At 36.1% G+C, this 118,417-nt stretch overlaps 1 protein-coding gene across 3 annotated transcripts; it reads left to right on the plus strand.

Moving 5' to 3' along the window:
* The first annotated feature begins 11,911 nt into the window (after positions 1–11,911).
* Positions 11,912–118,210, plus strand: PPA2 (inorganic pyrophosphatase 2). Of its 3 annotated transcripts, none has more exons than XR_013533006.1 (12): positions 11,912–12,101; positions 29,600–29,664; positions 36,291–36,344; positions 38,867–38,986; positions 46,690–46,776; positions 67,593–67,719; positions 87,727–87,854; positions 90,583–90,668; positions 97,468–97,639; positions 100,651–100,720; positions 116,711–116,747; positions 117,825–118,210. XR_013533006.1 is itself a non-coding variant. In XM_035293203.3 (12 exons), the coding sequence occupies exons 1-10, from the start codon at positions 11,924–11,926 to the stop codon at positions 100,710–100,712; spliced, it is 1,005 nt and encodes a 334-aa protein (XP_035149094.3). In that variant the 5' UTR covers positions 11,912–11,923; the 3' UTR covers positions 100,713–100,720; positions 116,711–116,747; positions 117,825–118,210. The 3 variants fall into 3 exon arrangements, 2 of the variants coding, with proteins under 2 accessions (XP_035149094.3, XP_008991147.3); XM_035293203.3 differs by lacking the exon at positions 97,468–97,639 and adding an exon at positions 93,282–93,379; XM_008992899.5 differs by lacking the exon at positions 97,468–97,639.
* Positions 118,211–118,417: the final 207 nt, after the last annotated feature.

The raw sequence follows: 118,417 nt of genomic DNA on the forward strand, positions 1-118,417 counted from the left end.
TTTTTCAAGCCATTTAACAATGTATAGTTAAATCATATGTGATTCTTCTATGACAGATAAATTTTATATCTAATTTAGTCAATATCCAGAAAGACTAGACGCTTAAGACGAAATATATTCTTCATGTCATTTGGACTTAGTTAAAATCAACTTAATTGTACTCTTTCTTATTTTCAAGAAGTATATGGGCCTCAGGACATGAGCTTATTTTCACATAGAAAAAAAATCAATTAGAAAAGAAATTCTACATGCCAACCATTCTTTTGCATTCAGACAAGGGGGAATAAAAATAAATTCTCATTTCTCAACCAATTAAGTTTCTATTCTCTAGGTCAGTCTGTTTCTTGGACCATTTGTTTCACTGAAACTTGGATGAAAATTTATTTTAAAATAAGGAGGAAAAAAGTTTTTAGATAATAATGAAGGGTAAATCTCTTATCTGCTCTTTACTCATGACAGTCTTAAAGAGGAATCTAATGCGTCAACATAGTTGCTTTTTATTTTGTTTCCTTTGCATTGTCCTGCATTATTCTCCTCTTTAGCTCTGCTTACCCACTTCTGCCAAGGTATTCCAAAGGGCAAAGGAGAAAGAATGTATGCCCATTCTGTTTGCTAGCTGTGTGCACTATTGAGGCAGAGTTTAGGGGTTCCACAAACTTGGATTTTATTTAAAAGACTACATTTTTATTTTCATTAATTTCTAACTAAAATTGAGCATTTATGGATGTAGGCTACAAACTCTGTAGTAGTGTTAACATTTTGTGCCTATGATTTGTGCCTCCAACAGAAATGGCATAAAATTGCTGTATCACTTTCCAGATGTTGCAGATGTCTCTATCACTTACACCCATCACTACTTCAAAATTATGGTAGCTATATGTGCTGCCAGATCTAGTCATTTAAGTTCTCAGTGAAGAAGCAAGTATGTTATTAGATCACAAAATAATTTTCTAAAATATTTTTGTAGATATATTTTAATATAATGCTTCTTCTTTATATATTGTATTTTGTGGATTCACAAATGGTATTTTGAGAAGGGTTTCATATGCCTAGTAAGGCTTCCCATGGGATGCATGAAACAAAAATAGTCAAGAACCCCTAAAGCAGTTATTTTCAACCTTATTAGACCTAAGTTTCTCCTTTTTAAAAAACTGGGGTGAAATTCACATCATATACAGTCGACTATTTTAGAGTGTATTAATTAGCGGCATTTAATGTAGTCACAATATTGTAGAACTACCACTTCCTTCTAGTTTCAAAACATTTTCATCATCCCAGAAGAATACTTCATATCCCTTAAGTAATTATTTCTTGTTCTTCCCCCTGCCATCTGCTGACATCCACTAATCTGCTTTCTACCTCTATGGATTTGCCTATTTTGGATATTTCACATAAAAGGAATCATACAATTTATGGCTTTTTTTGTGTCTGGTGTCTTTTACTAAGCATAATACTTTTGGTGTCCATCCATAATGTAGAATGTATCAAACATTCATTCCTTTTTATGGCTGAATAATATTTCATTGTATATTACAATTTGTTTATCATACTCAACAATAAAAAGACAGGCAACCTACAGAATGGGAGAAAAATTTCGCAGTTTATCCATCTGACAAAAGGCTAATAATATCCAGAATCCAGAAAGAACTTGAACAAATGTACAAGAAAAAAAAACCCCATCAAAAAGTGGGTGAAGGATATGAACAGACACTTCTCAAAAGAAGACATTTATGCAGACAATAAACACGGATAAAAAAGCTCATTATTGGGCCGGGCGCGGTGGTTCACGCCTGTAATCCCAGCACTTTGGGAGGCCGAGGCGGGTGGATCACGAGGTCAAGAGATCGAGACCATCCTGGTCAACATGGTGAAACCCTGTCTCTACTAAAAATACAGAAATTAGCTGGGCATGGTGGCGCGTGCCTGTAATCCCAGCTACTCAGGAGGCTGAGGAAGGAGAATTGCCTGAACCCAGGAGGCAGAGGTTGCGGTCAGCCGAGATCGCGCCATTGCACTCCAGCCTGGGTAACAAGAGCGAAACTCCGTCTCAAAAAAAAAAAAAAAAAAAAGCTCATTATCAGGGGTCATTAGAGAAATGCAAATCAAAACCAGTTAGAATGGCAATTATTAAAAATTTAGGAGACAACAGATGCTAGAGAGAATGTGAAAAAACAGGGAAGCTTTTACACTGTTGCTAGGAGTATAAATTAGTTCAACCATTGTGGAAGACAGTATGGTGATTCCTCAAGGATCTAGAACCAGAAGTACCATTTGACCCAGCAATTCCATTACTGGGTATATACTCAAAGGATTATAAATCATTCTACTATAAAGACACATGCACATGTATGTTTAGTGCAGCACTGTTCACAATAGCAAAGACTTGGAACCAACCCAAATGCCCATCAATGATAGACTAAATAAAGAAAATGTGGCACATATACACTGTGGAATACTATGCAGCCATAAAAAACGATGAGTTCATGTCCTTTACAGGGACATGGATGAAGCTGGAAACCATCATTCTCACCAAACTAACACAGGAACAGAAAATCAAACACTGCATAATGTCACTCATAAGTGGAAGTTGAGCAATGAGAACACATGGACACAGGGAGAGTAACATCACATACTGGGGCATGTTGGGGGGTGGGGAGATAGGAGAGGGATAGCATTAAGAGAAATATCTAATGTAGATGACGGGTTGATGGGTGCAGGAAACTACCATGGCACATATACACCTATGTAACAAACCTGCACATTCTGCATACGTATCCCAGAGCTTAGAGTTAAAAGAAAAAAAAAAAGCCAATATACATTTAAAAATGAACAATGGATTTGAATAGACATTTCTCCAAAGAAAATATACAAATGAGCAACAAACACATAAACAGATATTTAACTTCATTGGTCATTAAGGAAATAAAAATCAAAAGAAGTTATCAAAACATAACAGCAACACAACTAGTGAGACACCACTGTACAGCCACTAGGATGGCTACAATAATTGAAAACCAATAAAAAATAAGCATGGAGAAACAGAAACTCTCATGCATTACTGGTGGAGATATAAAATGGTACAGCTGCTGTGGAAACCATTAGGTTTGGTGGTTCCTGAATAAGTTAAACATAGAATTTTCATATGACCCAGCAATTCCGCTTCCAGGTATAAGACTACAGAGAAAGGAAAACATACAACATATAACCACACAGAAACTTACATATATCAATGTTTATAGCAGCATTATTCATAATAGCCAAAAGAAGAAAACAACCTAAATGTCTGTCAACAGATGAATGGATAAATAAAACTTCCATTTTAATGGAAAATCTTTTGTAACAGCTTTTATATTCTTCCAAAATGAAAGATAATAAAAGATAGATAATAAAATCTACTGCACTCAAAATCTTTGAAAAATCAACCTAATGCCTATCAGATAAAGAAGGCATGAAAGACATTTGTAATAAAACTGTTATGTATGAAATAAAAGTATATGTCCAATATGCAAATGTGCAGGCACCAGTACTCCAGACATACAAAGCAATCATATGTTTGCATCTCAATGTATTACCACCAGGGATTGAGAGCTGTAAATGTAGATTGATAGGGTGTAGTATTAGTGACTCAAATAGAATGCACATATGAAAACAATGGAAAAAACAACTTTGTGTTTATTTGCAAAATGACAGTTTTTAGGCTCAGACATGTATTTTTAAAAAAACAGGCTTTTTTTTTCACCTACACAAATTTCTTATGTGACATTTGAGAGCAATGTGCACACACAACTCTTTCTTGTATAGAGCTGTCTTTTGAGTATTACAGGATGTGCTGCATCCCTGGTCCCTACATACTGAATAGCAATAATGCTCCTCAATCATTGTGACATCAAAAACACCCTGACAATTTCCAAAAATGCCTCTGGGGGCAGTACTGCCCCTTTGAGAATCTCTGACTCAATGACTACTCCCTGAATCTTAAATTTCTCTGCAGATTTACAGAGAATATAATTTTAATTTAAATAAATTAATTAAATTAATTAAATAAGAAATAAATTAATTAAATAAGAAATAAATTTAATTTCTTAAAATTAAATGCAAGTTCTGTATTTGCCCATACAGTCTATGGGTGATTGTTTAAATGTGCATGTAACCCTCATGTATCTGAACCACATGGAGCCCAGTCTTAGTATATTACATCTTCCTGAATACACAAGACTAACTCCAAAAGCACTGAGGAGTAATATAAAAGACTCTGTAGGCTTCAAAGGGAGTGTTAGAAAAGAGCTACATTTTCCCGTATACAGTAAAACTTCTCTAAAATCCATTTTAAGTATTTCTGCTATTTTTCTCAAAGTCTCTCTCACTCCCCAAATATCTATCATTCAGCTCTACCAGACAAGCTGGCTTCAAATCAAAATAAAATGCTGTGACAAGTTTTCTTGTTCCCTCCCTCCAGATGGACACAAACACTTCAAAGAATTATCTTGATGTTGGTCCTCTTGTCACTTTTTTGGGGAGCGAAATGGTAGAATAAGATATTTAGTCACCTGAGTCTTCATTTTTAAGGTTTCTGGGCTTAGGAACAGACATACAGGAACACATCAGCTCTCCCATCTGCTTTCTCCAACCTTGTTTCCAGCCTCATTCTAGGTCCTGGCTTGTTCTGACTGCTGAATGAATTATGGAGTTGGCAGCTCACGGCATCTTCCTTTAAGCATCTAATTAAGAATTGCTTTAAAACAAATTTATTTGTTCTCAGGGACTCCTCTAATAGTGGAAAGTCAGGAAAATAACTTGAAACAATGTCACTTTCAAAAATAAAACAAAATTAACTGTTTGCTGTGAAGCATTTTTAAGGCTGAACCACCAAAATTGAGTTTCAGAGAACTACCATTTGGAAATCTCTTTTTCACTATAGCAAATATATATTTTCTTCATTTAAGGTACCCAGAACTATGTTCCAATATTGAATTGAGCAGTCTTTTAAAGAGCTTTTACCCAAGACATCTGGCTAAATTATCATACAGGTATAGATCTGTCAGAAATATATGAGATCTAAGAAACAAGAGAAAATGATTATTAATGAACCATTGCCTCATTCAGAAACATAGCCTATTTATAGTAAGTGGCCTTGAAATTGGGAGCTAAAATCAGTTGCTAATTGTTGCGTATGTTGAAAAAAGACTTCTGATATTTCAAATTAGGTGTTCAGAAACTTTTTAAAAAAGGCCTTCTGAAATTTTAAGCTTTTTTCATTACGTTAGTAGAGGTGGGGATGGTGAGGAAATAGGTAAAGTCTACAAAATGAAAATTAGAAAGACAGTTGCTTAAAAATATAATTACACAAAATTTTCTCATTAATAATAAAGAATAGTATGTTAGAATTTCAGAAAGAGTAAAACCCTGCATAGATGGCCCTCAGGGGAGCCTAGTTCCATTCAGTATAAAATGATTAACAAATTTTCAGACGATTGCAGAAGAGGCAGGGTGTACTGACATTCAAGCAATGGCAATTCAGATTAAGAACAGATACCTGTTATAAATGGGGCATGTAAAGGTACTAATGTCACTCTGACAGCCAGATAGGAAGTTAAAATAGAACAATGATTTTCATTAGATGAAAAGAAAATACAGTTATGGAAAACACAGTTAATGCAAGAGAAAAGAAATGGAAGATTTTTCTATGTCAAATTATTAATAGTAAATATTACTTCAATAGTTTCTGAATGCAAGTCATTTTCTATGATAGTTTGTTTTTATTATTGTTGTTTTTAAATAGGCTTTAATTTTTAGAGCAGTTTTAGGTTCAAAGCAAAATTGGGCAGAAGATACAGAGATTTCCTTTATTCTCCCTACCCTACATACACCGCCCCCACCATCCCCTACTACCAACATCCTACACCAGAGCAGTACATTTATTACAATCAAACCTACACCGACAAATCATTATTACCCTAATTCCTTAGTTTACATTAGGCTTCATTTTTGGTGTTCTGTATTCTGCAGATTTGGACAAATGTATAATGACATATATCCACAAGTAAAGTGTCATACGGAGAAGTTTCAGTGCCCTAAAAATACCCTGGGTTCCACCTATCCATCCTTCACTCTTCTCTAACTCCTGGAAACCAATGATGCTTTTACAGTCTCCACACTTTAACCTTTTCCAGAATGTCATATAGTTGGAATCATACAGTACATAGCCTTTTAGATTGGTTTCTTTCACTTAATAATATCAATTTAAGGTTTATTTATGTCTTTCCATGGCTTAATAGCTCACTTCTTTTTAGTACTGAATAGTATTTCGTTGTCTGGATGTACCATCGTTTATCCATTCACCTACTGAAGGACATCCTGGTTGCACCAAATTTTGGCAGTCACAAATTAAAATTGCTACAAATATCTATGTGTGTGTGTGTGTGTGTGTGTGTGTGAGAGAGAGAGAGAGAGAGAGATGGGGATTTGGTGTACAGATTATTTTGTCACCCAGGAAATAGTACCTGATAGGTAGTTTTTGGGCCCACCCTCCAACCCACTCTTCACCCAAGGAGGCAGTGATGTCAGTTATTCCCTTCTTTCCTTCTTTGCATCCATGTGTACTCAATGTTTAGCTCTCACTTGTAAGAGCATGCAGTATTTGCTTTTTTATTCTTGCATTAATTAATCTAGAATAATGGCTTCCATCTCTGTTGCTGCAAAGAACACGATTTCCTTCTTTTTTTTGGCAGCATAGTATTCCATGGTGCAGATGTATTACTACATTTTCTTTGTCCAGTCCACTGTTGATGGCTTTTTGCCCATTTTTTAAATTGGGCAGCTTTCTTTTTCTTGAGTTTTAACAAGGTCTTTGTATATTTTGATAATAATCCTTTATCAGAAACATATTTTGCAAATATTTTCTTTCGGTCTATGACATGTTTTCTCATCTTGAATCATTATTGTTTTACTAAGAAAAATAACTACAGCAATAAAACACACACACACACACACACACACAAACACACACACACGTGTACACATTTTAAGACCTCAAGTTAGTCAAGCTCTTGTAGCTTTGTTGTATTGTGAAAATAATTTTATCAATAGATAATTTCCAGTATTTAAATGAGAAATGGTTTAGAACTGTGACATGTATTTATTAGGAAAAAATGTGGTTGATGAATATCAGATAAACATGAACTTTAAGTAACATTGTGAAATATTTTTGAAATCTTTTGTAATTTGACAAATATTTTGAATGTTTGGTAATGTGAAAATTACTTTTAAAGTCTCCTTTGTGGGTAAAGTCTTCCAAAGGCTAGTGATATCACAATGTGTCTCTGAACTGATTAATTAGAAAATATTCAAAATTGTTTTAAAATTCTCACTATTTTTATTGCATACTGCTCTATTTCTTGCCCCCCACAAGCTAGCTATTGCAAGCAAAGATGAGCAATTAGCAAATTTCTTAATTTGCTTGTCATGTTGTAGGTAATAGTAGTAATTCATTTTAGGGACATTTGCTGCTTTTATAAAAGCAAACACATAAATGAGCACTCCTCAATTCCAAAATTATTTTGTTTTCTATTAGGATAATCCAGCATTGCAAAAAACAATAACCATAACCATGACAGATTTTGTGTTATGCTTACCAATGCTGAAAGCAGAAACAGAAGTGAAATTCACTAATTATCTAATTTTTCTCTAGTCCCAACTATTATCTTTACTGCAGTTTCACAGTTATGATAGTTACTGTGATGTGCCACTGCTTAATGACTTTTTTTTTCTCAACCGTTGGGAGTACAGGCAGTAAATAGCATTTAACAGTCAGCTTCTTCAGGGATGACCATTGTTGCCTTGTCCAAACCATGTCCTTTCCCAGATCAGCCTATATACATTCAATCATTGAGGTTATAAAGGCTCATCAATTTGTGCTCTCCATTGGACAACTGTAACTAGCCTTTTAAATTCAAGAGTATTCTGAGGCTATTGGCTTGCATCACAGCCCAACTTCTCTCTCAGCTCAATCTTGCTTTCTTACCTTCATTTTAACATACTGATCCCAAGTGTACAACCTAATAAATACTGCACAAACATACCAAATTCAATCTCAGAGTCTGCTTGTCAGAGAATTCCACTGGTGAAAATAGTTTCATCTCCAGCAGGAACTATGCATTGTTTCAAACTCAACATGTCCCAAGCCATATTTATCATCTTAGTGTCAAAATTTCTCTCTCATTTTTATTAACATATATCTGAAAATAATGCCACATATCTCTTGGTTATTTATTCTATATGGAACACCAAGTAATTTTTTTTTAAATATCTTCCATCCTTATTTCAATACTTCCAATAAGACATCAAATTTGGTGTTTTCTTCCAAATTCAACATTCCTTTCTATTTCTGTTGCCAGATTGACTGTCTGGGTCCTTGATACTTAGTACCTGAGATACTGTCAATACCTGGACACCATGTCTCTTATTTCATATACTGGTCCTTCTTACATATTAGTTATAAATTAGTTTTCCTGAACCATCAGTTTCAATTCTCTATCGAAGAATCTCTGGTGGTTTGTATTTCATAAACTCTGAAAATATGATTTTATATGTATTTGTCTTTATTCTCCAACTTGCAAACTCCTAGGACTAAGACTTATACTTGCTACATGATGACAACAGGAGACGTCAATAATGGAAGTCCAATGTGTTAGACTCCAAACCTCTAAATTTGAATAATTACATAACCAAACATTACGTGATAAATATACCCTCAGAATATTTTAAAAAAATTTTAAAAGCTAACCTGATACTTATTTCCTATCATTTATATTATCCATTTTTAATTTTGATTCTCAAATATTACAATTAACTGTAGAGAATGAAAGATAAAAATTGAAGTGATTAAAAATAAATGTAAACTTATTATTTAAGTTATTTAAGAAATGTAAGAGATTAAAAATAAATGTAAACAAAAAAGTCAGCATTTCCTTTTTTGAACGCGTAATAACTTGGTAACATTTTACAATGTAATTTATGCCAAGTTAGTGAAGAGATTTCATTTTCTTTCTTTCTTTTTTTTTTTTAAGATGGGGTTTCAACATCTTGGCCAGGTTGGTCTTGAACTTCTGACCTCATGATCCACCTGCCTCAGCCTCCCAACGTGCTGGGATTACAGGTGTGAGCCACCGCGTCCGGTGAGATTTCATTTTAAGTAAACATTCACATTCAGAAATGTTTAGTAACTTTTTTTTCTTAAAATCAGGATGCATATACTTTGTTGTCAGTTATTAATAAAATATGTTGCCAGAGTTAAGAAAAGCTATTAGCAAGAGGGACCTCAGAACTACATGCTAGATTAACTCAATAGATAACTTTGTTTTTGAGACAGTGTGGCTCTGTTGGTCAAGCTGGAGTGCAATGGCACGATTTTTTGTTTCACTGAGACCTCTGTATCCCAGGCTTAAACCATCCTCTCATCTTAGCCTCGCAAGTAGCTGGAACTACAGGCATGTGCCGCCCCACTCAGCTGACTTTGTATTTTTTGTAGAGATGGGATTTTGTCAGGTTGCCCAGGCTGCTGGTCTCGAACTCCTGTGCTCAAGCCATTCTCCCACCTTGGTCTCCCAAGTGTTGGGATTACAGGCATGAGCCACCATGCTCAGCCTAGATAACTCATTTTAAGACCCAAAGATCATTAGAAATTAGCCCACAACCTTGCCTCCATAGGAATTAGACTTATTTAAATATCTGATCTGCAAAAGTTAATAGAAAAATTAAGCTTATTTTCCAATATAAACAATAAAATTACACAACTCTGTGACATATGCACAAAAGAGATTTTCTCTCCCTTTTTATGGAGCTTTTGCCTTATAGTTATGCCTATTCAAGTTGACACATTTCAAAGCTACCACTGTTGAGAAAACATTTTAGGATCTATAATCTAAATAGAAAGCCTCTAAGTAGCCAGTCACAACATCTCCTAGAGATCCTTTCTGGAACCTGGGTAGACTAGTCTCCCAATTTTAATGATCACAATGCTGAAAGAACCTGGGTGTCCAGTAGGAAAGTGGTCTAGTTGATGACAGTCTCAAAGAAGACAGACTAGAAAGAAAAAAAATGACATTTGTGGCAGACTACTGGTTGTCCTACAATATCCATTCTCTCCTTCTTCCTCAGTAGTATGGCTCCCAATTGTTATATAGGGCTATCACTACTCAGAATAAGGTTTGCTAGTTTATAGTTTGTGGTAGCCGTTAGACTAAGTGCTGTCCAATGGGATGCAAGTAGAAGTGATACAAGTGATTTGTGAGCAATGTTCTCAAGGGAAGGGGTACAACCTTCTTCTCTTCGGTCTGTCTGGCAGGTGGAATGAGGATGTAATGTTGGAGCTATGGTAGCTATCTTAAATTACGAAGGTGACCTTAGCAATAGAGGTCAAGCACATAAGAGCAATAAGACAGATTCACTTGATTCCCTCCTACAAGATTTCTCCACTACAGAGCCATCTTGGTATCAGCTTTCAGATCTTTGCAAGTAAATGCTGGTTTTAAATATCTTGTCTAATTTCTTGTTAACCATATTGTGTTGTTTGTAGCCATAGAACAGAGAAGTTAACTAGTGTAGTATCAAATTTGCAATTCTAACTTAATTACTTAATTAGTTAACATAATCTATGTAAAGGATGTAAGTCTTCCCTTAAAGGGCCTGGATTTTAAGTTAGAATTATATTTTTATAAATTTATGTATTGTGCTTATTAAAATCTCATAATCTAATTTTTACTGTAGTATTTCAAATCAGGAGATAATTTTTTAATGCCTTCTTTTAATTAAAATAATTTCACTTTGTTTTTTCAAATCCATAAGCACACATTTCTTTGCCTCTTTCTATAAAATTGCTACTCTTCTAGCTCTCACTTTTATGTATTGAGTAACTGATACATTTAATTTTTAAAAAGTTTTAGTTTGTAATTTATAAAATCTTATTTACTTCTATCTTCTGGATTCTTTCACTCCTATTTACTGTGATAATTGACTTTTATCAATTTTATTTGACAACAAGGAGGTCATCTGATGACCTTGGGAAGGTGGAGGAAACCTTCTGGATTGACATGAGGGAAGAATATGAAGAAATGGAGACAGTGACTGTGGACAATTCTTTTAACAATTTTTTCTGGAAGGCTCCATAACCAGAAATTTCTAAGGTGATGAGAAAGACTTAGCAGAGAGGGAATTTCAGAAGCCATAAAGAAACCGTAATTATATGCCAAGCATGGTGCAACATCCTGCGGGGATACTACGTTTCAAGTCTTCAGTGCATGGTCAACTACCATCTAGCTGGCAGGTCAAGGTGAAATAGGGAACATAAGTTCACAGTTATACAGGTATGGTATCAAATACCACTGGAGAAATGAAAATGTAAGAGAAAGGATAAATCACCTCTACTGGGTTAGAAAACGGCCTCATGAAGAAGATGGCATTTGAATACGCTACTTAGGGTTTTTTGCTGTATAAGTCGGTGTCAAGGTCACGTTTTCACGTGGTGGCCTGATCATTTTGTCTTATAGTGATGTCTGTGTGCGTATGCGCTCATCTCCGATGTTGGACAGGGTCTAGAGCAGTTCCCGGTACAGAGTAATCACTCAGTATTACATTACTCTAATAAATCATGATAGTAAATCTTGAAGGGATAAATGAAGTCATGAATAAATGTATGAATTAACGAGTGGCAGTGAGCGTCTCAGGAGTGGTGGGCCCTTCTTTGAGCCGCAGCCTCGCTGAAGGTACAGTGCGCACAACTGGCTGGTGGCCCAGATTCCACTAAGGACCGGGATTGCAGCCCAAGCTCCGGGGTAGGAGGGACGACTCCAAGCGGTAGGGGGCGCCGGCGCGGACGGGCAGGGCCCTCAAGAACCTCCGCGCGCAGAGCCGGACCGCCATCTACGCCATGAGCGCGCTGCTGCTGCTGGTGCTGCGCGCGGGCCGCGGTTGGCGCGCGGGTGTCCCCGCCGCGGCCTGCCTGCAGTTGGCGACTAGCGCCGGGACCCAGCCGCGCCGTGCTATGGCCCAGTACCACACCGAGGAGCGCGGAGAGCCCTGCTCGCATAATTACCGCCTCTTCTTCAGTAAGTAGTTCGCGCAGCTTCGCCGCGCCGCGCGCCGGAGAAACCTGGGTGGGGGATGGAGTGGGGGACACTTGCAGCGCCCTGCGCGGTTTCCCCTCTCTCTCTTTGGGGTCCTCGGCGGTCACCCCGCGCTCCAGCCCCGCGAGATCATGCGCCGAGTCAGGAGAACGGCCAGAGAGTAGGCGGCGGATCCAGACGCCAAAGCGGAACGCCGGGGCGCAGGGCAGCCGGCGGCCGGCGGCCGGGGGAGGGAGACAGCACCCTGCACCCTGCTAGCCGCCCACCCAGAGAGGTGGGCAGAGTGCGAGCGTTCACCCCGCGGCGGCCAGCAACGGTTAGCAGGGCCCGGCGGCGGTTCTCAGTTCCCACAACTTAGTGAGGAAAGGAGGGCAGAGTCCGCCCACCGGCTGGCCTTTCTGGTGGCGTAATAAAGCCGTGAGAAAGCTCCTCCTTCCGGGAGCTTCCTGCTGTCGGAGAAGCAAGCGGAACTTTGCAGTGTCTAATCCAGCGTTTTGGAAAGATCTGATAAAGGTTATTTCCCAGAAGCATGACTTGATACGCACAGGTTTACACCCTGAGTGTGATCACGATCAAAAGCCTTGCTGGCTCCAGGGCAGCCCCTTCTTCTCCACAAGTTGGGCAAGCCTAGAGTGCTAAGCGACTTGCCGGGTCCCTGAGCTGCCCAGTTCAGGGAAAAGACCCAGGTCTTCGTGACTCATTGTTCGGTGTACTCCAGTGTTTCACTATGTACGTTAACTGTACCTGGAAATAGCGATCTTGGTCGCTTGCCTTCACGCCCCACTGACTGCAGAGCCATGGAGTGGTAGTATCTAAGTGGGCCTTGCATTATCGCTCCCCTGTTGGGAGCACTGGCTCTGGAGGCTTTCACTTCTAAGCTGGCCCTCGAGTTCTTCATCTGACCCCGAACGACTTTAAGTTTCTAAGCCTTGTTTTTTCTCATCTGTAAAATAGGGATGCAAGAATTACATGACGTTGTATATATAAAGTAATTAGTCACAGGGCCTAAAATAGAAATCACTATTAGTGATACCTCTACGCATTATAGACATTTGTACTGTAAGAAAGATTTGCAGTTATCCTACAAGAGGCTAGGGTCGAGGATTATTTTCTGGGAGCGAAGACGACCTTGCCTAAAGTCTTCTGATTATAATGCAACTAGTACTAGAATTTTTATCTTTTTTAAAATTGGTTTCAGTTTTCACCCTATGCCACATATTTTCTTCTATCTTCATTTGGTTAAGATTAATCAGGTGAACAGGAAGTATCAAATTTCTCAGTGGATTGTGTTCCAAAAGGTTACCATGTGATGATTAATGGGAATAGTCATAGAAACAGTGTTACAAAATGGCAGTTCCCTTTTGTTGTTGTTGTTGTTGTTGAGACAGAGTCGCACTTGTTGCCCAGGCTGGAGTGCAGTGGCGTGATTTCGGCTTACTGCAACCCCCACCTCCGGCGTTCACGCAATTTGCCGGTCTCAGCCTTTCGAGTAGCTGGGATTACAAGCACATGCCACCACACCTAGCTAATTTTTATATTTTTAGTAGAGACGAGGTTTCATCATATTGGTCAGGCTAGGCTTGAACTCCTGACCTCAAGTGATCCGCCTGCTTCGGCCTCCCAAAGTGCTTTTTAAGTAGATTTTAAAAAGCGTGTCTACTGCAAGTATTCTAGATTTGCAAGAAGTACAGCAATTAATGATAGATACCCAAATAATCAATAAATATTTATGAAATGTTCTAGAGACTGTATAGAGGAGATTTAGTTTTGGGAACTGCCCTCAGGAGATTCACAATATTACTATTAATTAACACACTGGTTGAGGAAAAACAGGCTTCAGAAGCCTGGAGCACACCGAGTACTTTACCCAGCACTGGATTTGGAATGGGGAGTCCAAGTCATAATCATGGCTCTGCCATTAACTTGCTGTGTGCTGTTAGGTGGGTGATTACTTCAGTTCTTTCTGCTGGAGCCAGTTTATTCAGCTGTAAAATGAAGCATTTGACTTTGAACGTTGATCCTCAAGGTCCTTCTCAGCACTGGTATTCCCTGAAGGCAGTGGATGAATAACAGAGATTCGAATAATCTCTATAAGGACAGGATCTCTAATGGGGCATTTTGAGGATTATTAACTTGCTGTGTCCTGTTGGGTGGGTGATTACTTTATTTCTTTCTCCTGGAGCCAGTTTCTTCAGCTATAAAATGAAGCATTTGACCTTGAAGTGATGATCCTCAAGGTCCTTCTCAGCACTGGTATTCCTTGAAGGCATTGGATGAATAATGGAGATTCCAGTAATCTCTAATAGGACAGGATCTCTAATGGGGGCATTTTGGGGATTATTTTGGCCTCTCATTGTTGGTTTGTTTCTTTAGCTGCAAATGTACTTAGGACTCATGATTTTTTTCTGTAACTAGAATGCCGCATATAAAATACTTTTTGCATTCAGTTGGATAAAATGAGCAGAAAAGAAGAAAACCGGTTTTACTAAGATAAATGGGCAAAAATTGGAAGAAAGGGGAGTGTGGTTTTGGAGGGTCCAGATGGTAAGATCCTGATTGGAAGGTGTGTTGGTTAAACAATTTCTGAACTAACCGCCAGATGGCATCACTGGCCAGGACTGTTTACTATTTGCTAGAAGGGGTAGGACAAAGTGAAAGGAAGCCACCCTCGGGCGAATGAGGTAAGGGGAAAGCAATGGACAAATTGTCCTAATTTATAAAGATGGTCACAGATTGGATATTCTTTACTCAGTGTGTCTGTATGCAGTATTAGGGTGGACTAATGTCTCACTTCAAAGAAAAATAAGAGCGTAGTACCACTTGGCCTAAAATTGTTATTCGTGTTACTAAAATGGAATCATTTTCCACATTTCCAAATATATTCCAAGTTTCTGAAATACTACTAGTGCATTGGGAGGCAGAGCATTTTCGAGCTTCATGTCTGTAAATGGTTTCTCTTTACTGTCATTCAGGAAAATCAGAATAAATGATTGAGGTAATACTTAAAAAAAATGATATTAAACTTTGTAGAAACAGTGAGACAGGATGATTAGGGGAAAGAGCATCCTGGTGGGAATCATCAGGTCTCCTTGGTGCCAGCCCTGGTCCTGTTAGTATGTTGCTGTCACTTCACCTCCCTGCACCTCATTTTTTCAAGCCATGGAATGAGAAGATTGAATTATCTGATCATTTTCCAAACTGCTTTAGTTGAACACAAACATCCCATGGGAAATTATTATGTTTTCTTTAAAACAGAAGGTTTCATGGTTTAATGAATGAGAACACTTCCCATTTTATTTCCTTTTTGAAGAGTAACGTGCATATTTAAGTTTTGGAAGATTCTGATGTAACTTGTCCAAAACTTGAATCACAAAAATACTTATTTCTTAGAACATTTGTTAACAGCTTAGTGATACCAGGGATATGATTTCTGTGACTTCCAGAAGTAACTGTGCTGTAACGGTTCTAGACTAATAGTTAAACCACTTACGTTGTAGTCCTGATTTTACCATCTTGGACAAGTCACTCAACTGAATTAACCACCAGATGGATGCCTTACCTCAGATGACATCTGATCTCTGTAAACAAAATGGGGATAGCACTAGTTGCTCTGGCAGTTAAATGAGACTATGTGTACACATAGTCTCACACATGATAGGTATTTAAGAAATGGTATTTATTTTTCCTTTTTGACTTTAAGACATTAGACTAAAATCCTTATTGTTAACATTCTGTAAAGGGAGAAAAAAAGGGGATGTGATAAAATTAATTATTTTGAAAGTGTTCCTATTAATTTATAGATTTCAGAGATTTTTTGTTGTTTATTCATTTTATTTTGTTTTTCATTTGTTTGTTTAGGGATGCGGTCTCAATGCTTTTGCCCAAGTTGGAGCACAGTGTGCTATCACAACTTACTGCATCCTTGACCTCCCCAGCTGAAGCAATCCTTTTACCTCTGCTTCCCCGTAGCTGGGATACAGGCATGCACCACTGTGCCTGTCTTCTTAGGTCTTAAAGTTTTAATGGTTACTTGGAATCTTTTGAATTAACTGTGAAATCATAATGAAGTTAGACTCATATCAGGCCAAAGACCTAATATTGCATGCCAGTATTCCTTTGAGATCTTGGGTGTTTTTGTTTGTTTTGTTTTGTTAATAATTTGAAATCTCTTAGATTCCAAACTTTTCTCAAAGGATAGGGAAAAGCTATGTTTTCCATAATTTGGAATGTTCTTATTATGGGATAGACAACCAGTTTACTTACAGAAATAGTGCTGAGGATAATTCAAGTTGCTTTTATTTAGTCTGGAAATGAACCATGCAGTTTTTAAAAATTAATTTGCTTTGTCACTTATAGTAAGCATGTGCTTGTGTTGAAATTACTGTAGGTTTTCTTTAAGTGTGTCATTTGGGTAAGTAGGTGGAGTCTGCCATTGAAAGTGCTGTATCTTTGGACTTCAAAAAGAACTTCCCATGAATAATCCAAAAAATATGATTGAGTCTTAAGTATAAGTTTCCGTGACTTTTTAAAGTTGGCCTATATCATAGAACTTCAACTGATACAATAGAACACAATGGGTACTGTGTGAATATAGAAAAAGTATTTTATTTGATTTTTCAGTTCCTAAAACCTTAAACGTTTTCTATAAGAATACTGTGAAATATGAATCGTGTGATCTATATGGAACAGAGGAAGCATTTTTATTGAAGTTTTTAAGCTTTTTTACATTTCTTAATCTTTTTATCAGAAAATAAAGCTAGCTTTAGTCGTTGCCGAAGCTTTTAGTAATGATCTCTATAAATGGTTTTGTAATAGTGTGTAATCATATGTTGGTATATGGTATACATTTAGCTGTCTGGTATATGTACATAAAATTAGTATAGTTTTCACATTCCATTCAGTTTTCTCACTTGCTTTGGTGTAAGTAATAAACTTTCATCCTGATACAACTTGCTCTTGTGAGAGAAAGAATCACATAGGTAACTTAGAAAATGCTAGAATAAAATCTAATTTCAGACCAGTCGAAGGGAAAAATTTTGACCACTGCTTAGCAATATCCTGTAGATTGATGGGCCTCATAGAGGTTAGCAATTAATGCCTAAGACACAATCTGATTTTTGACAAGAGTGAAATACCAAGGCAAAAATGACACAGTGACTACAATCATTTATCTTTTTCCCCCATAATAAATATCCTATTAAAGTGATAGTAAATCAGGATAAGAAAGGATAATCCTAAAACAACAGCTAAGGAACCACCACAGCTTGAGATTTTGAAACATGTATAAAGGATGTAAAAACTGATGGAGGTATGGTTATTAATGAAGCAGTGTGAAAGAAGTCCCAGCTGAAGTTTGTGTGTTCAGCGGATGTAGTTTAGGAAAAAGCTGAGCTGCTGCAGAACCTCAGAGAGGTTGCAAGTGTGTTGATATCAGATAGAATAGAGGGTTAGATGGATGTAGAACTTAACACAGGGGGATTAATTTAAGTTTTATTACAAATAGCACACAAACGTTTCCCGTGCAGGTCTAATGCATGAGGGGTGTGCTAGTTCCTTCTATACAAATTGAATTATTAGATGAGAGGAAAGTAGGACCCCTGATGGTGTTGGTGCCCCAGCAGCACTCTGCATGGTGGCATTTGGAGACCCCAGCATAACAGCCAGCCTCTTACCCATTCATCTCTGTGTAATACAGAGTTCCCAGTCATTTTTTTCTAGTCTGTTTAATATAAACTAAAATAGCCAAGGATCACTTAAGTTAAGCTTTCATCACTACTACTATACCCAACTGCTTGTCAGGGCTACCTGTCACCTGCATGCTGCAACCTTAATGGTCAGTTTGAAGTCCTCATATGACCTATTAACAGTACTTTTTACAGTTGATCACTTTCTTTGAAACACTTTCTTTTGTCTTTACCGGAGGAATTTCTCTGGGAATCCACTTTGTGTTAGTTTTGATGCATCTCCTTTACATTCTCCCTTGTTGAACTTTTGTCTTATTTCCCAACTGTAACCTTTGAAATGCTCAGGGCTCAATCCTCAGCCTGCTTCTCTATGCTGCCTCTGTAGGGCAGGGATTGGCAAAGTTTTCTGTAAAGGGCCAGATAAATTCTTTTAGTTTTGCAAACCATTCAGTCTCTGTTGCAAATACTCAGCTCTGTCACTGTAACATACAGCCATGGACAGTAAAAGTATGGATGTGGTTATGTTCCAATAAAACTGTACTTACAAAACTAAAACCAGGCCATGTGACAGATTTGGCCCAAAAGCCAGAGTTTGCTGACCATTGCTGTTGCTGTAGGTGATCCCATCAGGTCCCATAGTGTTAGACAATATTTACGATTCCCAGATTTATAACATTAGCCCCAGTGTCTTCTTGAACTCAAGATTTAAACCTCCAGCTTTCTACTCTGTATTTGTACTTAAATGTTAAGATACAACTCAAGATTAACAGTATAAAACAGAATGCCTGATTCCCCCACCCTCACCAAACTTGTTTCTTTCTCTGTCTTTAGTCACTAACGCATAACCTGGGAATCATTCATGTCACTTTTGCTCTTAGCCCACAGCTAACTCATTAGCATATATATATTTTTTAGAAATGTCCCAAAAGACAGTTCCTTCTTTCCACTTCCACCCTTGTCACTTTGTCTGTGTCACCATCATCTTTCCCTTGATCAGTCGTATTAACCTCCTGATTCTTCACCCTGCTTCCACCCTTATCCCCTTGTAGTCTACTTTCCATACAGCAATCACCTTGTTCCTTTTAAAATGTAAGTCAGATCAAGTCCAAGCTCGGCTTTCCATTTCACTCAAATTTTTTGAAATTTGTACCATAATATGTAAGGTCCTACTGGATCTGATACTGAGCTTCTCTCTGAATTCACTGCTTGCTACTCTTCCTTTTGATCAGTGTGCTCCTGCCATCCCTGCATGAGCAGGGTAGAAGAAGGCTCCCCTGCCCTAGACAGGCAATGATCAGGTGATGGTCAGGTAGTTGTTAACTGTTTCTCTAAGATAATAATTGGTTGCAGCCTGCACCAGGGAAAGGGAGTCTCCAAATAAACAGAATGTGGTCAGCATCTTCACATAAGATCTCAGGAACTGGGTCAGTGGGCTCAAGCATTCGCACTAAGAGGCAAAATGGCAGAGTTTGTTATAGGAGCTCCGAGGGACATTCTACTGATAAGGGGAACACAAGTGAACATGGGTACAACTCCAGTAAACACGTTGCACATGGTCCCCCTCCCAAGTGCTAGAAGGCCACTGTGTGTTCAGACAACCTGCCCCAAGGGAAGAATCAGGGGAGATGGGATGCAAGATCCTGGAAGTATGCCAACATATAAAACCCCAAGTCGAAAGGTCAGATCATGCATTTGTCTTTCAAGTTGGCCTCTTTGCTCTCTTCCAAGTGTACTTTCCTTCCTTTTGTTCCTGCTCTAAAGCTTTGTATTTTAATAAACTCATTTTATCTCTAAAACTTGCCTTGGCCTTTCCTGCCTTATGCACCTCAGTTGAATTCTTTTTCTGAGGAGGCAAGAACTGAGATTGTTGCAAAGCCATAAGGATTTGCCACTGGTAACATTTTCATTTTTCGTTCTTCACTTTCCCTAATTTGTTTTCCTTTATAGTGCTTATGATACATGATAGAATAAACACATAATCATCGCTTCCACACCCCAATTAGAATGTCATTTCCATAAGAGCTATGAATTGGAATTTGTATCCAGTACCTAGAACCATGCTTAGTATAGTGTGTATGTTCAGTAAATATTTAATGAATGAATTTAAGGAAAATTTACAAATGAAATGTGAAAAACAAGAAACTTGAATTTTGGAAGGTCAAATGGGTGTTCTCTGAGATTTTTAAAGTTATTACATCTGTTATAATGGAAAGGACAAGTGGGCTCTTAAGAAATGACAGTCAAAGACCAAGACCTTTAACAAATAACTTGTTAAAACAAATAACTCAGTAGAAGGTGTAGTGGGTTGAATGATGTTCTGTTTTAAGCCATGAAGTTTGTGGTAGTTTGTCACAGTAGTGCTAGGAAATGAATATAGATGAATTAGAAGATAAGGTAAAGAAATCTACCAGAAAGTAGAACAAAATGTCACAGATAGAAAAAGGAGGCAAGAAGAAGTGACATAGAGATTGAATCGGGAAAGTCCAATATTTGACTCATATGGGTTTCAGAAGGAAAGAAAAAGGGAGAAGAAATTGTAAAAGGGGTAATAGAAAAAAAAATCTAAGAATTGAAGGACCCAAGTGTTCTGACTCCTCCGTCACATTATTATACAGCTGTTGAGAGGATCCTACAAGTCTTGCTGGGGGTGAAGTTTGGGGGGTGGTCAGATAACAGGCCTGCAACACTCAATGCCCGAAGACTGGAAAAATGCCTTTGAAATTCTCTACTCAGCCAACTGTCAATCTGGAGTGAGGACTGAGTGAGGAGTGAGACATTTTAGACATTTAACAACTTGAGAAATTGGCCTCACATGCAATCTTTCTTACAAAGCACTAATTAGGGGTATGCTCCTGCAAGATAAATAAGTAAACCAAAAAGCATGAAGGCATGGGATTCAGAAAATGATAGATCTAAGCTGGAGAGCAAAGAAGCAGTCTTAGGATGCCCAGAAAGCATCCAGTTCATATTGCAGCCTGAGCATAGAGGGTTCCTGAGGAACCTGATTGGGTAAAGAGAGGATTCCATGGTTTTGATGATATCCATAAGGCATAAGGAATAATTTATAGATGTGATTATGACAATGTAAGAAAGATAATTAGACGCACAAAGAAAAATGCAAGTTGAACAAAAAAGGAAATTTAATTATAGAATCCTCCTCGCCAAAAATAAACACATAGACAGTGCTTCTCATACACCTGAGTATAAGAATTATTTGGGGTTTTTGCTAAAAATACAGATATCCATTTCTCTCTCCTTGAGATTTTGATTCACTAGGTATAGGATGGTAATTTAAGGATCTGCATATTAGTGAGAATTCCAGGTTCTTCTTTTCTAAGAGAACTTTTGGATCTATATAATAGGAAAAGCATAGAAAATTCAATATGATTACAGAATATTCTGTCAGCCTTGATATGAAAAAATAAAAGTGCAGAAGATAAAAATAAGAAGAATGAGAAAAAAGGTAAAAAGGCAGGTTATTGATGTCAAGAAATACTGTATATTTTTATTAGTTCGTTTTCATGCTGCTGTTAAAGACATACCTCAGACTGGGCAATTTACAAAAGAAAGAGGTTTATTGGACTTAGAGTACCACATGACTGGGGAGGCCTCACAATCATGGCAGAAGGTGAACGGCACATCTCATCTGGTGGCAGACAAGAGAATAGAGCTTGTGCAGGGAAACGCCCCCTTATATAATCATCAGATCTCGTGAGACTTATTCACTATCATGAGAACAGCACAGGAAAGACTTGCCCCCATGATTCAATTACCTCCCACATGGAAATCAAGAAGAGATTTGGGTGGGGACACAGCCAAACCATATTATTTTGCCCCTGGCCCTGCTCAAATCTTATGTCCTCATGTTTCAAAACCAATCATGCCTTCCCAACAGTCTCTCCCACATTTCACTCATTTCAACATTAACTCAAAGTCTGCAGTCCAAAGTCTTATCTGAGACAAGGCAAGTCCCTTCCACCTATGAGCCTGTAAACTCAAAAGCAAGTTAATTACTTCCTGGATACAATGGGGCACAGGTATTGGGTAAATACAACTGTTCCAAATAAGATAAATTGGCCAAAACAAAGGAGCTACAGGCCCCATACAAATCCAAAATCCAGCAGGGCCATCAAATCTTAAAGCTCCAAAATGATCTCCTTTGACTCCATGTCTTATATCCAGGTCATGCTGATGCAAGAGGTGAGTTCCCATAGTCTTGGGCAGCTCCACCACTGTGGCTTTGCAGGGTGTAGTCCCCCTCCTTTCATGGGCTGACATTGAGTGTCTGCAGCCTTTCCAGGCACATGGTGCAGGCTGTTGGTAGATCTACCATTCTGGGGTCTAGAGGACAGTGGTCTTCTTCTTATAGCTCCACTTGGCAGTACCCCAGTAGGGACTCTGATTGGGGCTCTGACCTCATATTTCCCTTCCACATTCCTCTAGCAGAGATTCTCCATGAGGGCCCTGCCCCTGCAGCAGCAAGCTTTTGCGTGAGCATCCAGGCATTTCCATGCATCTTCTGAATTCTAGGCAAAGGTTCCCAAAGCTCAGTTCTTGACTTCCATACACCTACACGCTCAACACCAACCACATGGAAGCCTCCAAGGCTTGGGGCTTCCACCCTTTCAAGCAAAAACCAAAGCTGTACCTTGGCCCCTTTTAGACATGGCTAGACTGCCTGGTACTCAGGGCACCAACTCCCTAGGCTGCACACAGCATAGGGACCCTGGGCCCAGCCCACTAAACGACCTTTTCCCTCTAGGCCTCTGGACCTGTGATGGGAGGGGCTGCCATGAAGACCTCTGACATGCCCTGGAGACGTTTTCATATTATCTTGGGGATGAACTTTTGGCTCCTCATTACTTATGCAAATTTCTGCAGCCAGCTTGATTTTCTTCTCATAAAATGGTATTTTCTTTTGTATCACGTTGTCAGGCTTCGGATTTTCCAGATTTCTATGCTCTGAATGCTTTTAACAATATCCAAGTCACCTGTTGAATGCTTTGCTGCTTAGAAATTTCTTCCTCTTGTAGATACCCTAAAATCATCTCTCTTAAGTTCAAAGTTCCACAAATCTCTAGGGCAGGGGTGTAATGCTGCTAGTCTCCTTGATAAAATGTAACAAGAATCATCCTTGCTCTAGTTCCCAACAAGTTCCTCATCTCCATGTGAGACCACCTCAGACTGGATTTCATTGTCCATGTCATTATCAGCATTTTGGTCAAAGCCATTCAACAAGTCTCTCGGGAGTTCCACGCTTTCCCACATTTTTCTGTCTTCTTCAGAGCCCTCCAAACTGTTCCAAACTCTGCCTGTTACCCAGTTATAAAGTTGCTTCCACATTTTTAGGTTATCTTTTCAGCAGCACCCTACTCTACTGGTACCAATTTACTATATTAGTCCATTTTCATGCTGCTGATAAAGACATACCTGAGAGTCGGGAATTTACAAATAAAACAGGTTTATTGGACTTACAGTTCCATGTGGCTAGAGAGACCTCACAATCATGATAGAAGGTCAAAGGCACGTCTCATATGGCGGCAGACAAGAAGAGAGCTTGTGCAGGGAAACTCCCCCTTATATAATCATCAGATCTCATGAGAATTACTCACTATCACAAGAACAGCACAGGAAAGACTTGCCCCCATGATTCAGTTACCTCCCACTGGGTCCCTCCCACAACATGTGGAGATTCAAGATGAGATTTGGGTGGGGGCGCAGCCAAACCATATCAGTATATCTGGTGGAATAAAGAATTAAGGTATAAAGTATTAACATTAGCCAATTAAGAACATACAGGGAGGCTTGGGCCAAGGGGAACCCTAGAGAAACCTTGAAAACTGAGTTCTTGGTCATGACTGGAATGGGGAGGTCAAGCATGCCTGCTTACACCCTTTCACTCATTAAGTGCTATTAAGTTTTCTTCCCTAAGTGCTAAATAAAAACCAGCTCTTTCTTTTTTTAATATATATTTTTTATTTTTTTACTTTTTAATTTTTGTGGGTAGAGTAAGTGTATATGTTTATGGGGTACATAAGATATTTTGATACAGACATGAAATGAGTGATAATCACATTATGGGAAATGGGGGATCCATCCCCTCAAGCATTTATCCTTTATTTAATTTATTTTTTTTATTGCATTTTAGGTTTTGGGATACATGTGAAGAGCATGCAGGATAGTTGCATAGGTACACATGTGGCAGTGTGATTTTTTGCCTTCCTCCCTTCACCTATATCTGGCATTTCTCCCCATGCTATATCTCCCCAACTCCCCACCCCCCGCTGTCCCTACCCTATTCCCCCCAACAGACCCCAGCGTATAGTGCTCCCCTCCCTGTGTCCATGTGTTCTCATTGTTCAACACCCTCCTATGAATGAGAACATGCGGTATTTCATTTTCTGTTCTTGTGTCAGTTTGCTGAGAATGATGGTCTCCAGGTTCATCCATGTCCCTACAAAGGACACGAACTCATCGTTTTTGATGGCTGCGTAATATTCCATGGTGTATATGTGCCACATTTTCCCAGTCCAGTCTATCATCAATGGGCATTTGGGTTGGTTCCAGGTCTTTGCTGTTGTAAAAAGTGCTGTAATGAACATTCGTGAGCATGTGTCCTTATAGTAGAATGATTTATAATCCTTTGGATATATACCCAGTAATGGGATTGCTGGGTCAAATGGAATTTCTATTTCTAGGTCCTTGAGGAATCGCCACACTGTCTTCCACAATGGTTGAACTAATTTACACTCCCACCAGCAGTATAAAAGTGTTCCTATTTCTCCACATCCTCTCCAGATTTTTTAATGATTGCCATTCTAACTGGCATGAGATGGTATCTCAATGTGGTTTTGATTTGCATTTCTCTAATGAGCAGGGATGATGAGCATTTTTTTCATATGTTTATTGGCCTCATGTATGTCTTCTTTTGTAAAGTGTCCGTTCATATCCTTTGCCCATTTTTGAATGGGCTTGTTTGTTTTTTTCTTGTAAATTTGTTTGAGTTCTTTGTAAATTCTGGATATCAGCCCTTTGTCAGATGGGTAAACTGCAAAAATTTTTTCCCATTCTGTTGGTTGCAGAAGAAAATCTAGGCAAAACCATTCAGGACATAGGAGTAGGCAAGGACTTCATGACCAAAACACCAAAAGCATTGGCAACAAAAGCCAAAATAGACAAATGGGACCTAATCAAACTCCACAGCTTTTGCATGCCAAAAAACTCAGCTCTTTCAAACGATACCACGGATGATACCAACTAAAAGCCTGACTGCTGCCCCTCCCTTTTGTGGTTTCCACAAAACAACTGACCAGCATTCCCTCCTGATAAGAGTGGTTCTGGCAAATCTATGGAGAATGTGCAGTGTGGGTTTTATGTTTTCTGTTTCACCTTTTGACATCAGAGAGCCGAAAACTCCACCCTCAGATCAGGCTAACACCACTGTTTTTTGAACATGGTCCCATGGAGAAGCAGGAAGTTCAATTGAGCATGCTTGCAGGTTGCAGCTCTTTATGAGAAATAAAGCTCTGCTTCAAATTTATGAACCTCATCATTCTTCAGTTGCCATTTTTATCAAGTTTAGTAACTAGAAGTCAGGCTTTTGGCCTTTCTAGTCATTGCTCCTGTGCAAATTTATAGATATGTTGGCCATTAAAGCATTGTCATTATCTGAGATCTAAGGCCATATTTGTTTTCTAGAAATAGTTATATTTTTATTCTTTTTCTTTATTATTACATTTTTATTAATACTATTTCATGAAAAAGGTTCTAGTAGGTATGGTTATGTGAGTAAATACAGACAATTTACTCATTTGTAATCTTTTTACCTTCTATATGACAATTACAAAACTACGTATATATATGTGTGTGTGTATATATATGTGTGTGTGTGTGTGTGTGTGTGTGTGTGTGTATGATTTGACATCTTAATAAGGTTATTGGGCTTGTCCACAGTTAACAAGAGCATTGCATCTTTAGGGAAATTTAACACCAAATCAGTGTCTTAGACTATTTACTCTCAATTACAAAGGCAGCTTAGCTTTTCTGTCAAGTTTCTTTTACCCCCATGATAACAAACTTTTCTTGTTTGTGTTACTTTCTGGATCCTTAGAGCTGAAATTATTGTTAATTTCCATCACAATGATAGGTCCCAAATGAACAATCCAATTGTACTTTTTTCTTTTCAGAATTCTACCTTTTTTACTTTGGTGACTTGAAGAGAGGACAATCACAGATTGATGATTGTTCTTGGAATAAGGGCTTCCATTTATACATAACAGTTGTCCCTCTATTTGCAGGATATTGGTTCTAGAATCCCCATGGATACCAAAATTTGCAGATTTCCAGTCCCTGATATAGAATGGTGTAGTATTTACACATGACCTATACACTCCTGTTTTGTTTTGTTTTTTTTTCCTGATGGATGAAGGCGGATGGAAAGAAGCCAAGAGAAAGAAGCCTTCCTCTCTACTTTAAATCCTCTTTGGATTACTTACAATATCTGATACCTTGTAATGCTATGTAAATAGTTTTATATTGTATTGTTTTATTATTACGTTTATTGTTGTATTATTTAAAGAAAAATTCAGAATATTTTTTATCTGCGATTGTTCGAATCTGCAGATGCAGAGGGCTGTGTATGTCTTCTTAACATCCTCCTAGTTGTCTTTCAGCTCCGTATTTATTTATTTTAAAAATTACATATGGTAAATTTTACTTTTTTTGTGAACACTTCTGAGTTTTCACAGAAGCATAGATTTGTGAAATCTATGTTTTCATCACAATCAAAGTATCACAATCAAAGCTATGTAAGCATCACAATCAAAGTACAAAGCAGGTCAGTCCCTCCAGAAAAAAAATTTTTATGGCCTCCTTTAGAGTCAGCCTACTCTCTTACCCTCAGATCCTGGCAACCAACCACTGATCTGCTCTTTATCTTAAAGAATTGAGTTGAGCTTCTTTCACTTGATATAATGTATTTAGATGCATCCATTTAATTGTGTATATCAATAGTGCATTTGTTTTTGTGAAGTAATTAATAAGCCATTAATTAAAAGATATATGAGTGTAACATAGTTTTTCTCCATTTACTAGTTGTACGTTGGGTTGTTTACAGTTTTTGGTGATCTTAAGTGGTTACAGAGAGCAGTTTCAACAGAAAGCCGAGGTATGGTTGAGGTATGCAGTTTTATGGGGCTTTTACCATGTCACAGTATAAACACTTAGATTTTTGGGTGAAGATGTTTTTATTTCTCAGTTAAATACTTAATGGGATTTCTGGGTTACATGCTAATTATATCTTTACACGAAACTACCAAATTGTTTTCCAAAGCAAGTGTACCATTTTCAGTTCCCATCACCGTATTTTATTTTAATCAAAAATATGTAAATATGGCCCACTTTGGTATCTATTATGTTTAGAAAAATAAACATGCAAAAAATGGGTAGTTTTGTTTTTTGTGTTCTTGTGTTGATCATAGATAACTTTGAAAATCTGATGTAATATATCAAAGTCTGATGTAATATATCAAAGAGGTGTTTTTTTTTTTTAAGAGCATCCTTTTAACTGATGAAAAGAGCTTTATAGGTTATAGCCAGAGTTTTATGTACTTTGCCATTTGTGTGCTCTTTCTCATTTTTATCCCTGCCTTGTGCACACATCCTTCAGGAATTACCTTGTTGCTAAGGTGGGGAAATAAAAATTATGTTACAGTTTAAAGGGAAAAATAAAGTGGCCAACTTTAGTATCGAATTAGAGATATTTATCTAACACATATTTGCTCAGCAAATACATATTGGATGCTTATTAAGTGCCAGGTACTTTTCTACATGTTGGAGATCCAGTAGAAAGCACAAACAAAAATAAACAACTACCAAAACTCCAGCACTTAATTCTAGTGATAAGTGCTAAGGTAAAGCATACAGCATGGTTGGGGGAAATAAAATATTGGTGGGAATTAACAACTTCATTGTTAAAGTTATCTGCCTGTATTTTTATTGGACAAATGCCAAGGCTTATTTTGTTGTTGTTGTTTAATAAACTTTTCATTTTGGAATAATTTTAGATTGGCTTAAGCTGCAAAGTTAGTGCAAGATTCCAGCATACCCCCCACTCAGTTTTTCCCTAATATTATCATCTTAACATCATTTACCATTGCTATTGTAAATTTAGTTACATTGCCATTGTAAACTAAGAGACTGACATTGGCACATGCCCTTAACTAAACTTTTAGCTAAACTAGATTGTGTTTGGATTTCATTACGTTTTCCACTAATGTCATTTTTCTGTTCCAGGATCTGGTTCAGCATACCAGACTGCATTTAGTCATCCTGTCTCCTTAGTGTCTTCTAATCTGTTACAGTTTTTCAATCTTGGATTTGTTTCTTCTCTCTCATTTATTTATTTTATCATTTGTTTGTATTCCTGTGGATTCATGTGTATTTATTTTATATTTTGTTGCTCAAATGGTTCCAGCTTTGGTTTCGGGAGCTTTTTCAGATTGGTTCACATTTCCCTTTACCATACCTCCAATCTTTTGATTTTTGAGCACTTGGTTGCCTTCTGACCCTACAAGATGTTCCTGGCTCTTGTGTATTCTTTGCTCCTGCATTAAAATCAGGCCTTTCTTGAGGAGGCTTAGTTCCTGTTATTGGAGAATGGCATTTCAAAACCAAAATCTGGGCTAGGTGCGGGGGCTCACACCTGTAATTCCAACACTTTGGGAGGCCCAAGGTGGATTGCTTGAGCTCCAGACTTTGAGACAAGCCTGGGCAACAGAGCAAGACCCTGTCTGTACAAAATATTTAAAACCTAGCTGGGTGTGGTGATGCATGCCTGTAGTCCCAGCTACTCTGGAGGCTTGAGGTGGGAGGCTGGCCTGAGACCAGGAGATTAAGGCTGCAGCGAGCCATGATCATGCCACTGCACTCCAGACCTTGTCTTAAAAAAAAAGAAAGAAAAAAACCAAGATGTCATTGCTGGTATGCTCATTGCTATTGGGATGTAGCCAGTCTTTGTTATATTTTGTTAAAATGGTCTTGAAATCTAAATTTCAAAATTATGCCAAAGATGTAGCAGGCGAGAAGTAGAACACCCTGATTTAGGAAATTACAAAGTGAAAATTTTTTAGGGCTTTATTAATATTAAGCTTAGCTTTTAGAAGCAGATGTATTCCAGTAAAAGTGCATTGTATTTATTTAAAAGGGATTATGTTTATTCAAGTAATACATACTTTTGAAAGTATTTAAAATACTCATTAAGATAGGACAGTTTCTGTTCTTGAAGTTCGTTTTTGTTCTAAGCTTACTTTAGTATTGGCATCCTTACCACATTGAATGGAAACAATGTATCTTTTCTTTTAATTGAATAGGACCTTTGGACTTTTTTTTCCTATGGATAGTAGGTGGAAATTGGGAATACTATTGTTAGGTTTTCCCAAGGGAAATTGAAATCAGTTTTAATAGAATTCACTTAATGAGTCTCTTTTTCAAAAGTGAGATTTTTTGTTTTGTTTTGTTAATATTTTGGGTTTTAGTCTATCGTATGTATTTTCCGCTTTGGATATTTTAAGCCACAGGGATAAGTAAATGATTTCAGCAACCCAAATACCGTTTAGTTGGTATATATTTTTTTTTGGTCCTTAGATTGTGGCAGGTTTTAAAAGTTGAATCAACTTTAAGTTGGGAGTTTAAGTTAGCTTTGAAAAAAGCAGGTAAGTTTAAAAGTGGATAAAGGTATTATTGCTGTAAAGAACAACATGCCTGTTGCTTTAATTCTGTTTGTTTTTTTCTTTGCAGAGAACGTAACTGGTCATTACATTTCCCCTTTTCATGACATTCCTCTGAAGGTGAACTCTAAAGAGGTATTGTTTTTACTTGTTTTGGGAATGAAAACGTGTACTTTCAGTATCACCATAAGATGTTTTTTGGAAGCACGTTGAAAGGAAAATGTTGGAAGTCAGGAGGACAAACAGGAGTTATTATAACAGGGTCATAAGCCTCCCATATGAATTAAAATTTGTATGAGAATAGGATTCTTCCATGAGGAATTGGTAGAAAGGGATGTTACTGGTCTATAAAACTTAGAATTTGGTAGGAAATAAAGATTTAAGAGTAGTAATTTAGGGAGTTAACAAGAGGTTTATTTACAATAGTAATTATCTAACATTTGTGGATTTTTTTTTATTTGCTAGCCACTATGTGAACATAATGTTATTTAATTGTTACGAATTGCTTTTATCTACTCCAAGGACACTGAGGCTCAAGGCATTTTCATTGACTTGTATAAGATCTGGTAAGTGCCAGAGCCAGTTTTGAATTAGTATTTCTGACCATAAAGCTCATGGTCTTTGACCACTCTATGAAACAGGGGCTAGATAAATAAAGCAGGGGTAAAAATGATGATGTTTGAATAGCTCTTCTCTTAGAACTGAAAATCACTTGACAGTTGTCAGGGTGTGAAAGGTCCCAGGAGAACTGATCTATCAAATCAAAATCATTGTTTTAGGCCTCAAAATCATTGGGGTATTTTGAGCTCTCTCCTGATTAGTTGGTAAGATGGCATATCTGGTAGTGGATATTCATTATCATCATTAAGTTGTAAGTTATTTTCTTAAAATCCAAGTGATGAGTTACCAAATTTTTTAAGGGGAGACAGCTATTAAGTAAATAACGAGGACCACATTCCCAATTGAAATTATATGGAACTGGTTAATGGGGTTGGGTGTTGTAGGAGGTGAGGAGATCAATGTAGGGGCAGAGGCAAGTGAAGAAGTGAGGATGCTGCTTCAGATGCAAGGGTCGTTTGACCCTGGTGTTACCTCAGAGGCTGAACATCATGCATCATAGTGAGGTTATGGGATGTGAAGGAGGATTCATGCTGCTTCCCAGCTCTTCAGAATAAGGAACTTCTAGTAGAATAATATCAAGGATTTATTAAGTGCTTGTTGTGCTTTGCCAGGCACTGTGTTCCCTGCTTGACATGCTTATCTCAATCCTTCTGGCACTACTACTGTTACCCTTGTTAACGAGGCTAAGAACCTTGCCCATCATCACAAATCTAGTGTGTTTTGGAGGTGGGATTGGATTTAGGTGCTCTAACTCCAGAGATTGTACTCCTCACTTCTCTTGTGTAATGCCTCCAGCTCATTACTTTTTAAGTGTGCAACTCCAGGACAATAGAAGGAAACCAGAGGCAAAAAGAACTCTGTGTTATTGTGTGTGTCCATGTGAGTGTGTGAGAGTGTGTGTGCATATGTGTCCCTGTGTTTTGTTTTGGCTACTGAACTTTCAAACCTAAAAATCTCATGTCTCCCAACACTTTTCATTGCTTTTGGCCAAAAGTGCATGCATTCACTTATTCATTAATTTATTCATTCAGTCAATACTCATTGAGTGCTTATTATGAGCCAGGCACTGTTCTAGGCACTGTGGATATAGTAATAAATAAGATAGATGTAGTTTTCACTCAGTTGGAGAAGATAACCGTAAAACTAGTCAGTCAGATAATGTTAAGTGATATACAAATACAACAGGGAAATGTGAGATAAAATGTGACTGGTGGGTAGTGTTGTCAGGGATATGCTGTAACAAATCTGTACACCTCATCACAACAACAGTAAGAATAAAGCTCTATTTTTTGAGAATTGTGTAGTAGAGGTGGAGGTGGAAAAGGGAGTAAGCTAGAAGCATGTCAGTGAGGGTAACATTTTGTCTAAGGAGGATGGGTTTTGGGGAATATGAAATTTGGGATTAGGCAAAATTGACAATAGGGCTGGCAAATACAATAGGATATGCCAGTGAATTCTGGAGATAGGGAAATCGGTACACACGGTGGTTGTGTAAATAGGTTTCTCTAGATCTCAGTCAGTAATGATTAGAACTCCTGCTTTGTGCTTTGGGATGTAGTGTATTAAGAACAAAAATAATGTTTCAGGGCTGATTTAGAATAATTATTTTCTGTTTGTTTTGTTTTCTTCATTAGTAGTCATTTTGGTGTAGGAACATTACACATACTGGTTGAGCATTTGTGAATGGCATAATTTTTCTCCCCAACCCACTGTGAAGTCAGTTTTAATTTAAAAGTGCTTGGTGTAATGGGAAAAGAGAAAAAGAGAAAAAAAGTGCTCCATGGAGGCATAGTAATCACACCTTGGTAGAATTCACAGGCAGGAGGTGCAGCTGAGTACTTTCACGGCTTGTTAGTCATGCTCCCTGGAGCTGCTTTTCAATAATGAAATGACTGTTTTAAGCGTAATCACTGGAAACTACCAGTCTTTCCTTAAAGACTAAACAGAGCCTTTGCTTATTTTATAAAAGCTGGGAAAATATAGTTGAAAGAGATTTAGGTTTTCTGATCATTTATTTTATGAAACACTTGGATGCTCTGTTCTGGGGATGCAAATAGGGAAAAGTGGGCATTTGGTAGGTTCTCTGTTGACTCAGATTTGTGGACAAATCCTTGTATAGAATATCTGTACAATAGTCATATTTTTATTGCTACGCAGTGCCACTGTATACTTTCATGAAATATTGCAGTCATAAACACCATCTTTTCTTTTATAGGAAAATTGCCTTCCTACAAAGAAAGCACAAAATGATGAAAATGACGTATATCCAAAGGTTTTTATTTTTGTGAATCACTTTTATTGTCTGTTAAAGACCTTGATGATAGTTTGCATTTGTAAAGTGATACTAGGGTGTTTACCCTTGCAAGACTTTCATATGCATTTTGATGTTTTTCTTTAAGGCTGCTAGGGTAGCTATTGCCATTTAATTTTTTTAATTGTGGTAAAATATTCATAACATTCATTTTAGCTTTTTAAAAGTACAGTTCAGTGGCATTAAGTTCTTTCACATTGTTGTGGAATCCTCATCACCATCTATCTCCAGAACTTTTTCATCATCCCAAACTGAAACTCCTCATTTCCCCGCTTCCCCAAGGCCCTGGTAACCACTATTCTACTTTCTGTCTCTATGAATTTGACTGTTCTAGTTATTTCATGATCACTTTATTTTACAATTCGAAAACCTGAGAGAACTAGCACAGGAACCCAGATTTTAGTAGTAAGTTAATTATCACGGGAGATGATCTAAAGTAAATGTACTTCATTATAAATGAAGTATTTTACTTTAAGTTATTATAAGAGAGATGATTTGAGAGGCTGTTTTAGAATCCAGGAACAATAATCTCTTCAGAGTAGAGGAGAAGAAAAACACGTATACTAACTATATGCTAAAATAAATATAGTCTAAATATAAAATGAACATATATTCTAAATATATCTAAATAAATATATGTGGCTGGAAAACCTCTAATAGTTCTTGACTTAGGACTAGAAGATTTGATTGATGTCTGTCATCCCATCTCCTGCTACAAGTATCCTTTCATCCTTCTGATTCTGATGCCGGGCAGCTTTTCCTGCTGCCTTCCTGTCTTCTTTTACCTTTCCAGCTTCATTTCTATTTATTCTCTACCGAACTGAAACTTACAGCTCCAGTGTTTGAATCTAGTTCCAGACATACCTGTGGGGGCTTTTAAATTCCTACAACATTTGCCTGCTATTCATCTTCTATTTTTCTAAACAGGTGTTTGTCAAAATGGTTCTTGAACCATCTACACTGGAACCACATAGAGTGCTTTTTAAAAATTCAGATTCTGTGCCCCATCTCATATTTACTAAATCAGATTCTCTGCTTCATAGGGCCTGGTTATTCTAGGTACTTAACAAGTATTCTAGCTACATCCTAAACATGAAGTTTGAGAACCACTGCCCTAGATACTGAGTGAACAAGGGTTTATAGAGATCCCCAGGGACTTAGTGTATTAACCTGAAACAGTTATTTCAGGTTAATGAAATACACTAGTGGGAAAAACATATTCTGAGCCCAGGGCTGGGCACCTTGGCTCATGCCTATAATTCCAGCCCTTTGGGAGGACGAGGTGGGCAGATCATGAGGTCAAGAGATCGAGACCATCCTGCCAACATGGTGAAGCCCTATCTCTACTAAAAAAAAAAAAATAAATACAAAGATTAGCCGGATGTGGTGGCACACACCCTGTCATCCCAGCTACTCTGGAGGCTGAGGCATTAGAATTAGTTGAACCTGGGAGGCAGAGGTTGCAGTGAGCAGAGATTGTGTTATTGCATTCTAGCCCAGGAGACAAGAGCAAGGCTCTGTCTCAAACAAAAGAAGCACACAGTTTTTATGTTAGAGACTGTCTGATTTGAGTTTATTTGAAATTTTCAGCATTAGAGAAGAAAGAGGAACGATTTCCTCCTGTCTTTTCCCCATGCATATAAAATAGACTGAAAGCTTTTTCATGCATGTTATTAGTTTTTCTATTTTGATTTATGCAACAAAAATACAAGGAAAAATTGGAGAGAAAGAAAAGGACCAAAGTAGTTAATAGTTATTACTGCATACACAACTTTCTGATTTGACTTGTGCTTCTTTTATCTTTTTTATTTTCAAGTAAATTTTGGCAGACCATTGTTGGTTTATAATTAACATTAATCTTAGGAAAACCAGGCTAACATTGGCTTTAAAAAATTACAGGGCAAAGGTTGGAAATAAGCTGTTAGTGATTAGGAGCAAATGAAGTAGGAGAGTGTGGTTTGCAGGCTTAAAATTCAAACCTTTTTTATTGTTCATTTGGCCTAAGTTAAGTGTCTGTGAATGATTTTGGTAGGTGTCATTGTATAAAATGATTGTCACCAGCTTGGTATTTTTGGTCACCTCTGAGTATTCATCTTCAGGCATTTGTTCTCTTATAGCCAGGCTTTAGGGATGAATAAATTATGTGAACATCTGCCATTTACTTCAGTTTTTCTTTTTAACAGCTACTTCAGATGTTATTTAAACAGGTGCAGAGGTACCTCATGAAAGAGCATGGAAAATGAAACATAACAGTAGGACTGTGTGTAAGGTTGCTGAGATAGGTATGAGAAATACTTCTAAGGAGCAGTTATTGAGAATTCATTTTCAGCTTTGTTGTTTATCTCATTATGGGCTTGCAGTTTTGCCATTTGTAACCTTTAGTCTTATGTAGAAAAACTTAATATAAATCGTCATTTTTATGGCTTAGCATATATCTACATTTAATTGTGTAAATAGCATTCTTTGAAATAAGAGCATTCTATGTTACACTAGAAAACCTCTGTGATACTGTTGAGCGATGCTTTAGTCCAGCTCTCCCTTCATATTAAAATTGTTTGGAAAGCCTATAAAAATAAGCAATTGCCATTGCTCCACTCAGAGCAATTTAATTGAGGTAGACGAGAGATGGGGCTCTGGGAATCTTTTTTTTTTAATTGGTTGAAGCTGGTGATGTGGTACTGATGTGTGGCATGATTGAAAATAAGTATGTTAAATCACTGCTTCTTAAATGATTTGGTATGAAGGACTAGTTTTTTGGCTGGTTTATTTCTAATTGATTATGAATTGATACTTTAAAAAAATACAATCAAGATGAATTATTAGAAAAATGTAATTCAGATTCCAATATTTGACTATTAGATTCAACAGGTACAAAAATTGCTCTTTAAATTGCTACAAACCTTTCTAAATGAACCATTAACAATCAGTTTGCAGACTGGCCCTGGTCCTTGGCTACACTTGGAGTAGAGTGTTTTAAGCCGTGGTTATTTCCCTGATAAATTGTTAGTTATTGATGTGTTGATGTCAAAATGGTGTGCAAATCACTTTAATCTTAAGACTTTCTCTTAAGATTAAAAGGCAAACTATAGGAAATTGCTTTTACTCATCATTGACATAGGGTCTCCTTTGGTGTAAGCATTCTACAAAGTTCAGAAACTAAAAAAAAAAAAACTGAAGCCATAGTCAGTTTGTAACTTTAGGGAATCTGAACTCACTAGATATGCAAGCTAAATCTAGAATATTTAGTGTAGCGTTTTATGAACTCTATAATAGCCAGTCCTTATGTCCTTAGTTTACACTGTGATTGTAACTTGGATTTAATTATTGTTTTATCATTTAAAAATATTTTTTATTTCATAATTTTCTGTATATTTTCATTGATCTTCCTAACAACCTTGTGTGATGAGTGGAACAGAGTTTATCACACTTACTTTGCAGATTGGAAAAGTGAGACTGAATTCTTACATGAGGGACTAGTTCTCTACTTCTATTTTAGTTGGAAAATAAAAATTGAAACACATTTCTTGACTCCATTCTAGTTTTGTCACTACACATCAAAGACTTGTAACCGCTGACACTGTGTATTAGTGCTCAAGTGATATGGTGGCCTAAATTTGGCTGTGTTTTAAACAACTCTAATTTTTAGAAAAAATTTAAGGTATAGGTAGATGTAGGATGTAGACGCTAAACATTGTGTGTGTGTGTGAGAGAGAGAGAGAGAGAGAGAGAGAGAGAGAGAGACATCTAGAGCATTCTTGTAAAGGATATAATGGAAAAAATAAAAGGTAAAATTTTTAATGTTCTTTCTTTGTTTTGTTTTTAACTGCAGAATCTATTTAATATGATTGTAGAAATACCTCGGTGGACAAATGCTAAAATGGAGGTAACCAATATATTTTATTAATATAAAACCGAAGTGATTATAATGACATAAAACTTTGTTGTAAGTTGTTTGGAATAATGTTTTGAATTTGGGATAGTTGAGAAAAATACTCAAAGCTAAGTATATACATTATGGTTTTATAGAGAGTGTTTCACATTTGCCACTCAGTTTGTTATACATGTATTAATTTTCTTTGTTTCCCCTTTGAAAATGGCAAATACTTCAAAGGTTATTTATGTAGATTCTGAGATATATTAGGTTCATAGATGTAACTGAAACATTTATTTGGGGCTGATGGCAATTTTAATTTCTTAGGACTCACTTTTCCTTTAGATTTGACTCTACCAGGAAGAAGTCATTTCCTAGTTAATTTAATTTATGACTATCACAGAGCATCTGCTATTCTCCTGGTTAGCTTTTTTTTTTTTTTCTGGGAATTGAACCTATTAATAACTTCCCTTTTGCTTTTCAGAATTTTATTGTTCTTTCTTCAGTTAGGTAAGCTTCCTTATAGTTCTAGGTGAAATTTAATTTATGTTACTTTGTTTAGTTTTATAATCCTTCTATAACTTTGGGTGTGATAGCAAATATTTTAAGTAATTAAATTAGGTATTATTATATAGGTGTATATTTTTCAGAATTTATATTTGGAAGAGAATTATCAGTACTGTCACCAGGTCCTGGCAGTACTTTTGGTTAACACTTTACTAGGAAAAGTAAAGATATTAGATTCTTCTTTTTATGTTGTTTCATGTGTAATGTGTCATCGTTCTTGCTACTCTCCACCTCATTCAGGTGTAGGATCCAAGGATCTGTGAGAACCTACCTAACTTAAGCAGTGTTTCTTCATTCAACATGGCTTGTTATTTTTTGTTTGTTTCCTATATAGCATAGTTTTTAAAAATAGCAATGTGAATATACTTGATAGAAAACTAACTGAGTCTAGGCACAGTAGCTCATGCCTGTAATCCCAGACCTTTGGGAGGCCAAGGTGGGCAGATCACTTAAGGCCAGGAGTTTGAGACCAGCCTGGCCAACATGGCAAAACCCCGTCTCTACTAAATATACAAAAATTAGCTGGGCACAGATTTTTCTGTGGCGGTGGATGTCTGTGATCCCTGTTACTCAGGAGACTGAGGTATGAGATTTGCTTGAACCTGGGAGGTGGAGATTGCACTGAGCTGAGATTGTGCTACTGCACTCCAGCCTGGGTAACAGAGTGAAACTCTATCAGAAAGAGAGAGAGAGAGAAAGAAAGAAAGAAAGAGGAAAGAAGGGAGGGAGGGAAGGAGGGAGGGAGGCTAACTCTGAAAAAAATCAGTTGGTGAGAATCTCTTTTTTGATGATTTTTAAACTTTATTGTAAATTGACAATTTTTAATCATATGTATTTATAGGGTACAAAGTGACATTATGACTTATGAATACAGTATGGAATAATTAAATCAAGCTAAAAAATACATCTGTCACATAAAATATCATTTTTTATGGTGAGAACATTTGAAATTTACTCTTAGCAATTTTGAAATGTACCATACGTTATTAACTGTACTCATAGTTGTGTTGTTGTCTCAACAACAAAAAATCTTTTTCTTCCTCTCTGAGACTTTGTATCCTTTGACTGTCATTTCCCTATTCCTCCTACCCTTACCCTCTGTAACCATAATTCTGCTTTTATGAGTTTGATTTTTTAAATTCCACATACAGGTGAGAACATGAGATACTTGTGTTTCTGTGCCTGGCTTATTTCACTTGCTGTAATGTTCATCAGTTTCATCTATGTTGCCACAAATGACAGAATTTTCTGCTTTTTTTAAGGCCAAGTGCTATTTTACTATGTATGTCTACCATATTTTCTTTATCCATTCATTTTTTGATGGACACTTAGGTTGATTATATATTATTTCCAATGTTTTTTGATGTCTCTAAAGTGTTCTGTATATAAGATCATATCATCAGCAAACTGTGACAATTTCACCTGTTTCTTTCCTACTTGGATACCTTTTATTGTTTACTCTTGCCTAATTGCTCTGGCTAGGATACTTCTTCCAATACTATGTTGAATAAAAGCAGCAAAAGTGGGCATTCTTTTCTTTTTCCAAATCTTAGAGGAAAGGCTTTCAGTGTTTCACTATTGAATATGTGGTAAGAATCTTTGAGTTAACTTTATTATCATACGACTGATGGTAATTAAACCTGAGGTTAGTAACAAAAAGCAAGTTGATTAATCTTTTTCCTCTTGCCATCTCAATCATTTTATTATTTGTGTTAGAAATGATGGAGTACATAAATAATAGAGTGACTAAATATATAATCTGGTGTTTCCTTTCCAAGCAGTTTTTCTCATATAGTACTATAAAGTAGTAATAAGAGCTGGCTTAATTTCTTTTAAAGTGCATATGATCATTGAGTTGGAATATGAATATTTAGTCTGAAAATAGCAGATTTTAAAAAATACTATTTGGATATAGAATTAATTATTTCTCATCCTGTCTCTTTTTCTTCCTTCTGTGATTTGCTTAGATTGCCACCGAGGAGCCACTGAATCCAATTAAACACTATGTGAAGGATGGAAAGCTACGCTATGTGGCCAATATCTTCCCTTACAAGGGTTATATATGGAACTATGGTACCCTCCCTCAGGTAACAGTTTTGTTATAATGGTAAAATGTTTCTGTCTTCTGAAAACATTGCCTTGTAAATCTTGTGAACTACATGAATTTAGATTGTTTCCGAGGACATGTCATTTGGAGAGCTTTGTAAATTTGGAATTTATTAATGTGGAGTTTTAGTGTATCAGTAAATTTTTGTTTTAAACTGTATGTATGTCTATATGCAAGTTCTTGGAGTTAGGCAGATAGAATGCTCACAGTCGACATTTTAAATACTTTTATTTTTCCGGTATTGGCTAAGTGTCAGGGAAAAATTTTTAAGTGAGGCTTTCCTTTGAACATGACAAGTTATGTTTCTATATACATTCATATATGATAGCATGAATTTTGTATTTTAAACTTTAACAGATGAATGTTTTAAATTATTAACTTTTTTCCTGGAACTTGTGAATTGAATTGCACAACTTATATTATTTACTGTTATGAGTTAATAATTTTTAAGTGGAGAACAGAGAAAACAAGAGCTAAATGATGGTAAGGTGGCATTCCTGTTGGAGAATAACAACTTACTACTTGCTTTTCTTCCTTTCTTTATCTCATTCTCATGTTTCCTCACTCCCAGGAAGTGGTAACTCTTCCAGATTATTTAGTGAGTAAAACTCAGAATATGCTGAATCAAAAGTCTAGGATTTGGGGACACAGACAACCATCTGCCTTTATGTTTATAAAAACCATAGATCTGTTTTTGGTATTTAATTTTTATATTTTTATTTATTTTAATATTTTGCATGAAATTTCAAGATGGTATTGGGGAAATATCTGTGAAGAGAGGTCCTGTTTTATCCAACACGAAAAAGCAACTGCCTGTGTAGAATAAACATTCACAGGAAAATTTTTTTTTTAATTGTTTTCCAAAGAGTCAGGCTGTCTCTGATTCGGTTAGACCACCCACATGGATACATTCTTGGTTAAAATGGGCAGTTTTAAAGTAATGTGCTAAGAATGAGAATGCCTTTGGAAACCATGAAAGCAGGTTTTCTAACTTTCGAGGTACCTAAATAGATGCACTGTTTAACCCAACAGTAAACGGTTAAAAAGGTTCTATAAAGCTTAGGGGATGCAGCCTGTAGGAGAAGATATGTGGATGAGGGGAATGCTGAAGAAGCCATTGAATTAGAAACAGACAAAAAAAAAAAAAGAAACAGACAAAAACAGAGAAGTAAGTAGACAGCTAGAGAATAAACTAAAGTGCATATGTTTATTTCTTTAAACATTTATTAAGGATTTATGTGCTGGGCAGGATATTAGGTGTTGGGTATATAAACACAGATGAGTTGCAGGTATAGATCAAAGCATTGTAATAAGTGACTAAAAAATGTGGATTTGGGAGCAAGATTGTTGCTTTAGTAATGTGACCTTAGGAAAGATATTTTTCCTCACTTTCTTCATCTGTAAAATAAAGAATATAAAATATCTACCTCTTATGTTTGTGTTGAGATCAAATGAGTTACTGCATTCGAATAGTGTATAACATAGAGTAATCAATTTTTATTATTATAATTAAGACTGGTACTTTTATTATCATATGGCTCTTTCCCTAAAGTTATTTGTAGTCTGACTGGGACAATCAACAACAACTAAACTGCTGGTTATGATGTGGTATAATAGGGACTACTAATTTAACATTATTTTATTGTGAAAAAATAAAAAGCCTATCAATGGGAAGGAGAGAATGGGAGGAATGGAGGTAAAAACAAAAGGAGCTTCTGTAGTGTTCTGTTTAAAACCCTGCCAAATTTTCGTGCTCTTCTGGATATGTTTGGATTTTAAGACGTTCTGCAGTGGTATTAATCTAGCAGGTATGGTAGTTCTTCTATTAATAAAACAGAATTAGACTGTGGCAGTCCCCTAATTCAGTATTCACCCTGCATCCACCATTGCTTACCTAAGTTTCATACTTCATCCAACATCCAAACTGATACTTTTAAAACATAAATTTCTGAATGCTTTTCCTGTATAAGAACACTTTAATGGTCTCCTGTTGCTTAAAAGATAAAATACAAAATCTTTAACGTTGTTACTCAACCCTGTGTGATCTGGCCTCTGCTTACTTCTCTATCCTCATTTTGCATCATTCTTCCTTTCTCACTCCTGTCCACCACAAAGTCTTCTTCAGTGTTTCTAACTGACTTCATTGTATCCACACCAGGCCTTCACCAAACTGTTCATTCATTCAATACATATATATTAAAGGCCTGTATATTTGCAAGGTGTTCTTGTAAGTACTGCAGGTAAAACAGTGATAAACAGTGACAGATATTTCCCTGGAATTTTATTCTAGTTATATAAATAAACAATAAGCAAAATAAACCCCAAGTAAAATGTCAGGTAGTAAGAAAAGTTAAATGGAATGAGGCTGCGGGTGTTAGGATTGTTGCAATTTAAACAGGGAGATGATCTCAGTGAGAAGGTGTTATTTGAGTAAAGACCTAAAGGAAGTCAGGGAACAAGTAGTGTGGACATCTAGAGGAAGAGCAGTCCAACAAGAAACAGCAAATATAAAGGTCCTGAGATGGAAATAGACCTAGCATGTGTGAGTATCAAAAAGGAAGCCATTGTGGCTAGAATGGAAGTGAAAGAGAAGAAATAGACCTGCATTCTCTGTGCTGTCCAGAGATCTGTACTGTTTTTTTAAAACCTGGGACTGATCTTGGAGAAAGAGAGTGAGAGAGCACGCGCATGCGTGCGTGCGTGCGTGTTTGTAATCAGGGAAAGAATACGCCATCAATTGCATATAAGTTAGTTGTTTATCAAACAAAATAACTAAATTGAATGATGTTTTTAAGAATGCTGAAATCATGCCAGTTGCTTATGGGAAGGGGTAGCTTTACCTAATTATTATTATTATTATTTTGCTTGATTGTTGATGTTCAGACGTGACCCTGTTAAAATGAAAGTCATCCGCTGGTCCCATTTACCTTTTTAATCTCATCTCCAACTCTCCTTCTGCCTTCCGCTTCTTCACTTCCACATTGGCACTCTGGTGCTCGAAGCACACTCCTGTCTCAAGCCCTCACCTTCACTGTGCCCTCTCCCTGGAACACTCCTTCCCAGGTATGCACACAGCTTGCTTTCTTAAATTGCTCAGAAGTTCCTAAAATTGCTCTTCTTCATAGTATCTGCCAACCATCCTTTAAAACTTTTAACCCGACTCCCATTCCCACCTTATACTTATTTCCCTTTTCCATAACACCTACCGAATTGTAACCTGCTGTATAATTTGTTTATTATGTTTATTGTTAATTTCTCCCAGCTAAGATGCAGACTTCATGAGGTCAGGGATTCTGTCTCTTTTGTTCATTGATACATTCTAACTACCCAGCTTAGTGCCTGACATGGGGTAGGTGATCAATAAATATTTATGAAATGAATAAATTAATGAATGCATTGTGTATGTATGTCACATTTGTCTCACAGGTGTGTGTGGATACTTTTGCTGTTCTATAATTTATCTTGTAACAGCAGGAAACTTGTACAGAGCAGTTACCAAGCCAACTGTGTGCTTGGAAGAACATTTAAGCAGCAGAATACTGTTTAAGTGGTAGTCTATCCACTTAGCTTGTGATTCATCAGTATGCCATCATTATTCAGACCTTCAGCTGCCTAGACTGTTAGCCTTATTAGCTTCTCCCACACTCCTAATAATGCCTTGCTCAAAGTTTAGGCTTGCCTGGGCAAAAATCATCTTCGTCTTCCTACCAGTTTATGCATGTTGCCCACATATAATGGGTTATTTCAATGTGTAAATATTTAGAACACCTGTCTGGAAAATATTAAAAGAGTAGATTCAATTTAAATTCAAAATTTCTTCAGTCTTAATGTAATATTGATATGTTTATTTTGTACTTAATTATAAATTTGGTTCATTGGCCTCCCCAGTCAAATATGTAGTACTACTTACTAGCTTTATAACCTGAGACAAGTGACTAAATCTCTCTAGGCCTGTTTGTTTATCTGGATGATCATACTACCTACCCCACAAGGTTATTGCAAGTATTGAATGAGTTGATCAGAGGTGTTTGGCTCCATAGTGAGTTCTTAATAATGTTAACTTAATGATGACATTCTTGCTACTGATGTCAGTTGCTAGTATAAAAACACTGGTAGAGGCTTTTGCTCCAAATTGAAGCTCAGAAAGCATAGGTAATGGCTCATCCCTGTAATTCCAGTTATTTGGGAGGCCAAGACAGGTAGATCACTTGAGGCCAGGAGTTTAAGGTTGTACTGAGTTGTGGTCACACTACTGCACTTCAGCCTGGATAGCAGAGTGAAACCCTACCTTAAAAAAAAAAAGGAGAAGGTAGTGGGAACATCTTTCTTCCTTTGACTTGGTGATAGGAATCCTGGTTAATCAGGAAGATACTCTTAAGGACCACCTGTGCATATAACTTTGATTCAGCTATTTTTTTAGGAGATCTAAGGACCAGAACACAGTGATTACAAATGTATTGGCCAATATTTATAGATTATAAGGTAATAATTGCAATGACCTTCATGAAAATGAGAAGGATTTGTTTTAGGGTATAACAGTGATATGTGTATTCTGATTTATTCATTTTCATAGCTTTATAATCATATTTTCTATAACACTATTTTTCTGTTGATAGGTTTTTTGTAGCTTTTATGTCTTTCTATGCTAAAGTTTTTCTGTATAGATAGTGTATACAGGTATATACCCATTAGTCTCTGAGTTATATACCCAATTTACTTTACTCAGTATTTTCAGACTGTTTATAGAAGGAATTTTGACAATTTATACTCCTGCCAGCAGTATATAGGGTTCCGGGTATCCTGTATCCTTACTAATAATTGAGATTATAAGATTTTTAAGTTTTTGAAATAGTATTTTATTGTGATTTTAACTAGTATTTCTCTGATCAGACTAGTTATCTTTTCATAAATTTATAAGTTATTCATGTTTCCCCTTCTTTTAATTACCTGTTCATGTCTTCAGCCCGTTTTAGTTGGGTTGCCCTTTTCTTATTTAGTTGTCAAAATTATTTCTAAAGTCTGGAAGCTAATCTTTTGTCATTTTTGTGAAACCATTATTAATATTCTGAACTTCTGCTTCTTGATATTTCTTCTTTAGCTTTTGTGCTTTTCTAGTTGTTTGTCTATTAATAGTTTTACACCTAAGACTCCACATGACAGCAAACCCAAAGCTTTAATTTTTCAAGATTTCCTTTTCTGTTGAAATTATACTGTATTTTCAAGTTAAATTAGAGGTGATTTAGTTTATATCTCTTTTTGTAGTAAAAACTGAGACCTGTAGGTGTAAAGTATTAAAAGTTGGAAATAAAGGGAAATAGTCTGGTATTTTTGATGGTAAGGAAAATCATGAAGAATTGGCTCTAAATTTCACAATATTGTAGAGTTAAGAGTTTTTCGCTTGGGTACTTAATTCCTCAATACATGTAACCATATTGCTAGGTGATGTTGAAATTGGAGTTCTGAGGAGCCAACCAACCAACAGAAATATCCACCACAATCAAGTTGAATATAAAGTAATATCAAGACAGTTTTTGTCTCTATGTGAAGAAGGACTTTAAAAAAAATTAATGTTTATCAAAATGGTCACAAGTAGGTCATAAGTATGTGGGCTTCCTGTTCAATGGTAGCATTCATGCAGATTGTGAATGAGCACTAAAAATCTTAACATTTTAGGACTAAGATATATCTAAAGATCCTCTTATTTAAGCCATTCTTTTTACTTTTTGTAGAGATGGCGTTTTGCCATGTTGGTCAGGCTGGTCTCGAACTCCTGACCTTGTGATCCGCCAGCCTCTGCCTCCCAAAGTGCTCGGATTACAGGTGTGAGCCACTGTGACCGGCTAAGCCATTCTTAATAGTGAAGAAAGAGATCTGGATGGTTTAGTCAAGATAGTTTATCGTCGAATCTAGATGTTTTCCTTTAGGGCGGTGGCACTTCTAGCTTGTTCCATTTGTTCTCTTGGGAGTGGGAGTAGGAATAAGGAAAATATGAGATGGAATTTCTGCATTAGCAAGGAGGAACCTCTCAGATATTTTCTGATTCTCATTAGGTTGCCTGATTCTGATTATACCTAGGTGTCACATCTTGGTTTCCACAGCACATTAAGATTACCTTTATAGCATTTGTCACAACTTTTATTAACATGACACTCTCCAGGGTATTGACAGTTTCCTATACATCTCTGTTACTGTCCCAAAGTTGGTACTCGGCAAATATTTTATTGTATGAATGAATGCCTGTTAATAGAAAAAAAGAATCAGTAACGGGAAGACTGGGAAAGAACAGAACCTCTTTAGGAAAGTTAACCTAGGAAATTCTCAGAGTAAGAGAAGGTATTTAAAAGAAGAGAACCACTAAGTAGATGGTGTTATATTTGAAAGTAAATGCCATTCAATTGTTATAATTTGCACATAAAAAATAATGATTAATTGGATGAGTTCTTATACAGTCTTTACTATTTAGAAACCATGAGTTTGTGCAAGTTTAAACTTTGTTTCAATTTACTTATCTACAAAGTGGAATTTGTTATGATACATTATTCATGTGGTATGTATGTATGTATATATGTATATATTGGGTGTGTATATATCAGCTAGAAAGTGTTTGCCACTTATGACCAGTGTGTAAGATTAACAATTGTGGTTATTCTTACATTTTCTTAGTAGTATTAGTATTTGGTGCAGTGAAATGTTTTTGGATTTATTGATTTTTTTTTAAGATAAAGTTAGGCCAGGTTATTTCTGAATAAACTATAATTAGTACTAGAAGGAAAATATTGGCGTTTCTTTAGTGCTTAGGTGTAAATAAGTTTATTTTTAATTATCTATATAAAATTAAAGGAAATAAGCTTGGATAATCTAAAATCTTAGATAATGTTAATCTGAATCTTGGGATGACGGTCTCTATATTCCTTTTAATTTGAATTTAAAGCAAATAATTTTAGAGTGCTTGTACAGTTACATTTAGAATCAGGCAATTCTAAGGCTTTGGAGAAGGATAGTGCCTAAGGGATCTTTACTCTTACTTGAAATTTTATATTATGGTCTTCATTTGTAAAAATTCCCATGTATGTATTTTGTAACCAACAGGGTATAATCTTGCCAGTAAACTAAAGAATTGACATCTTTTCATGTTTTTATTAAGGTCCTTGAGATTTGACAGGTAGAGGATTTTTTAATGGAATGAATGAGACAAAATAGGTTTTTATTTTCTTTAGTAGTGTTTTGTCCTTTGATTTATAAGGGAAAACTGGGTTTCCTTTAGTAATTTAGACCCCTGTGCTGTTACCATGTGAAAGGAAGCAATGAATGATGGAAGCCACAGTTGAGACAAGTCAGTGGAAACACAGAAACAAGGACATAGACAGTGGGAACATCCACTGAAACTCTAAAAGTAAATGTGAATTTATTTCCTTACTGAACTTGGAAGATAAGTGTGTCTGGATATACCACCCATGTACAGATGCAGTTATACAGACAACTGAGAGACAGAGGGAGGAAATACTATAAATCTGTTTTAATTATTATGATCCTTAGGGACATACTGGCCTGTTGGCCTTGAGCCTGTGTAATTTCTGATAATGTTTTCTTTGGATTATGGTTATCTATGAAACTTTGATTATGTGGAAAGATTAAAATACATTATAGTATTAACTTATATTTCTGCTTTGTTTTAAATTTTAGACTTGGGAAGATCCCTGTCAAAAAGATAAGAGTACAAACTGCTGTGGAGATAACGATCCCATTGATGTTTGTGAAATAGGCTCAAAGGTTTGTTTTATAGACTATATTAATTCTAACATGAGTTTTTGTTTATTCATGCCATAAAATTTCATTTTAGCCTCCAGTTCCTCAACTCTTCGAAGTTCAAGCCTGTTGATTTCTCTGATATCAGTCCCTCCTTTTATCTTCACTTTCTTGTCTTAAACCATGGGTTGGTAAATTATAGCCCTGTGACAAGTCAAAGCCAGCCTAACACCTGTTTTTATAAATAACACAGGTATGCCCATTCATGTACCTACTGTCTATGACTGCTTTTACACGGTGACGGCAGAGTTGAGGAGTTGTAGCAGAGATTATATGGTCTACAAAGCCTTTTATTATTATTTTATTATTTTATATTTACCATCTGATCCTTTATGGAAAAATTTGCCAAGTCCTGTCTTCACCTTCTTTGCCCATTATTTAGACAGAAACTTCAAAACTCATGAAAGTCAACTGGTACTTTTTCTTTTTTTTGTGCCTGCTTTCAGGTTGCTACATCCTACTAAGTAAAAACAAAATCCACAATCTCAGAGATTGTTGCTACCCATCAATTCTTCTGTATATCTTTGGTTGGTTCTTTGTTCTATTTTCTATTACATTTATTGTTACTATTTCTTGTTTTCTGCAGACATTCAACTCTTCCCTGTTTTTTCTCATTCCTAGAGGGGCATCTCATCTTTAATTGTGTAGAGCTCAGAAACCAGCACATAGAAACTCTCAGTGTGGTTTAAATTTGTATTTCTCTGACGATTAATGATGTAGAGTATTTTTCATGTGTTTCTTGGCCACTTGTATTTCTTTTTTTGAGAAATGTCGGTTCATGGCCTTTTCGCACTTTTTAAGGTTTTCTTTTTTTCTTGTTGAGTTGTTTGAGTTGTCTTAGTCCTTTGTTGGAAGCATAATTTGCAAATATTTTCTGCCATTCTGTAGGCTCTTTCTTCACTTTATTGATCATTTCTTTTGCTATGTAGAAGCTTTTCAGTTTAAGTCCCATTTGTCTATTTTTGTTTTCATTGCATTTTCTTTTGCAATCATTTCTTTCTTCATCATAAATTCTTTGCCTAGGCGATGTCCAGAGAGTTTTTTCCAGATTTTCTTCAGGGATTTTTTTATAGTTTCAGATCTTAACATTTAGGTCTTTACTCCATCTTGAGTTAATTTTTGTGTGTGCTGAGAGATAGGGGTCCAGTTTCATTCTTCAGCCTATGGCTAGCCAGTTTTCCCAGTACCATTTATTGAACAGAGTGTTCTTTCCCCATTATTTTTTTCTTACCGACTTTGTTGAAGATCAATTGCTTATAGATATGTGACTTTATTTCTATGTTCTCTGTTTCGTTCCATTGATCTATGTGTTTATTATTGTACCAGTACTTTAGCTATGTGGTATAATTTGTCGCTGAGTAATATGATGCCTTCAGATTTGTTTTTTGTTTAGGATTGCTTTGACTATTCTGGCTTTTGTTTGGTTCCATATAAACATTAGGATTGTTTTTTCCTAATGCGGTGAAAAAATGACATTGGTAATTTGATTGGAATTACATTGACTTTCTAGATTGCTTTGAGCAATATGGTCATTTTAACTATTGATTCTTCCAGTCCATGAGGATGGGATGTTTTTCCATTTGATTGTGTCATCTATGATTTCTTTCATCAGTATTTTGTAGTTCTCCTTGCAGAGGTCTTTTACCCATTTGATTAAATGTATTCTTGGGGAGAGAGAGAGAGAGATCATGTGTGTGTGTGTGTGTGTGTGTGTGTGTGTGTGTGTATTGCAAATGAGATTGAGTTTTTTATTTGGTTCTTAGCTTGAACATTATTGGTGTGTAAAAATACTATTAAATTTTATATATATGTTTTATATCCTTAAACTTTATTGAAGTTGTTTATCAAGTCTAGGAGTCTTTTGGAGGAGTCTTTAGGGTTTTCTAGGTACACTATCATGTCATTAGTGAACAAAGATAATTTAACTTCTTCTTTTCCAATTTAGATACCTTTTATTTCTTTCTCTTGCCTGATTGGTCTGGATAGGACTTCCAGTACTATGTTGAATGGGAGTGGTGAGATTGGACATCATTGTCTTATTCTGGTTCTTAGGGGAAATGCTTTCAGCTTTTCCACATTTGGTATGATGTTGGTTATAGGTTTGTTGCAGATGGCTCTTCTTATCTTAACGTATGTTCCTTCAGTGTTGTCGAAGATTTTTATCATGAAGGAATGTTGGATTTTCTGTATCTATTGAGATGATCATACGGTTTTTATTCTTAGTTTTCTTTATGTGGTAAATTCCGTTTATAGATTTATATATGTTCAACTATCCTTGCATTTCTGGAACAAACCCTACTTGATCATGATGAATTATTTTTTAATGTGCTTTTAAAGGACACAAGAATGCCAGTGGAGTGTTGATGCCTCCCACCATTGTATTGCTCTCAGTTTTCTTAGGTTTAGTAGTAGTTGTTTCATGAATCTAGGTGCTCTGATGTTGCATGCATATGTATTTAGGATAGAGCTTGATAATATATGCCTTAGTGATATCATCTTACATAGTATCTCTCAATGATCTCTGAATCTCTTGTATCTGGGTGAAAAATATGGAACACTTCATAAATTTGCATGTTTTCTTTGCATCTATTCCTTTAGTTAATAAGACCTGAAAATAATATTTACTAATTATGAAATAAATATTCCCATCTAAAGAATAGTTCTTTGTTAGGGGTATGCTTCTTTCTTTCATGCCTGGCTATGAGATGAGTGGTTGAATCAGCTGTAAGAAGCATAGTGGTAGGAAATTCCTTTTAACATCACATTGTTAATGGGCAGAGGGAAGGAAGCAGAGTCCTGGAAGTTGATAACAGACTTAGAACCACAGATATAGAAAACTTTAATGTTCTAAGTCCCTTGAGGGATTTTGTATTGTTCATTCTGTGTCTAAGAAGACTAAATGTTATACTTTCAGCATAAATTTGTTGAATTGATTTAGATTGAATTGAAGTGTGGTGGTTTTGTAAGAATTCTACCATTTATTCCTAAGCATCTAGTTTTTGGTTTGATTGAGTTTTCCTTTCCAATTTTTAAAGGTGTTACAGCAAAATAGTGCTTTGAGATAAAATTTTGCCTTTCTGTTGCATGTGAAGTCAAAGGGTATGTCTCATTCTGAGGCAACTTGGTAATCTGCTGGACATGCTTCCTTACTTGCTTTATAACCCATGAATGTCTTATCTGTTCTTATGTTGTTTGAAATTTTAAATAAATTCTGTGAATAAAAATGGATAAAACAATTTAGAATGTGCTTTTTAAAAGCTGTAGGTGATTCCGAGGAATTCTGATACTCTGCTGCCAGAGTCGGCTACAGGGTTTCTCAGCTTTGATACTATTGACGTTAAAGATGGATAATTCTTTATGAGAGAGAACTGTCCTCTGCAGCATCTCTTGCCTCTTCCTACTAGATACTAATAATATCTCCCCAGTTGTGACAACCCAAAATGTCTTCAGATATTGCCAGATATCCCCTAAGAGGGCAAAATTGCCTTTAGTTGAGAAGATCTCATCTAGTGTATCTAGTGTGAATTAACCAGTATAGTAATCTTTAAACTGGCAATTATGTGATAACTTCAAATTTGAACATTTTTGTTTTATAAAGGATCTTATAGGTCTTTTGGTCCAATGCACCCATACCCTCCTGAAGCCTTCTGTTCTCAAGGCTTCTTATTCTAGTTGTTCCTTATCTGACAGTTTCTACATTGTTTTCCACTCTGGTTCCTTTTCACTAGATCTTCTCTGTTAGAATGGAGTAGTCTGGGTGCAGTGGCTCATGCCCATAATTCCAGCACTTTGGGAGGCAAGCTAGGAGGATCTCCTGAACCCAGGCGTTTAAGACCAGTCGGGGAAACATGGTAAGACTGAGTCAATCAATCAATAAGTAAACAAATAAGCATACTACCACAGCTAAACACTCCTCTCTAAATATGATCCAGCCTGTATAAGTTAGTATTTACATATGCAGTTGTAAAATTTTTTTATGGCATACTTTAGTGTTGATATATACTCAGAGCTGCAAATGTCATCCATATCTTTATAATTACTTGTCAGAAGTTCCTTTTGGACTTGAGAATCTAGAATTTAAGCAACCAGAGTCCAAACTTGAGGAAAAGTAATAGAAATAGTTTGTGATTGCAGCTGGTAAGAAGCATGCCAGAGGGCGGGGATTGAGAAAGGAACAGACAATATTTCAGACAATTGAGACCTCAACTGTAGAAGTTTCATTCTTTGTTCATAATGTCTCTTCCCATGGACAGTGTTGTCATTGTATTTCCTTCGCAGATGTGGCTTCAGCTATTAACCCCTGGAGGCATGCAAAAAAAGCAGCTGAGCTAATCACAGTGGCTTCTGTGAGTTGGTGCCAAAATCAGTTCAAAGGAGCCCAGATAAATCTGCACATCTCCCATTTTCCATCTCCAGAGCCATCTTTTTGTAGTTTCAAATGGAAGTCTAATTTCAAAGTGGAAGCAGTTTAGTTGTTTACCTGTAATTTGCGGACATAAGGAAGATGAAACTTCTTTTTCTATTAAGAAATAGAAAAGCAGATTACAAAATTGGAGGTTTGGTGTTTTTTTAAGAACGCTATAAATAGTAGTTACATGCCCTTTTATAGAATTAGATCACTGTAGGAAATAACGTATAAGGAGTCCCTCAGAAAATTTGATTCTTTGACCCTTTAGGATCATGAGGTGCATACTTTAAAAAAAAAAAATTTCTAGCATTTTTGTTTATTGAGAATGGTAAGGGGAAAAATGAATGATTCCCTTTAGGAAACCAAACTTAATACTGATGCTTATAATAAAGTACTAGTCTATAAACCTTTATTTAAGGTGCTATATATGAATTACCTTATTTATTCTTAACTGCTAACCTGTGAAACAGGTATTTTTATTTCCAAATTTTATATAAAATTATATTCCAAGGAAGTTAAGTAATTTTTCCAAACTTACATTGCTAGTAAGTTGGCAGAATTGGGATAGAATCCCAGGTATCCTGTTTTAGAGCCTGTGTTCCTAGTCTCTTCACCAAGGTTGTCCAATCTTTTCGCTTTCCTGGTCCACATTGGAAAAATAGTTGTCTTGGGCCACACATAATATATACTAACACTGACAATAACTGGTGAGCTAAAAAGTAAGTGGATAAAATCTCATAATATTTTACAAAACTGTAAAAATCTGTGTTGGGCCACATTGAAAGCCATCCTGGGCTACATGATGCTCTCAGGCCGCGTGGGTTGGACAAGCTTGCCCTATTCCATTTTGCCTCTAGTGCTGATACTTGTGAGAATCGATACACATATTTATATCCATCCTATTTATATTATTTACAATTTGCAGGTTACAGCCATATGATTTCAACTCATTATTTGAAATGACAGAATTCTAATTTTTGAGATTTACTTTTATTAAGATATGTTCGATTAATTCATCTTGTTTTAAATCAGCTGCATTGCAACAAGGTTTTCTGAAAAAAGTTTGTGTCCTTTTGCTTTAATTTGATAAATGTTTGTATATTTTATTGACATTTTAAAGAAATTACCTGATCAATTTTGTAGTTAAACACAAAAAAGTATTTTTTTTATTATAAAATAAACTTGAAGTAGGTATTGGAAAGAAGTGAACCATTCACTTAATGATAACAGAGTTTGGGGAGAGAGGACTTAAGGATTAGGAGCTGTTTTATTATGGTTCATTTTGACCATGTATATGACAGCCTCCACCACCATCAAAAACAATTTGTGATTAAATTTTTAAATTCAGGTACAATTCAAAATGAACTATTTTAAAATATATATTAAAATTAGTGGCATTTAATACCTTCACAAGTTGTACAACCATCACCTGGATCTATCTAGTCCCAGACATTTCATGACCTCAGAAGGAAATTTTATCCCCTTTAGCAATCACTCCCCATTTCATTCTCCAACTGGCCCCTGGCAGCCACTAGTTTACTGTCTCTGTAGGTTTACCTTTTCTTGATATTTCTTTGTAAATGGTCTCACATAATATGTAACCTTTTGTGTCTGGCTCCTTTCACTTAGCATACTTTTAAGATTCATCCATGTTGTAGCACATATCAGTACTTCATTCCTTTTTACGGCTGAATAATATTCCACTGATGGATACTACCTTTTACTTATCCATTCATGAGTTGATGGACATTTGGCTTGTTTCTACCATTTGGCTATTATGAAAAGTGCCACTATGAACATTCGTGTATGAGTTTTTGTTTGAATACTTACCCATTTTTTTTACCTAGGAATGTAATTGCTGAGTCATATGGTAATTCTGAATTTAACTCTTTGAGGAAACATCAGTTTTCCACAGCATTTTAACTTCCATCAACAATATGCAAGGATTCCAATTTCTCCAGATCCTCACTAGTACTCATTATTTTCCATTTTTGTTTTTTAACAATCATCCTAGTGAGTGTGAAATGGTATCATGATTCTTTTTTTTTTCTTTTTAATTGTACTTTAGGTTGTTCTGGGGTACATGTGCAGATCATGCAGGATTGTTGCACAGGTACATGGCAAGGTGGTTTGCTGCCTCCATCCCCCTATCACCTATATCTGGCATTTCTCCCCATGTTTTCCCTCCTCAACCTCCCCACCCCACACTGTTCCTCCCCTAGCCCCCCACCAACAGACTCCAGTATGTGATGCTACCCTCCCTGTGGCCAGGGGTATCACGATTCTTTTAACTAAAACAAGTTTATGTCTGATTTTATCTTAAACAAATGTGGATAATTCTTTTTTCCAAGTAAGTAATACATTTAAAAAAAAATAGTTTTAGGGCCAGGTGTGGTGGCTTAAGCCTGTAATCCCAGCACTTTGGGAGGCCGAGGCAGGTGGATCACGAGGTCAAGAGATCGAGACCATCCTGGTCAACATGGTGAAACCCCGTCTCTACTAAAAATACAAAAAATTAGCTGGGCGTGGTGGCACGTGCCTTGCTACTTGGGAGGCTGAGGCAGGAGAATTGCCTGAACCCAGTAGGCAGAGGTTGCAGTGAGCCGAGATTGTACCATTGCACTCCAGCCTGGGTAACAAGAGCGAAACTCCGTCTCAAAAAAAAAAAAAAAAAAAAAATAGTTTTAGCCATAAATGTGAAGTAGGTTTTTTTCTAGCTTTGAGTTGTAATTGACATATAATAAACTATACCTATTTAAAGTGTATGAATTGATGACTTTTGATACAAGTACATGCAAAATTATTATCAAAATTAAGAAAATGAACATACTTGTCACCCCCAAATCACACTTCTTTGTAATCTCTCTGTCTGCCTCTCCCAACCCTCTGTCCTCAAGCAAGGACTGATCTGCTTTCTCACTACAGATTGGCAAGAGAAGAAGCTCTGGCACAGTTTGGGTATGAATCCCAGATCTTCCATTCACTAGTTCTGTGGCCTCAGACAAAAATTATTTAACTGTTGTGAATCCCAGAGTCTTTATTTCCAAGATAGGGATAATATCTACACTGTACAGTAGTTTCTGTAGGTGAAGAATAAAATGATACCTATAAAAGACATACTCTAGTGCCCATCACACAGTGTGTGTTTGGTAAATCATTTTCTTTTCTCCTTGTGCACTATTTGTTTTTTCCTTTTAAAGGTTTCATTACCCTTATCTAGACTATCCACTGTCACATCCCTAATCTAGATTTAAATTACTGTGTATCTACAGTGTTATAATAGTCTTCTGATTTGTTATAGCCTCTATCCTGTCCTTTTATCATATTGGAGAACCTACCTTGACACTCTGTTGTCTGGAACAGGGCAGTGTCACTGGAAATGAAGAAGGCACAGCCATGAGAAATGATGCACATAGTGTTGATATGACACATTTAAAGTCACGTGTTCAGTCTTATATTATTCTGTTCTGCCCTGAGGTATCTAAGTCATCCAGATAAGATTGTAAATCCTTGAGAACAGGAATTCTTTCTTTTATCAATACGTAGTGCCTATTATAGAGCTGCATACTTAGTAGACGCTAAACATGTGAGAGTCTAGCTAATATAATTGTGTATATTCCCCTGAAGTTCAGATTTCAGTTTAGTTTACACAATCACGTTAGTCAGTTGTAACTAATTACAACTCCATACAGATTTATATTAAGATTTTAGAATCAACTTCCAAATATTCTGACAGGATTTATTTGACATTATCACTTAAAATTCTGGATTTTTTTTCTCTCAAATAATTTCTAGACACTGAAGTGACTTTTTTTTTCTACATACCTTGTTTTCTAAATGTAAAACTGTGTTTTGAATTATGAAGAACTTTATTCTGAAGCATGTGTTCAGATTCCAGGTTTACAGTGAAAAATTTATAGCCAACTAAACCTTTAAAAATAAAAGGATACTGAAAGAATACATGCATATAAACTTGACATTGGCAGCTTGAGGGACCCTCACTGAAATAACTTTATTAAGCACATGGAATATCTGCTTAAGTCCTGCTATTTCTGGGTTTCTCATAAAATCTTTTTAAAGTATTTTATGAAACCTGCTTTGTAAATATCATTCATTATTTTCTTTTTTTTTTTTTAATTTTTTATTGGATTATAGGTTTTGGGGTACATGAGCAGAGCATGCAAGACAGTTGCGTAGGTACACACATGGCAGTGTGCTTTGCTTTTCTTCTCCCCTTCACCCACATTTGGCATTTCTCCCCAGGCTATCCCTCCCCACCTCCCCCGCCCACTGGCCCTCCCCTTTTCCCCCCAGTAGACCCCAGTGTTTAGTACTCCCCTTTCTGTGTCCATGTGTTCTCATTTTTCATCACCCACCTATGAGCGAGAATATGCGGTGTTTCATTTTCTGTTCTTATGTCAGTTTGCTGAGGATGACGTTCTCCAGATTCATCCATGTCCCTACAAACGACACGAACTCATCATTTCTGATTGCTGCATAATATTCCATGGTGTATATGTGCCACATTTTTCCAATCCAGTCTGTTATCAATGGGCATTTGGGTTGATTCCAGGTCTTTGCTATTGTAAACAGTGCTGCAATGAACATTCATGTGCATGTGTCCTTATAGTAGAACGATTTATAGTCTTTTGGATATATACCCAGTAATGGGATTGCTGGGTCAAATGGAATTTCTATTTCTAAGGCCTTGAGGAATCGCCACACTGTCTTCCACAATGGTTGAACTAATTTACACTCCCACCAACAGTGTACAAATGTTCCTTTTTCTCCACATCCTCTCCAGCATCTGTTGTCTCCAGATTTTTTAATGATCGCCATTCTAACTGGCGTGAGATGGTATCTCAATGTGGTTTTGATTTGCATCTCTCTGATGATCAGTGACGATGAGCATTTTTTCATATGATCGTTGGCCTCATATATGTCTTCTTTCGTAAAGTGTCTGTTCATATTCACTTTTGAATGGGCTTGTTTGTTTTTTTCCTGTAAATCTGCTTGAGTTCTTTGTAAATTCTGGATATCAGCCCTTTGTCAGATGGGTAGACTGCGAAAATTTTTTCTCATTCTGTTGGTTGCCGATCCACTCTAGTGACTGTTCCTTTTGCCGTGCAGAAGCTGTGGAGTTTCATTAGGTCCCATTTGTCTATTTTGGCTTTTGTTGCCAATGCTTTTGGTGTTTTGGTCATGAAGTCCTTGCCTACTCCTAGGTCCTGGATAGTTTTGCCTAGATTTCCTTCTAGGGTTTTTATGGTGCCAGGTCTTATGTTTAAGTCTTTAATCCACCTGGAGTTAATTTTAGTGTAAGGTGTCAGGAAGGGGTCCAGTTTCTGTTTTCTGCACATGGCTAGCCAGTTTTCCCAACACCATTTGATAAACATGGAATCCTTGCCCCATTGTTTGTTTTTGTCAGGTTTATCAAAGATTGTATAGTTGTATGTATGTTGTGTTGCCTCCAGTGCCTCTGTTTTGTTCCATTGGTCTATATCTCTGTTTTGGTACCAGTACCATGCTGTTTTGATTACTGTAGCCTTGTAGTATAGTTTGAAATCCGGTAGTGTGATGCCCCCCGCTGTGTTCTTTTTGCTTAGAATTGACTTGGCTATGCGGGCTCTCTTTTGGTTCCATATGAAGTTCATGGTGGTTTTTTCCAGTTCTGTGAAGAAAGTCAATGGTAGCTTGATGGGGATAGCGTTGATTCTGTAAATTACTTTGGGCAGTATAGCCATTTTCACGATATTAATTCTTCCTAACCATGAACATGGAATGTTTCTCCATCTGTTTGTGTCCTCTCTGATTTCGTTGAGCAGTGGTTTGTAGTTCTCCTTGAAGAGGTCCCTTACGTTCCTTGTGAGTTGTATTCCAAGGTATTTTATTGTTTTTGTAGCAATTGCGAATGGCAGTTCGCTCTTGATTTGGCTTTCTTTAAGTCTGTTATTGGTGTAGACGAATGCTTGTGATTTTTGCACATTGATTTTATATCCTGAGACTTTGCTGAAGTTGTTTATCAGTTTCAGGAGTTTTTGGGCTGAGGCGATGGGGTCTTCTAGGTATACTATCATGTCGTCTGCAAATAGAGACAATTTGGCTTCCACCTTTCCTATTTGAATACCCTTTATTTCTTTTTCTTGCCTGATTGCTCTGGCTAGAACTTCCAGTACTATATTGAATAGGAGTGGTGAGAGAGGGCATCCTTGTCTAGTGCCAGATTTCAAAGGGAATGCTTCCAGTTTTTGCCCATTCAGTATGATATTGGCTGTTGGTTTGTCATAATTAGCTTTTATTACTTTGAGATACGTTCCATCGATACCGAGTTTATTGAGGGTTTTTAGCATAAAGGGCTGTTGAATTTTGTCAAATGCCTTCTCTGCATCAATTGAGATAATCATGTGGTTTTTGGTTTTGGTTCTGTTTATGTGGTGAATTACGTTGATAGACTTGCGTATGTTGAACCAGCCTTGCATCCCCGGGATGAATCCTGCTTGATCATGATGAATAAGTTTTTTGATTTGCTGTTGCAATCGGCTTGCCAATATTTTATTGAAGATTTTTGCATCTATGTTCATCATGGATATTGGCCTGAAGTTTTGTTTTCTCGTTGGGTCTCTGCCGTGTTTTGGTATCAGGATGATGTTGGTCTCATAAAATGATTTGGGAAGGATTCCCTCTTTTTGGATTGTTTGAAATAGTTTTAGAAGGAATGGTACCAGCTCCTCCTTGTGTGTCTGGTAGAATTCGGCTGTGAACCCGTCTGGACCTGGGCATTTTTTGTGAGGTAGGCTCTTAATTGCTGCCTCGACTTCAGACCTTGTTATTGGTCTATTCATAGTTTCAGCTTCCTCCTGGTTTAGGCTTGGGAGGACACAGGAGTCCAGGAATTTATCCATTTCTTCCAGGTTTACTAGTTTATGCGCATATAGTTGTTTGTAATATTCTCTGATGATGTTTTGAATTTCTGTGGAATCTGTGGTGATTTCCCCTTTATTATTTTTTATTGCATCTATTTGGTTGTTCTCTCTTTTCTTTTTAATCAATCTGGCTAGTGGTCTGTCTATTTTGTTGATCTTTTCAAAAAACCAGCTCTTGGATTTATTGATTTTTTGAAGGGTTTTTCTTGTCTCAATCTCCTTCAGCTCAGCTCTGATCTTAGTAATTTCTTGTCTTCTGCTGGGTTTTGAGTTTTTTTGATCTTGCTCCTCTAGCTCTTTCAATTTTGACGATAGGGTGTCAATTTTGGATCTCTCCATTCTCCTCATATGGGCACTTATTGCTATATACTTTCCTCTAGAGACTGCTTTAAATGTGTCCCAGAGGTTCTGGCACGTTGTGTCTTCGTTCTCATTGGTTTCGAAGAACTTCTTTATTTCTGCCTTCATTTCATTGTTTACCCAGTCAACATTCAAGAGCCAGTTGTTCAGTTTCCATGAAGCTGTGCGGTTCTGGGTCGGTTTCTGAATTCTGAGTTCTAACTTGATTGCACTATGGTCTGAGAGGCTGTTTGTTATGATTTCAGTTGTTTTGCATTTGTTGAGCAGTGCTTTACTTCCAAATATGTGGTCAATTTTAGAGTAGGTGTGATGTGGTGCTGAGAAGAATGTGTATTCTGTGGATTTGGGGTGGAGAGTTCTGTAAATGTCCACCAGGTTTGCTTGCTCCAGGTCTGAGTTCAAGCCTTGGATATCCTTGTTGATTTTCTGTCTGGTTGATCTGTCTAGTATTGACAGTGGAGTGTTAAAGTCTCCCACTATTATTTTGTGGGAGTCTAAGTCCTTTTGTAAGTCATTAAGAACTTGCCTTATGTATCTGGGTGCTCCTGTGTTGGGTCCATATATGTTTAGGATCGTTAACTCTTCTTGTTGTATCGATCCTTTTACCATTATGTAATGGCCTTCTTTGTCTCTTTTGATCTTTGTTGCTTTAAAGTCTATTTTATCAGAGATGAGAATTGCAACTCCTGCTTTTTTTTGCTTTCCATTAGCTTGGTAAATCTTCCTCCATCCCCTTATTTTGAGCCTTTGTGTATCCTTGCATGTGAGATGGGTTTCCTGGATACAGCACACTGATGGGTTTTGGATTTTTATCCAATTTGCCAGTCTGTGTCTTTTGAATGGTGCATTTAGTCCATTTACATTTAGGGTTAATATTGTTATGTGTGAATTTGATACTGCCATTTTGATGCTAAGTGGCTGTTTTGCCTGTTAGTTGTAGATTCTTCATTATGTTGAAGCTCTTTAGCATTCAGTGTGATTTTGGAATGGCTGGTACTGATTGATCCTTTCTATGTGTAGTGCCTCTTTTAGGAGCTCTTGTAAAGCAGGCCTGGTGGTGACAAAATCTCTGAGTACTTGCTTGTTCGCAAAGGATTTTATTCTTCCTTCACTTCTGAAGCTCAGTTTGGCTGGATATGAAATTCTGGGTTGAAAGTTCTTTTCTTTAAGAATGTTGAATATTGGCCCCCACTCTCTTCTGGCTTGGAGTGTTTCTGCCGAGAGATCTGCTGTGAGTCTGATGGGCTTCCCTTTGTGGGTGACCCGACCTTTCTCTCTGGCTGCCCTTAGTATTCTCTCCTTTATTTCAACCCTGTTGAATCTTACGATTATGTGCCTTGGGGTTGCTCTTTTTGCGGAATATCTTTGTGGTGTTCTCTGTATTTCCTGCAATTGAGTGTTGGCTTGTCTTGCTAGGTGGGGGAAATTTTCCTGGATGATGTCCTGAAGAGTATTTTCCAGCTGGGATTCATTCTCTTCGTCCCCTTCTGGTACACCTATCAAACGTAGGTTAGGTCTTTTCACATAGTCCCACATTTCTTGGAGACTTTGTTCATTCCTTTTTGCGCTTTTTTCTCTGATCTTGGTTTCTCGTTTTATTTCATTGAGTTGGTCTTCGACTTCAGATATTCTTTCTTCTGCTTGGTCAATTCGGCTATTGAAACTTGCGTTTGCTTCGCGAAGTTCTCGTATTGTGTTTTTCAGCTCCTTTAATTCATTCATATTCCTCTCTAAGGTATCCATTCTTGTTATCATTTCCTCGAATCTTTTTTCAAGGTTCTTAGTTTCTTTGCATTGATTTAATACATGATATTTTAGCTCACAAAAGTTTCTCATTATCCATCTTCTGAAGTCTAATTCCGTCATTTCGTCACAGTCATTCTCCGTCCAGCTTTGCTCCCTTGCTGGTGAGGAGTTTTGGTCCTTTCTAGGAGGCGAGGTGTTCTGGTTTCGGGTGTTTTCCTCCTTTTTGCGCTGGTTTCTTCCCATCTTTGTGGATTTGTCCGCTGGTCGTCTGCGTAGTTGCTGACTTTTCGTTTGGGTCTCTGAGTGGACACCCAGAATGTTGATGATGAAGTATTTCTGTTGCTTGGTTTTCCTTCTATCAGTCTAGCCCCTTCGCTGTACGAGTGCTGAGGTCCGCTCCAGGCCCTGCTTGTCTGGGGTGCACCTCTAGTAGCTGTGGCACAGCGAGGGATGCTACCAGTTTCTTTTTCTGCTCTCTTTGTCCCAGGATGATGCCTGCCTAATGTCAGTCTTTTGGATATAGAGGGGTCAGGGAGCTGCTTGAGGAGACAGTTTGTACTTTATAGGGGTTTAATTGCTGAGCTGTGCACTCTGTTGTTCATTCAGGGCTGTTAGGCTGCTATGTTTTATTCTGCTGCAACAGAGCTCATTAAAAAACCCTTTTTTTTTTGCCTCAAATGCTCTGTGTTGAGGGGTTTGGGCTTTATTTTTGGATGTCCGATCAGGTGTCCTGCCCAGCTAGAAGGCAGACTAGCCACTGTTTGGCTGTCGAGGCTCCGCCCTGCTGTTGTGTGATTCGCGCTGTTCCTGCCGGCTCTGCTGTGGTCTCCGCCACGCCCTGCGGCGGAGTCTCTTCGTTTTAGCGTGTTGCCTCAGCAACGGCAGGCTGCGTCAGCAGTGGGCGTGTATCTCAGTAGGGATGGGTTGCCTCGGCAACGGCTGGCTGCGTCAGCAATGGGCGTGTATCTCAGTTGGGGCGGGTTGCCTCGGCAACGGCTGGCTGCGTCAGCAGTGGGCGTGTATCTCAGTTGGGGCGGGTTGCCTCGGTAGTGGTGGACGCCCCTGCCCCACAGAGCGTCTCGGACTGTCTGCTCGGGATAGTTTGAAATCGCGGTTTTGTTCGTCCCACTGGGTATCCCAATCCCTGCAATCCCCTGGGCTGGCCTACTGTCCAAGTCTCGTTCAGTCTCAAGTCCAGCCCTCTCAAGTCTCAGGCTGCCGGTTCAACAGGGCACCCGGACAAGCGCGCCCTGTGGGGATTGCTGGGTAGGGCCGTCCGCCGCCACCCCGGCTGCCAGCTTCGCCAGGCAGACCTACTGCCTGGCGTCCCGTGTCTTTTTTATATTTGGGAGTTTCCCCGTTCTGTGGGCAACAAAGATCAGTCTGGAAATGCCTCTCTGACTCACCGTTTGCGGATTCAACGAGAAGAGCTCCAATCCTGGGTTGTTCTCACAGCGCCATCTTGAGTCCTCCCATTCATTATTTTCTTAAGGCTTTGCTCTAATGTGTTTTACTTTTTACTGTAACTGATAAATGTGGTTTGTAAAAAAGGTACTATGAATCAATGTAAAAGGATTCTCAGGTCTCTTTTCCCCTCAAGCAGCAGAGTCAAGTTTATATTATGTAATCTTATATGTAGGTTTATTTTCTATTTGGTGTGAGTTTCTAGGCCTAGTGGATACCTTAAATTTCAAGATATGTAAATAACTTCAGTTTCAGCACAGATTGCAATAGGTTGAAGCTATACACAGCTCTACTTTCTTGGTGCCTAATTTTTTAAGTATATGGATTGTTTTTACTTACATAATGTGATGAGATTCTGATTTTTTTTAAATAAAAAATAGTCTTTAGACCTTAAAATGACTTTATCCTAACCTTTCAGTTTTAGAATATTGACTACTATGTGTAACTTTGTAGGTAGGCATAAGGGAATAAGATATAGTTATACTCGCAGAGAAAATCTCAGGTTTGTTGATGATAGCTGCCAGTGACAGTAGTAGTGCTGCCACTACAAGATGTGCCAGCTTAGTTAGTTACTCTCATCTGCTCATTTCTTGTATTCTGCCTCTTGGTTATCTTTGATTTTCATATATCTTTAAATTTTCTTGGAAATAAAATAATGCACTTCTAGCCACACTTACCTGTGCTCTCTTATGTCCATAATTTCTGGGCTTGTTTTGGTCAGTAGAGTGAAATTAAAGATTTTGCTTCAACTTCTGATTCCTCTGGATAGAACAAGAAAAATTATTGCCTTTGTAGGTTTAGAGCTGGCAGCCAGAGGAATTCCCTCCAGAATAGAGAAAGCAAAATATGGAGGACAGGATCAAGATGACAAGCAGCTTTTTTTTCTCAAACAGGGGATTCATCACTTTCTTGGCCTCCTGCTTCTTCACAACAGCAGGGGCCGGAGCCACCTTCTCCCCCTTGGCCTTCTTTCCTTTTGGCATCTTGGGCAGCAGGAGGAGAGAGACTCATTTCAATTTCTATAAAAATTAGAGGGAACGATCCAAGATGGCCGATCGCCATCATCTCGGGATTGCAGCTCCCAGTGAAAGCTCAGACAACGAGAGGACACCACACTTTCAGACAAATTTTGGTGGCTCACAGAGCAGAATATTCCCAGTGGAGGAGCTCCACGGGTCGCCAGCGCACTCTTGTGGCTGGCGCAGCGGTTGTGCTGGCATCTCAGCGCGGCAGCTCTCGTGCAGAGTAAACGGGACTGGTTCCCCTTCTGACCGAGGTTTGGAGGAGCCACACAGGTCACCAGCGCGACTCTTGTGGCTGGCGCAGCAGTTTCACCGGCACCTCTGCGCGGCAACTCTCGGTGCAGAGTAAATGGGACTGGTTCCCCTTCTGACTTGGGTTTGGAGCTCCGGGAAGGCAGAGTCGCCTATTATGGAGCCAAGAAGGAAGCCAGACTGGAGATTCCCGGGCAGAAAAGCACCATCAGTCTTAATGCCGCTGTTTTGGCCGGCGCAGTGGGTTGCTCATATTTTGGCCCTGGGAATTAACAACTTGGACGTCCACTCAGAGATCTAATTTGAAAGTTGGTAATTACAAAGACGACAGGTGGATAAATTTACAATGATGGGAAGAAACCAGCGTAAAAAGGCTGAGAATACTCAAAATCAGAACGCCTCTCCCTCTAAAGAGGATCACAGTTCCTCATCAACAAGGGAACAAGACTTGATCGAGAAGGAGTGCATCCCATTAACAGAATCAGGCTTCCAAAGATGGATAATAAGAAACTTCTGTGAGTTAAAAGAACATGTTGCAGCCCAATGTAAAGAAACTAAGAACTTTGAAAAAAGGTTTGACAAAATCCTAATGAGAACAGACAACTTAGAGAGGAATATAAGTGAATTAATGGAACTGAAGAATACAATGCAGGAACTCCGAGAAGTATGCACAGGTTTAAACACTCGAATTGTTCAAGCAGAAGAAAGGATATCAGAGGTAGAAGTCCAACTTAATGAAGTAAAATGAGAAGACAAGATTAGAGAAAAAAGGATAAAAAGAAATGAGCAAAGTCTCCAAGAAATGTGGGACTATGTGAAAAGACCAAATTTACGTTTGATAGGTGTACCTGAATGCGACAGAGAGAATGAATCCAAGCTGGAAAATATTCTTCAGGAAATTATTCAGCAAAATTTTCCTAAACTAGCAAACCAGGACAATATTCAACCCCAGGTAATACAGAGAACACCATAAAGATATTCCTCAAGAAGAGCAACCCCAAGGCACATAATCGTTAGATTCACCAGGGTTGAAACGAAGGAGAAATTACTAAGGGCAGCCAGAGAGAAAGGTCAGGTCAATTACAAAGGGAAGCCTATCAGACTTACAGCAGATCTCTCAGCAGAAACTCTACAAGCCAGAAGAGAGTGGGGGCCAATATTCAACATTAAAGAACAGAACTTTGAGCCCAGAATTTCATATCCAGCCAAACTAAGCTTCACAACTGAAGGAAAAATAAAATCTTTTATGAACAAGCAGGTACTCAGAGATTTTATTACCACCAGGCCTGCTTTACAAGAGCTTCTGAAAGAAGCATTACACATAGAAAGTAACAATCAGTATTAGCCTTTCTAAAAATATACCAAAAAGTAAAGAGCATCAACATAAAGAAGAATTTACATTAACAAATGGATAAAACAGCCAGTTAACATCAAATGGCAGTAATTCTAAATTTAAATCGACTAAATCCCCCAATCAAAAGATACAGCCAAAACCCAACGGTATGCTACATCCAAACCAATTTCACATGGAAGGATACACAAAGACTCAAAACAAAGGGATGGAGAAAGATTTACCAACCAAATGAAGAGCAAAAATAAATGAATAAATAAAAAGCAGTTGCAATTCTCGTATCTGATAAAATAGATCTTAAAGCAACAAAGATATAGTGGTAAAAGGATCAATGTGACAAGAAGAGCTAATGATCCTAATACCCAGATACATAAGACCTATAAAGAAACTTAGACTCAACAAGACAGAAAATTAATAAGGATATCAAGGACTCGAACTCAGATCCAGAACAAGTAAACTTAATAAATATTTATAGAGCTCTCCAGTTTAAATATACAAAATATACATTCTTGTCAATACCACATCACACCTACTCATAGGTTTAAATGAAACATTGATTGGCCATTATTAATACCCAATTTTTTTAGAATAAAGCAACATTTCCCTTCTCTCTCCCTCTTTTTCTTCCTCTTTCTTCCTCTCCTTCACTCCTTTTTTTTCTTTCCTTCTCTCAAAAAAAGAAAGAAAAAGAAAAAAAAGATCAACTTGTAGACCTCTAGATCCAGGTCGGCAATGTCTCTCTCATTGCTCGATTTCCTTCCTTCCCTTCTCTCCCTCCCTCCCTCCCTCCCTCCCTTCCTCCTTTCCTCCCTTCCTGCCTTCCTCCCTTTCTAAAAAAAAATAAAAATAAAAAATAGCTATTGCCTAACTAGAAATAATACAGTCTTGCTAATTTTCCCTATTCTTAATCATTTTCCATTTCCTAATAATTTCAATAAAATTACCATAGTTAAAAAAAAATAAAGTCTCCCACTATTGTGTGGGAGTCTAAGAAGAAAAAAAAAAAAAAAGATGACAGGCAATAGCCTGTTGTGTGAGAGTTCTGCAAACACTAAGGAGGGATATTAGTTTAAATCACAAAGTAGTGATATCATGAATGAGCTTGAGCATCTATTTATACCCTTAAAGCCTGTTTTCATTTCTTCTGTGAATTGCCTGTTGTTCATGGTTTCTTCCATTTCAATTGAGTTTACTCATTTTAAGTATGTAGTGAGTTTTCACATATGTATACACATATCCTTCTCCTTCAATTAAAATATAAAGCATTTCCATGATCCCAGAAAGTTCCCCCTTTCCCCTTTGTAAAGTCTCTCAGACCCCAGGCATTCTAGGTTGGTAGTGTTTTTCTTGAAGAATTTTAAAGATTTTATTTCCTTGTCTTTTGGGTTACATTGCCTCTAAAGAGAAATTGGCTGTCATTCTTATCAACCCTCATATAATCTTTTTTCCCCTTCTATATGCTTTTAAGATGTATTATCTGTCCCTATCATTGGTTTTCAGCACTTTAATTATTATGTGCCTCACTTTGGATTTTTTGTGTGTGTGTGTATTCTGATGGGTGTGTGCACGTGTGTGTACGTGTTTTCTCAATCTGTGGGCTTATACTTTTCACCAAATTTGGAAAATTTTTCGATATTATTTATTCAAAGATTTTTCTGCCTCCTCTTCCCCTTCTGGAATTCCATTTATACATAAGATAGAGTGGTGGATGTTGTCCCAGAGGACACTGGAAATGTTCATTTTTTCTTAACCTTTTTGTTTCTGTGCTTCACTTTGGAAAGTTTCTGTTACAGTATCTTCAGGTTCACTGATTTTCTCTTTGTTAAAGTCTGTTTTGTGGTCAAGCTCATTGAGAGAATTTTTCATTTCAGATCATGTATATTTTAGCTCTTAAAGTCCCATTTGGTTCTTTTTTATATTTCCCATTTCTCTCTTCCATATTTTCATGTTTTTCTTTAAATCTTTGAGCATATTTACAATAGTTGTTTTAGGTTCCTATCTGTAAATTCCATTATCTAAAATTTCTGGAAATGTTTCTGTTGAATGATTTTAACTTTTTTTTCCATTTAGGGCTTACATTTTCTTATGTATTGACAGAATCTTGGATGTTGTGTTATATTGGGTGCCTGGATGTTGTTGTCTTCCTTTAAAGAATATTTGTTTTTGCACATAGTTACTTGTGAGTCAGTTTAGTTGTGTCCAGGTACTTTTAAAACTTTATTAGGACAGTTCTAGAGTAAGCTTTATTTGAGAGTTTAGTTCCACATTAAGGCATGCCTGTTGTAGGCTCACTAAACAATGCCCCTTGTGCTGACTGAGGTTTTCCTGGGTGGTTGGAACTCATTTTTTAGGCCTCTGGCAGTTATTTGCCTTGACTTAGGGAGTCTCATCCATGCATGCACAGGTTAGTATTTAATCAGTGTCTCAAAGGAACCCCTATTATATTGCTGTAGTTATTTCTCATCTCTGGTACCATGCCCTACAAACTGCAGCTACCTCATCCCCCCACCCTCTTTTTTTTAAATACAGAGTCTTGCTCTGTCCCCAGTGGCATGATTTCGGCTCACTGCAACCTCCATCTCCTGGGTTTAAGCGATTCTTCTGCCTCAGCCTCGTAAGTAGCTGGGGCTATAGGCGTGCACCACCATCCCCAGCTAATTTCTGTATTTTTAGTAGAGACAGAGTTTCACCATGTTGGCCAGGATGGTCTCGATCTCTTGACCTTGTGATCTGCCTGCCTCAGCCTCCCAAAGTGCTGGATTAGAGGTGTGAGCCACCATGCCCAGCCTCCTCCCCATTTTAACTCTGTTCTTTAAACTCAGTGAGATTCCTGTTCTCTTATTGGGTTCCTTTCTATCTTTTGTGGATTAGAACGTGCATTGAGCAGAAAGCCAGGGCAGTCACATGGCTCTCCTCATTTGTTTACTTCTGTGTAGGGTCACAATACTGCACCTCCTCTTGTTTAATGTCTGAAACGAGTGACTTCATATATTTTGTCCAGTTTTTTAGTTGTTTGCATTGGGAGGACAAGTTGTTTGTCTATCAGTAAAGCAATTCAATCCTTGGTGGAAAAGTTTTGAGAAAGTTAACTCTAAAGGGACATTGCAAGGCAGACTTTGGCTATTTTTATATTATTTTTAATTATTGAGGCTTTATTTCTGTCTATAGTTCTTTTAATCTTTTATATGGATTTTGCCATATGGGAGTAAACTCTTGAAAGCCCTGCAAATAGTGAATTTCTTTTCTCTTTAAAGATTCTTTCTTGTGGAGAAGTTATTCAAGTGAAGATCCTCGGAATTTTGGCTCTTATTGATGAAGGTGAAACAGATTGGAAATTAATTGCTATCAATGTGAATGATCCTGAAGCCTCAAAGTTTCGTGGTAAGACTGTTAGTTTCCAGAAAGTGAAAGCAAATTAGTGTGTCTTTGGAATTCTTAGAACTTAAAAGAAATACACATAAAGGAGTTAAATGTAGTTTTTTAAAAAATCTCTGCCTATGGAATATAAGGACAATTCAATATGGTTTTGTCTGAGATGTGTAATACTGCTAGGATTAGTAAGGCAGAGGAAAAGATGTAGACAGACAAATTCTATTTTAAACGAAGAAAGTGTATTCTACTGGTTTTCCTCCATTCCCTTTTCCTTCCCTCTCCTGTCACCTCTCTTTCACTCTCCTTCTCTCGCTTTCACACCTTCTTCTCTCCTTTCTTCTTTCCTTACTTCCATGATTTTGATGGCCCAACTGCTGATGGGAATTGTTTTGAAAGCATCCTTTGACTAGCGATAAGAGCATACAATACTGGCATTTTTACCTTGAAATCTCTTGTTCATATGACTAACAAGAAGAAACTAAGGAAAGAGTGTTCACTGATGACCAAAGCTGTTTCTGCACCCAGTTTTTATCTCTTCTTGTACAAATGAAGGGAAAAGTAACTGCTCTCTAACGAAATTTTGATGTCCTAGTACTTTTAAGTTCTGAAAATAGCTTAGCATGATTTAATTTTGTTTAGACAGACTCCAGTTTAAGTTCTGGCTGTGCTGCTTGCTGGCTGAGTGACTTTGGGTAGATCATTCCTGAATTTCAGTTGCTCATCTATAAAGGGAGATGATTATACCTACTTGTAAAGTTGTTGGCAATATAAGAAATGATTTATTTAAAGCATCTGGCTTTTATATATCAGTGTTGAATATATGACAACTATTATTCTTTGACCAATTTTTCCTCCATTTTTTCTTTTCTGTTTTATTCTTGCTCAGGACCCTTTTTCCTTATAAACCTCAATTCTAAACTGGAAAATATTATCATTTCTAAGGTGACTGAACCTCATAAACACTTAATATATTAATCTCTCTTAGTTCATATACCTTTTCTTGCACTTGAAACAGCAAGAAAGATCTTTTTTTGTGTCATTTTCACATATAATTGAGAAAGAGAGAGGTCTAATAGGGTGAAGTGCATATAACCTCAGAGTCAAAACTAAAATGTGAAAACTACAATTAAAATATGAGCCTCAAGTCTATAAACCATATATATTTCTTATCTTATTATTTTACCCTGATTTTGTCTATTTTTATACTTTTCATATAGTTAAAAACATTTTTTAGCACCTTAACTGCTTCTCAAATGAGAATTGATAGTGTAATAGTGCCACAGGCAGCCAAAACAAATCATCTACCTAATTCATTTGTGATATGCCACACCAAAGTCATGCACCTGTGCTAAGGGATGCCCCTTTAAACTGAAAAAGCTGAGAACCTGAATGAAAATGAAACTACTATTTAGAGAAAAATAGTAACTGTTGGAGATGTGATTTAACATTTTAAACTGTCCAGCATATAACAAGCACTGATGCCTGTTCCAGTAGATATTATTGTTTTTAATTTAGAAGATGCTCAGAGTTTAAGTGACTTGCCCACTATTTACATGCCAAACATGTAAATAGTACACGGTTTGAACTCACTTCTGTCTGGTTCTAAAGTGTGAATTGCTCAGTACTGTATTGAGCAATATATAGCCCATCTATAGTATTATACCAAGCAATTCATACTTGATTCTAGTAATTTACTTATCTGTAACTAGAGGTATTAAAAGTAGATCACAAGCCTAGCACCACTCCCTGAGTTTCCTAAGTGTTATAATAAAAATTTTTAACTCTGTTCATTTTATTTCTGTTGTGTACTCAGAATGGAGATGACTTTGCATTTTGGACATCTTTCTAAATTCCTTTCATGTTTGCTTATATGAAGAGATATACAGAAACATCAAAGCCAATTGCAGGTTTGGGTTGAGAAGAGATTATTGGATTTGAATAGTTAAAACAAGATGTTATTGTTTTAGAAAAACAGTACATTTATCATTGTATTAAAAGTGAACACGTGTTATTTTCATTATGAAAAATATAACACTTATTCATATGTTTTTGAAATCCTAAAATTAAAAGATTAGTTGATGTTATTGACATGTTTTGCTCTGAAATGACATGCTGACGTGTTTTGTGCTTATTTCTAGAATGAGTATACGGGAAAAATGAAAATTGTTTATTTTAAGGATATTTGTATATTGTTCACATTAGTTAGTACTTAAAGTATTCTTCTCCTATATCTAGATTTTATAAAATAAGTTTGGTAGTTTTTTGTTGTTGTTGTTGTTTGAGACAGAGTATCTCTCTGTCTTGCAGGCTGGAGTGCAGTGGCATGATCTTCGCTCACTGCAACTGCTTCCTCCTGGTGATTGTTGTGCCTCAGCCTCCTGACTAGGTGGGAGTACAGGCATGTGCCACCATGCCTGGCTAATTTTTTGTATTTTAGAAGAGTTGGGGTTTCACTGTGTTGACCAAACTGGTCTAGGACTCTTGGTTTCAAGGACTCTACCTACCTCAGCCCCGCAAAGTCCTGGGATTACAGGTGTGAGCCTATGCCCAGCAAGTTTGGTAGTTTTAAGAATTAGACATTGTTTTCTCATTCCTTTTACTTTCACATTATTGTTAATATAGTCTGCATATCTTTATTGACTTTTCTTCCTTCTTCTCTCTTACTTTACAGAGTCTGAGGAAAAAAATTGACGTAGGCACAAATTGAAAGGAAGAAGAGATTGTAGTATAAATGCTTTTTATTTTTGAAAAATTATCTTTAGTCTACATTATTTAATCCTAAATCAAGCAACTTTTAAAATGTTTTGGTATTTGTCTCTTTCATATTCACCATCTAAGATCACAAACACAGGATTTTAATGGCTTTTTTAAATTAAAAGTTAATTTTATACCTGGAAATAAAAACTCAGAAGTACAAAAAAATGGTATATAAAATGAAAAGTAAAGTTCTGCTTTCTAGCTCCCACCTCATCTTCTCATATCTTATCTCAGATGTTTTTTATTCTTTTAAATGGTTTCTGTAAATGATATGCTTTTATTTCTTAATGTATGTATTTTCCCTGTTGACTGAAATTATTACTTTGAAAGACAAGGAATGTAAATTCTTAAATTCTTACCATATTTCTTCTGTTACCCTAATAACTCTAAGTATTATACTTTGAGCTGGATTCATTGCCTCATTGACTTTGACCAATAACTCTTAACGGCCTAGTCTAGAACTTAGTATTTGGTTTCTATATTTTTATCCTTTTCTGTCCTTTATAACCTAGCTTCTCTCAATTATACCATCAATTCTACAGTGTCAAAATTGATAATGTCTAAATTATGTTAAGTATCATTGTTTTTCATATTTTGACTCACAGTCAAATTTGAAAATTAGAAACTATGTAGCATTTATAGAATTATCATGTAAATATTACTCAGCTAGTTTATTATACTGTTTATTAAATGATCATCTTTGGACACACTGTTTTCTGAGCCTCCTGCTTAGCTATCATCTGCAGGTTTCTTTTCAATGCTTGGTTAGTTCTGCTTTCTTAAATTCTACCATTCCCTTTTTTTAGTTTTCTTTTTTCATTGTTGGCTGGTGTCCATTTTTGAAAAATACTGAATGCAGTAACTTGAAATATAAATCACTGTGTATAAATTGGAATTTCTATTACAAAGGAATAAGTGATTGTATGACCATCTAAACATTTGTCATCTATACTTCTTGGCATATTTGTTAGATAAATGAGAAAAATTAAAAACATTTAGGAGAGGGCAGCTTGCTGGAATTTTTTTTTAATTCTGTAGTTTTCTAGGTATATGTGTAATATAGGATGACATAGAGATTTTTTTTTTATTTCCTGTACTTTTTTATTGTTATTAGGCATTTAAAAAGTAAATCCGTGGCTGGCATGGTGGCTCAAACCTATAATCCCAGCACTTTGGGAAGCTGAGACAGGAGGGTCACTTGAGTCCAAGAGCGAGAGACCAGGCTGGGCAACATAGTGAGACCTAATTTCTATAAAAATAAATAAATATAAAATTAAATCCATCCTATTAGTTTTTACTATCTTTAGACAAAGAGGCTGATGGGGGTGGATCACCTGACGTTGGAAGTTCAAGACCAGCGTGATCAACATGGAGAAACCCCATCTCTACTAAAAATACAAAATTAGCCAGGTGTGGTAGTACATGCCTGCAATCGCAGCTAACTGGGAGGCTGAGGCAGGAGAATCACTTGAACCTGGGAGGTGGAGGTTGCAGTGAGCCTCAGTTCATGCCATTATACTCCAGCCTAGGCAACAAAAGCAAAACTCCATCTCAAAAAAAAAAAAAAGAAAAGAAAAGAAAAAAAACTGTTCTTTGCCATGCCTTGTCAAATTTTTTCTTTTTTGAAAATGAAACTTGTTTTAGTTCATAGTATGTCCTTATGTATGTGTATTTTCTTTTTACTCTATTCATACAGCCATATTTAAGCTCTGATTTTTCAAAGAAGTTTTGGCATTGTTTTACTTGTGAACAAATAACTTATTTTTTGTGAAATAAATAAAATGAAATAACTTTTGATCCTAATCAACATATGTGCAGACCTTGGTAGGCTATAATTTCCTGTTTTGATATTTACAGTTTTTACCTATAATGACTGAACTTAAACTAGCCATTGCATCAGAGAACATTTTTCAATTAGTAAAAAACTTTTTTCTTGCTATATTTCTGTAACTTTAACATTACTATTTAAGTCTTCTAGTTATACCTTCTAAAAATGGAATAGCAACTGTAAAAATCTAAAAAATGTCCAAATAACATTTGAAATGAAATTCCTTGTACTCCCTGATAGAAAATTGGTCACTTCAGCAGGCTCATTAACAGAGCACTAAGACTATTTTATCCCCTGTAATTAGGTTTCAGGCCCTAATGCTCTTATTGGTACCCTAATGGCCTAAAAGAGTTAATAAGACTCCCAGGACACCTAAATTGTTACTAGAAAATGCCTTCGCCAGTGCAGATAATAGCTTTGGTTATGAAATAACCAAGTTTAGCACATTTTAAGAAGATCGAAATGCGAGGGCATGTGTAATTTTTCTCATGGTTAAATTAACCACCTTCTATAATATGGAGCTTCAGATACTCACCAAACATATGTTTGGGCCTCTTCAGAATTGCCACTGATGCTGAAGGACCTTCTGTCAGGAGAGCTAATGTCATGAGGATCTCATTTAGGCCTAGATGCTATTTCAGCTGGCAGACCAATGAAGATTTATTTTGTTTGGTCTTTAAATGAATGAAAACTCTTTTCTGTTGTGCTGCAATAACTATTTACCTGTGCAGTGATTTTATAGTTTTAAAAAATGAAAGATTTAAAACATTTGAAATTAGAACAGTTATATTGCGGTAGATACATTGTAGATGAATAAATAATGTGAGCAATTATTTAAAATGAGACAGTTCTGACATTTTCCTAGGTTGGCTTTACATTTGTCCTTAAATTATTAAGGTATGTCTTATATAGAGAGAGACAATTTCAGCCTGTGTTTAGGGAAATTTAAAAATCAAAACTACTTACTCTCTTTCAAGGCAAAAATAAACATGTTGCGGCACAATCTATTTGGCTTAAATTTTCATTTTCTAAGTAAACACTTCTAGTGCTTCTGAATTATTTTAAAATAAGGAAGTTAATGTAGTGTTCGATTTTCTTTCTTCCTAAAACACAACTTAATACTGTCATTTAGAGGAAAAAGAGTAGCATAGTGATCTTAAACGGAAATATTCTTGTTTTATAACCGGAAGAATGGAGCTTAATTTGCTTTCCTGTGTGTGTTAGAAGACAGTAGAATGTACTCTTTGGTTTGGAAAGGGGTTTGCATATCAGCATCATCAACCTAAGAGCTCTCACATTTGCTGAACAATTGCGATATGCCTAGGGAGTAACTATGCTAAGCACTTCTTTTGGAATATGTTTAATCTTCCCATAACTTCAATTAACATATGTTATTCTCTTTTTAAGGACAGAGAAACTGAGGCAGTTGGTGGAAGGCATGGTTAGTAACTAGCCTAAATCACATGGCCAGCCATTCCAATCCAGTCTAACTCCATAGCCCATGTTCTTCATTGCTGTATCACATCACTCTTCTGATAAATGCTGGGGTAATCAGCTGCATTTGTGGCCTTAGACATTGTTGCTTTCTGAGAGTGCCGACCTTTGCTCTTAAGTAATTTAGGCATCAGTGGGATAATGATAGAGATTCCAGTGAAAAGATAGCTCTTTTGATCTTTATTCCTGTTATTAATAGGTGTAGGTGTGTAAGGATGGGCTGTGGGAGGAGGCAGTTGAAGAACAAAGACAAATTGAGTTAAATATATTATAATTAAGATGGAATTAAATCAGGAAGAACCTGTTGTCTCGTTTTTGAACCTTGACCTCTTTACAGTTTTTTTAGGTTTCAGTTATTCCCATGATGTAGTAAAGTATGGGGGAAGCCTAAATTCTAAAATCCTCTTTGTTTATTAGTTATCTGACCTTGGAAAAGTCATTACCTCTCAAAGCCTTTGTTTCTTTATTTTTTAAAATTGTAGAGTTGATCTTCTAATCAGGAAAAGATCTCTAGGGTTTTTCTCATCTCTAAATTTTTGTTCTCAGAAATATTTTTAGTCCATTATTTTTAGCCTGTTGTTTTCTATTAGTAGAAAGATCTAAATTGTCTTCCAAGTTAGTGCTATAGGAAACCCAGTTTAAATTAAAGGATTACAAGATTTCTTGGGGACATTGGTACATTTTTAAGTGCTTTACGGTAACTATTAAGTGATGAAGGTGGAACTTCAATGGAGGTCAGTTTGACCTGAGGCCTGTGCATTTAGCCACTTTGTTATATGCTTCAAATCAAAATTAGATTAGAAATATTTTAATTTCTTCCATGTACAAGGCAGCGGTATGGTTTTCATTTTATTCGTCATGTGAAATTATTGTAAACAGGTAATGGATGTTTATATTTTGAGAAAAATCTAAGTCTTTTCTGAGAGATTTTTCTGATATAGTACATATAGTCTCTATGTAGAATTACCTTGTTTGATAATACTCATGTTAATTCCATTATATTTTTATGATGTTAATACACATTTTTAGTACAGGTTTTGCCTTGGTAAGGGTACAGTTTGTGAAAAGGAGAACGGAGAAGGAAAGGGCAAGAATAATGAAAGATACTCTTCATTAGCCCATGAATGTTAAATAGAGATATGCAGAATGGCATGGAAAATATGAATATCTTTTAGAGATTCTGAGCAAGCATAAATTATTAAGAAAATCAGTTCTCTTAGCAGGGACCTCTATTCGTGATACAGAAAATACAGTGAATGTTATTAAATGAAACTTGTTTCTTGTGAATGTTCGTAAGTCATTAAAAACACATGGTCTTGCTTCCCACAGTTTCTTTAGAGGGTACGAGTTGTGCACGTTTAGTTCTTTGGGAGCAACATTTATAGCACTGGTACAAGGGTGTTGTGCAAATGAATTAACATCACTTCCTTTGGTAAAATGGAAACTCCTTTTTCATTTTTCTTTTTTCCTCCCCTTTGGACAAAATTTTAGCGTAAGGCCATTTGCTGGTGTCTTTTTTCCCTTTTTATCTAATAAAGGCAAAAAGATACGGTATTACTTTTATATCTAAAAATAAAAAATTCTCAGCTCATTGCATGCTTTCCTTACTTTGTGTTATGGTTTGGTGGAAATAATTTAGGTAAAGCAGCGTTTTAATTCTTTTTTCTCCTGATTTTTGTGGAAGTGTAGGTAGTTCTTAATTTGTGGAAGTGGATAGAAATGTTAAAGATGTGAATTTATGTAGTCTGATAAAGCTCTCTGGGTGATTCTGATAGGTTCCTTCAAATTGAGAACCATTCCATTAATCAATTCTTTTCTGCTGGTTGGACATTCTAGTTTTGGATATAGAGTAGTTGGTAACAATTTTGATATTTATTCAGTTACAAGAAGGCCTTTAGATGTAATTACCTAATTAAATTTGATATTTGTCCCACGCACACCTGTCGCTCCATTTTTAAAGCTAGTATATTTATTCCCTTGAATTCTTGAGCAAATTACTTCACCTTTTAAAGTCCCAGTTTCCTAACTTGCATTAAAGAGATAAATAATACCTGATTTACAAGTTGTGAAGCTTAAATGGCATACCGTTGTCGGCAGCAGCAGCCCATCTGGAGCCGCCGCTGCCAAGACTCTGGCTGCAGCCCGGCGGGAACTGTGTGTTCCACAGAGCTGTGGGAGCCGGGAACAGGCGGGAGACCCACCCCCTTCCCAGTTACCTGGATGGGAGCCCCACCCTGCTGGACACAGCTGCAGCCACGCAGCCACCCAGCCACGTTTGCGGATCTAGGCATCCCTGCACTCTCAGGGGCCTGGGAAGCCCTCCCTACCCCTGCATGCCTGGAAGTGCCTGCCACTGCTGCCTGGCCTCTCCCCACTCTGATTTTGGAATGAAGTCGAGGCCGAGCCTGGGTGCTGTTGCAACCCAGCCAGGTGTGGACACACTCAGAGCTCCCTGCCTAGCCAGCCCCTTGCTGCCTCGGCTTCCTCTGGACTCTGGGTGCTGACGTGCAAGGGAGGGAGGCCAAGGGGGTGCTAAGTGTGGCTTGGTGCAGGCCTGCAGGCACCCCTTGGCACAAACAGCCTGGATTCACTGGATGATGTACAGATAGTGTGGGCTGAGGGTGGAGACAGGCTCCTGGGTGGAAAAGGGTGGGTCCACAGTGAAGCCCCACCTTAAAGCCAGGGATGGCCTGAAGGCTTGGGACCAAGCTGCCTGTTCTGGTGGAATCCCCAGCCTGGAGTGAGAACCTATGGTGACTTTTTTGGGCCCATCCATGGCTGCCCATGGACCGTTGAGCACGTATCGCCTCCCTCTTGAGCCCATAAAATCCCTGGATTCAACCAGACTTGGGGAGAAGGGGCAAGCTGCCTGCCGATAGGAGCTGCCCACTCTGGGTTTCCTCTCTGCTGAGGGCTGCAGGTTCAGTGTCCTTCAGACTCAGTGGGGTGACCTGCCTGTGGGTAGGCGCTACCCCCTTCAGATCTCCTGAGAGCTGTACTGTCAGTAAAGCACCTTGCCTTACTCACTCTCCAGTCGTCCAGGTACCTCATTCTTCCTATACATGGGAGAAGAATTCGGGACTCCCCCCACCACCCCGACCCAATGGCAGAACTGAAGGAGCCCTAACACAAACAGGGCTGAAACGTGCCACCTCTTGATCCTGCCCGCCACATGCCTGCTCCGCAGGCAACAAGGAGAAGAGAAGAGTTGCGCTCCTTCAGGGATCCCAGAACTAATGGCTCCCTGATCTAGGTCTGTGACACTCTCTTGGGGTCTCTTCACTTCCTGGCATCTCCAAGCTTCTAAGGACCACCGTGATTCCCCGAGCCTGCAGTGGAAGCCGCTTGTAGTGTTTGCCTGGTCCACTTGTAGCCTCGCAGGGAGCCAGTGCCTATGTGGGCTCCTAGAGCTGCCTGCCCCTGGCCACTCCCTGCCTGGCATGCCTTGGCAGGCATGGGATCCAGGCTTAGCATGAGCAGAGCGCAGCCTGCCCGTCTGAGTGGGTGGAAGGAGCCCGGCGGGCAGAGCAAAACTCGGGAAAAGACGTCACTGGCCACAGAGGTTTCCAGCTGGAAAAGCGACAGCTGAAGAATCCTGCGACAATACTGAGCAATAGGTTTAAAATATTTCAAATGTTTACTAGTTATTATCAAATTGCCATTTGTAGAGATTGTATCATCAGTGTGTGAGAGTAAATGCTTCTTAAATAATTCTTTACTTTTTTTGGTTGGGGAGGCAATCTGATAAGTAAAAGATGATATCTTGTTTTAATTCTGTATCTTTCTGCTTACTACTGGGGTGGAGAATCTTTCTCATATATTTATTGGCTATTTGTATCTTCCTTTCTGTGAATTCTATCAATTGTTTGCCCTTTTTCTATTGGAGTTGATGTTCTTTTGGTATACCAGAGTTTTTTGGATATTAATCCTTTATTGTTTAGGTTGCAAATATTCTATATCTGCAGAGTTGCTATATTGACCTTTGGCTTACAGATGTATTTCATTTTATCAATCTTTTTGTACATGACTTTAGTGTTTTGATTCTTGTTTAAAGATTTCTTACCTCTTGGTCAGAAAGATGTTTTTATCTTCTTTTCACTTTTACATTTTATTATCTTTATATTCAAGTCTTGAATTTATGTGGAATTTATTTTTTCTGTGTATACATTTTTTCTAACACTGCGGAACAGAAAAGGTCATTTTCTTCCTACTGTTTTGGAATGTCTTTCTTACACATTTAATTACACAGGACTCTGTTTCTGGATTCTCTGTGATAGAATCCCTGCCAGTGCCGTGTTACTTTAATTATGAAGGCTTGTAATTAGGCATATATGAGACTAATCTTCCACCTTTTGTTCTACTTTTTCAAACTTGTTTTTTCTTAGGCCTTTATTCTTATGTATGGCTTTTAGAATCCCAATTGTCAAGGATTTTTGGTATCTTTAAAATATTAATTTTTACATCAGTTGATATAATATACGTTTCCCATTTATTCAGGAATTCTTGTATATCTTTTTATCTTGTATATCTTTTAGCACAGTATGAAAATAAATAGGTGTGTTTTAACTTACTTTAAAGGGAGAAAACATTCATTTGTATTTGGAATTAATTGTGCCATTTTTAACTATTGCAGTTGTATTTTAATCATATATACATTCTAAACTTTGTCCTCTTGGTCTTCAGTGATCTTTCTTACTAAGTACCACAATTTGTCACCAGATTTTCTCAGTTTGATCTCAAATATCTTTACGTCTGTTCCCTCCTTCTTCCTGTTGTCTTAAACTATCATGTCTTACTTTTCCATTGAAATAGTGTTAACATTTCTCTAGTTAGCCTCCTGACACAAAAATTTATCTCCATACTGTTTACCAGACTTACCTTATTTTAAAGAAAACATATTTTAAAAGTAAACTTTTGACTCTTCGTAGTTTACAGAAAAATCCAGATTCTCTGACTGAGTAAGATACTTTTTTTCCTAACCATTCACACTATTTATCCACAGTTCTTAACACCCTGAGCTTTTCTCCCTTTCTTATATATACGAGGTACTTTTGCACCTTAGTGGTCTTATCTTTTGAGAACCAGTTTAAATATCAACCCTCAATGAACTGCCTTTGACTCTGCAAAGCAAAGGCAGTTGGTTAATTGCCACTTTTTTTGCTTCCATGCTATTTTGTTTGATTCTGTGAAATGTCTTTGATTTCACAGATTTGTAATTTGTTTGTTTCCTTATCTATCCACCTATCTAGATTATGTACTTTTTCCGGGCTGGGACTGTCTCTCATATTTATTTTTTAGCAAGCTTTATTGAGGTATAAGTTACATGCAGCCAAATTCACCCCATTTTAAGTATACAATTCAGTGAGTTTTGATAACTATATGTAGTCTTCTAGCAACTATCACAATCATAATACAAAACATATCCTTCACCCCCAAAATTCCCACATACCCCTGTACAATCAATCCCTTCTTCATACCCTTGGCCGTTAGCAAACACTGATCTACTTTCTGTCATAATAGTTTGCCTTTTCTAGAATTACCTATCAATGGACTCTGGCATCAATGATTATTCACTTGGCCGGGTGTATGATTTCTTTCTCTTGCATAATGCTTTGAAAATCATGCATATTGTTGCATGTATCAGGGTAGTTCTTCCTAATTTATTACTGAATCATCTTCCATTTTTTTAGATATGCCACAGTTTATTCATTCACCAGTAGCGTATCCAGTTGCTCCCAGAACCTCCATTCATTCTTTATATTTTGTTGCAGATTGTCTTAAATAACAAAATGTTTTTTAAAGAAATTAGGAGAAATATATGTGCCTGTGCATATGTGTTTTTTTATATTTGCCCACATATTTGCCATTATCATAAGCATGTATTTTATTTCTTCCTGAAGATCTGTAGATCTCAGTTTCCATCTGGTGTCATTCTCTTTCAGTTCAGGGACTTTCACATATTCTTTTAGTGGGGTCCTGCTGGTGGCGAATTTTCTTCATTTGTATTTATCTAAAATAATATTTTCTTGTCTTTGTTTTAGAAATATAGTTTTGCTTGATGTTGAATTTAAATTTGTAGGTTTTTTAAGCTTTATATTGATGTTCCATTTTCTTTCAGCCACTGTTGGTTTCAATGAGAAGTGAATAGTCATTTTTATTGTTAGTTGACCCTTGAACAACATTGGTTTTAACTGTACAGGTCCACTTATACATAGATTTCTTTTAACCAAATTTAGATGGAAAATAACAGTATTCTCGTGTTACAAAACCCAGTATAATGAGAATCTGCTTTTCATATAGCTGGTTTCTGCAGGGCTACTGTGAGATTTTGGTGTGCATGGATTCTGAGGGGCAAGTGGTAGTCCCAGAACTAATCTTTCATGTATACCTTGTTACTAGTGTATAATGTATTATTTTTTCTCAGACTGTTTTAAAGATTTTTCTCCCATGGATTTCAGCAATTTTTTTTTTTTCTATACTGTGCTAAGGTTTCCTTTTCTTTGTATTTATTCTGCTTAGGGTATACTGAGCTTTGTGGATCTATAAGTTCATATTTTTTTAACCATATTTGGGAAATCGTTGCCATTATTTTTTTACTTGGGGGGGGCTCCATTCTCTCACCTGCATTCTGAGACTAAATACACATATTTTAGGCTACTTTTTATTGTCTTGTCTTATAAATCACTAACACTCTTCCTGTCTTTTAAATCTGTTTTTCTTTACTGTTATTTAGACTGGATAATTTCCATGAATCTGTCTTCTACTTCCCCGGTTTTTTTCCCTGCATATCCATGTTCTGCTGTTGAGCCTACCTGATTTTTCATTTCAGATCCTCCTTCTTTTGGTTTTTTTTTTTTTTTTTTTTTTTTTTTTAATTTTATAGTTTGTGTTCCTCATCTGAGATTTTCATATGTTCGTGCTTTGGGGCCATGTTTCCTGAAAGTCATGTACATACTCATAATGGCTACTTTAAAATTCTTGTTTGCATAGGTCGCGTAAGGAATGATTTCTGTTGACTACTTTTTCTCTTGATACAGGTCTCAGAAATATTCCAGTATATACAATAAATCACATAGTCATCCCACCTTTACTTGATAGGAGCCAGACTTCCAGTCTGTCCTGCCTGCATGCACATCAGGATTCCTTTGTGCCCCTGGATGCAGTCCTACATCTTGTTTTGTATTTTTTTTCCCTCTTGGGTCTACAGAGTTACTTGTTTTTGAGTCTTTTGGACATTTATCTTTTGATAATATATCTATTTTAGGTAGGTTAGCCAGTGGGAGTATATTGAAACATGAATTTAGTGCCCCTCCGGTCTCTATTTTTCCCAGAGCAAAATACTTTGGAAACTTGAGTGTTTTTATTTGCTGATAATTTGGTTAATACACTTGAACTCAGTGAAAGGCTCATTTCAGAAATAAATATTTGTAGGTATTTCACTCAAATAATTCTATTTATATATTCCCTCTCCCTTCCAAATGTTTAAAAAAGGGGTTAATTTAACTTCAACACATCGGAAAAAATAAATGTATAAGAACTGAATTGTAATAATATTAGAGATAAAAGTAAATGTGTCTGTTGTTGAATAAGAAATTAATTACAAATTCATTTAGGGTCTTTAAGTGGAAAAACTGTATGTTTATAGGAAAAGGTTATTAATAAGTATGCATGTGTATGTGTGTATATGTATGCCCAGATGCTTTTTATATATGTTATTTTTAGTTTTTGTTTATATTTGTTTATTACTATGCCTAGGTATATTGATTTTTTTCAGGAGCATTATACAAATTAAAGTCACTGTCAATAGTAATGATAATCTGTTTAGTATTTTTCTAAATAATTCATGTTTGTATATTTATTTTTGAAAGATAAAAGCTTATAAGACTATTCATTTACCTGTAAGTATAACTTTGGCTGCATGCATGGAAAAAGTTTTAGGAAATTGGAGAGAGAATGATTGATATTTGTTAAGAATTATTCCCTTTTATTAGATGATTTTCACCCATTATTTAATTCCCATAACAACCTTGATTTCTTCTTCCCCATCCTGGATTTGAAGAAACAAAGTAGTACATTCTCCCAAGCTGATGCAATACTTTCCCAAGATGATACAGAACTGGAATTTAAACTTAGTGCTGTCTGATTCAAAGCATGTTTTCCTTTAGTTCTTAGAAACTTTCTGAGTGTTCTCATTGGCATTACTTTCTGAATATTTTTAGAGTTTTGCTTTTCTTTTGGAACCAAAAATTATTTATTTAGTTAGACTTTTTCTTTATTTGCTTTTAATATTTATGTTTCAATAATAATTTTTTAAAATCAGGGAACTGGGGGTGGTTCTTTTTCAGTAGGCGAGAGTTTTTAAATTTGTTTATTGTTGCGCTTTAAATTGACTATTGTACTTATATAATGTGTTGTCTTAGTTTTCTCATGTTTAAAGTTTTTTGACATTTTATTTGTTTTTTGTATATAATTATTTTTAAAGTTTATTGTTTTAATATGTCTCTAGATTAAATAGGTCTCATACTCTAGATTTCTCTCTCATATATGCTGCTCATGGTCTGTTTATATAAAGTGTACCTTATCAATTTGGTTTTTGAAGTCATATCATTACTATTACTTGTATGTTTAATTTTGATGTTTGGGGAATATTGAAGTCTTGGCAAATGCAGGTGATTAGAAACTCCCCCTGGTGCAACAGAGTGCATTTTTGGATTAAAAAAAAAAAGTAGGAAGAATTTTCTAATTAGATTTTAAAACAAGTGAATTGGTTTACCCAGGAAATTTGGTATATGAAAGATATATAGTATCCCTGTATCCATGTTCTGCTGTTAAGCCTACCTGATTTTTCATTTCAGATCCTTCTTCTTTTGGTTCTTTTTATTTTTTATTTTTTGAAGTTTTATGGTTTGTGTTCCTCATCTGAGATTTTCATATGTTCATGCATTGTGGCCATGAAGGAAAAACTAAGTCATAAATGTTGCTCTTAGAAAATATTGTGTTAGATTTATCTTGTGTCTCCAGAGATAAAATGATAGATTTTGTTTTGATTAAGTTATTTTAGATTTTCTTTTACAGAAACATAAATCAAAGTTAGTTAAGAAAAACTAAATTAAAATGAGAGCTCTGGACTTGGAAAAACCCAGTGGAACCTTAAGATTTGTCTGTTACATTGCTTCATTATTACCTGTTATTTCCAGTCTATTTATATAGAACTATGATTATTTATAAAACATATTTTTATAGTTTTAATGTAAAAATTCTATTAAGGAGACTCTATATAATATTTGTTAATTAAACTTTCAAGTTTGAAAGTAAATCATTACTGCACACTGTTTGTCAGAAGTTATGACACTCTTTATAAAGCTGTTTTAAAAAATCTGGGGTGATAGGCTGGGCACAATGGCTCACCCTGTAATCTCAACACTTTGGGAGGCCAAGGCAGGAGCAACACTTGATCCCAAGAATTGAAGACCAGCCTGGGCAACAAAGTGAGACCCCCAACTCTACTGAAAAAAAAAAAAAAAAATTAGCCAGGCATAGTGGTTGCACACTTGTAGTCCTAGGTTCTCGGAAATCAAAAGTGGGTGAATTGGTCCTGGAGGTTGAGGCTGTAGTGAGCTGTGATTGCACACTGCACTTCAGCCTGTGTGACAGAGAAAGACACTCAGTAAAAAAAAAACAGAAAAGAAAAAGTTTGAGGATTGCTTTTAGTTTTACTATAATTTAGGTTATTAATGTTATAGATTTATCCTTTTCTGCTCTTCGAGACTTTCAATCTCATCTAAGTCTCATCTTTACTGGTTTATTATTGTTATTTTTTTTTTCCCATTGGTAATTCCTCTCAGTTTTACTTTCTAAAAAATATCCAAACTCTTAATGTTCATCACCACCTCCATACAACTACATTTATCTAAGCCTTCATCATAGTTCACCTAAGTAGACTCTCCCAGTAGGCTCTTACTGGACTTCCAGCTTCCTTTTTTTTTTTGTCTATATAGTCTTTTATTTACATAGCACATAGAAAGATCTTAAAACATTTACTCTACCCAAAACCATCCCAAAGTAAAAGCCATAGTCCTTAGTATGGCCCTTAGCGTCCTTTGTGACTCGCCTGTGGCTGTTTCTCTAATCTCACCTAATACTTTCTGTTTTTTCACTATGCTCTAGCCGTAGGACTTTCTTACTCTCTCCCTGAATGTTAAAAGCGTACTCTTCAGAATATTTGCACTTACTGTCTTCCTCCCAGACTGCAGTTCTTTCAGATACCTGAATGAGTTGCTCCCACAGTTCATCCAAGACTCTACTAAAATGATTTCATCAGAGGATAAATCCAACCTCTCATATCTAAAATTCTCCTCTTACCTTACTTGGAAAGCAGCCTATATGCATAACTATAGATTTTTATTTTTTTCTCTTAATATTTAACTGTTTTCTTACCCAGGTCTAGTTTTTTATTTTTGTTTTTAGATGGGGTCTCACTGTGTTGCCCAGAATGGTCTTGAACGCCTAGGCTCAAGCAATCCTCAACCTTAGCTTCTGAAGCAGCTGGGATTAGGGGCATGCCAGGCACCTAGTTCCAGGCTTAGCTTGACAGCAGATATTTTTAGCAACGTTTTACTGAATTCTTTCAGAACATTCAAATTAACTTCATAAAAACAAAAACTTTTTTGTAACCATAAATTCACTGATGTATATAATAGTTAATTATATCTCATAATTATAATAAAAGATATAGTTAGCATAAATGTTTTGGGAATAAACATACCTGATGCTTGGTAAAGCTAACACTTGACTGATTGAAGCAGAAATATTGGCTTCATTCTAGAGTACTGTGCCAGAGTCAGCATACATAATATGTGAACATTAGTCAGAATGTTCTGCACAAGTAGAGTCTTCAGTCCAGTAAGTTGATCACATAGAGTTCAATTAAAAGATCTTAATTTTTAATCAAAACTAGAAACTGAAATAGATCTAGCTTGATTACTTACATATATAGCTTTTCCAGATTATCCTAACTATTGGATTAATTCATCTTTAAAATAAATGATATGATTGCCTATAATACTTTTATATAAAAGTAATTCCAAGAGAGGGAATAAATGACTACTAGAGAATTGCCACTTTTCTTAAAATAACATAGATTGTAAAAAATACATCTAATAGGTTTGTGCTTGCCATTGTTCCATCTGTGAGCCGCACCCTTCTATAGAAGTAAATTCCCTTGCTGAGGAAAGAAAAATTAAAAGATGTATTACAAATGGATAGTGTTGATGGTTGCACAAAATTGTAGACATACTGCATGTCACTGAATTATACACTTAAAAATGGTTAACATGGCAAATTTTATGTTATGGATATTTTATCACAGTAAAAGGAAACTGAAAAAATATTTCTTTACTACATTTTTTAAGTGTAAATAAAAACTTTGGGCAGTGTTACTGTACAGTAGAGAAGAAGCAGCAGAAATTATTGAATTGGAAGTATTTATATAATACTAGTTCTATCACGAGTGAGTTGGATAAATTTTGGCAAACCTTTTAAACTATCTTATCTGTAGTTTTCTTAAATTGAATACAAATGTACTTGTTCTTAACTCTTAGGAATTTCATGAAGAACTAACTGTTATGTTTTATATATACTTATGTATACTTTTCATAAACCACAAATAAGTTTATACACTTTAGCTAGAACTTTTTGTAATTTCAGAGGGGTTATTGAACTGACTGTTGGCATTAGATAAAAGAATTTGGCTTCAGGCATTTGCTATTGGGGCCTTAAAAATATTTACATTTTTTTTTTTTTTTTTTTTAGACAGAGTCTTGTTTCATCGCCAGGTGCCAGGCTGGATAGCAGTGGCATGATCTCGGCTCACTGCAACCTCCGCCTGCCAGGTTCAGGCAGTTCTCCTGCCTCAGTGTGCCGAGTAGCTGTGACTACAGGTGCACGCCACCACACCCAGCTAATTTTTGTATTTTTAGTAGAGGCGGGGTTTCACCATGTTGGCCAGGATGGTCTCCATCTCTTGACCTCGTGATCCTCCTGCCTCGGCCTCCCAAAATGATGGTATTACAGGTGTGAGCCACATTGCCCAGCCAAAAATGTTTATATTTCTTTCTGTAATTTTTTTGTTTTGTTGTTTGGGAAAATGCAGCTGTTTTCTCCTAGGGTATAATTAGTTGAGAATGGAAAAGTTTATCTTATATTTGGAGAGTTATACTTCCTATTTCCATTATAAAATTTTCATTTTTTTTTCCCCTAATTGGTATCTTTGCTTAATAGGTCCTCTTTACAACTTTTGGGGAGAAAGCCTCCTAGACTGAGATAGATATTAGATAATTAGCTTTTTCTTTCTCATTGGAAGTCAGTGAGTTAACTAACAGCAATCATAAAACTTATACAAATCAAAGTTATATGATATGTGTAAGTTACATACAATGGAACAGAGAATGATAGTTTGAGTAAGATACAATGATAAAGTTGTAAATCAGATTTAAGCAACAGAAAATGATTTATTGCTCTTTTCCCCAGGCCAGAGTGGAGTGGTGTGATCTTGGCTCACTGCAACCTCCCCATTCCAGGCTAAAGCATTTCTCCTGCCTCAGCCTCCCAAGTAGCTGGGATTACAGGCAAGCGCCACCATGCCTGGCTAATTTTTTTTTTATTTTTAGATATGGGGTTTCACCGTGTTGGCCAGAGTAGTCTTAACTTCTGACCTTACGTGATGCGCCTGCTTTGACCTCCCACAGTGCTTGGATTACAGGTGTGACCACCACGCCTGGCCTAGAAAATCATTCATCTTGGGCACTGACTAAATTGCATTTCTAGATACTCACTGCCAGTAGACTAAAAGATTTTTTTCCTCTCTGAATAAGAAAACCGTAAGTTGGAGGAACTGAAAATTAATTAATTTTTACAAAACATCCCTGTTTGTTTTAATAATAACAGACTCATTTTAATAGTATACTGTAATAAAATTACCAGCACCACTCACTACTCTTGTGCTTTGTGGCCATTCTGAAGTAAAATAAGGGTTAATTGAACACAAGCACTGCTTACCAAGACAGTGGATATGCCGAGAGGGCTGCTAAGTGACTAATGGCGGGTAGCGTATACAATGTGGATACACTAGACAAAAGTGTGATTCATATGTTGGCCAGGATGAAGCAGGACAGCGCAAGATTTCATCAGGCTACTCAGAATGGTATGCAGTTTAAAACTTATGAATTGTTTATCTTTGGAATTTTCCATTTAATATTTTTGGATTTAGTTGACTGTGGGTAACTGAAATGGCAGAAAACAGAACTGTGGATAAAGGGAGATTACTGTGTATATGATCCTCAGTGACTGGCTTTTTTTAGGTGTCTTATCACACTCTACTCCCACGTAACAGTGATGTTCTAGCAATGCAGACCCATCTTTCTTTGTATATTCTGAAATACAGTCCCTTGCTTTTATGTGTGATCTTCCTTCTACCTTTCCCCGTCTTGTCCAATTAGTGGTGTACGTCTCACTTTTATAATGCTTTCTTTTACTCACCCTCTATTACATTACCATTCCTTGTGTATATCTCTGTTAAAACCTCATTGCCTTTTAATTGCAATTTGTTATCTCTTTGTCTCTTTCCCTGAGTTAAACCTCTGAGTATCTTGATGAAAAGAACTTTGTTGTATCCATCCATTTATTTCCCATGCATAGCACATTGTCTGAGGATGCTTTGTAAATGCTTGCAGAGAGCCGGAATGGTATCATGCATATGGAAACCCAGAAGTCTGACGGTGATATATGTCAACAATGCTGCTGCTCTAGGTATCATAATCGATCGTGCTGCTGGTTAGACTGGGCTCCGTGTTTGCTGGCTCCCTTAGTCCAATGCTCTGCCATTAAATGGCATGAGTTTTGGTTCTTAACAAAACGTCTTTTTTGTTTTTTCTTTACAGATATTGATGATGTTAAGAAGTTCAAACCGGGTTACCTCGAAGCTACCCTTAATTGGTTTAGATTATATAAGGTACCAGATGGAAAACCAGAAAACCAGTTTGCTTTCAATGGAGAATTCAGAAACAAGGTAAAGATGAGAATCTGTATTTTAAAATGTACCTCCTGATACCTTTACAATACTCGTTTCACTTGGGGAGTTTCTTATGTGAATATCTATATATAGCATGGTAAGAAAAAACAAACTTACATATTTAAAAACATGACTTTATTACTTAAATTTTGTTTCAGAAGCTCTTTAAGTGAATCAACAAGGCTGAAAAAATATCTGTTTCCATCTATCTCTTTATAGCTTCTTCATCTTAGAAAATGAAGGAATTTTATGATCAGTCTAATTTTGCAAATTGTGTATATAGAAAAACTTTCTATTTACTGTTTTGTGGAAGAGAAAGTTACTCACCCTTAATGTAAGTCCACAGGAGCCTTTCTCCTAAGTGTTCATTCTACCATGACAGAACTCAGCTGGTTAACAATTGAAAGGACACCAGAATGATCTTACTGTCATAGGATTTTTCTATTAGAATACCACAGAGTTACCACAAAGTATCTCTAATATGATACAAATGGAGAGAACAGGCCAAGGAGTTAAAGTCTAAAACATGGAAATTTTTTTTAAGTTATCACCACTAGGTAAATTAAACATTTGAAACCAGCTTTTAAGTGGATACCAATAAGTATGTTTTCTAAGTGAACTAAGGCATGTTAATAAAAACTTAAAATTCATAATGGGTATTTTGCTGTAAAAGAACTGATTACTGGACTCAATATTTTTTGAAAGCACATTAAAAGAACACTTCAAATCTTGAGGGCTTTGTCTGGAATTACTAAATATAAATATAAAATTATTTTAGACTAAATTCTCTTAAAATATTGAAAATTTATACAATAAATTATTTTTTTCTTCAAAAATTTTGCATTTTATTATTGAGATAATTGAAATTTCAAACCTATATAGTATTTTTGTGGCTCCTTATTGTCTCAGGGTAAGTCTGCCAAGTCATGAATTTGTAAAGAATGAGGTAGTTTTTGTTTTTTTTTTTTTAGTTTTTGACAAATAGTAATTTTTTTCTGTATAAAGATGAGGTCATTATACAACCTCTTGAGAAAATAATTGCTTTATGCATTGCTTTTTACTACTACTATTTAAAATATAGAGCCTTAGTTCCTTTAGTATTGCTATGAAAGAATTCCTGAGGCTGGGTAATTTATAAAGAAAAGAGATTTATTTAGCTCACAGTCCTGCAGGCTATACAAGTGGCATGGTGGTGGCATCTGCTTCTGATAAGGACCTCAGAAAGCTTCCAGTCATGCCAAAAGACAAAGGGATAGCAGGCATGTCACAGGGTGAGAGAGAAAGCAAATGAGAGAGGTGGAAGGTGCCCAGGCTCTTTGTAACAATCAGTTATTGTGGGACTAACAGAGCAAGAACTCACTCTTTACTCTGAGGAGGCACCAAGCCATTCATGAGGAATCCACCCCCATGATCCACACACCTCCTATTAGGCCTCACTTCCAACACTGGGGATCAAATTTGTACATGAGTTTTGAGAGGAAAGATTCCCTCAAACTATAGCAGAGCATAACTCAAAAATTAAGTTGTTCCTCTTTAACATGGTTGGAAAGATGGCTCTCTTCTTTTATTCTAGGTTTTTCTTGCCATTCCTCTAAGCAAGTATTGGAATTGATTCTAAATAATCACACTTATCCAAATAATTTGATTAAAAAACCTATCTTTACATAATTAGATAATATATTGGATTTCTTGTCCTATATCTGAAGTGAGACCCCCCCCCCACCACTACCTCACTGAGAAATAAGCCATCTTCCATCACAGGCAATAGTAGACCTGAGAGAACTTCTCTTTTCAGAGGAAAAATTTCCCATTATTACTATATCTCAGTTCCCAAGATTCTTTATTATCATAATTTGGTTAGTTATCATAATGTATTTAGTTATCATTGAAGAAGGAGCTAGTATGAACTAACCAGTAAGGACTCTCCTTAAGGAAAACAAACAACATTTTGAGGGTAAAGAATCTGAAGAACTTTCTGCTTTGGAATTATAAAGCATGTCTTCCTTAGATGTTCTTATTGCATGTATATCTAACAAGAGGTATATGTGTTGTTGATTATGCATTTTTAGACACTGTCATAAATGTCTAGGAGATGTACTATTTTCAGACAGTGGATAGTCTAAAATTACTTAGACTGAAAAAACTACATTTAGACTGCCTGCAGTTTTGGTGATGCTGAAAGGGATAGGTGTATGCTTACTGACAAGCCAGGAACTGGGTTAAACACTTTACATATGTCATCTTATTTATTCTTTCAACAATTACGTGACTTAGAGCAGAGGTTGGCAAGCTTTTTTTTGTAAAGGGTCATGTAGAAAATATTTTAGCCTTTGCAGATCGTGTAATTTCTGTCACAGGTGTTTAACTCTGCTATTATAGTACTAGAGCAGCCATAGGCCAAACACAAACAAATGTGACTGCAGTAAAACTTTACAGGAGGCAGGCTGGATTTTACCCATAGACCCTAGTTTGCCAGCCCCTGATATAGATTATCCCTATTATATTCTACTTCATAGATGAAGAAATTAAGGCTTACCAAGCATAAGTAACTTGCCCAAAGTCACACAGCTGATAAATAGGGAAGCCAGAATTTATACCAAGTTTTGCCTGACTCTGGAGCTCATGCTCTTAACAATTAACTGTTGTCACAAGATTAGTTTTGTGTTAGTATAACAGTGTGACTGATATTAAATACATCTTTTTTTATTTGTTTGTTTGGAGGTAGGCTTTTGCTCTGGAAGTTGTTAAATCCACTCATCAATGTTGGAAAGCATTGCTTATGAAGAAGTGTAATGGAGGGACTATAAATTGGTAAGAATTTGTCTTTTCTATGTAAGTAATGGTATTTTATTACTAATTGGTGTTAAACAGCCATATAATACTACTTACATTCAGATTTTTTAAAAACAGAGAATTGCATGGTTTTTTAAATTTAAACAATACAGAGTACCTATTCATTGGGTATTTAGGTGATGGGCGCTATTAAGCTAGGAATTGACATGATCCTTTTTCTCAAGGGATTTATAATTTTATAATTTAGTGGAAATACTGACAAATAAATGGACATTTAATTGGAATACATTGTGCAAAGATGAAAAATGCAATTTTTCAATAGGCGAATCTATACAGTTATTTTATTTATCTAATAACTACTATAATTTCTTAGAAAGTAAAAGCCTTCTTATCCAACATGATCACTAGTTGATTGATTCAGAGGAATTAAGTAATAGTAACATAAATCAAATATTTAATTTAAAACATTTAAATTTATCTTCACCCATCTTTGGATATTAGGGCTAAGCCCCTTTTAATATAGATTCTGTAGAGATTTTGTATATACTCTGACATAAGATAGGATAAAAAATAAAGATCCTGTAATCCTTAAACTCCTTATATCTAAAAATTTCTGACAGATTTTTAGGGTTCTTTTAAAAAAAAATCATTTAAATTGTGTTATCCACACAAAATTTGACACCAAGTTTCTGTAGTGATTCACCTTCATTGAGGCTTTTTAGAGCCTCAGTATTGTTTAAAGCGTTGATAGTTTTATAACCTACTTAATGTTTATAGAAACAGTTCTTCCACACTTTTTCACAGTTCATCTGTGAACATAATTAATACCTAAGTTATGAAATTATAGTGACAAATACAATTGACAAACACATTTAGGAACAAAAACAACTGACTCTTGGTAAGTGTAAGTATAGGAGGCAAAAGCAGGTCCTGGGGGTACTAAAGATACTACTATGAATATGATAGAGTCCCTGCGCTCTCTGAGCATAGTCTGGGAATCAGGAGGGATGTTTAAGAAATCATTAGAATAAGGTAATCAGATGGAGTAAAGAATTATTTAATTTCAAGGACTATTTTATCTAAGTCATCAAGAAGGCCCATTTTACCTACAACACAAATGCTTGAACATTCATTGTATTGATTCTGTTTCTCTTGCTTACTAAAGAAACACTGTCAACTCCTAGGCCTTCTCCTGTTTTTTTTTTTTTTTTTTTTTTTAACCTCTTATGGAGAACACTCTCTCTTTTTTCTTAAGCATAATCTTAAAAAAAGTAGATAATTGTTTTTAATTTAAATAATATAATTTATTAACAGCAAAGCTGGATATGATTGAATGTCCTCTAGTCTTGTCTATCCTAGTAACTGGTAGACTGAGCTATCCTTTATGGTGTAAAAGTGAAACTCCAGTGTAACGAGTCCCTCCAATATGAAGACAGGTCCCTGATTGTCTGAGATATATTTGCTTGCTCTTTGCTGTCTTGTCTCCTTCCCAATCTTACTTTCTAAAAAGCTTACGCAGTCTTTGATGAGACATGAGTGTTTCTCCAGGTTTCCTCAGCTACACAGCTAGAGACTATTTGTTTGGTTAGTATCTCTACAGCCTGAATTCATACCTTCTGTGCTGACTGTAATTATCTTTACTGTGAAGGTAACTTTATGTCTAAGCTCTGGAATCATTTTGCTTAGTCTCCTGAGTAATGATAAGGATTACATTAACAATAAGAGTTGATATTTATTAACTCTATTCTATGTTCCAGGTTCTGAGTGATTTATATATGTTATGTAATTAATATTCAAGAATCCTATAAAGTATGTATTATTATCTCCATTTTACACATGAGGAAATTCAGTCCACATAAAGATTTAGGTTAACTTATCTAAGGTCACACAATGCATGGTGGAGCTAGGATTTAACCTTACTTTTTCTTTGTTTTTGAGGTGGAATCTTGTTCTGTAACCCAAGTTGGAGTGCAGTGGCACGATCTGGGCTTACTGCAACCTCCGCCTCCCAGGTTTAAGTGATTAGCAATTCTCCTGCCTCAGCCTCTCAAGTAGCTGGGATTACAGGAGCCTGAAACCATGCCTGGCTAATTTTTGTATTTTTATTTATTTATTTTTTTGAGACGGAGTTTCGCTCTTGTTACCCAGGCTGGAGTGCAATGGCGCGATCTCGGCTCACCGCAACCTCCGCCTCCTGGGTTCAGGCAATTCTCCTGCCTCAGCCTCCTGAGTAGCTGGGATTACAGGCATGCACCACCATGCCCAGCTAATTTTTTGTATCTTTAGTAGAGACGGGGTTTCACCATGTTGACCAGGATGGTCTCTATATCTTGACCTCGTGATCCACCCGCCTCGGCTGTATTTTTAATAGAGACAGGGTTCTGCCATGTTGGCCAGGCTGGTCTCGAACTCCTGGCCTCAAGTTATCTGACTGCCTTGTCCTCCCAAAGTGCTAGAATTACAGGCGTGAGCCAGCGTACCTGGTCTAAACCTTACTCTCTTAATAGATGTATTCTTTTGCCTCCTCTGCATTTTCACAGTAAAATAACTTTTTTTAGTTTAAGAATTTTCTTTTTATTATTTATTTGTTTATTTATTTATTTTTGAGATGGATTCTTGCTCTGTCACCAGGCTGGAACACAATGGCACAATCTCAGCTCACTGCAACCTCCGCCTCCCAGGTTCAAGCGATTCTTCCGCCTCAGCCTCCCAAGTAGCTGGGACTACAGGTGTGTGCCACCACGCCTGGCTAATTTTTGTATTTTTAGTAGAGACGGGGGGTTTCACCATGTTGGCCAGGGTGGTCTTGATCTCTTGACGTCGTGATCCACCTGCCTCAGCCTCCCAAAGTGCTGGGATACAGGTGTGAGCCACCGTGCCCAGCCTAAGCATTTTCAGAATATAAGTTTCAGTATATAAAAATCATAGGCATCTAGAAAATTTAAAGTCCAAGATCTTCAAAATTTTAACTCATTTTAATCCACATTTCTCTTATTTTTTATATTAACTTAATTTGAAAATACATTCAGAGTAGTTAGTTTTTATTTCTTTTGCCTTTATATAATGAATTGCCTATCTTTCTTAATGCCTTCAGCTGTACCATTGTAGATTGGCAAGCCTTCCTCTGCCTTCCTTTTTGAAACCTGTTTTTCTCACTTAGTTCAGTTTAGGTCTATACTATTATAGACATTCTCTCAATGTGTATGTAATACACAGAATTAACTAGGGAAATTGTTATAGAACTCAGATACATTGTCCCCTTCTTTAAACTTAGTGTATTCATATCTTTAGGAAGTAGAGTCTAAACATGTATGTTTTTAAAGCCCCCTATGTGATTCTGATGAGCCTCTCTGCTTAAGAACCATATTATTATTTTTATTTTGAGACAGTGTCTTGCTCTGTTGCCCATACTGGAGTGCAGTGGCGTGAACATAACTCACTGCAGCCTCAACCTCCCAGAGTTAAGCGATCCTCCCACCTCAGCCTCCCAAGTAGCTGGGACTACAGGCATGCACCACCACACCCGGCTACTTTTTAAATTTTTTGTATAGACAGGGTCTCAGTATGTTGCTGTGTATTGTCTTGAACTCCTGGGCTCAAGCAATCCACCCACCTCAGCCTCCCAAAGTGCCAGGATTACAGGCATGAGCCACTGACGCCCAGTCTTAAGAATCATAAAATCCGAACTTGTTCTCATGGAAAAACAAACACAGCCTTCCAAGATTTAGGTAACCTTTCTAGCCTCATTTTCCGTCACTTCTTGTCTCTTATTTCATGTTACAACAACTGAAAACCACTTGTCACTCCTTACAAACACTGTGCTTGTAGTGATCTCTAGACCTTTACTCATTTTGTTTCTTTTGCCATGATTGTCTTCTCATTTCTTGAACTGGCCAAGTTACTCATCTTCTAAGATTTAACTTTTATGTTGTCTTCTCTAGGAAATATTTCCTCTTATAGCCCCATGCTAGCTTAAGTGCCAGTGCTCTCTGTATTCCTTGTCCCCTATGGATTTTTGTCATTACATTTGTCATAGTTATAAAGTACTTGGTTCATGAATTTGTCTTCTTCTCTACAATATAAGTTCCTCAAAAGCAGATGAATAAAGATGCCTGATTCATCTTTATATTCCTAATGCCTGGCATGTAGTAGTCACTCAATAAATATCTGTTGGAGCAAATTGTTGAATAATATTTTAAAGCCAACAAACATTTGTTTTTTGTTTTCTTTAATCCAAGTAGTGACTCTTCTTTTTTCAGCAGCACTGGATTTATTAAGTTCTTTTAATTGATACCTTGAAAATTCTCTTTCTCCAAATAAGATTTTTGTTGTTGTTTTGTATTCTTTTTTCCACTGCTGGATGTTTACTCTGAAAGCTAAATATTCTTTTAAAAGACAGAATTTTATTATTTCTAGTCTTACCTAAGAAAACTTTAAATTCGATTCTGGGGGAAATCATTTTTGCCGTTGGAGTTTATTCCTTAGTCATCTCTCACTCTCTCTTCAACCAGTTGATATACCTTTTTAAGAAATCAGAAATGTACTATTCTGTTTACTACTTTCTTAACCATTATTTATTTTGATCCATCTGTCTTATACATTTTTCAAGTTTTGATTGATTCTTGAGTGCCTTCTAGTTATAAAACTAAACTAATTCAGTTACTTAACATTTCTTTACTCATAAACTCTTTTTTAATTAACAGTCCTTCTCCTGTTTAATATATTCGGTATAACACTGCCAGAATTATCTTTCAAGAGTATGAATATGACTGTCATTTTTATGCCTAAAAACATCTTATGATTCCCTTCAAATATGGGATTTCATCCAGCCCTTCCATCCTTAAACAATAGGGATTTCATCTAACCCTTCCATCCTTAAACAATATGGATTTCATCCAACCCTTCCATCCTTAAACAATATGTCCAAACCTACCTCTCCAGCCTCATGAGCTGTTCCCTTCCCATCCCTTTATCTTTCTTCGGACATCTTCATTTTCCAAGAAGCAGTTTAGATGTCACCTCTGCACAGTTTCATTTCTGTTGGGCTGTCATATCACTGCTGGACATATCTCTATCTTGAACTGGTGGTAGAGTTTTTTTTTAATACTTTGTATTGAGTTTTTACCTCAGTACTTGATAACAGGACTTGGCACAGTTGGTAGTCTAAATATGCTTACTGAATAAAGAAATATATTCAATTCTTCTAAATTATTTAGGTCTTGAAGTTGTTTTTTTTTTTTTTTTGCCTTCCTAGAGAAAGGTGTATTTGGTACTTTTTTTTTTTTCCTTACTTTAAGTTCCAGGATACATGTGCAGAACATGCAGGTTTGTTACATAGGTATACATGTGCCAATGATGGTTTGTTACACCTGTCAACCCATCACCTAGGTATTAAGCCCTGCATGCATCAGCCATTTGTCCTGATAATCTCCCTCCTCTCCCCCCATTGACAGGTCCCAGTGTGTGTTGTTTCCTTCCCTGTGTCCATGTGTTCTTACTATTCAGCTCCCACTGATAAGTGAGAACATGAGGTGTTTGGTTTTCTGCTCCTGCATTAGTTTGCTGAGGATGATGGCTTCTAGCTTCATCCACGTCCCTGCAAAGGACATGATCTTATTCCTTTTTATGGCTGCATAGTATTCCATGATGTATATGTACCACATTTTCTTTATTCAGTCTATCATTGATGGGCATTTGGGTTGGTTCCATGTCTTTGCTATTGTGAATAGTGCTGCAGTAAAAATACATATGCATGTGTCTTCATAGTAGAATGATTTATATTCCTTTGGGTGTATACCTAGTAATGGAATTGCTGGGATAAATGGGATTTCTGGTTCTGGGTCCTTGAGGAATCGCCACACTGTCTTCCACAATGGTTTGAACTAATTTATACTCCAACCAACAGTGTAAAAGTGTTCCTATTTTTTCACAGCCTCACTATCATCTATTGTTTCTTGACTTTTTAATAATTATCATTCTGACTGGAGTGAGATCGTATCTTATTGTGGTTTGATTCGCATTTCTCTAATGATCAGTGATGATGAGCTTTTATTCATGTTTGTTGGCTGCATAAATGTCTTTTGAGAAATGTCTGTTCATATCCTTTGCCCACTTTTTGATGAGGTTGTTTGTAAATTTGTTTAAGTTCCTTGAAATTTCTGGCTGTTAGACCTTTATCAGATAGGTAGATTGCAAAAATTTTCTCCCATTCAGTGGGTTGCCTGTTCACTCTATGCTAATTGCTTTTGCTGTACAGAAACTCTTTAGTTAGTTAGATCCTACTTAGCAATTTTGGCTTCTGTTGTAATTACTTTTGGTGTTTTAGTCATGAAGTCTTTGTCCATACCTGTATCCTGAACGGTACTGCCTAGGTTTTCTTCTAGGGTTTTTATGGTTTTGGGTTTTACATTTAAGTTATCTTTAATCCATTTTGAGTTAATTTTTGCATAACATGTAAGGAAGGGGTCCAGTTTCAGTTTTCTGTGTATGGCCAGCCACTTTTTCCAGCACCATTTATTGAATAGGGAATCCTTTCCCCATTGCTTGTTTTTATCAAGGTTTGTTGAAGCTCAGGTGGTTGTAGATGTGTGGTGTTACTTCTGGGGTTGGTGTTTTGTTCCATTGATCTATATATCTGTTTTGGTACCAGTAATTTGGTACTTCTTTATATATTGATAGCCTCAGTTGTTTTAGCTTTGTGTACATTTATCCCAAGGTCACATCCTTCTATAAACTTTAGAGGTTATGGTCTAAAATTGTTGTCATTCTTATTTCTTTAAATTTTCTCTCTCCCTTTTTCTTGACTATTTTGCTTTAGAATGAAAAGTCTTGACAAGTCTTTATCCTGGACACTGTTTTTGAGGATTCCCATGAGTGTGGGCCATTGTTTGATTTGAAATTTACTTGAAGAAAATGGTTTTCCTTTCACTAAAGTGCCATGTTACTAGCCCTGTAAATTTCATCTTTTATTTATCTTTTATTATTTGCAGGTAATTATCCATTTTTTTCAGTTATTTTACCTATTATATGTCTACTAATATACTTTATTATTTTTATATGTAATTTAGGTTTGTTGTACACAGCATTTTTCGTTTTATTGATTTTTTGCTCTAATGTCATCTGCTTGTTTTGGTCAACAAGGTTTTATATAGGTCATGTAACATTTATAAATTTTAAATATAATATTTAGTATCTTAGTATAAAAAGGAAAGCAGTGCATTCTTTTTAGGTTTTTTGTAAAGTTTCATTTATCTTAGACACTAACAGTCCTTAAATGATTATATTGTATTTCCTCCAGCAGGTCATAGTCATAGTTTGGAAACTGAAAAGAATCTTAAGGATTAAAAGCTCCATGGGGGCTCCATGAATCAGTATTGTGTCTTCAGTATCTGGAAAACTCCCTGACACGTAGTATGATTTTTGAATTGGCAAATAAATACGATCAATGTAAAACAACTATTTTTATATGAAGGCCAGTTAAGAAAAAATAAAAATATTTCTTTATATCGTGCCTTTTATTACATCTTTAAACATTCAAAGTACAAATAACTTTATTAAATCCAAGAGGAGGTAAAGTACATATAAGTATGCACACATGTATTTACATACATATATGTTCTTATAACCCAGATTACATATTTTTTCGACTGAAAGGATGTCAGTAAGGTTGTTGGCACTGTTTTTAGCTGATAAAAGACTAATAGAAGAGCCTATTTGAGAAACACTAACAAGGAACTTTGTAATCTTTCATCCTATGTATCGGTATATCTTATAAGAATCTTACAAGTTCATTTGTCTGTGCTTTCCATTTCAATCTTGAAACAGTGGTGCTGATTCATTCATCCATTCTTTCTTTCTTTTTCTCTTTCTCTCTTTCTTTCTCTCTTTTTCTCTTTCTTTCTCTCTCTCTCTCTTCCTGTCTTCCTTTCTTTCTGACAGAGTCTTGCTCTGTCAAGCAGCTGGGATTATAAGGATGTACCATCACACCTGGCTGATTTTTGTATTTTTAGTAGAGACTGGGTTTCACCATGCTGGCCAGGCTGGTTTTGAACTCCTGAACTTCAAGCCTTGGCCTCCCAAAGTTCTGGGATTATAGGCATTAGCCATCACCCCCGCTGCTCATAGATTTTTTAAGGTGAAAAATAGCAGAGTCAGTTTATTTTCTCAAGGTATATCACTAATTTTTTAAATTAAAATAAAATTTTAAATATTTTCAGATTTTACAGTGCTGGCTTTAATATTGTCATTCTTTTCTAAGATTCCTATTCATAGTTTCATTTTGTTGTAAGAGTAGCAGATTACTTTAGAAGTAGAGTTATCAGATTTATCAGATTAGAAATACAGGACACCAGTTAAATTTGAATTTCAGAATAACAAATATTTTTCCATGTAAGTGTAATCCTTCAATATTTGGGACATACTCATACTAACAAATAGTTTGCTGCTTATTTGAAATTCAAATGTAATTGGTTGTTCTGTGTTTTATATGGTAACTGTATCTAGAAAAGACTCCCCCGCCCCCCGCCCCGCTCTCTCACCATCATTTTCCCAGAATTTCTAAGGAATGTTTTACTTTGGTTTAGTTATCATATTAAAAGCATTGTATGTACTGTAATTAGTATTTTGTATACCATACTTTCTTCACAGGATGAACACTTAAGATTTTGCAGTGTCTAATATTTTGCCTGGTTCTTTTAAAATTTATTTTTGACATCCACCAAGAAAACATCTGACTTACAAGGCTCTACCTTTTTCAGTTTTCAGCTTATTTAAACATGAGCTGTAGAAAAGAGAACACAAAAAACTTTATCTTTTTTTTCCCCTCGACCTTTATTTTAAGTTTCGAGGTACACGTGCAGGATGTGCAGTTTTGTTTTATAGGAAACGTGCCATGGTGGCAAGAAACTTAGTCTTAAAGATGTTGCTGTAAACTTTCATCAAATTTTATTTATGCCCAGGATGAAAATGGATCCCACATTATGAGTCTGGATAGAAGCCAAAATGACCGCTTATAATTGCTGTATACTCAGTGTCATCAATTACAAACAGATATAGTCAGATGTTTTATCACAATATCACAACATCTTTCACAAGCTATTGTGAAAATAAATTTGATAATATATATCCTTAGGTTCACTTCAGGGGTATGGTTATGTGTGTTTTACCTATTATTTTTATCTTTTAGGAATCTGCTAATCACTTTTTCTTCCATTTAAAAAGTTAATTTGGCTTTAACTCCCTTCTCTACCACCTATTTCTATATCCATTTTAATCTGTCTTTTCTTTTAATGAAATTTTAAAAAATCAGTCTTAATATGTTTCAGAGGAATGATGCTTTTGCTTTCCTCTAGAGAGTGGCAATATGTAATGAGTGGCATGCTTTTAGAGGTATAGGAAAGGCATTTGACCCTATGGAGCCTTCCCTACTCAGGGAAGGAGCTGCTGTTCTTATACCTGGCTGAACTTCCCTGCGTATAAGAAAACTAACTTTATGTTTATGTAGTTTTCTCTTTAATCTCCTTATCTGTGAAAGAGATTCTGCAACAGCTTTCAGTAGCTAATTACAATGTTTGTCACCTCAATTAAGAGAAAAATTTATCCTTATAGTCCCATTCTGTGGGTCAAATTTGGTTCCTCTTTTCTTCAGTAAAGGTGAAGTACAATTGTGGTAGAGCTTTTTATATATACTTAGAAATTATTAGGATTTGTGTAATAGTTTTAAACATCTTTTCATCATTCTAAAGAGTGGATTTGTGTAATAATTTTAAACATCTTTTCATCATTCTAAAGAATGCTTTGCTGTGGACTACTCAATACTTATAACTTTGCCTGAAAGAATATACAATAATTTTCATTGTCTTAATTTTTATTCATTCAGTTTCCATTCATTGGTTGAAAGTATACAACTGATATGGAGTATTTGGAATTCGTTTTTGGTGGTTTCTTTGGTTATTATTTCTTTTTATCCTGTTTAATAATAACATTCTCTTTTCCTTTCTAGCACAAATGTGCAGGTATCTGAAAGCCCTTTTTGTTGCACTCAAGAGGAAGCAAGATCATTAGTTGAATCGGTAAGGGGCAAACATCCAAGTCATCCTTTAATGTTATACATGACATAGGTAGTCATGTATATTTTTCATTGCTAGAAATTTCAGAATTTCTAGCAATGAAATGTGTCAAGTCCTTTTGAGAAGAATAAAGCTTAAAAATCATATTGAAATCTACTTTTATAATTCAAGGAATTCAAATGAAAAACTTAAAACCTTTTAGTTGAGTTTTTAAATTCTGTATTTGAAAGTACATTAACCATTTAGTTAATTTCATGACACTGTTTTTCTTATCAGTTTATTATTGTTTATATGAACATGCTCTCCTCTGTACTGTTGTATCTCCATGAATTATCTTCTGTCCAGTGTCTACATGGGAGCTAGCTATTGGCACAGTTCCAGCTTAAGAAAAATAAAATTGTCCCAACATGGGAGCTCACTCCTGGCCAAGGTGGGTGAATCACTTGAGGTTGGGAGTTTGAGACCAGCCTGGCCAACATAGCAAAACCCTATCTCTACTAAAAATAGAAAAAATTAGCTGGGCCTGGTGGTACATGCCTGTAATCCCAGCTACTCAAGAGACTGAGGCACAAGAACCATTTGAACTGGATGGCAGAGGTTGCAGTGAGCTAAGATTGTGCCACTGTACTCCAGCCTGAGTGACAGAATGAGACCCTGTCTCAAAAATAAAATTGAAAATAAATTTAAATTAAAAATAAAATTATGTTTTTTACCTTAAGAAAAACAAAATTGATAAGACTGTTTGCTTTTTATTTCCCCTTAGTTTAGCTGTCTCACATGCTTCTGTAAACTGAGATGATATCCTTGAATTTTTACATGTCAGTGATAATCCTGCTTAGTCAACTGAATTTATTAGTAAATTAATGACTGATTTGGAGATCACTAAATAAGAAAATTTATATTCAAATAATCAAGTAATAATGCTTATATAAAGTGTATTTAGGAGTGATCTTACGCTGGAATCTCATTTATAAATTAAGGGTTTTTAAAAACTATGAGATTTAAAAACTAGTGAATTTAGATCTTTACATTAAGAACAACTAAAATGTTCCTAAATGTTAGTTGATCACTGTGGCTGCTTTTAATTAATTTATTTATTTATTTTCCCACTAATGTATCGGCTGTCTAATGAATGCCTGTTATGTGGTAAGATCTAGGTGCTGGGAATGCAGTATTAAAGAAAAAATACTGGAGAGATGGATAAGAAAGAATTATGCAAGTAAAATAATAAACGTCTCAGGGATTAATAAATGCATTCTGAAAAATGAGCAGGAACGAGGGGATAAAGTGCCAGAAGTGGGATGGGAGTTGAAATCATTAAGAAGGTGGTCAGCCACAGCCTCACTACAAAGAGGGCCAACATATGAGCAAGGATTTGTAGAAGGTGAGGGTGTGAGTCAGGTGAAAGAAGAGCATTCAAGGCCACACTCCCAAAGGTCCTGAGGCAAGAGGATGTCTGAGGTATTCAAGAAACACCCAAGGAGACCATGGTGACTGCTAGAGTAGAGAAGGTATGGGGGAGAAAGGAGGAGGTGAGACTGGAAATGTTTGGATCTGGGTTTGAAGATGGGGTTGATTATGAAAGACTCTGTGCAGGTAATTTAAGGATTGCAATTCTTATTCTGAATGAGGTAACCATTAAAATATTTTCAGTAAAGGAGTGTTCTAATCTGACTTTGATTTTAACAAGATTATTCTGGTTGCATTGGTGAGAATGGACTGTAGGCCATAATTAGATTAGAGAAGATACAGGGAAGCTGTCACAATGATGCAGGCCACATTATTTTCTCCAGGTTATCAGTTTTGTATCTCTGTAGATTATATTCAGAATTTGGTTTTCATTACTTATTTAAGGGTAAAATAAAGGAAAACAAAAACTTTTCATGTTTATACAAGCAGTCTTTCTCACTAATCTCAGATTGAGTCTATTCCATGTATTTCAGTTTTAGATTCATAAATAATATAGTAGATACTGGTCTTAAAATTAGTCACAAGCTTAAAGTTTCTATATTACATTTTTCTCTTTTGCTTTTTCATTGTTTTCTGTCACATTAGTGGCAAAACAGTCAAAAAATAATTGGAGGACATATATATGATCTAGTTAGATTAGAAGAATAAGATTAGAATTCAGAAAGGTGAACATATGGCTTTAATTATATGGCTTGGTAACTTGGTTGAGCTTTACAATAATGAAGAAAGTACTATACTGAATAATTTTTCACTGAAAATATTGCATCAGACATTTACAATTTAGAGAAACCAGTCCCTCTTCACTAGCTCAGTGGAACTTCATGTATGCCAGTTTTCATTATTAAATATTTGTAAGTCAAATAATTGCCCTATTGGCACCCTCATTAGTGATTCAGGATTCTTAGAGCCCAGATTAGTTAACACCCTTCTCATATAGAGTTTAATTTGTAATAACAAAATTATTTGTCATAAAAGCATTTTGTCTCATCATTTCCTTTCTTCAGAATCACATTGAAGTGTTTGAATTGGAATTATTTGGGTGTATATTTCCATGTCTCTTCATTTTGCTGTATACTGAATATTGTACAGTCTTCAAAGGGCTGTCAGTTTTCTTTTTTTGTACTCTAATTGCTTAGAATAATTGAAGACACAGAAGTCATCTATCATATTTGATCAGATTCAGACCATATCAAGTCCTGAATTTGTATGAAACAAATTAGAAGACCCAAAATTTGTTAGTGAGCTTAGAATAAGCAAATTAACAAGTCTAACATGTACCTAAGTATTATTTTCTTGAGACTTACCTGTAGATGTTAAATGATCCTGAAGTATGGTCATTAGAAGGCCAGACAATAAGGGAGGTTTTCACTTTCTAGATGCATATTGATAGAATACTCAGGATATGTTGATTGAAATTTTCGAATACGGTTAACTGCTTTGTACTTTAAAAACAGATGAAATAAATGAACTAAACTTTTGAGTAATTAATAGAACTATTGTAGGAAGTATATGCTGGATGAACATACACTGATCAAAACACAATTAAGTATAACATTGACGCTAAAAAAATTAGTAGTCATCCAACAATATGTACAGATCAGTTAGGAAAAATATTGAAAAATATTGTTAGAATATCCAAGAAAAATAAAATACAAGCTAACAAATTGATGAATATTATTAAGAACCCTCTTAGAAACAAAATAGAAAATATCTACAGAAGTAATTTATCATACTTAGGTTAGAGATCTTAAAAAGGATAGATCTGAAAGGATTTTGAAGGAGAATTTAAATGATCAAAATGATTATTGGGCTTTGTTTACAAATGTAGATGTTGAATTATATTTGATCACAAAAAGCATGACTGTATCATAAACAAGTTTTCTTCATTTGATCCCAACATACTCGGGATCCATAAAAGGCAGAGAGTGCTCTGAGTGGGCTACAGCATGTGGCCCCTGGCAACAGAACTACTATTCTGTATGTAAGAGTTCAACTGCAGGACTACTCAATTATTATTATTATTTTTTGAGAGACAGTGTTTTGCTCTGCCTTCCAGGATGGAGTGCAGTGGCATGATCGTATAGTTTATGGTAGCCTTGACTTCCTAGGCTCAAATGATCCTCCCACCTCAGCCTCCCAAGTTGCTGGGACTACAGGTGTGTGCCACCACACTTAGTGAATTTTTTGTAGTTTTTGGTAGACGTGGGGTCTCACTGTATTGCCCACGCTGGCCTCAGACTTCTGGCCTCAAGCAGTCCTCCCATTTCAGCCTCCCAAAGCACTGAGATTACAGGTGTAAGCCATTGCACCCGGCCTACATTTCTTTTTGTAAAGTTTTTAACGTTCACTTGATTTTACAGCCAGAAGATATGACATTCTTCCCAAATACTTGAGAATTTTGTGACCAGCAGTTGGCTCTTTATTTCAGGGAGCAAGACTTAAAGCATTTATAGAGAACAAAGAATGTTTGTGTGTGCATGTGTGTATGTGTATGCAAACACATGATTTGCCTTTCAGATAATATTGTTGATAGTCTTTAAAGTTATTTGATTTGACTATTGGGATTTATGATGTGACTTTTAGGACCCTTTAGTTAAATATTATTTTGAGAATATTGAAAAGATTCAAATAAAATATATAAGATTAATCTAATGGACATATGTAATTAGTGAATACCTCATTTTTTCAAGTATATGTATTCATTTTCAAAAATTGAGTAGCTATTAGGCCACAGATAGAGTTGCTAAAGACTTGTCTTGCATATCAAATCCTCTGTCTATAATATAATCAATTATGAAAGTATTAAAAAAGCAGAAGTTTACGTGTTTGGAAATTTAAAAGTAAGTCAGGGCTTATAAAATAAATTATAAATAATTTATATTTAAAACTAAAATATTTTAAATTGAGAGGCCACTGAGGCAGTGTATGTTAAAACTTATGTAATGCAGCAAAAATAGTTCCTGAGAAATTAAATGTAAACAATATAGTAGAAATGAAGGAAAATTATAGAAGTTCAACTTAACAATTACTCTGTTCATTTTTCTTTTATATTAGAAGAAAATTATAAAGAGTAGTGTAAATATTTAATGAAACAGAAAACAAAGAAATAATGACAAGATCAAGGAAAGCAAAAGCTGGCTTTTCTTTCTTTTAAGACTAATTATATAGACCTGTGCCAAGAAGGATGATTAAATAGAATAGGCACAAATAAAAAGTAGCAGGAACTAAAATGAAGACATAACTACAGGCAGAAGACATACTAAATAATCAGAGAGAATACTGAAAAGCTTTCTGCAATAATTTTCTAAACAAAGATGAATTGATAATTTTGCTTAAAATATAAATTGCCAATATTAAATCAAGAATAAACGGAAAACACAAATAGGCTTGTAAAACGATACTTAATCATGAAGATGGCAGTTTTTCCCATGTTAATTAATGAAGTGAGTCTCTTTTTTTTCATCAGAATCCCAGTGAGATTTTCACTGAACCTCACAGGGTGACTCTAAAATGTATATGAAATAGTAAAGGGCCAGGAATAATCAGGCACGTTAGGGTGGTATGGCCGTAGACAGGAATAACCTAGAAAGGATTAATAAATTTAAGTAAAGGGGGAAAAAAAACGTAAACAACAACAACAAAAAACCTTAAAATAAGTTACAAGATAAGTAATTGATTGAAAGAAGATATTTTCATATAAATGATAAAGGACTAGCATCTAAAATAATAAGCAACTAATCCAAACCCACGAGAAAAAGATAACCCAGTAGAAAAAAATTGTATAAACAACATGAATAGACAATTCACAAAAGAGGAATCATAAAATGACCACTAAACATGATAATTTGCTTTATTTCACTTGTAATTAATGGGCTCAAAATAAAACACAATACAATTTAACAGTTGTAGGTTATCAAAAATTTAAAAGTCTGTTAATACCAAGAGTTTTTAGGCAACTGTAGAAAGGGAACCTTTCATACTTGATGGTATGATAGGAGTATAGATGGCTACAGCTGCTTTGAAGAACATTAAGTAGTTTCTAGTAAACTTGATGCTTATAATTCACTACTCAGAAATTACCCTTCTAGGTACACATCTTACATAGACAGTATGCATGCATTTATGTAATCAGAAATGGAAAAATTAGAAACTGAATTAAATGTCTATTGGTAAGAGATGAGGTGAAAATAGCAGGATACATATAGTATGTACTATTTATGTATTTTTTAAAAAGCAATAGCATATATTTTTTTATGAATACAAACATATGGGTATTACATTTTAGAAACATAAGTAAGCAAAGTAAACATCAATTTCAGCACGGTGGCCAGAAGTTACCTCTAAGAAAAGAGGGGAGTAAATAAGATTTTTATTTTTAATAAATAGGGAGAAAGACTTAAGTTATAAAGATTTTGAATAATAATATTAATTCTACTATGTCTAAGTAGGTATGTGTTATAATTGTCTCTGCATACAGAATATGTTTGAAGTATTTCATAATTTAAAAATTTGTATCCCCAGAAAAACAATTCAAGAAAATTAGTGGAGCCCAAAGGTAGTTATTTGAGAAGACTGTAAAACTGATAAGCCTTTAGGCAAAATGATCAGGAAAGAAGACACATTTTCAAAGTCAGACACAAAACAAGTGATATCACTGCTAATTCTACAGATATTAAGAGAAAAATAAGACAAATACTGTGACAATATTTTATATCAATAAATTTGAAAGCTTGGATAAAATTGACAGATACCTTGAAATACATAAACTACCAAAGCTCACTGAAGCAGAAATAAGCATCAACAAATTAGATTTGTACTTTAAAACCTTTCTATAAACATGACTCTAATTTGTTTCTACTACTTTTGTTTAGCATTTGTACTGAAGGTTCTAGCCAGTGCAGTAAGGCAGTAAAAAGAAGGAAAAGGCATTCAGATTATGAGGGAAATGGCATGAATGTCTCTATAGATAATTCAACAAATTCTATCTAAAAATGACTACAGTAAGTGAGCTTAGCAAAAGTGTAGGACATGAGATTAATATAGCAAACAATTGCAGGCTGAGTGCAGTGCCTCATGCCTGTAATCCCAGCACTTTGGGTGGATCATTTGAGTTCTGGAGTTCAAGACCAACCTGGACAACATGGTGAAACCCTGTCTCTACGAAAAATACAGAAATTAGCCAGGCATGGTGGTACACTCCTATAATCCCAACTACTTGGGAGGCTGAGGCAGGAGAATCACTTAAACCTGGGAGGCGGAGGCTGCAGTGAGTCAAGATCATGCCATTGCTTTCCAGCTTGGGCAACAGAGCAAGACTCTGTCTCAAAAAAAAAAAAACCAGAATATAAAAAATTAGCCAGGCATGGTGGTGGTCGCCTGTAATCCCAGCTACTAGGGAGACTGAGGCAGGAGAATCACTTGAACCCAGAGGCAGAAGTTGCAGTGAACCGAGATCTCACCATTGCACTCCAGCCTGGGAAACAAGAGTGATTCATATATACACACACACACACACACACACACACACATGTACACACATATATAAAGCAACTATTTTTGTATACTGGCAACAATTGCAAAATAATATTAAAAATACATTATTTATAGTGGTAACAAAAATACAAAAGAAACAGGAATAACTCTGGCAAAAGTATGCAAAGAACCTGTAGCGTGAAAAGTATAAAATATTGCCAACAGAAGTTAGAGCACTAAGTAAATGAAGAATTAATAATGTTTGTGTATTCAGTATTACATGTAATATATTGCAGTATTTCAGTATTTTGATATCAATTTTGCTAAAGTTGATCTATGGATTCAGTGCAATGTCCATCAAATTCCAATATATTTTTTTGTAGAAATTAATAAACTGATATAAATAAATTCTAAGGGCCTAGAATAGTCTAACCTTGGTAAAGAACAAAGTTAGAATCTTAACTTTTCCTGATTTCAGGGCTTTAAACAAGGCTAAAAAAACACCTGCAATAATGATAGTATACTAATGGCATAAAGCTAGATTAGTGTAACCAAGTCTAGACATAGACCTACATATCTATGGACAACTGATTTTCAAAATAATATTTTTTTTCAACAAATAGTGCTTAAATAATTGGTTATTCATATTTTAAAAAACATTTCAGTCTTACACTGTATATACTTGTCCAAAATGTATCCTAGGCCTAAATTTAAGGCACAAAACTATAAACCTATTTTGACTTTGGATTAGATGGTATTTCTTCGTTATGACACCAAAGGTACAATCTGTTCTTTAAAATTGTAACTTGGACCTCATCAAAATAAAAAATTACTGTTCTGCAAAAGACTTTCTTGAGAGAATGAAAAGAAGCTACGTACTACAAGAAAATGTTTGAAAATTATATATCTGACAAAGGGACTTGTATTCAGAATATGTAAAGAACTTTCACAACTCAAGAAAGCAAAGCATTCAGTTTTTAAAAATGTACAAAATTGGCTCTGTAAATGGATGGATGAATTTTTAAAAAGTACAAAATATATGAATGATCACTTCACCAAAGCTATACAAAGGCCAAAAAAAAAAAAAAAAAGAACACATGAAGTGATGCTCAACTTTAGTTATTAAATGCAGATTTAAAACGACAGTGCATGCTAGTACACACTTTTAAAATGTCTGAAGGTAAAAAGACTGGGAATACTAATTGTTACCAAGCATGTAGAGAAACTACAGTCCTCATTTACTGCTGGTTAGAATGCAAAATGGTACAACCATTTGAAAACTGTTTGGTTAAACATACACATACCATGCAATCAAATCATCCACTCATAAATATTTACCCAAGACAAAATGAAGTGTATGTCCGTACAAAGACTTGTACACAAATGTTTGCAACAGCTTTCTTTGTAATAGACAGAAACTGAAAACAACCCAAATGTTCATTAGTGGATTAATCAGTACTTGTATAATTACGAGGAATACTACTCTTGTAATAAAAAGGAATGAATTATTAATACATGCCACAAGATGGCTGAATCTGAAAAAATATATTGAGTGAAAACAGACATACATATTTTATCATACCATTTATATAAAATTTTAGGAAATGCAAGCTAATATTTAATGCAAACCATAGAGAGCCAGGAAGAAGGGATTTTTACAGTCTCTTTTATAAGAACATAGAGAAACTTTTAGGATAGTGGTCAATATATTTATTATCTTGATTATATTGATGGCTTCATGAGTATATGTGTGTCAAAACTTATCAAATTATGGACTTTAAATACATGTAGTTTATTTCAGGTCAGTGTTAATCTAATGACACATCTTTAAAAAAAAAAAATTTTTTTTCCTGTAGTCAGATTGTCTAGGTCCAAATCTCAGTTCTGTAATTTATAATCTGAGGAAAATTTTTATTTGTTTACATCTTGGATTTCTTATTTATAAAATGGGACTCATCATAATAGCATCTTATCAGGCCATTGTGGAGAATTGAATGAGCTAATCCAGGTAAAAATGTCCAGCAGATGGAAAATATTCAATAAATGTTGCGTTTTATTGTCATTACTGCTATAAGTATAGTTGAGTTAAACTGACCACAGAGAGAGAAATCCTTCTATTCCAGCCTCTTCTTTGACTACTTCTAATGATGAGAATGTCACTTCTTTGTGAGTTGACCCATTCCATTGTTGGATATTGGAAAAGTCAGACTAACTAATTTTTTAGACATTTAAGAATTAGTCCTACTTTCAGAGACTCTAATAGGAAGAAAGTGGGGAAGAAGAGGTGGAACAGGTAGAGGGGAAAAGTAGTTAAACTACTCTTCCCACCTGGGAATTTTTTTCCCCAAAATTCTCCCCTGTGCTTTAAGCACTTTCCTCTGTGAGGAAATGGCACATTCTAGGCATTATGCAAAGTTGGGGGAAATTTGAATTAAACAATGTGTGATGTTCTCTAATAATTGGTACTGTAGTCATTTTGCTGGAAAAATGATTGAACTTTATGAGGCTCCCCACACAAACTCGGGGCATATAGAACTCAGGAGAGAAACATGTAGTACTAAGGGATTACCAGACCTGCCTCAGGCATGTGCTCAGCCTAACTCCAGGGATTTAAAACCTTGCAATCTAGAATTCAGGCCAGGAAGAGTAAGTAGCATACCCTTGCTCAGTTCTTGGGAACTAGACCTGTGCCACTGTGAACCTCTAGCTCATAGTTAATGATAGAAAAAATTCAAAAGATTAAAGACTTCTAAAACTGGGCAGATAGAATCTCTTAACTTTTGTCAGTCAGATAATGCCTGATGTGCCTCTAGATAATGCCTAGAATGCCTCCCAGAGAGGTCTCAGCAGCCACAGTCTGACTTTGTTTTTGCCTACTCATGTACAGATAACCACTAAAACCAGTCTCAAATGAACCTGTAGCACACAAGGCTCAGAAATGATAGTGATGATGGTACATGAGATGCAAAATGGATAGTGGTTTGAAGTCAAGTCAAGGGGGAATTAGAACTTCAATATACTGTTATTTGTGGCTACATTTGGTAGATCTTATTTCTTCAGTAAAGAAACAATATTCATAGTGTTATATAAAATTTGAATGGTGGTTGTATAGTTGATGTAGGAATTCTTAGCTGAATTGTAGAAAAGCAGTGCATCCAGGAGGCCAAGGCCATAATGTGAAGCCCATAATGTGAAGCAGTTAGCATCAGCATGTAGTGTGGCCATCTGTTTCATCCCAAAATGTTATCAGTAGTTCCATAAATGCATATTGGTATTTATGTAGAGACCAAAGATGAATTTGGGTGAAGGACTTTAGGTGAATATATCAGCGTAAGCTTCTCATGTGAGTCTGAGGCATTGTTATCATTAAAAATAATAGCACTTAAAAAAATTCACACTAAAGCCATGTTTTATTTTTCCTGAGGATTACAGCAAGATGGATTAACAAAGCAGTAGGCTTAGAACCACAGTTTTAGAGATTCTGCATTCTAATAAGAAAATACTAATTAATATTTTTAAATAGTTATACGTAGGAAAAGTAATTACCAGCAGAAGAATGGCAAAGTTCATTATCGAGTTCTTAGATAGGACTTGTAACAGCATGTTCCTCAAATGGTTCATTTGGGTTTAGTCTTTATCTCTATTTAGAGCTTTCCTGATACTATGACAGTAACAGCTTCCTTGCATGGTCCACAAGGAGAAGGCATTCCCCGGCTTCTGATTATTGAAATTGAGCCAGCTCAGAACTAATCTTTGAAGTTAGTCTGGCTGGGATGCCCTCTTATCACCAGGGTTGCTTTGACCCCTCAGATTACCTAGACAAGAAATACTTCCCTCTATGGACATGCACTTTAATCAAAACTATATCTCCATCAAAGAAGACTGTATTTTCTTTTAGAGTAGAACTGATCTTTGGATGTAATTTTTTAATAAGGTCACAATACCGTGTCATGCAGATTTGTTTTATTTATGACCCGTGAGAATGAACATCCTTATGGGAATTCATTGAAAAATTTTTAAAATAATGTCTTTTCTTCATAAGTCAGGGTCTGGTTCTAATCAGACTCTGACTTATGAAGAAAAGACATTATTTTAGTGTTATTTCTGCCTCTTCTTTCTCGTTTTGCCCCTTAACAATTTTGCTCTACATTACTGCTGGGTGGTAGACAAAGTTAGTGAAAGTAAAACCAATAATCTAGTTAGCTACTAGCCATTTAAATGCATTCTTGAAGAGGAAGTATTAATAGATTGATCATACATGAGCTTAAAATACTTTTATATCTTTATGAAAAACAATTAGACATATTTTATTGATTTTAAAGCAAAAAATCAGAAAAGGATTGTGTGAAAAGTAAAATGAATATAGCATAACTGCCTTATAAAGTATGAAAATACAATGCAAAAAGATAATTTCTGGTTGGGTGCAGTGGCTCACACCTGTAATCCCAGCATTTAAGGACACCAAGGAGGGCAGATCACTTGAGACCAGCCTGGTCAACATGTAGAAACCTTGTCTCTAAAAAAAAAAAAAGTAAGAAAGAAAGGAAAAAGGGCCGGGCACGGGTAGCTAACACCTGTAATCCCAGCACTTTGGGAAGCTGAGGCAGGTGGATCACAAGGTCAGGAGTTTGAGACCAGCCTGGCCAATATGGTGAAACCCCGTCTATACTAAAAATACAAAAATTAGCCAGGCGTGATAGCGCACCTGTAGTCCCAGCTGCTTGGGAAGCTGAGGCAGAAGAATCGCTTGAAGCTGGGAGGAGGAGGTTGCAGTGAGCCAAGATTGTGCCACTGCACTCCAGCCTGAGTGACAGAGTGCGACTCTGTCTCAAAATTAAATAAATAAAAAGAAAGACAATGTCCAAGGCACTTCAGTTCAACTAAAACCTTTCATCACCTGAATGAAAAATTGGGAACGTGTTTTTTGCCTTTAATTTTGAACTCATTTAGTAAAATGACAAAATGTCAATCCCTTTGTTACATATAGTAAAGCAGGATACTTTATATTGGTTCATTGTGTCATGTTTGTTCATTTGAACAAGTGTAACTTGCAGGTGAAAATGCTTGTAGGGGCCTGGTAGAGTTATTTGAAAGAGAGACACTTAAGTACAGAGCAGTTATATTAACAGTTTATATTAGTTTAAAATGTAGTTTATGTATAAATAGAAAAGAAAGGAATACTTTGGTAATGAAACCATTAGATTTGTTTGAAAGCAATTAAAGACATAATGAGAAAGATTGTGGGGATGAGGAAGAGGAGTAGATAGCATTTTTATCATTTATGTATGTACTTATTTATTTTGTTAAAAGACAGGGCCTCACTATGTTGCCCAGGCTGGTCTCAAACTCCTGAACTCAAGTGGATCTACCTGCCTTGGCTTCCCAAAGTGCTAAGATTACAGGCATGAGCCACCATACCCAGCCATGGAGATAGCATTTTTAAAGTTAGACTATAAAACCATACTCATTATTGTGTGGATAATTTATCTTGGATGAGTAGAGGATGTCCACACTCTTTTCCTACTAAGAAATTAGATGAGGTAAGTAACTCCATTAAAAGAAATTAGAAATAACTAAACGTTCTTCTTTTAGTTTCTTACAATGAAAATGTAATCATAGTATCTTCTGAGAGTAAAGAGGTGGGATTGGGGCTCTTTTAGGTACCGCTCCATACATTTCTCTGTTCCATTTTCTATAAGTAAGCGTTGTATTTGTCATTATGTTTAAGCACCGGGAAATCATTGATCGTAGGTTAAGAGTCAAATAACTGATGCTTATCATGAATCCATTATTATTGTTTTTTTCAAATTTAAATGATAGTTTCTCTTTTAATACAGTTTTTTTTAATTACCTTCAAACTTTGTCATTATCTGAGTGTCAGACTTACCTATGATGTTGGTATGTGTGTGTATGTGTATGTGTGTATTTAAATATGTATCATATGACTGGATATTCTGAATATATCAATTGAGAAATATATTTGAAGAATGAATAAATAAAACAATTCTGGAAATTATTTTAAAAGAAAATGTAATGATAAATGTTTTTTTTTTTTTTTTTTTTTTTTGAGACGGAGTTTCGCTGTTGTTACCCAGGCTGGAGTGCAATGGCCCGATCTCGGCTCACCGCAACCTCCGCCTCCTGGGTTCAGGCAATTCTCCTGCCTCAGCCTCCTGAGCAGCTGGGATTACAGGCACGTGCCACCTTGCCCGGCTAGTTTTTTGCATTTTTAGTAGAGACGGGGTTTCACCGTGTTGACCAGGATGGTCTCGATCTCTTGACCTCGTGATCCACCCGCCTCGGCCTCCCAAAGTGCTGGGATTACAGGCTTGAGCCACCGCGCCCGGCCATGATAAATGTTTTAGAGTAGCTTGCCCATTTTTTTTCTGTAATACTTTTTAGGTTAACGAGAAGTTGCTCAATTATTCTATTTTTATACACTATACATTTTATTCCTCTGAAATGTTTGGCAGCTCCAACAAGAAGCAGTTACTAATTTTAAGCAGGAAATCTAAACAGCTAATTTTTGAAAAAAATTTTTGTATTGTTATACTCTCAAATTGTGCAGGACACAAATAGGCATCCGGCACAATTTAAGGAGTGTATAGCAGTTTCATAGAATAAGCAGGTTACCCTGTTTTATGGTCTGTTTGGAAAAATAGAGCCATCAGATCCCAAATGCCTAATCTCAAGGAGTACAGTTTTTATGTTGTGTTACTGTCATACCCAGATTTAAATCCAGCCATCCTTAACAACCAACGATAATTAATAATTTTTCTTTGTGCACAAGGTGAGTAGAGATTTTATTCTTTCTGAAGTACTCTGAAAAACTAAAGGATGTTTTTAAAAATTGTAATTTTAGGCCAGCATGTTGCTCATGCCTGTAATCCTAGCACTTTGGGAGACCAAGGTGGGAGGAATGTTTGAGCCCAGGAGTTCACGACCAGCCTGGGCAACTTAGCGAGACTCCATCTTGAAAACAAAAAAAAAGATAAAAACTGTAATTTTATTTGCATGGTTCCACCATCCTTTTCTTTGATATAAAGAACATAAAACAAAGTCATTTTTCTTTTTTCTTAAAACAGAGTAGAAATAGTGATAACTTTAAACTATTTATTATTTGGGGAAATGTATTAGGATTCTCTAGAGAAACAGAACCAATTGGATGTTCATATACAGAAAGAGATTTATTATAAGAAATTGGTTTACATGATTATAGTGGCTTGGCAAGTCCAAAATCTGTAGTTGGGCTGGCAGGCTGGAGACTCAGGAGAGCCAGTAGTGCAGATAAAATCTGATGGCTGTCTGCTGGAGTATTCCCTTTTGCTTGGGACAGACTAGTCTTTGTTCTGTTAAAGCCTTCCACTAATCAGATGGGGCCTACCCACATTATGAAGGGCAATCTGCATTAATCAGAGTTCACGGATTTAAATACTAATCTCATCTAAAAACACCCTCCAAGTTGCCACATAAAATTAGCTATCATAGGGAATATTTTAATATTGCTGAAATGTAAATCTTTCTTCTTGTGGAGTGGTGGCTATTCAGTACTGTCTTTAGATTTAAGCATGGAGAGCCTTTCTCAGATTCTGCTTTTTAGAGGGTCATGCTTTTGTCCATATTCAGTCACATACCTCACCATAGGGCAAGAAGACCAAGGGGCCAAAGTTATAAACTCACCAGGAGGTATGCCCTCATTCTAGACCACATCCTGGCTACCCAGGATCCCAGAATGCTCTGCCCAGACAGCTTCAAGCCTGTTTCTGGGGCCTGTGTAGAAACCAGGCCACACATCTCCCCAGGTCCACGCTCCTAACTCTGTAGACTTCGTACCCACTGATACTTCTGCAGGGGCAAGTGGGTGGCTGTTTGAAGGTAAAAGGTGCCTAGATATGTGGGCTACTAAATTTCTACCCATCTGCAGATGAGACCCTTGCAATGCAGAAAGGAGCCTGGAATAGAGAGAGAAGTGGAGTGGGATGAGGGCCTCTTTTCCTTCCTCTGCCACATCCAGACACATGTCTTTAAGGTGTCTGGAATCCTAAATGAGAGCTTCTTGGTCATTATAAAGGTATTTCTATCAAGGTAGTAGGATGGAATGCATTTAACATATATATTAATCACTCGTTAGCCTGAGTAATTGTAACTTTTAAATATCTAGATGTATATTTGTACCTCTGTCCCAGACTTACCAAACATTAGAGGCAGGTATTTCCTATGTATTGAAGGTCAGCAAATTCAGAGAATTAGAAGTTAATTACCAAATTTGAAATCTGAAAAGTATGTTATAAAATCAGGGTAGGGTAGGGTAGGGTAGGGTAGGGTAGGGTTATCGGTATGAAGGAAGGAATCATAGTTGGGGAGGGACCTGGCAGGTTTCATTTCTCTGCTTGGATAGTGGTTAAAATAGATGTAAATTCTAATGATTCTTTAAACTAAATAGTCTTTGTGGCTTATTCTCTATGGAAAATGGATCTTCCAATGAAATGTTGAAAAATATTGTTCTTCATTATGGGGGAAAAAAACTGTCTCAGAAAAATATTTCTCCAAACTTGTCTGTTCCAAGAACCTTGGCCCAGCCATCAGAATAAATAGAAACAATAATTTAAAATTCTAGAAGCCAGATAAATTTTATAGCATGTGTGTGTGCTTGAACAAGCATATATATTTTAGTGTGTGTGTGTGTGTGTGTGCATGTGCATGTGTGTGTGCGCGCGTGCATTTAATTTTTACTTTCAAGACATCAGCTGTGGAAGCAATTGAAAGAAAACCTCTCTTCTCATTCCTGGCTGCAAGGCCTTTAGTGGATTCCATGGGTTAAGATAAAAAATATTTTCAAGTATTTTTATTTTACTCTAACTCTGTGGTTTATCTGAAAGAATGAACAATGATAATAAAAAGCAAAGGGGAGTATTATACCTTTTTCAGGTTAGAGATCCATTGTGTGTAAACTTTGTTCTCTAATTTTGTGAAAAAAAAACTTTTCTGGATGCACTTTCCACATATAAATATTTATTGTAATAGAGATTCTTTCCCTGTTTTTATTTTCAGGTATCATCTTCACCGAATAAAGAAAGTAATAAAGAAGGTATAGTATATTTTGGTTTGGGAAGAGTGAGGTGTATAAATATGTTTGTTTACAGTAGTGGAAGCCAAAAAAATAAAATGAAATAAAATAAAATAGATTAATTTAAAAGCTAAGTGAAGTATTTTTAAAATATTTTAAAATTTTAGATGAAATGTTTTCTCAGAAAATGAGGAGAAAGCATTTAACTACTTTTCTAGGCTAGAAAATAATTTGACTTTGCAGTGACTTTTTTTGGTGAAGTACTGAGATATTCAGCCAGTTCTGATAAATTTAATTTTAAAAGACCTAATTTAAAACTCTTACATTCAGATATTTATCTTATCATTTTAATTAATTACTTACTTTAGCTGAAGATCTTAAATCAAAACCTATACCGTTGTAGGATTAGAAATACAGTATTTTTATTACCATTATTTGAACCCATTTTAATAAACAAGTAGAGCTCTGTAGTGAAATTTTCAAAATTTAAGCATGTGCACCTATCATTTGTCTTTCAAAATATTGCAAGGTTTTTGGCTGTTTGTTTTAATATAAAATATTAAAAGAATATTCAACTTGCAAATTTGGAAGAAATATGAGAACTTTTTACTGAGTCAAGTATGACATGTTTAGAAAGGAGTAAATCCATAGACATGATTTCATGGGAAAGCAAACTATATTCCTTATATGGTAAGCTAACAAATTGTTTCTTTGCAATACTATCCCATTTAGGGTACTTTGGGGTAGTCAAATTTTACAGTACAGGCTCTTTCTAAACCTTTCATGCTGTAGCACTTTTGTGTTGTCTGCTAGAGACTAAAATGACCCAGAAATATACAAGAAACAAAGTAGGAAGGCTCTAGAATTTTTAATGTAGTCTTATATAAGGCTTGGGACTAATGAGAGAACTTGAGACAAAAGTTTAAAGGGAAATACCTTTAAATAGAGAAATGCAACTTTAAATAGAGAACTTATAACTGTTTGTATCTGCCTAAATACTTTCTAAAAGCCTAAATTAAATTTATTTAATCCCTCCCTCCTCCCGCCTTCTTTCTTTTATCCCTTCCCTAATGCCCTCTTTCCCCATTTTAAATGTAGAGCAAGTGTGGCACTTCCTTGGCAAGTGATTGGAACATTTGAAATTCTGCTGTCAAGATTCCAGTCTCTAAGGACTTCAAGACTCTTTTTTTTCCCAAGTGCCAGAGACAAGGCGGGTCTATGAGAATTTACTGACTTCTGTCGAAACTTCATTTTTTTTCAAACCTTTTGAGATATGCAATATATAAATGAACAGCAAGATTTTTGAATTACTCTCCTTTGGACATTTATTGATATTTTGTTTAATTTCCTAGCACAAATTTAGAGGCATTGAGTTGACCATTTCTAGTTTCTATACCTAAAGGAACCCAATGATTTTATTAGTTTTTCTTTCTATAGACTGGATGTAAAAATCACAAATTCAATAAATTTAAAAAATTTGTGTAGATGACTGTTACTTTCCTTTTCATACTACATTATTCTTTTTCAAGTCCATTGCTGATAGAGGCTTTAAATATTTAGCCAACCTCTATTTTTTTATTAGTGCCTGTGTAAATGTGTTACATTTATTAAGGGTCCTTCCTGTAATTTATTGTTTTGGAAGTCCTAATATCTTTTTTTATTCTGATTCATTCCCCTTATGGTGATGACTC

This window comes from Callithrix jacchus, chromosome 3, assembly GCF_049354715.1.
Source record: "Callithrix jacchus isolate 240 chromosome 3, calJac240_pri, whole genome shotgun sequence".
NCBI lineage: Eukaryota > Metazoa > Chordata > Mammalia > Primates > Cebidae > Callithrix > Callithrix jacchus.

What these genes read in the sequence shown, in the direction of transcription:
- PPA2 (XM_035293203.3), top strand. Translation starts at nt 11,924, where the DNA reads ATGAGCGCGCTGCTGCTGCTGGTGCTGCGCGCGGGCCGCGGTTGGCGC. An exon ending in TGAAGCCTCAAAGTTTCGTG is followed by an intron (nt 67,720 to 87,726) that starts GTAAGACTGTTA and finishes TTTTCTTTACAG; the next exon opens with ATATTGATGATGTTAAGAAG. An exon ending in AATGGAGGGACTATAAATTG is followed by an intron (nt 90,669 to 93,281) that starts GTAAGAATTTGT and finishes CTCTGTCACCAG; the next exon opens with GCTGGAACACAATGGCACAA.